This window comes from Arvicanthis niloticus, chromosome 5 (assembly GCF_011762505.2).
Source record: "Arvicanthis niloticus isolate mArvNil1 chromosome 5, mArvNil1.pat.X, whole genome shotgun sequence".
In the NCBI taxonomy this organism is placed as follows: domain Eukaryota; kingdom Metazoa; phylum Chordata; class Mammalia; order Rodentia; family Muridae; genus Arvicanthis; species Arvicanthis niloticus.
This window is the reverse complement of record NC_047662.1, coordinates 55,737,465-55,881,643: the sequence shown is the minus strand read 5'-3', so window position 1 is coordinate 55,881,643 and position 144,179 is coordinate 55,737,465. Positions and strand designations below refer to the sequence as shown.

Below are 144,179 nucleotides of genomic sequence, written 5' to 3'. Positions count from 1 at the left end.
AATGGGCATGCCGTCCTCTCCCAGATCATCAGCCTTTCACCTGCAAGCATCAGCCTTCTGAAGGTGCTTAGTCTATCTGGGGTAAAGTTCCTCTGTGACCTTCCAATCAATATCTTTCCTTGGAATACAGAGGGTTCTGTAGCTTCAGCAAGGTCCAAAAAGTGCCTGGAGTGAAAGAAGTTAAAATGGTTTCTAAAATGGTTTAAAAACACACAGACATGAATTTTTCCCCGTGACCACTTTGTCTATCATGTTTCTTCTTTCTCCTGTTTCAGATCTCTGTAATGATGAGAAGCCAGGGTCAGAAGAAGCTCTAGACTTCACTTATACACTGTTCACCTAGAAAAATTGCCTGGGAACATCTGAAATGCCACACCCGACCACCTCAGAAAATTAAAGGAAGTGTTTGTGCAGAGCTCAGCCACATTCCAACTTGTTTGGTTTTCTTAATACTTACATAAAGCAGGAGCCATTGCTCAGTCTACTGATAGATAAAGACTGAGGCTTATGGGATAGGAAGGAGATTGACGTCAGCAGCATCTAACACGTACAGAGTCTCTCTCGTGTCAGAGTGAGCTCCGTAAAGGCACTGTCTCATTAAATCTTCATGGCCATGGACATAGAAGCAGGTGTTATTATATGCCTCTTTTTCCCTTTCTTTCTTTCTTTCTTTCTTTCTTTCTTTCTTTCTTTCTTTCTTGTTTCTTTCTTTCTTCTTTCTTTCTTTCTTTCTTTCTCTTTCTTTCTTGTTTCTTTCTTTCTTTCTTTCTTTCTTTCTTTCTTTCTCTCCCTTCCTTCCTTCCTTTCTTTCTTTCTTTCTTTCTTTCTTTCTTTCTTTTTTTCTTTCTTTCAGAATAGAATTTTGTAGTAGATAAAGTAGAATCTTTCTCTTAATGACCTTCTGAAGATGTCTGTGCATCAGCTGGCCATCTATAATATGAAGGTTGGACTGAACAAGCTGAAAGGTCCACTGCAATTGACCCTGGTCTCACCCAGTAATTGTCAAACATCTCATATCCCAGCCTTGCTGCCAGCGTTCTGTATTGGAACAAGAGAAGTCATTTCAATTTTAGGGGTAGACATAGAAAGGAGAAAGAACTGGATGGTCTGTGATTGCCAGTCTTCTTTCTACTCACTGTGTTTGTCTTAGTGGGGCTTGAGACTTTCTAGGCTTTGAAAATTGCAATGTTGCAATCAAATTGGAAGCCTGGTGGAGTCTTGCTTGCAGCACTTGCTGCTTGTATCACCTTGGGAAGTTCACCAATATTCTGAGCCTCACTTTTCTTATCAGTAAAATGAGTGGCTGCCTAGAGGGCCGTGGGGAAGATGAGGACTATGTTGCTTTTGGACAGCAGCTGATTAATCAATTGTAGCGACTGGTCTCCTTTAAAAAAAAAAAACAACAACTGTATTTCTTTATTTATTGCACAATGAAATGACTCATAGATGACTCTAGAAAATGGTTACAAGTCTCAGGTTTGACATTTGTGGGGAGACCACCTAACCTTGCTTCCTGCAGACTTGTACTCCTGTTAAAGCTCCCAGCTTTTCTGGAGAATGTGCAGGCTCTTGTTACCTTGCATAAGAAAGCTGGGTGGACGTAGGAGGGATTGAGTGTTTTCAGCAACAAGTGAGCAGAGCTGAGCGGGTGGATCTGAGCAAGAGGGCCTGTGGGTGACAGCAATGAGGGAGTGATACTGACTTGATAATATTAGAGCACACAGAAGAAGAACGCACAGCTGGCAGGTCATCCAACCAGAACAGCTTTTGAGCACTGGTTGCTAAGAGCCAGATGAGCTGGGGATTTACTCATCCTGCTAATGAAAGGGAAAAGAAAACTTGAGATTTTTGGAACTGATTGAATCAACTCCTCTGTTTTGCTGTTAGTCACTTTGAAGCCATTTCATGTGTTAAACAAGTATGTTGAGTTCTTCCTGGTGTGTGTGCCTGGCTCTAGGCCCTGGGCAGATGGCAGTGAACCAAGCCCTTGCCTTCATGGAGCTTATATTGGATAAGCTCATTTAGGAGTTGAAGGGACTCGCAAAGGACATGAGAGAAAAGTTAATTGTCGGCCAAAAGTGACTCAACGTGACTTATTGGCAAAGCTGATTGGAATCTGAGTCTTCTAAATACCAGATCAGGAGCTGTTCACAGATTTCTATCTTGGTTCTTGATGTAGTGTCAAAACAGGGTACCATTGGGTAGGCAGTTTATAATAGGCAATCCATTAGTTCACCATCCTAAAGGCTAAGAAGTCCAAGATAGAGGAGGTGGTAGCTGGAATGGACTTCTCTTTTGCATTGTCTTATGGTAGAAAGCACAATAGAGGTTGGCAGAGAACAAGATGGGGCCAAACTTGTGCTTGTATAATGAATTCAGCTTAAATAATGAACCCACTCTCAAGATAATGGCATAAAGACAATGACCCTATAGCCCAAACTCTTCCTATTAGGCACCATCTCCCAACACTGCCCCATTAGAGACCAAGTGTTTAACATAGAGATTTTGGAGGAAACTTTCAAACTGCATTTTACAAAAGCAACTACATTTTATGAAAGAGCCATGCATAGCATATTTTAACCATGACTGAAATATCATATGTCAACTAGAAAAATACAATCCCCACTCTAGGGAATTCTGGATACAAGTTCAACAATGAGATTTGTAGTGTCCCGGAGTTCTTGCTTTCTGATAGCTAGTTGAAGGAGACTTGAAAGAGTGAGTGTGTGTGGTGAGATAAAGCTAGAAAGAAGAGCAGGGTAACTCATACCTGGTGGAAGTTAGCAAGACACAGAGGTGTGGAGGTATGACTCATGGAACATTTTATCCCCCACTTACCCTTCTGGGCCTCGGTTTTCACTCACAGAATAAGGGCTTGGAATTAGGATCCTCTTGGAGTTCCCAAGCTCTCGATTCTATGACAAATTACTTGACAATGTCCTGCAGCTAAAAAGGCCCAAAGATTGTGACAAAGCAATTTCAGGAAGTTCCTGTGACTTCCCAATAAAACATAGAGGTTGAAGCTTCCTTTCTTCAGTCCCCCCAGCCCCATCCTGAAACAAGTGCTGTTTAGTTGTGATTATCTGTACCTCTGCAGTTATATCTATGCCAGGAAGGCAAGGACTGTGTGACATTCTGCCAGGTGATAATTTTTGGAGTCTTTCTATCTTCCCCATCAAAATAAAACTGCCCTGATGTGGGGAACTACATACAAATCTCCCTGCCTCAATGCCTCTCACTGAAGCATCTTTCAGTACAGATGTTTCAGGATGATGAAATTAGTGAATGATAACTGAATACTGTCCTTCTTAATATCCAATAACAGAAAAGTTACAGAAGAGCCTCCATTAACAAGCTCTTCAATGATACGTTAACTGAGCATTTATAGGCAAGGAAGTTGATGTAGCTTGCTGACGGTTGTGTGGTCAGAAAATAACAAATCTAAGACGACTTCCTTCTCTCCTTTCACAGGTGACTTTTGACAAAATTAAGTGGGGGAAAGATGAAAATTTAAGATTCTAAAGTATCTCTGAGCTTTGGAGTCTAAGATATGAGCTCAAATATTCTTGGGCTTCCAATCATTGAGGTGATCTATAGACACTTACTTTTTGTAAAACTTCAACTTCTGCTGTGCAGGCCCTCTATATCTATCTGCAAGGCTGTCCTTATAGGACAGGGCAATTTGAAGGCCTAGGCTATGGGGTCCTTCTCTTTTGTTAACTTTTTTGAAGTGGGTTCTTGCTCAGTTTAGGTAGTAAGTAGCCTTCTTCAGATACAATGTTCACTCTCCACCAGACTTACTCTATATATTTCCCAGAATACTGAAGCTGATCTTGTTCCTGTCACAGGCAAGTTTAAGATGTCTTCTGTTTTTTTTCCCTTTCTAATGCTACAACTTAAGCTAAAGCCTAGTGGGACTCAAACACATAATTGCTACCTGCCACCACCACTGACCTTTCTCAGCACAGACGCCAATGTCAGGCAGTAGAGTATGCTGCGAAGATGGCTGCCCTGCGGGAGGAGGAACTCTGCTGCCCAGGCTGGGGTAAGCCACAGCAACCACAGATGCACTGGCTGGGAAGCTAGAGAGCGGTTAGCGACTCCAGTTATTCTGCAGTCCGGAGAAGAGTCTGTGTTACGGAGCATGTAGCAGCACCTCCACTTTCTGAGAAGGAAATTGCAGTGCCACAGACCTCACCACGTACACAGTGGCTGCAGCCAGACCTGAATACCCTTTTCATTACTCAGTGACTGTGGAGCACTCTGCACAGGAAGATGACTCGCTCCTTCAATGAGATGCAGAAAGGCCTTCTGCGGAAATAATCTGAAGTGTTTGAGTATCCTGTTTCTTAGCCCCCTCTTTCAAATCCCTTGGCTCGAGAGTGATCTTTATCAAAAACTAAGCGAGTTGTAACATTCGTTGAGCACCTTAGTGGGGTTTCAATTGTACTTATTACAAGGTATAGTGCTCTATCTACCACTCAACTTCCTTTATGCTTCTGACATGAAAAGGACAAATTTGTCATAGCAGTGGGAGAAAACACAATGAGCACACTGCTTTTACAATGCACAAATATAATAAGAAGTGACGGCATACATTTGTCAAGGATCAGGCATGGAGACAAGGCATTGTTCATACTGATTATTTCAGAGTGAACGGATGAGTTAAGGTGGGGGAATACAGCACGGTGAGCCACCACTTAGCCTTGTGCAAACCCCTCTAGAAGCAGGGCAGCATAGAAACATTGCAACCAACGGGATGGCTTGACTACATTCTCATACTAAAATACAAAGAGAACTCTGTTCAGTCTCTAGAATAAAGGGGGTGACATCTATTACCTTTGGAGAGGCTCTAATCATCTACAGCAGGTGTTCTACCAGCAACAAAAGTCTTTGGATCCTCATCTCCAAAGAAAAGCAGAAAGAGGTATGGATCCAGACTATCAATCAAAGGGTCTTGGAGAATATCTGGCCCTAGGCTCAGGGGAGGGATACTTAGGTAAAACTAGTAGTAAGATATTGGTGGAAGGCACCACGGTATCTTTGGAAGTTCATGGCTTAGAACCTGATCAAATATACATTATAATCTCAGTTGTGGCACTGACTAGCTGAGTGACCTTGAACAGACCACTTTACTCTTTTGATATTATCTGCAAAATAATTCCTAGAGAGGTGTCACATGATTAAAATCATTATCAAGACAGTCTTAGATTAGAAACCGTGAAATTTATGATCTGCAACTTTCTGAATTTCTGTATGTATCATGATGAGAATATCATGTTGATAAGATTTGCTGAAGCATAGCAGACTGTTATTAGGCCTAGAAGACAGAAAAACACTACATAAATGTTTTATTTATGTAGGATATTGGGCCTGGTTTGTTGGCAGAAAACCCATAAGAAAATTGGACCCTCTGGGGATTCTAGTTCATGGAAGCAGTTCTGAGATCTATCCTAAGAATCTTTGGTCAGTTGTCTAGTCTTCTTGAGATGATGCCCTATGGCCAGGTCTGAAAAGATCTTTGAACTCTTCTGGGTCATCTGAGGAGATGGATGAGTCAACTCTGTAATGAAATTTTGGGGTCAGGTTTCCCCCTAAGGCTCGAGAGGCAGAGATGAGCCTGACTGCCTCAGCCATCACATTCTTCCTCAACAAGGAAATAAACTCCACAGAGTTTCCCCACCTCGAAGTTAGAGCTGGCTCGATATTTCAAACTTGGCCAGAACTGTCCAGCTATTCTTTGCACATGTTAGAACAGAAAAATAGTGGTCACTTCTAAAGCAGTGGTCCACAAGGACTTGTCCTATGCTTGATTCTGCAAAGGAGGCTAATGATGTGCACACTAGGCCTAAAATTTATCAATAATCCTTAGCCTGTAATAGATGCTATCTGATGACCTTTCTGTCAGGGATGCTGCTTTACATGAATAATCTCTCTTCTCTGTAGAAAAGGTTTATTAAATTGTTGTTTCATTTATAGACGAGAAAGGAAGTTTTAGTGCAGAATTCTATCAGACCTTCCAGGAAGACCTAATACCAATTCTCTTCAAACTATTCCACAGAATAGAAACAGAAGGAACAATACCTAATTCACTCTATGAAGCTACAATTACGCTCATACCTAAGCCTCACAAAGACCCAACAAAGAAAGAGAACTACAGACCAATCTCTCTTATGAATATTGATGCAAAAATACTCAATAAAATTCTCGCAAACCAAATCCAAGAACACATCAAAACAATCATCCATCATGATCAAGTAGGCTTTATCCCAGGAATGCAGGGATGGTTCAATATTTGGAAATCCATCAATGTAATCCACTACATAAATAAACTCAAAGAAAAAATACACATGATCATCTCACTAGATGCCGAGAAAGCATTTGACAAAATTCAACATCCCTTCATGTTAAAAGTCTTGGAAAGATTAGGAATTCAAGGTCCATATCTAAACATAGTAAAATCAATATACAACAAACCAGTAGCCAACATCAAACTAAATGGAGAGAACCTTGAAGCAATCCCACTAAGATCAGGGACTAGACAAGGCTGCCCACTCTCACCCTACCTATTCAATATAGTACTGGAAGTCCTAGCTAGAGCAATTAGACAACAAAAGGAAGTCAAAGGGGATACAAATAGGAAAGGAAGAAGTCAAAATTTCACTATTTGCAGATGATATGATAGTATACTTAAGTGACCCTAAAACTTCCACCAGAGAACTCCTAAACCTGATAAGCAACTTCAGTAAAGTGGCTGGATATAAAATCAACTCAAACAAGTCAGTAGCCTTCCTATACTCAAAAGATAAACAGGCTGAGAAAGAAATTAGGAAAATGACACCCTTCACAATAGTTACAAATAATATAAAATATCTTGGAGTGAATCTAACCAAGCAAGTGAAACATCTGTATGACAAGAACTTCAAGTCTCTGAAGAAAGAAATAGAAGAAGATTTCAGAAGATGGAAAGATCTCCCATGCTCCTGGATTGGCAGGATTAATTTAGTAAAAATGGCCATCTTGCCAAAAGCAATCTATAGATTCAATGTAATCCCCATCAAAATTCCAAATCAACTCTTCATAGAGATAGAAAGAGCAATTTGCAAATTTATTTAGATCAACAAAAAAGCCCAGGATAGTGAGAACTATTCTTAATAACAAAAGAACTTCTGGGAGAATCATTGTCCCCGACCTCAAACTATACTACAGGTCAATAGTAATAAAAACTGCATGGTATTGGTACAGAGACAGGCAGGAAGATCAATGGAATAGAATTGAAGATCCAGAAATGAGCCCACATACCTATGGTCACTTGATCTTTGACAAAGGAGCTAAAACCATCCAGTGGAAAAAGGACAGCATTTTCAGCAAATGATGCTGGTTCAACTGGAGGTCAACATGTAGAAGGATGCAAATCAATCCATTCATATCTCCTTGTACAAAGCTCAAATCCAAGTGGATAAAAGACCTTCACTTAAAACCAGATACACTGAAACTAATAGAAGAGAAGGTGGGGAAGACCCTCGAATACCTAGGCACAGGGGAAAATTCCTGACCAGAACACCAATGGCTTATGCTCTAAGATCAAGAATTGACAAATGGGACCTCATCAAATTGCAAAGCTTCTGTAAGGCAAAGGACATTGTCAATAAGACAAAGTGGCAACCAACAGATTGGGAAAAGATCTTAACCAATCCTACATCCGATAGAGGGTTAATATCCAAGATATACAAAGAAAGATATACAAAGAAATTATACTCCAGACAACCATATAACCCTATTAAAAAATGGGGTACAGAGCTAAACAAAGAATTCTCAACAGAGGAAACTCGAATGGCTGAGAAGCACCTTAAGAAATGCTCAACATCCTTATTCATCAGGGAAATGCAAATCAAAACAACCCTGAGATTCCACCTCATACCAATCAGAATGGCTAAGATAAAAAACTCAGATGATAGTAGATCCTGGCGAGGATGTGGAGAAAGAGGAACACTCCTCCATTTTGGTGGGATTGCAAGCTGGTACAACCACTCTGGAAATCAGTCTGGCGGTTCCTCAGAAAACTGGACATAGCACTACCTGAGGATTCAGCTATACCACTCCTGGGCATATACCCAGAAGATGCTCCAACATATAATAAGGACATATGCTCCACTATGTTCATAGCAGCCTTATTTATAATAGCCAGAAGCTGGAAAGAACCAAGATGTCCCTCAACAGAGGAATGGATACAAAAAATGTGGTACATCTACACAATGGAGTATTACTCAGCTATCAAAAATAATGATCTAATTGTGTTGTAACTTGCATTTATACATAAATAATTACTGAAAAACACTAATGGCCAGGGCAGATGGATGTAAATAGCACCACCACAAAGCACTTCTGAAGTTAGTGTGCATTCTTTCGTTCTTTTCTGCCATGTCAGATTCCTTCCCATTTTTTTCTGCATCCTAAGTACACTTTGGGCTGGTCAAATGATTATCAATAAAGGTGATTTTCACCAAGCCTCACAACTGGAGTTCAATCCCAGGGAGTCACATAGTAGAAGAAGAAAACCAAGTTTTGCAGATTTTTTTATGACCTCCACATATGCACCATGGTGTATGTATGTCACATGTATCTGCCTGTATGTAGGTGAAATGTAATAAAAAAGAACATTTAAGAAAATTAGTCCTATTTATTTATTTAAAAATGTAAAGGTTTATTTGTTTTCCTTTTATGTGTATGTGTGAGTTCCTGCGTGAATGTATGTACTTGTATGCCGTGCATGTAGGTGTCTGTAGAAAAGGTTGCCTTATCTACTGGAACTGGAGTTACAGAAACTTGTGAATCATGAGATGTATGTTTTTCAAAAAAAAAAAAAAAAAAAAAAAAAAAAAAAAAAGCTCCAGTTCTTTGCAATAACAGCAAGTACCCTCAACACTAAGTCATCTCTTTAGGTATAATATATAAAAATTATTGAGGGTTATACAAAAGTTGCTATTATTTTTAGGAAAGTTCTCACATTAATAGTAAAGGTGAATTAAGTACCCATATATACAAATTTTATGAATCTTCTATTTTACTGTTTTATTATCTTCTGCTGAATTGTCAGTTGATATTTTCCACTTCCAAACTGTTGCACTCTTTATAGCTTTACATAATAATTTGGACATCTGTCATTTAACTAGGTTTTTCTGTCTTTTTTCCATATTTATTTTTTAAAAACCATTATAATATAGTTTCCTACTGCACTACATCCAGTCTGTCCACCCAGGCAGATCTCTATGTCCTTCTCTAGGGTCTAACCTTCATCACACATCCAATGCCTAGCCTGACCACTCCGGCCACTCTGACCTGTTCCACCATCTCACTGGGCAAAGGCCACGAAGCAAAGCCACAGCGTCTCACAGTTAATGACAGATAATTGGAAATATTCTAACTTTCCCCCTCTAGCCTTTTAAAAAAATAATGTAGACACAGAAAATATATTCAAAGTAACAAACAGAATCCATGAGATAAATGTTATTAATACAAACACAATTTCTCACCCATTTGTACATTTATTTATCCATTTACCAAGTCTTAATGGATTACTTCTTATGAGATACATCATGCTAGATAGATATGGGAGGATGGAGGAACAAAGCATGAATAAAGATAAATTAGGCAGTTATAGTACACTCCAACAAGGTAAGACATATAGGTAAGCAGATTTAATCAATGTCAAAGAGTCAGAGAAGGGAGTATGAAACGTCTAGCACATTCAGGGGACTGGGAGATTGTTTACAGAGTTTGTGTATATTAGAGATGGCTTTATTATTATTAATTATCATCATCATTACTACTGCCATCATCACCGTCATCGTCGTCATCATTTTGAGGCAGGGTCTGTTTATGTAGCCCTAGATGTTCTGGAACTCACTCAGTAGACAGGCTGAGCTTGAACTTATAGAGTTCCTCCCATCTCTGTCTCTTGATAGGAATGACTTCTTAAAGAAACCTGGACCTGGAATACTTAGCTTTTCCCTCATATTTTCTGCCTCATAGAAGATGGAGTCTGAGTTGACTAGCTATGAGGGAACATTTCATCAATTGTAAATTTTCTGTGCTTTTTTCTTCTTTTCTTTTCCCTTATACCACAAGACTAACAGGTCATTTAGAGGATTCTCAAGTGGGAACTTTAATTAGATTTTAATTTGTCCAAGACGGACAACCCTGCATTCATCCAGTACAAGTGTCTCAAGTATAGATGATGTGCCAGACACTATGATAGGAGTCAGAAAACCAGTGATGAGCCCAGGTATGTGTCTTGCAACTTACATTCTGAATGGAGGGAAGAGTGCCAATGATCTCACAGGTGCCTGTGGCATGGTTGCGCTGATAGTTCTAACGACTTATAAGGGTGATGATCTCTTCTGAGGATCATGGAAGTCCCTACCGAATCATGATGCCTGGCATTTAATGTTCTCCTAAGTGGAACTAGGAGTTTTCAGAGGACCAGGTCTGTAGGTGGAATAGCACAAGGTTAGGGCACTCCTCAGAAAAATTAGAGAAAGGCAAGCAGATATAAGATCTGTTTATATCTGCTTATTGGGAATAAGCTTGCTGCTTATTGGGAAGCAGCAAGGGCCCAGTGGTAGAGGAGACCTGGGCAGACTATCAGCTTTATTCTGGGACTTACAAGAAGCTACCAAGACTTAAAGAAAGGGGTTGTGGTCAAATATATACTGTGAAGAAATTCTCTAATTTTCTAGCTTCCTCTGGCTTAGTTTCTACACTTTTTGCATAGGAAATGGAAATGAGCACTGCAGGATAAAGTAGATGACAGAGGCCTTTTGGAAAGCTGGTGTTGTAGTTCATAGGAAGGTGAGATTCCTTTGCTGGGGACCAGGTGATGTAAGGTTCATCTGGGAGAGGAAAAGAAGCTAAGTCAATAGTATGAGGGCTGATCCTGAAGTAGAAAGAAAAGAATCAGATATATCTTGTAGGTCCCTTTGGATAAAGCTAGTTGGATAGATGGATAAATGAATGAATTTATGGATAGATGGATAAGTGTGTGGATGGATGAATAGATGGATAGATAGATAGATGGATAGAGCACCATTCACTAACATAAATTACCAGCCACCTTCATTCCATAACTGACACAAAGGGTGTGTGAGTCGTGAACTACATAGGAACATTTGGCTACAGGTAAAAGTGGAGCTGAAGAACTGGCCCGTGCTCTTCCTGCCAAGTCATGTATCCCAGCATGAGTTCATTTCTATCCATGTTGGTGGAATACTTTCTATTACTGTGCAAAAAAGAGCACTCTCTGAAGTTAGACAGCAATTGCAGGCACCAGGCACCTTATAGGTAGGGCTAGCAGGAGACTAATACTGTTAAGGCAAGGGTGAGAGTGCCTGGATGATAAAGTCAGGGTCTGCAGAAGGTGGTGAAAAACTACAAGGGTGCCATGAACACCAACCTCAGTTTGTTTACCCTGAAGTGCTGCCTCTGGCTTTTCCTGGAAGCCTGACCCCAGGAAGGATCCTGCCAGTGGCTCACCCTTCCTGTTATTTGATTCTTTTGTTGCATGCCTTTGATAAAAGTAGATGTGGAAACCCAAACTTTCAGAGAGCAAAACTGCCTTTAGAAAAATTTAAATCTACACTATCGTATCATGGGTAAGAACACAGAGACCCAAGGCAATGGAAAGTTTGTCTCTGGGTCTCCATCCTGGGCCTAGATGCTTGGCTTCTTGGCCGCTTTGCTATCCTGATCTTTTCTCTAACAAGAAATCGTCTGTAGTTTCATCGAGAGCAGAGCACACCCAAAAGGCTCAGGAATACACTTCTTCACCTGGACTGGGACATAGTCTTACCTTTCTATGGTGCTGGATCTTGGGAAAATACTTAATATCTTCAAACTTCACTGTCCCACCTCTATAAGCTGGAAACCAAAACATTGACCTTGTAGTGGGGCTTTGAAGATTCCTATGAAGACACTGCTGAGCATCTGGTGTTCAGACCCAATTTCTCACTTACATTTCTGTCTTCGGCCACTGAGTCTCCTCATTCTTTCTCTGTTCCTGAGAGCCTGGAAGGGAGCAAAAGAAAATTTAGTTTGGAAGACTTTCATACAACACCATAAATTCAAAGTATCAGATAACCCTGACCTTGAGAAAGAACTACTTTTCCCCAGCTTTTCTTTGGGATTCCAGTTCCTAAGATGCAAATGGCAGTTAAACCCTGGTCCCCAAGCCAGCCTTCTATTTTCTCCAGACTCCGTTTACAAATGGAAAACAAATCTCTAATTCCTTAAGGCCATTGCTATTTGGCTGTCATATTTTTGTGCAGAGTAACCTGATCCTGGTTGATTCAGTTCTTATCCCCTGTGGTAATAACTGGTGTTCACTGAATATCTGTATGTCTTTCCACACCCCTTAGTCTTTCTTGTAGGTGAATTGGGCCTGTATATAATTAATATTATATGTATCTCTATCTCTGTCTGCCTATCTGTCCATTTATCTATCTATCTATCTATCTATCTATCTATCTATCTATCTATCTATCTATCTTGTATAGGTATCAGATGTTTATATAAAGATAAGCACAAGGAGAATTAGTATTGTGTGTGTGTGTGTGTGTGCACATAGATGATATCATTAAAGACACACATGTGTATATTTATCATAAATGTGAAAGCAGTTTTGCTTACTTGGTCCTGATTTTCATATGAATGGTTTACAGCTATATGATTGGAAAAGATGGAGAATACTGAGTGTTGGAGCATTTTCTGTACATCAACTCCTTTTCCATCCACTACATCTGCTTCACCTGTGGGGTGGGACTAGATTATCATTTAGCAAAGGGAAAAGACCTGCCCAGAGCCTCATACCTCGAATTCCAATACAGCTCTTCCAATGTCTCCCCAGCATACCATAACAAGAGTACTCCAGTCATCATCCCAACAAAGCAAGCCTCCTGTATCCCATTATAAGACATATGTGCTGAGCCTAGTCCTCTTCCTAGGTCTTTGAATTCTTAGTTTTCAAGGCCTCTCTACCTGCTGAGTCCCATTCTTCATTCCTGAAATAGGAATTATCCTATAAATAGAGTCTGGCCTGGCTTTCTGGCTACTGGCTGGTGGAACAAGAACATTTCTGATGCATGCTCTTCACCAGACTGTTAAAAAGTAATGTGTTTATACGTGGTCCTTTAGGGATAACAACAGCTATACTTATGACCCAATGGAATCTGTTGGCTAGGCCTTCTAATCTTTCATTGAGGGTTGGTGGGTGAGAGGAACAGGGAGCATGAAGTCTGCCCTTTGGCACCATCTACCGGCATTGGTTCTAACCCAAGGATCCTGTGAAGGAGCGTTGTGGTGTATTAATGTGGTGTATTAATGGATGTCTACTGTTACTTCATTTGGTTTGTACTTCTAATCTGTGGACTAGCCAAATGGTAAAGAAAGAGCATATAGTAAATCTAATTATCTCACTTTAAAGAAAGAAGAATCTTTGTCTCTGCATTACTTTTCCCATTCCAACAATTGTGACTTTCCTTCTTCAGTTCTCTCAACTAAAAACATGGATTTTGTTTTTGTATAGACATCAGGGAACAGGGAAAACCACAGCACACCTGAGCAAACAGAAGGTCTAGCTGGCCTGTGATGTAACGAACACATTGTTTTTAGTCTGTTACTGTGATTTCTCTGTGAGCATAAAATCCTTGTTAAGACTCAGGACATTTTCCAAGGGGTACTTCTGGTTTGTCCTTGTGCTTGGGGAAGAAGCTGCTTCTAAGAGTCGTTGTGCAAGAAATGTCTGGTTATCCACATTTGGATAACCAGACATGCCAGGTCAAAAGCAGGACATGAATCCATATCTCAAGACCCTAGAACAAGTTGAAATAGCAAGCCCCACTCCCCACCCACAAACATGATCTGTTCTCCTTACAGAAGGCAGCCACACTGCTCAGAGGAGTGCTAACTGCAATGTTTAATATATTAGAGAGGGACTCTCAATTCTTTCTAGGTTTCTATTAGACCTGTTTTAAATTCAGTGGCCTAGAAAACTGTGGTTTATTGTGGATGTTTTCATCTGAAACAGAACTTCAAACAACAGGGCATACAGCCCAGAGAAAGATAGAAAAAAAAATATGGCCACTTGGCTTTCCAATTCTCCATCTGTGCTAAGGAAAAGGACTTGGGATTCACTGTAAGCCCACTATGTCACAGGTGCTACTCAGGAGTGAGCAATTGCTGAGCTATAGAATCTTCCAGCATTTCCAATGCTTAGTCTTATTGCAGTTTGAATATGAAATGTCTTCCACAGTCTCATTGTCAACTAGTAGTGCTGTTATAGGACCTTTGGGGCAGGAGGCCTACGAGCAGAGGTAGATCCATGAACACTCTATGTTCCTTTCTGTTGCTGTAATAAGACACTCTGATAAACACTGCAGGGAAGAAAGTTTTATTTGGCTTATTTATCATTGAGTGGGGCGGGGTTTAGGTAGAAACTCAAGCAGCTAGTTACATCATATCCACAGTCAAGACCAGAAAGAAAGAAATAAACACTTCCACACTTGCTTTCTGTCACACACCTTTCCTCTGTCTTCTCTACCTCAAGACTCTGTGCATAGGAAAATGGTGAGAAGATTCACAATGGGGTGAGTCTCCCTACACCAATTAACAGTCAAAAGAATCCCCCATAGAAGTGCCCACAGGCCAACCTGATCTAGATAATCCTTTTATTACGATTCTCTTTTCCCAGAATTCTAGCTTGTGTCAAGTGGACATGTTAAAATATTACAATGTGGTTGGGGCTTTAGAAGCTGGGTTCTTCCAGAGGAAGCGGGCCTCCTAATAGCTCTAACCCCAGGCAGTATCTTAGGTAAGGAGACAGCAATGCCTGCCCCAAACAGGGAGTAACTGGGACCCACTAGGACCCAGGAAGTCACTCCTGACCCAGAGCTCTGGTTTCTTAATGTCTGTGCCTGAGCACTGAGCAGATCTTGGGCCCCAGCTCAAACCCCAGTAGTAACACTCACCCCACACAGTTCAGATACAACCAAAATAATAGGAAAGACAGGCTCCAGTCACAGACAGGGCAGGTAGCACTAAGGAGATCCAGATGGTGAAAGACAAGCACAAGAACATAAGCATCAGCAACCCAGGGTACTTGGCATCATTAGAACCACATTCTCCCACACAAGAAAGTCCTGAATTCCCCATATCACTAGGACAGCAAGATTCAGATTTAAAATCACTTCTAATGATAATGATAGAGGACTTTAAGAAGGACATAAATAACACTCTCAAAGAATTTGAAGAAAACACAGGTAAACAGGTAGAAGCCCTTAAAGTGGAAACACAAAAATCCCTTAAAGAATTATAAGAGAACACAACCAAACAGGTGAAGGAATTGAACAAAACCATCTAGGACATAAAAATGGAAGTAGAAACAATCAAGAAAACCCAAAGGGAGACTACTCTGGAGATAGAAAACCTAGGAAAGAAATCAGGAGTCATAGACACAAGCATCACCAAAAGAATATAAGAGATAGAAGAGAGAATCTCAGGTGCAGAAGATACCATAGAAAATATTGACACAACTGTCAAAGAAAACACAAAATGCAAAAAGTTCTTAACACAAAACATCCAGAAAATCCAGGACACAATGAGAAGACCAAACCTAAGGATAATAGGTATATATGAGAGTGAAGATTCCCAACTTAACAGGTCAATAAATATCTTCAATAAAATTATAGAAGAAAACTTCCCTAATCTAAAGAGTGAGATGCCGAAAAACATACAAGAAGCCTATAGAACACCAAATAGACTAGACCAGAAAAGAAATACCTCCTGTCACACAATAATCAAAACACCAAGTGCACAAAACAAAGAAAGAATATTAAGTGCAGTAAGGGAAAAAGGCCAAGTAACATATAAAGGCAGACCTATCAGAATTACACCAGACTTCTTACCAGATACTGTAAAAGCTAGAAGATGCTGGACAGATATCATACAGACCCTAAGAGAACACAAATGCCAGCCCAGGCTACTATACCCAGCAAAACTCTCAATTACCATAGATGGAGAAACCAAGATATTTCACAACAAAACCAAATTTACACAATATCTTTCCACAAAACCAGCATTACAAAGGGTAATAGCAGGAAAGCTCCACTACAAGGAGGGAAATTATACCCTAGAAAGAGCAAGAAAGTAATCCTTTTACAACAACCCCCAAAGAAGATAGTTACACAAACATAATTCCACCTCTAATAACAAAAATAACAGGAAGCAACAATCACTGTTTCTTAATATCTCATAACATCAATGGACTCAATCCCCCAATTAAAAGACATAGGCTAACTGACTGAATATGTAAACAGAACCCAGCATTTTGCTGCATACAGAAAACCCACCTCAGTGACAAAGGCAGACTCTATCTTAGAGTAAAAGGCTGGAAAACAATTTTTCAAGCAAATGGTCCTAAGAAACAAGCTGGAGTAGCCATTCTAAAATCTCCAGCCTGAGAACACAAAGGGAGGGACTCATGGCTCCACCCTTATAGGCAGTTGAGGGTGGCCTTGCCAGGCATCAGTGGAAGTGGAGGGCCTTGGTGCCTGAAAGTTTAAATTCTTTAGTGTTGGGGAATTTCAAGAGCAGGGAGGCAGCAATGGGAGGATGGTGGGAGCACACTCTCATAGTAATTGGAGGAGGAGGGATGGGGTAAGGGGTTAGTCATCAGTGGAAGTAGAGGGCCTTGGTGCCTGAAAGTTTGGATTCCCTAGTGTTGGAGAATTTGAGAGCAGGGAGGTGGGGATGGGAGGAGGGTGAAAGCACACCCTCATAGAAACTCCCAAAATTATATGGATTAGACATGACAGACGCAGGCTGCCAGAAGACTAGATTCCAGAATTCAAACAAAAAATTAGCTTAATACTAAAATTTGTTTTGAGAATTATATATTGCAGAATACACAGCCCTGGTGTATCTACTCATCAAGCAAGTTGAACAGACCTGCTTGAATCTCTGATGTCCTGGAATTCCAGCTGGATGCAGTGAAGACACAGCGTCAGAGGCTTATCAATTTACTCTTCTCCCTGCCCCTCTTCTAATATTTCAATGCCCACAATCAGCTTGAAGAAGTTAATGAAGAGTTGGTGCCCCTATTCCCTGGGCTTGGGGACTGAGATAGTTAATATTGGGATGTCTTTCTAGGAAAACGTAGTGGTTTTGTTGGAACAGGGAGGATTAGCTAAGATTTATTACATAGCCATAACCTATTGGTAGAAATATGTATACTTGTTATTAAGATGAAGTTATAATTTCTTAAATGGTACAAAATTTACTTTGATTTCAAATTTAAGGTTTTCATTGGTATGAGCTTATTAATATAAAAGTGAAATTAATATTGTTACTCTCATAGGCATTGTGCCTATATAACACATTTAGAAATACGAGGCTTAGACCCAGTCCTTCTTTAACTTTTCTAACTGATTTGAGATGGTTAGCCTGTGAGTTAAGGGCCTATAGCAAATTCATGGCTCTGAGTTTATTGTTAGCATGTTTTCTATATTTTCTTTAGAAATAGCTGAGAGGAATTAACAGACAACAGTCCAGATTGCCTTACATGAATATTTGGTTTTCAAAAGTCAGAAGTCCACAAAATTGACATTACAAACATTTCTGTATTAATGTTCATTTTGATTAGAGACCTGTCTGCTCCTGACAGCTTTCTGTCTTGGATTCTAAGAAGAAATTGAGCATCTTTGGGGTTACTCCAGTTGTGGTGAGACAGCCACTAGGCAAGAATTGCCTCTTTTTGTCTACAGACAAATTACTGTCCAGAATGTAGAATAGTCAACTGATTATATCTGCCAAGGCAGAGTAATCAGCCTTTAATAATTCTGCATCACTAGGTCTGGCAGATGATCCTGGGCCAGAAGGCTGAAGATTTGATGCTCCAACGTTTTGTAGTATAGGGACTGTCCAGGTGTTCAGTGATCTCTATAAATTGGCTAAGTTTTAGAAGCTATGTTTTGTGCTTCCCATAATTTCATTTAACTCAGTCATTCATAGCCAATCCCAGCCATTTACTTTGAGGGAAAAGATTTAAGAGGATGGTTCTCAGCGGACATTCATTCTAAAGCCAAGAAAAAAGCCAGGTTCAGAACTAAGTCTTTTAGTTAGGAGAGATGACAGAGGTTCTGCTTAGTCAACAAAATAATGGACTGGGTATTAGGTCTATGTTGTACCTTACTGACACAAATTGGTATAATTGTATTTTGAGAGAAAAGTTTTATTCTAACAGGAAGAGTGATATGTAGGAGGAGCTAAGGTGGGAGGAGTAAGGAAAGGAAGAGGAGAAGGAGAGGAGAAGCTAGGTGATGAGAGAGAGAGAGAGAGAGAGAGAGAGAGAGAGAGAGAGAGAGAGAGAAACATGGAGGCGGATGTCTGCCAGTCAAAGATATATATATATGTTGGGTATTGGGTTACACTTCTGATTGTATGGGCATCTTGTTATTGAGTATTACCAAACTTATAAAACCTTTGCTTAACATTAAAAAAATTGTATAAGAGCAAAAAGGAGAGGGGAGAATGGGATAGGGGTTTTCTAGGGAGGGGAAATGGGAAAAGGAGATGGCATCTGAAATGTAAATAAAATATCCAATAAAAAAATAAATTAAAAAAAGAAGCTGAGTTCTTTATTTTTTGATCTGCTAATATGCGAATGTTGCAGCCATGATGGGAAATGCTGACCCAGGTGCCATGTTGGACCATGAACCAAAAAGAACTTCTCTCTTAGCAGGGCCTGGAGCGAGTGGAGGCCTGAGCGAGTGGGGCACGGAGCGAACAGGGCTGGAGCAAGAGGGAGAAGGGAAGGGGAAAAAAAAAACCAACTCTCTTAAGTTATTGTCATCATGTATCTGTCACATCAACAAGAAAAACATGTGGCCATGTCATTTGCAGAGGTAGCTTGGTGAAGTGGCATCATATTCAAGTTAAATTTTGTTTCTGTCCCTCAGAGTCCCAGGACTTTCCTATAATCACACTGCCTCAGTTCCCTCATTTGGGACAGAATATTATAAGGCTTACATGAGGAAATGCAAACATAGCCCTGTCACAAGATCTACAGAAGAAACAATGGTTCCTCAAAGCCAGGGACTCACACTTATACATTAATATGAAGTAGTGTGGCCTTCAGGAAGAGACTGTTCTTTGTTAACTGCCATATAACTCCTGACGTGGTTGAAGACTTGAAGGTTTGGGCACTAAATTTTGTCATGGAGTATTAAGCTGTACTCTTGGAATCCCTGCCCTGTATGTGGAGACTTCCCCTGGGGGAACTCTTAAGTCCTAACTCTATGGGTCTCCTTGCTACTTCTAACACTTATCCTTGCAGAAGACAGGCCCACACCTTGACATTACTGACTAATTCTTTCAGGTATAGCTGAAAAGTCACTTCCTGGGGAAGCCTTTTGCAGTGACTAGGCTGAGTAAGTAAATCCCCTCACTGCCCTGCCCCCAAAGCTCTGGTAGTGCTTTTACTACATCTGTGGTAGACCGTTGCCCTGGCCTGCAGTCCTTTACAAAGTGCTAAGCTCCATCCAGTGAGTCACATCTATTTAATAGCTCTTTTCCCTTATTTGACAACAAACTCAATGTCAACTGCTTGGTCTGATAATAGTTGAAGTTTGACTGACAGACACTATGAATCATATCTACCTTAGTCCTTGATGTTGCCTCTCACTCAAACAACATCACATTATTTATTTATTTATTTATTTTTTTATTATTATTTTTTATTGGATATTTTATTTACATTTCAGATGTTATCCCCTTACCCCATCCCCCCCCAACCAGGAACCCCTTATCCCATCTCCCCTCCTCCTGCTTCTATGAGGATGTGCCCCCACCCATCCACCTCCTCCCACCTCCCTACCCTCAAATTCTCCCACACTTGGTGTCCAGCTTTCATGGGAATAAGGATCTCCTCTCCCACCTATGCCCAACAAGGCCACATATACATATACAACTGGAGCCATGGGTCCCTCCCTCCCTATGTGCTCCCAAGCTGTGTTTTAGACCCTGGGGGCTCTGGTTGGTTGGTATTGTTGCTCTCCACATGGGGCTGCAAACCCTTTCAGCTCTTCCAGTCTTCTCTCTAACTCCTCCATTGGGAACACCTTGTTCAGTTCAATGGTTAGCTGTGAGCATCCGCCTCTGAGTATGTCAGACTCTGGCAGACCTCTAAGGAAACAGCTATATTAGGCTCCTATCAGCATGCACTTCCTGACATCCACATCAGCATCGACCTTTGGTGACTGCACATGGGATGGATACCCAGGTGGAATGATCTCCAGATGGACCCTACTTCAGTTTCTGTCCTACACTTTGTCTCCATATTTGCTCCCTTGAGTATTTTGTTACTCCTTCTAAGAGGGACTGAAGCACTCACACTTGGTCTTCCTTCTTCATGAGCTTTATGTGGTCTGTGAGGACCCAGCTATACCACTCCTGGGCATATACCCAGAAGATGCTTCAACATATAACAGGACATATGCTCCACTATGTTCATAGCAGCTTTCTTTATAATAACCAGAAGCTGGAAAGAACCCAGATGTCCTTCAACAGAGGAATAGATACAAAAAAATGTGGTACGTTTACACAATGGAATATTACTCAGCTATTAAAAACAATGAATTCGAGAAATTCTTAGGTAAATGGATGGAACTAGAAAATATCATCCTGAGTGAGGTAACCCAATCACAAAAGAACACACATGGTATTCACTCACTGAATTTCAAGCCCGGAAGCTTGAAATACCCAAGATTCAACTCATCATCGCATTTTAGTCAACTTTTATTCATTCATTTAAGATGTAAGCCCAAGTACCTTCTAAGGACAGGGAGAAGTTAATACACTCTATTACACAGGTATTTGTTCTCAGTTCCCACTGCATTCAGTGCTATGATAGCAGTCAACATACTGAATGCTGTTAGTTTTTGATCTCTCTCTCTCTCTCTCTCTCTCTCTCTCTCTCTCTCTCTCTCCTTTTTTGTTTTCTTTTCTCCAGGATTTGCTTCTTGCTTATAGAAGAGATATTTAATAAACATGGGATGAAGGAGTAGAATGAACACCATCTTCTGTAAGCATGGTGGGAAATCAATCGCATATAAATGTCTACTTTTCTTCTCTCATTGCTGTGGCCAAATATTTAACACAAAGGAACATAAAGGGATAATAGTTTAGTTTATAGTCTGAAGGGATATAGCATATTATGGAGGTAAGTAGGCATGGTGGCAGTAGTATGAATTGCTTGGTCTCACTGTGTCCACAGTTGGGCAACAAAGGGATGTTGTCATGTGGCTTCATCCTTTCCCTTATCATCTTGAGACTTCAACCCATGAGATGATACAGTTAGCATTCAGAGTAGATCTTCCCTCTCCCTCATGTAAACTTCTTTGGAAACTCCTTCAAAAGACTTACCCAGAGGTGTGTCTTCTAGGTGTTTTCAAATGTAGTTAAGTTGACAATAAAGATTAGCTATCATAGTAGCCTAACATGGAAAGATTGTAAGGCCATTTGTGACACAAATTACTCACCCTGTTTTAGCCCAGACTTGTATCAGTACACACAATAGAGATCAGTCTGGTGGGGTGTTTTCATAGCTGTAACACTGGGACCTACCGTTCACATATGCTTAAAGCCAGGTTTTATTACTAGGAGTTTTCAGGTACTTCTCTCATATCCTAGATTCTGGGTATTATGAGCTTTGACTCATTCCAAGGAGGGGAGACTTTGGTCATGGAGTATTAGACTGAACTCTTTGAACCCCTATGTATGGAGCCTCCCCCTGAGGGAGGTCTTAAGTACTAACTGTATGGATTTCCTTGCTATTTCTAACACTTACCTTTAGTGTCTCATCATAATTCAGTCATGATAATAGTTTGTTTTGTTCTCTCTTCTGCCTTTACTGCTTTAGTCATTGGATTGTGGAACTACTGACAGAGACATTGATATTGATGCCATGAGACAATCAGGTAAATAGAGGAAAATAAAGCCAGGTGGGTTTTCAAAATATTGCTTAACAAACATTCAACACTTTGCCTTAGTTTGTCCAAATTGATCTATTTTTAATAGTAAGCATCATATTGGCAACTCTCCTACCTTTATTCCTCACTGTTGTGATAAAATACCTTGTTCAAAAGCAACTTAAGAAAGCATTCCATTTCTCTGTCTATCATTGTAAGGAAACAAGGTAGCAGGCACTTGGAGCAGCTACTCACACTGTATCCGTAATTAAAAGCATAAAGTGAAGAATTAATATATAAATGCTAGTGTTCAGCTCACTTTTTTAACTCATACAATTTAGACCCCTCTTCCTAGGGAATGGTGTCATCCAAAGTAGTCAAGTCTTCCCACCTCCATTAACATAATCAAGACGATGTCCAATAGACAAGTTCACAGGACAACCTGATCTAGACAATCCCTCTCTTCCCAGGTAGCTCTGGATTATGCTAAGGTGGCAATTAGAAGTAACTATCACAACAAACAAATAGAACTCTCATTACTGAAAATTTTATGCATGTTATATCATTCATTACAACCCACCTGGGCGTTTGCCATCAGAGAAGAATGAGCCACTAATTAAAAGAGACCAAGTAGAAGATAGTGACTTTTGACCCAGAGTTAGATGGGAATAGGACCCCTTTGTCCTGTCTGCAACTCTTTGCTAATGGTAAGTACAACAATCACCAAATAGATAGACTCAGGTATTAGGTATTTTCTGGTTGACCCTCCAGATCAATTCCCTATCTTCTTCTTCTTCCTAGATCTTGATTTTTCTTTGATGATCTCCTCCAACCTCCACATGGCCAAGTCACTTTCAGAAACTCAGTATCTGGTTTCAGAGATGAGTGGATAACTTATATTTAAGGCAACTGATAGACCTCCCACCCCAAATGGATGTGAGACCAACAAAACAGTCTAGGGAGCACATGAGAAAATGTTGCATCTACCTCATTGATGTGGACCAGAAGCTGGACTCCTGGGCATTGCCTCCCAGAGATGAGCAGGAAGCTCCCATAGTTCACATAGCAAGTGGAGTACCAAGAGATATAGAGAGAAAGAAAAAAAAAAAAAAGCCTGATGATGTAGACAGCCAGATGCACAGCTACCTCCACCAATGGCTTTTCAGTGACATTCCTCTGCTGAGACTGAGTTTTCTGTCACGTGCAGTCAAATAGTTCTAATGGATATGTCTATGCTTTGCCAGTGTCATGCCTGACCTTTCCCATGTGTTAGCTTTCTTAATCCTTTCAACAATCCAAGAGAAATAGACATTAACTTCATTTTACAAATAAAGCCACCAAAGCTCAAAGAGGCTAAACATTGCCCCACTCCCAGCTAGTGTCTGGTATTAAAATGCAGCTCCAGCCTCTGCACTGTTCTCTAGGCATAAGTTGTCGTTGTGAGTATAATGGTATCACGTCTCTTTCTCAGAATTCCACGTCTTCATCCCTCTCATTCCTTTCTAATCAGCACTGCTAATCCATCATCTCCCTCCTCTCTACTCCCACACTTGTGACTTCCAGAATCCAAGAAAGGAACTCTAGTCTCTTCGTCAAGTAAGTAAGCTCACTTAATCACTCTTCTGCTAGAGGCAGGGGGCTGGCTGAGGATCACTGTGTCATCCTGGACAACATGCTGTGTAAACCCTTGCCTGGGTGCTGGCAATTCTTTCTCTTCAGGCATTTAGCCATTCTCAGAGACTTCTCTGACAATATCAGGGTGGTTTGGGGCAGGGAGGGCAACCTAGGCTGACAGGCACCCTGCTTGGGCTTGGCATTTGATTGCTTGGGCGTTCGTATGCATGCAGCCAGTTGTGTTTGAAACCCTGCCTCTTTCTGACTTCACTTCCTAAATGTGCTGACATGCCTGTGAGCCAAACCAAACAGGTTCACAATGCTATGCCCGGAGAATATTCCCCTTTGAGTACAGCTGGCAAAACAAAACTATTCTCCAGCCTGCAGAGAGGACCTGCCAGCCCTTGTAAGACTAAGACACAGGCCCTTGGAGACCTCATTGGATTTTAATAGGAAATGGTTTCAACTCAGCTATCATGGTGTGTGTGTGTGTGTGTGTGTGTGTGTGTTTTGCTTTCTTCCTGAGTTAACAAGCCCACCGTGAAAAATGGCTAATGGTCACTTGCCTGCTGTAGATAGGTGTTTTCTATAAGGGATCCTCCCAGCAGCCTTTTGTGGAATCTATGGTTGGTTTCCTTTTTTTACAAAAGAAGGAATTGGGGCTTGGCAAGATTAAAGAACTTGCTCCATACTCCCCAGCCACAAGCAGCAGAGGTCAGATCTAATCCAGTGGTGCTTAACTCCCAATCCTGAAACTGCTGGTTCTATCTCAGTTCTCTCCTCTACCTCACCATGCTTCAATTCTTGGTGCATCCAGCAGAATGGGAATGGGCCATGTCAGGAATGGGGGTTCTAATGTCTTCCTAGCTCTGTGAAGTTCAGTAAGTTTGTTTTTTCTTTGAATCTGGATATTTTTATACACAAAATAGAACAACAAAGTATCCATCTGTGTAACAGAGAAGCCATGAAGTCAACAGAGGTAGATATTTGTGTGGTAGGAGTAGGGCAAGGTCACATGTGGACAAAGGCAGGTCTTTGGAGTCAACTTAGAGTCAGCTCTAGTTTCTACCTATTATTTATTTCATAAAATTGAGCAGGGTGTGAATCTCCATTTTCTCATACATAGAATAAAGCCTCCTGGTATGTCCTAGCTGCTAAGTAGAAACTTGTAAAATGGTGTCTACTATGAATTGGATGGATGAATGAATGGATGTCAGTTTCTGTTATAAAATACTATGGCAGATACTTTTCGTACATACTGGAGATTACTGCTTCAGAAGGTTGGTTTTTAGTAGGGTTAGAATAGGCTTAGTAATGCTACTATACAAGCAGCCTTCAAACCCCAGTATTCAAAACCAATAAGTTCTGTTTTCCTGTTTGTGCAATTAATAAATATATACCACAAGTGTGTTCAAGGGGATGGGGGAACTCTGACTAATATCAACATCAATATTACATTTAGGGATCTATGTTGATGGTTACCCCATCTCTGTGTTTTCACAGCTGCTAAAACACTGGAAAAAGGAACATGTTGAACCCCATATTTCAGTGTTAAGGCTCTACTTGGATAACATATATATCACCGTGGCTTGAATTTAATGGCTAACACAATTTAGAAGGCTTTTCGCTTAGGCCAAGGAGATGGGTTGGGCCAGGGCTAATTCTTTTGTCTGGTGTGAGTCTGTAGACACATGATTTGCTTCTGGCCAATGGGACATGAGAGGAAATTCTCTAGGGTAGAAAAGGGCTACAGAGAGTAGAAAGATGAAAGTAAAGATCACGTGTTGTTGGTAATGGTTGTGTTTACTTTTGAAGCTAGGAAATGCCACGGGGAAATTGACTCTATGCAGGAAACTTTCCTGATACACTGAGGACAGTAAAAGAAAGCAACCAAAGATAGTTAGGCCATGGCATTACTAAGCTACTGTGTTTGCCATTCTGGACCTGTTTCATACTTAGGTATCTAATTTAAATTTTGTCTTCTGTCCTGGCCCCCATAAGCAGTCTAATTACTATAAAGTTCAGTTATATCACAGCCCAGTTGCCTGTCCACCTTCATGCAAGATTTGAGATAAGGTCAGACAAAGTTCTTCCTAAAGTGAATTAGTACACCCTGGAGGAGATTAGCCATCAATAGGAGCTGATAGACAGATGGTTCTGAGATTTGAGAAATATCCAAATTCTATCCAGGTGTCGCACAAGCACCTACAGCCTATAAAGGCAGTAACTCAATCAATGATCTGATAACCCAATTTTCTGAAGCAACAATGAGTCAGCTCCCAGGGAAAGATTTTACTGTGCGTACATGAAGGAAGTTTACATAGCAAGAAACCACCAGGGCTTCTCAGCGCCGAACATTTGGTTCCCTCCAGGAAGGAGGGGTTTGCAGCAGGGCAAGAAAAGTTCATTAGACACTGCTGAGACATGGGCAGAGTCTCTCAGGAGACTATCTGATTACCTTTGCTCAAATGCTACACACATCAAAGAACCTTCTGATGATTTATTCGGCTCCTCGGGGTCCTACATGTACAAGTCAGCGTGCGCACTCAGAGAACGGCTCAAGGTCACTGATGCATCCGATTCCTGGAACAAAACAGGGAAAGGCTAGGGTTGTTGATGCCTTACAATAGGATCATGGTACCTCTTGTGATTGGACATGTGCCCTTAATAGCAGCACTCAGGGTTCACTGGGAGCTTTGGAAGCTATTCACATGAAGCATAACTACTACTAGTGCCCAGAAAAGTGGGGAGAACAAGTGTTTGGGATTGCTGACTACAAATATCATTGTTCTCCATTCCCCTCGTTGCCCGCTTCACTGCAGTACCTAGGCTCTGGCATAGCCTCACAGCAAGCTGCAGTCCTTCTGCAGCTTTCTCTCCGGCTGCCTTCTCTTCGGAATTTCCCAACTCTACCTACCTGTTCTCCACCTGCCCAGATCTAAGTCAGATATCAAAGACTCCTTAGCCTGGGTACTTCTCCCATGGAGGCCTTCTTTGCTCTTCCCCCAGGTTAGACTGTTTTTCTAGTTGCTAATGACCAGTTCTTCACAGAATTGGTTCATGTCCAGCCATGTATTTACTTACCTGTTTTCCTTATTATGTGCTCTCTTACTTACTAGATTATAAACTTCATGAAGGGGGCGTCTTGTCAGTCTCCCTCTCCACCAGATTCTCAGTGCCTTACACAGAACAGGACATGCAAATTACTTGTTGGGGGGAAAATAAGCATTTGAGTGTGTGTTTGCATGAATGATTGTTGTGTGAATGGAAGGCACTTGATTCCCAGGATATTAATAAAATCGTTGGCCTCTTTGCTAATACTGCAAAGAGTCTGTATGGTTTTGGTCAGTTCTGGGTGGTTATACAAAGCCATGCTGTGTCCTGCTGCCTTGAGGATCCACTGAATTCTCACCTTAGTAGCCTGGCCTAGGCACTGCAATTTCATATTTTGGTTTCTATTTGAGCATTTTGCAAGATGACTTTTCTTCAAGCGGTCAGATTGCCATTGGAGAGGAAAACAAGTGGGGGAAGAGCAGCAAGGATAAAGAGACTCTTGACAGCACCTTTTAGGTTTAATCTGTCAGGTGACTGAAGAACAAGAAGGGTGTGCTTCCCATTCCTTCCCCATCTCTAGGACTCCTTTAAACAGCACAGACATTCTACACGAAACCTTTTTCTTATTTCCTTTACCTGGCCTCTTCCCCACCCAGGTGCCAAGGCAGTATAAATATTTCCAATGTTGACCATATTCCTGCTCATCTACAAATCCCTCTACAGCTCCTGTTATTCAAAACACAGGGCGAACTAGAGGCCACTGCGTGTAAACTGACCCTTACCTCACTCCCATTTCATCCCCTTCTTTTCTTTGCACCATTTGCTGCCCAACCTCTTCAAACAGATCCTATGCCCCCTCATCACGTGGTACTTTCGCATGGTGCTTTTGTGCTTCTAATAATCTACACGTCTCTGCCTGTGTTGGTTCAAATGTCACTTCTGTGAAATCTTTCTTTAACATGGCTTCTTCTCCCCCTCCAACTGGCATTGTTTGCGTATACCATGTGCCCCACACCACTCTGTTCCTTCTCCTGTGCCCTCTCTCCTGAGTGAGTTTCTTGACAGCGGGGATGATAACCTAGTCAACAGTTGCCTCCCAACAGTCTGATAGGGCCTTAAAGAAGCCCAGCCCAAGCAACTGCCTTATATGGGATGTCTGAACGGCCTTTGAGAGGTCCCTGCAGGCGTAGATGTACTCCTGAGGCACTGAGTATTTGGATTTACCCCCACAGGCACTCCTAGACCTGTTGAGCACTGGAGCAGTGCTAATGAGTTAACAGCCAGGCTTCAATTAGTGGTTTGTGAAGTGTTTCTGGATATCAACTTGCTGCTGCAGCCTTATAATCACAGCGGCTCATGGGAATGAGAAGGGACCAGGCAAGAATTATCCCCTTGGTGAATACAAACCTGTTGATAAGCTCAGCTGTATCTGTAGACAGAATTCAAGTTTCTGGTCTTCCCAGATAAGCACATAAATGAATCTGTTTTCAGATGATATAAGGGTACTTTCCCTTCTGTGCCCTTCTCAGCTTCTAAACCTCCTGTTTTCCAGAGGACTAATGATTCACTGAAAAGTGGGTGGTGGGGGTGAGGGTCAGGGCAGCTGGGAGAGCATCGCCTTTTCCTCTGTTCAGTCAGTGCACTTCTTTTTTGAATGACAAAGGACATTAGTTCATTAGTGTGATTCCTGTCTCAGCAAGCAAACACTGAATATTGACTTCTAGACCCCAGCAGTGCATCTAACTACAGAAAGTCTCCCTGTCAGTACCAATGAACTTAGTTGCTTCTATTAAAGTCACATCTGGAACTGCTTTCTGTGCTCGCTTGATCCTTCTCCACCTCTACTGCCAAGTGTAACGTTTCAGGTAGATTCATTTTCTATAAGATGACCACTTGCATTAGTGAAGGTAGGAAGGGATACTCTGTGTGGCTGGGGGTACGACTAAGCTAACAGCATAATTTTTTAAGGAACACTAATTGAGGGGTGGGCTTTAGAACTTTGTTATAGGTTAGGTTTAACCTTCTGGGGGCTAGCGTTGATCCACCTTGTATCACATACTAGGGCATGGATGAAATGTATTCTACTGGAAGAAATTAAGATTTAACATTAGGTTGAAAGAAGATTTTTAAGTCTATGTGTTTACTCAGTTATCAAAATATTATTTTGTGAACATCCACTATGTGTAAGGTATTGTACTAGGAATTCAAGGGTCCTCTGATTGTCCGGATAAAGCGTTATCCCCGACACACAGACATCCACAGATGTTCACATTTTCACATTTTTAAGTGTAATGATGCTCCAAGGGGTATTAGTCATTCCCCATGAACATGATACCATCTAGGGAAATTTCACGGAGAAGGTACCACTTCAGCCAAGTGTTCCAGTTGCTCCTCTGTTGTTGTGATAAGTGCTCCAGACACAAGCGACTTAGGGAGGGAAAGAATTGATTTTGGCTCACACTTGCAGGTTGTAATCCATTGTTGAAAGAACTCAAAGTGTGAATTCAGACTAGGACAGCAAGTAAACTCTGAGAACAGGTGAGAGCAATCATTTGAACCAGAATGATAGTCTGGCCAGAATAAAGAGTAGGATCATACGAGCAGAAGCTTGGAACTTTAGGTCCAGAGACCTAGATTCATACAAAGATGCTTCTGATGCTGAACATGTTTCCTCTGATTCAGGTTGCTTTGTCACTGAGCTCTTGGGAGGGAAAAGAAAAGATAACAATATTTCCATGTGGGCATTTCTATTGATTACATAGACTCTGTCCTTATGGAGTTATAGTCTATGAATTAATTATCCATATGTACATATACTTATATACATAATTAAGACAGGATTGATGACTTTAGATGCCATTAGCTTCATCCTAAGTGCTACCTAAAGTATAACACACTGAAAGTCCATAATAGATTTAGTCATTGTGTCTACAGTAATTAGCTGATTTTTTTTTTACTTTTAAAGTTTACCATTATTAAATTTCCACTTTTTTTGCCATTATTTTTTTCTGCCTCTTTAGTTTAAGAATAGTCAGAATTTCAGGAACATAATTCAAAATGCTAGTTGAAAGGAACAAATGTGAGGATAAGCTTGAGAACCTTTGAACTTTTTTTTTTCCCCCTTTTTCTTTTTAGCCAACCGGGGAGTGTTGCAGCATCTCTCCATTGTGCTGTTGTCTGGGCTTAGTCTAGCAATGCAGGTTATCCATTCCGCAGCCTGTGTGCGGTTTCCTACTTTACACTTGTTTAGCTTCCACAGAGCCCCACCCTAAAGTGCTTTACTGTCCCTCTGCTATTCCTACATATGGTCAAAATCAAGTCACCTTCCGGGTTGCTGACATCAGCAAATTCACTGCTTGGAAAAGCGCCTCGGCTCCCAGTAACTCTTCCTTCAAGGAGTATTATTACAACGGAGTATGTCTGATAAACCCACAAGCCTGTCCAGGCCTCTGCAGACCTAGATGTACTCCTGAGGCACTGAGTATTTGGATTTACCCCCACAGGCACTCCTAGACCTGTTGAGCACTGGAGCAGTGCTAATGAGTTAACAGCCAGGCTTCAATTAGTGGTTTGTGAAGTGTTTCTGGATATCAACTTGCTGCTGCTGCTTGTTAATCTCGGCAGCTCATGGGGATGAGAAGGGACCAGGCAAAAATTATCTCCTTGGTGAATACAAACCTGTTGATAAGCTCAGCTGTATCTGTAGACAGAATTCAAGTTTCTGGTCTCCCTGGAGTTGAGGCTTGGATTACAGATGTATTATATTATAAAATCAGTGTTGGGCCCATTTCTCTTGCGACTCTGCCCCATAGTGTTTAGAATAGGATCTTCCCAGACCGCCTCAATAATTAATCCAGATTATTTTGAAACAAATTAAGAAATAAATATGGATTTGCTCAATTGGTCACTTCCTTGGTAGTAGGGAAAGGTGGGGGAGGGGGAGAAGGGGTGGTAAGTGGGAATTGGGAGCGAATTGGGAGAATAGTTCACCCAGGCCCCAGCTTCTCCTCTGACTCTTCCTCAATGCTTTGCTTCTAAATTGCTAAGTGTAGAATGCAATAGCACTAACCCCAGAAGCTTGAAAAACCCTCAGTATACGGCTCAGGAAGCAAAGATTAGCAAAGGGAAAGGAATCCAAGATTTTAAAACCATCATTTGAATACATTTATTGTGATACGAACGCTGCTATAAATATGCACAAGCAAAGGTCATCTTTTTTCTAGTTGTCAGATTCCAAGTTGGAAGGAGACACCTCTTGTAAAAACTTCCATGGGTCCCTGCTTTGAGAATAAACATCTAATTACTAAGACTTTACTATGATTATAAATGATTGCAGCACATGCCACTCGATGCAGCTCTCAACCGAAGTGTCTGCTTTCCCAGTGGACTGTCCCTCTCCCCATGCAACACCCCCTTCTTCCAGCCTTAAGAAACACCATACCATCTTCTCGTCAACAGTCTGGGTTCATAGGTTGCTGGGGGAGAGAGTGTGAGCCAATGATAGCATGCAGGGTATCTATTCCTACAATCAGACAGGGAACACAGCTTTTACCCTAGCACACTGGACACTCAGCTGTCATCTCACCCAGCTATCATTATCTATGGGTAATGCAGCAAAGAGGTTGGGGGCTACTTTTCAATAGTTTATTGTAATTTCTTAAATATCCTTTCTGGAAATTTTCAGAAACAAAACATAAAAAAATTATATACTTTATTACAAATGGTAAACTCAGAATGCTTCAAATCTCTTATTTACAAACACTGGGTAGGCTACCCAAACAAACAAACATGGAATAACTTACAAAGGCAGGAAGCTGTTTATTGACAGTAATCAGCTTTCATCAAATTAAAAAAAATATATATGTACATACACAGTTGAGAGAGGCAGGCCAGGGGAGTTCATCTGCAATCTAGCCTGGCACTCACAAGCCTCCCTCCCCTTCCCGGCCCTCCCTGCTTTGTGTTCTTAAGGAGCACTACAGAAGCAATCTACAGTCTCTATTGCAGTTTGTAACCCCCCACCCCCACCCCCCTTTAATACTGAATGAGATCGAATGTTAGGTCCATGCAGTTCTTGGTCAATGTTAACGAAAAAGTCCATCGTTCTGGTCGCGCGGGCACAGCCCGTTCGCAAAGCCTGGCGGCCAATAGGCCTCTGCTCTCTGGCTCCACGCCAAAGCCAGGCGCGCCACGTCCTTCCCACTCCAGCACACTGGGGGCGCCGTCAGGTCGCAACCCAGTCCATCTTGTGTACCCTTGGCTTCAGTACTCGGACACTTTTTTTTTTCTCTGTCGCAACCAGTCAAGTTCTCAAGTTTGTCTCTGTTATTCTTTTTTTTTTTTCCTCCATTACCCCTCAGCCCTGACAGTCTGTCCTCAAAACGTTTGCAACTGCTGCGTTAGCATGAGTTGGCACCCACTGTTAACGTGGTTCATGACTTTCTGTTTAAGCTGTGCCACCTGTTCCCTGAGCATGTTGGCCGTGGACGCCAGCTCGGAGTTTTGCGCTTTCAAGGTTTTCACTTTTTCCTCTAGCCGGGCGATCCGCTCCAGCTTCCTTTTCCGGCACTTGGAGGCGGCGATGCGGTTCCTCATGCGCTTCCTCTCCGCCTTGATTCGCTCCTGAGACTCCATGTCGATGGGGGACAGGGGCGGCGTCTCTCCCGGCATCTCTGGCACCGTCTGCGGCTCTTCCTTCAGGGCCTGCAGCCGCGGGTGCTGCACCGGGATCTGTTGGGGCAAGTGGTGCGGCGGCTGAGGCGGCTGCTGCTGCTGCTGGGGCTGCGATGGAAAGGCCAGCCCGGCGGCGCCATAGGAGGGCGCCCCACCGCCGCTGCTCAGCGCACCCGGGTTGAAGTTGCTGAGGTTGGCGTAGACCGGAGGCTCACTGTGCAGGCTGGCGCTGTAGCCGCCGCCGCCGCCAGCGCCTGCCACTGAGGCCACCGCGGGAGCCACCATGCCCGCCCCGCTGACCGGTTGTGCCGCGGAGGTGACACTGGGCAGCGTGTTCTGGCTATGCAGTTCAGCCAGGGCGCGCACGAAGCCCTCGGCGAAGCCCTCCTGCTCGTCGGTCACGTTCTTGGGGCACAAGAACTGGGTGGGGGTCGGTGTAGTGGTGATGTGCCCATTGCTAGACTGGATGATCAGGCGCTCCAGCTCGGGCGACGCCAGCTTGAGCAGCCCGACGTCGGGCGACGTGAGAAGGTCCGAGTTCTTGGCGCGGAGGTGCGGCTTCAGATTGCCCACCGGGTCGGCCAGGTTCAAGGTCATGCTCTGTTTTAGGATCTTAGGGTTACTGTAGCCGTAGGCGCCGCTCTCGGACTGGAGGAACGAGGCGTTGAGGGCATCGTCGTAGAAGGTCGTTTCCATCTTTGCAGTCATAGAACGGTCGGTCACTTCACGCGGGGTTAGCCTGGGCTGTGCGCAGAAGTTTCGGGGTCGCAACAGCGCGCCGGGGAGCGGGGGATACCCGCGCGTCCCTGCTTCTATAACAAAGTTTGTTTAGGAGCGTGCGCTCCAGACGGCGGTTCTCCCCCCTGCGCCCTCCTCCCCAGCTCGCTCCTGGGAGCGCAGGGTTAAGACGCCGCTTGCACTCACGTTGGTCGGCTCCCGCGCGATGCCGAGCTTTGAAAAGTCGCGGTCACTCTCGGAGCGCTCTCGGGGAGCAGCGGTTCCTCGGAGCCCGCGGACCAGCCCCAGCAACAGCGGCACGCCGGCGGTGCTGACCAGTCGTCACGGAATTCTTGGTGGAAGCCCGCGATCGGGCTCCGCCGCCCGGCCTCCGACAACTGTCCCCTCCTCCGCTGTGAGGGGGAGGGGGACGCTAGGCAGCCGCGGCTAGCGCTCGCCCAACTTCAGCCGCCTGTGGGAGCTGGTATGAGTATAGGTTCCTCTTCTCCCTTTTCTTCACAGTCTCGGTGGCAGCCTTAGGCGCAGAAGAGGTTTGCAAAAGTTCGCTCCGGGCCACTTGTTCCCGGTCCTCTGGGTCAGGAAAGTTGCTGGCGGGTAGCCGCTCGCCTATTTCCTCGCGCGGTCGGGAGCCGCTCTCGATGCTGTCAGCAGCGCCGGGACTTGTGGGCTTCTTCTCCGGGGAAGGCGGGAGAAGGGACTCTCCAAGATCTCCCCCAAAACACCGGTGCAGGAGCCGCGGGCGCTGGATCCAGGCAGTTGGTGTGAAAATGAAGACAAACAGATGAACAGCCCGGAGTCCGCGGCCGGATCAGGTTGGCCGAGTCCGTCAGTCTGTCTGTCTGCCTGAGCGCTCTCCTGCCAGGCTGTCTCTGCCACACTCAGTGCAACTCTGAGTCCCTATCCAGCCTGAGCTCAACACTTATCTGCTACCAGTCAACTCCTAAAAATAGCCCATGATGTCACCCCAAGGCCTTCCCATTGGCTTGCGTCGCTCTCAGGGGGGCGGGTCCACCTGTCGCCATGGAGACCTCACCCTAGAAGATTCTTCTCTGGGCCCGCGAAGGCTCACGGGATGAGGTAATGCTCCGCTGCGCTCCTACAGTTGGGCCCTTCTTTCTCCTCCTCCCTCCCCCTCCCGCGCGCTGCTCCGGCTTGTGTTCCCGGGTTCCCTCCCCGGCGCGTCTTTCCCGGCCCGCCCGGTGCATTGTGGGCTGACGTCTTGGTTTGGCTGTCTAGTGACGGAGGCTACCGGGTCGGGTCGGCTGGACCCTTGCGGAGTCTGTCGGAGGCGGGCTCAAGTTCAGGGCTGGGGACCGGGACTGAGACGCGAGGATTGAGAAAGCTGGGGAGGCTCGCTAGTGTCCTGGGGCCGAGGGCTTGGGTGCTAGTGGAGGTTGCACACAGGCGCGCGCGCGTACACACACACACACACACACACACACACACACACACACACCCGTGAAAGGGCTGAATGATCTGGGCGACTGAAGCTGGCTCCGCACCCCCGCACTTCCGGGAGACAGAGCGATGCGGGTTAATACGGTTGTGTGCGCCCCGGGTGCGGGAGCGCGAAAGTGGGTTGAAGTTGAGCGGGCTTGAGGGTGGCCATCCCACGATGAGTACGTATGGAAGTTTAGTTTGGAGAAGGATCTGCGCCGCAGTGTGCTGTACCTGGAAACCAGAGCTTTGCGGTGCTCGGAACGGACCCTTCAGGGTCCTCGGCACAACACTTCCTTCTCTGGGGACGTGCGGGGAGAGGCTCGCTTTGCCTCGGTGGGACCCCACCCTCTAGGTGTGAAAGATGCTACCCCAGCGTCCATGGGGTGTTGAAAGCAACATATAAGGGTTTGAAACTCAGGAAACCCCAGCGAACGCCTGCGCTAGCACAAACACACGGTCCCGCGCACACTCGGTTCGCGCCCGCCCTTCCTCCCTCCCTGATTTGCTTCTGGGAAAACAAGCCTTGAGAGCTGCGGACTCGCCCCAAGTCACGGTGCTCAAGCAGGAGTCCCTGGTAGAAACTGGCTGAAAACTCCCCTCCCCGCTCGCTGGTGGATTCATATCCTGTGCGGCCTCTAGGAAGCGCTAGACACTTGTAAGTTGTTACTTTTCTAAGGTTCTGCTATCCGCCCTCCACCCTTAGGACTAAAGAGGTGGCGAGCTTGGTTCTCCCAGGAGATAAGTGCAAATCTCAGAACGTCTCTGAGCTTTATTGGTCTCATCTAGAAGTAGAGCGGATGAGGTCCACTACACCGGGCTGCCAGGCCCCAGTCTGGACTCTGAGATTAGAAGGTGATCAATCGGCATCACCTTTCCTAATAGCTTCGGAGTTACTCTGGGCCTTCGGGGGTGGGGGTTGGGGTGGAGTGATTTGGGGGCTATTGGGTTGGGTTGGCAGGAGTCGGTGTATTTTCGTGAGCGAAGTAGCAAAGGACCGGGAGCCACCTCTAAGCCTCCCTTCAGCCTAGGACTTGAGGCTTGAAGTTGGACCTTAAGTTCCTAGGTTCTAATTTGGACTTTGCTGCCCCAGAACTCAGCTGAGGGTTTCTATCCTGGAGCCTTAAGATATTTTGCCTTTTGAGTATTCAGAACGCAATAGCAGCTGGTATCGGTGGGAAACCCGCCAGCTCTTTTTTACTCCCGGCTGCAAGGGTAACTGGCTGCTGCCAGCCAAGCGCTGACCTTGGTGGGGGCAGGGTAGAGCAGGGTTTCTGTGAAGTCTAGATCCATTTACTTCCCCCAAAGGGAGACCGAGTTCCTCTGTCCGCAGCCTTATCATCATTATTATTATTTTTTGCCAAGGAGCTCATATTCTACATGATTTATGATAACAGTAATAAAAATAAGTTTTGTCCACTAAACACCACCTATCTGCTAGTTAGCCCAAGCTGTTTTAGTGTGCTGTTTTCTTCCCACAGATGTCTTTCTTGAGAGGCATACATTTTTACCTAGACTTTACATGGGAGGAAATGGCCCCAGAAAGTCCATGCGCATACAGACAGCTGGAAAGTGATCTCAGGTCTGTGTTACATTCCTTTGTATTTTTTCCTCTCTGGCCAACTTTCCCTTAAAGTCTTAGTTACTTGCTTGGGAAGTAGTGCTGGTGGCATAAAAGCTGTTGTCTCCTTCTTGTATTTAGAAACTCCCAGACCTAGGACCTCATGTAATTATGTCTCTTTTGCCCAAGGGTTCTGTGCATCTTCTGCCTCCTGTGGCTTAAGGGCCTGATTTTTCTACTTAGGTTAAGAAATAGCAGTTTCATTGGAGGCGAAACAGACCTCTGCTCTTGTTAAGGCCTCTGCTTGGAAGTGGTCATCAACTTCCTCTTTGCCTGGGAGGAGGGTTTTTTTATTTTTATTTTTATTTTTTTTCATAGTCTAGCTTCTGCTCTTTTTAGTCATATCTTGCTGGAAGCTGGGTTGGGAAGGGTTGGGCTATGCTACCCTAAAGAAGACCCCAACATCCCAGAGGCTGAAGTCAATGAGTGGTTGCTTCTTGCTTCTTCCAATTACTTGCCCTCTTGTGGCTGTGCAGGGAGCTCTGTCTATTGTCCTGCTTCTTGTTGGTTTTGACTGAAGAGGGAACTCAGCAAAACACTGACTGATACTTAGTGTATTGACCTCGAAGTGGCACCTTCATTTCTCAAATGGCACTGTCCAAAGCCAGTCACTTGGCCATGCCTGAAAATGAGGGTCTGAAAGGGCTCCTTCCTGCTTCTTTCCTTCTTCAGAGGAATCAGCTGAAAACACCCTTCAGTTACAGTTCGGGCTTTGAGAGGTAGTGAATAGAGACCGTATCAGGTCCAGATGTGTGTCTTCCTCTGAGGGAGAGCCAGCTACCCTGCACCCCATTCAGTATGTATAATGGGGCAGAGACAGAGGCTGTGCTTGGGGAGGGAAGGAACAGAGGTCTCAGTACATGATAGCCCTTGAGTGTTCAGGACCTCTCACCATCCACTTCTGCAAGTAAGGCCTGGTTCTGCTTGGTGTTTGCTTTCTGTGCCAGGTTTACTCTCAGTCTTCCAAATACTTAATTAACAAAAGCCGTGTTTGGACTTTAATAAGTAGAAGGGGCCTATTGTTTAAGTCTTGAAGATGGTCTTTTGTAATGCAGGTTGATTGTAATCCCCGCACAGTGTAGGTTCTTGTATGATACTAGGTATACCACGTACCAGTAGCCACAGCAACTGCTCTTTGTGGTCCCATCCCAGCACTTTGCCCTGTTTCATTGCTTTCTTACTCTTCTGCCTCCTTCCCTGCTCATCGCATCCTGTTGGCTTTTGGCTTGGTTTTGGGTGTTTTCGACTTGTAAGGTGCAAACTAGTCCCATTCTTTTCCTCTCTAGAGCTGAATGAATGGACTATGTGCCGTCATAGTATACCCCAAGGATTAGGTTTGGTTGATTTGAGACAGGGTCTTGTTATACAGCCTAGGCTGGCCTTGAACCTGCCTCAACCTCCCAAGCACTGGGATCACAGTGCTCACTATCTGTTCTGTGTATCTTGAGATTTTTAACAATAGGCCCTTACCCCCTAGACTGAGCCTTGCTTCAAGTCTGACCTCTCCAGGCCCTCCTTTTCTCTTCATTTCTTTTCTTTTTCCTTTCCTTTTCTTTCTTTTCCTTTCCTTTTCTTGCTATTGTTTCTATTCAACTGCCCCACCCATATTTTTGGATTTTTCTATCCCCTTTTGTTCCCACCTATAATTTGGCCACATCTACCTTGAGCTCATTTCAGTAGCCACCTTGAAATGTTCCTGGCCTAATGTTATAATCTCTTGCTCTCTCTCATTAGGTTCCATTGTCAGGTGTTGTCCATCTTCAGATCATTTGTGTCTACTTGGGAAAGAGCACCACAGTTGGGTGTGTGGACTGTTGACATTCTTTGCTTTAAAGGAGGGGTAGAGCGTGTCACAGGACCCTCACCAGAGTATCCAGCCACTGATTCCCGCTACTTGTACTAAACTCTGCCTTAATTGAATGTGGCCTTGGGGTCTCAGAGTACGGATAAATTACAGGCTGGGTAAGGTTTGGGGAAAGAGCTTTCATCTGCACATCCATGGGGGAGCTATCACCAATGTTAAGGTGCAGACCTTCAGCCCAGCTGCTTTATAGCCACCCTGAACCTTCCTATAACCTACTGCTTATGTTCTATAAGGAAGCCCAATGAACTAATTGGTTTTCCTGATGAAATTTTGTAGAAGCAAACATTAATTTGTTGGTGGGACCTTAGAGGTTGGAGGTAGATGCTGCCTAGTTCCTCTCACCACCACTACCCCACCTGACAGGTTCAGGAGCTGTCTCCTAATTTTGACAGGGGAGGTTTGCCAAATAGGTCACTATTCTTTCAGCCTGTGTTCTTAGTTATTGTCCAGTTTAGATGAATGTTTGGATTTTATGTTTATTAGTCTTATTGTGTTATCCCACATCATGTTTTAAATGAGTGAGGTCAAGGGCAGTTAAACTGCTATAATAAATAAACCTAAACAACTCAGTAGCTTATAGAGAAATTTACTTCTTGCTCATTGTATATGCTCAGGGTCAGAAGGACTCTGCTTAATGTGTTTAACTAGTCTGGAGGCAGTTTCATCTTGAATTGTGCTTCCAGAATCATCAGAAACACCTTGGTGGGGAAAGAAAGTATCATGAATTCATACCAGCTTTAAGAGTGTTTTCCAGCCATGATGCACATTATTGAATTCATAGGCTGATATGAGTCACATGACTTATGGCTTAAAGAGTGCAATGATATGCAGTCCCACTGTGTGCCTGGAATGATATGCAGTCCCACTGTGTGCCTGGAAGTCAGCAGCTCAAAGTGCCTACTTCTGTCTAGGTGGAGTTATTGCTATGGAAGCCACCCACAAATCCTCCTGGATTATAGCTACAGGGCTATCTCCCACTCGTGCTATACATGTCTACAGAAGTCAGCTCTGTCCACACTTGCGTACACATGTTCGCTCTTGGACACTGGCCAACAGCATCCTCATTCTTCTAAACATTGCTGAGAGCACAGAGTACACAGATATTAAAGCTTCTACTGAAAGCAGTTCACGTGGTCAAGCCTGACGTCACGGGGAAGGGAAGCAAGTGTTTGTAAATAGAGATGCCATCTGCCACACCCTACAATCCACATTCTATTCATTCCTCAGTGTCTTAGCCAGTCCAAGCTCTTTGTATCCCACCTTTCATATATTTTTATTCCTAATCAAAATGTGATGGCCTTAAGAGAGAGCTCAGTGGCTAAAGGCCTTTGCCACCAAGCCTGCTAACATGGATGCAATCACTGGAGCCAAATGGTAGAAAGGAAGAACTGACTCTTCCAAGTTGTCATCTGACGTACCCCCCACACACAAAGTAAATAATAATAATAATAATAATAATAATAATAATAATAATAATAAATAATAATAATAATAATAATGTGATTTTATGTGAGTTGTTCCTTCTTCAAGTTTCAGATCAAATAATCACTCCCCTGGAAGTTTTCCCAGCCTACTTTCAAATGTCTTCTTTGGCATTCACCTTAGTGGGCACACACCTGGAAGAGAGAATACCTGTCGCTTTCTTCTGTCTTCTTCACTTGATGCCTCAAAACTCAGAAATGGTGTCATTCCTATTTTGTAGCTCTAGTGCTTAGTAAGAACCCGACACATGGAAGGATAAAGGATGCTTGGTAAAAGCTTGTTGATTTTTTTTTTTAAGTTGCCTTTGTGGAATTATGGGGCATTTCAATAGCAAATCAGAAATATTATCTAGAATTAATTAGTAATATTGGATCATGACAAATTCCCTACCTGGACTGATAAGCCTGGGCCTCTCTCCCTCACTTTGCATTTGCCCAGTTAACCCTGAAAGCTGTCCCACCCTCTCTACACTGCTACACTTTTTAATTAAAAATTTATAAATCTGAGATGATGTTTTTCCTATTAGATGAACATTATATCAAAGGAATTACTTTTAGTATCCATAAGGATCACTGAAGAAGACTAAGTTTGACCATCTGTCCCAGGAAAGCGTCCTGGTACAAACTGGGCCTTCTTTTTTTTCCACCTGTCTGAAGATAGTATGTAATTGTGGGCTCCTTTGTGAACAGATGCGCCTGAGTTTCAGCCAGTACAAATAGGATGTATGTGATGCCTATTCATTTACAGGCTTGCTTCAGAAAGTCACCTTCTCGTATCACCTGGTAAGACGAGGGGCTTCAAGAACACAGAGAAGAACAGAGCCCTTGATCTCTGAATGGCCCTGTGGAAGGATGCTCACTAATCAGAGGTAGTCCTGCTGGACTTTGAATGAGCAGTCAATTTCATTGAATTTTATTCTGCTGGTCCACTGGGATTTTGGAGTAAAGATGGTGATATCTTCTTCTTCCACTTGGGGTTGTAGGATGTCCTTCATAAGAAGAAATGACAGGTGAAAGTTGTGGCTTTTGTTCTGGCTTTCCTAGCTTGAAAAGAAAGAGGATTATATACTGTTACGATCCTATTGAGCATGTAAGCTTCATGAGGTATGTTAGGCATGTCTTTGCCTTTTTCTTTTTCTCATCTTTGAGTGGGTGTTTATTGAAATGCCAGGTGCTTTTCAGCTGAATTTCTGAATGCAAGTAGCATATATTGTTAAACATTTTACTAATATATTCAATATTTTTGAGTGTTTATTGCCTTTTAGCAACTGCTAATCATTGCTAAACAAGAGCTTCTGGGCATGCCCATTGGTTGAGGTATAGCAAGGAAAACGGATAAAAGAGAAGACAGGATAAGCCAGCATGACAACGTTCTGAGTTATAGAATTCCTGTGTGGACCTCTATTTTAAGGAAAGAGGTTGAAAAAAGTGCTGTGGAGAAACTGGTTAATAAGGAGAACATCCCAAAGTAGGTGGAAATTAGCTATAAGAAGAGGAGGCCTCAGAGAGGACATATTCTAGGAAGAGGGGGTGTATTCATAAAGGCTTAGATGTTACAGAACAGGGCATATATGGAGATGTAAAGGAGGGACGAGGAGAATAGAATAGATCTATCTATGCACATGCTTAAACGCCTTCGTAGGCTTCGTGATGTGGTCAAGTGTCATACGTAAAGTGTCCGTTTTCCCAGAAGTGCCATAGCCATCAAGATGTAGACATTTGTGATATTTGTGTAGTTTCTACTTTATTAACTGTGTTAGCCTCTTTGTTTCAGAATTTTCTACAGTGAGCATGTTTATACTTGTAAATAAATAGATAAATAAATAGATAAACCCAACATGTTTTCCATCTGATTAGCTGTGATCCTGTCATCTGGCCTTTGAAAGGCTTTGAAAGAAGTCCTCTGGAAGAGCTGAGGTCCAGAGATGATTCACAGTGAGGGTAGCTTTAGACTTTGGGCCGCCCTCTTTATCCCCCTCACCTCGACATGGCATTTGCCTTCCCTCTAGGTTTTTTTTTTTTAAACCAATTGTGGTTTTTGTAATCACAGGCTGTACCTTGTGATGTGTTTGTGTGTATGAAGTGTGCAACTTGGAGAAGTCAGGACACAGATTCATGATACTTCCCTACTTAACAGCCTTCTCCACACAGAGGATGGTTCTTGGTCCACTCTGCTGCAGAGACATATCTTTTCTGTGACACTGTGTACCCATTCTTACAGATTTGGCAGTTAGAGGGGAAGCAAGGGATAATGTTGTAAAATGTCAGGAAGGCTGCTGTTCCAGTAATTCTTTCAACCCGTACCTTCCTTCAGCACTCTGGCCCATGGCTAAACCTTGATGATGCTTCCAGTGAACATCCAAATGCTTGGAAGTCTGGACTCACTGGATCAACATTTTCTATCCTGTTGGAACAATGATCAGTAGCCCCAGAGACTAGAACAACCTGAGTTTGTTTTCTGTGCTTGCCCATTTCCGACTTCATTTAGGCCAAACTGTTTACTCTTGAGACTTAACCTGGAAGAGCCCTACCTGAGATACTGCTAGTGTGTGCCCCAGAAGAGTTGGAAGTTATATCACTGAGTGACTCTTTTTTTTTCCATTTTTATTAGATATTTTATTTACATTTCAGATGCCATCCCCTTTCCCCATCCCCCCTTAGAAAACCCCTATCCCATGCCCCCTTTTCCTTTTTGCATTTATACATTTTTTAAAAAAATGTTAATCATAGGCTTTATAAGTTTGGTATTGTTCAATCAGAGGTGTAACCCACTACCCAACCTAGATATATCAACTATCTTTGACTGGTGGAGATACATGAACATCTGCCTCCCTGTCTCCCCCCTCTTTCTCTCTTTCATCACCTAGCTTCTCCTCTCCTTCTTCTCCTCCTCCTCTTACTCCTTCTCTTCCTCTCAGTACTCCTCCCACCTTAGCTCCTCCTACACATCACCTTTCCTGTTAAAATGAAACTTTTCTCTCAAAATACAATTAGAGCATAATTATGCCGATTTGTACCAGTGAGGTACAAGATAGTCCTAATACCCAGTCCATCATTTTGTTGACTAACCAGCACCTCTGTCATCTATCCTAACTAAAACATTTAGTTCTGAACCTGGCTTTAGGATGAATGTCAGCTGAAGACCATCCACATATCACTGAGTGACTCTTAATGCATTGGCTAGACATCACTGCTGTTCATCATCCATGGGCTAAAACATGTCGCAAAAATGACCCTGACACAGAAGAACATGGGATCCATACACAGATCAAGTGTTATTTAGCAATATGAATTTTAGATTCTCTATCTAGAGAATGAAAATAGGTTTAAAAAACCCAACTAACTATGTAGTTTGTTTGAATATTATAATTCAAACCATGAAATATCATGTAACCACTTTGGAAGATGAGATGTCTTGAAAATACGAGCAGACCTGCAGGAGTCTGTTGATGGATTTAAGTGAGCAAATCAAGCTGTAAGGGCTTAACGGAGACCATGTAAGCATAGTTTTATTTTTGACAAATTGAGAAAGCCATAAGCCAGGCATGGTGGTACATACTGTATAATTCCAGCACACAGGAGGCTGGGGCAGAAGGATTGCTACAAGTTTGAGGCCTGCCTGGTCTACACAGTGAATTCAAAGTGTTTCCAAACAAAATAACAACTAAACTAAACCAGGTCTATGAGTCTACGAGAAAGTTCATGAATGTACTGTTATGAAATTATTAATAAAAATGCATCATGAGTAGTTACTTGTTATGAACAGCATTAAGTGTTCTCTGTTTTTGTTTTTAACATCTGTTTGCTCATTTAATCCTGGAAAAACCAGAGGAGGAAGTAGCTTACACCAGATGGCTATTTGCCACTTGAACTGGAGAGGAGGAGAGGTTGCATCTCCAGCCGCCTTGAATGTGCCCAATCTTGTCTGATCTCAGAAGCTAAGTAGGGTTACGCCTGGAAGATTGTTCCTTAAAACTGAGATGATTTCTTTAAGTTTGTGTTGGGCAAAATGGAAGAACTACCCAGTAATTATCAGGACACAAACATCACAAACTCTAAGCCTCATCCGGCACTGAGTACTTTATTTTCTGCTCATGGGCCTGGAGTCAGTTAAAGTGGCTCAGCCTTCCCCAGACTCCATTCAGGTTTTTCTGCTGTCCGCTGTGCCTCCCAGCCACCCCTGGGGTTCTCTAAGTCACGATGACTTTTCGTGCAATCGCTGCCTTGATGAAATGTTGCATGCACATGTAATTTGCAAGCTGGAGAAGTTGGGCTTTGGGTCAAACTCAGGGCTTCCTAATGTGTCTCATTCTGGAATTCGTCTAGAGAGGCGGTGGCCTCTATGGGGGATACTCTTTCAGGGCACAGAACATGCCCTCAGCAAACTTTTCAAGGACAAGACTTAGATCTGGTGCGTTGTCATTGTCCCGAAGCATGTCATATGGCCAAGGTTCATACCTGGGAAGTCATCGAGGTTGTATAAGGAAGGAGGGAGTATTTTCTGAATAGTAATCTACCACAGCAAACATCAAACAAAAACAATAAAGCAAGGGGAAAGAATACTTACCAAGGAGTGGTTAGCATCTTCTGGAGTTGTATCATTCATTTTTTAAAATGCAAAGTGTATTACTACAGTGAACCCAAAGATGAAAATATGGACAGTTAACCAGAGTATTCATTGCCTGGCACAGCAGGGAAGTTTATACCCATGCCATTTGCCATAGGGCACTAATAGTCGGCAAAAGCCAGAGGCCATTTCATGATGGCCATCTGCTTATATTCTTGTCATAAAGTCCCAGAGTTCCAGAAGGCCCAGGTGCCTATGACAAGCAGGTGTCTCCTAACTTATAGAGACGTTGCTTTTGCCAAAATGATTATTCTGGGTAAGGTTTGTCACACTTTTAGAAAATGATTTGCTACTGAAATGCCCAGCTGTGGTTAAGTAGTAACACAATAACTTAGGGGACAAAAATGGAATGGAAAGCCAGGTGTCATGGGTGGACCCAGAGTCTTTGTTTCTTTGCATAACCCAGCCATCCAGTATGTGGCTCAGTTGGGGATGTTCACCAGGCTCTGAAAAGTTGTTTGGAAACAGCAGCGGCGTCTTTTATACCTTCCATTACTTCCTCCACTGAAGGATAACCAAGTACTTCTTAAAACAGCCACATGGGAGCCCTGAATCACGACACCCAGTGATCCAAAACATCAAAGAAAGGAGCAGTAGAGGTGACTCAGCAGTTAAGAACACCCGCTGCTCTTGCAAGGACCCAGGTTTGGTTCCGAGCTCACAGCCTCCTGTAACTTCAATTCCAGAAGGTGCTCTGACACCTTCTGGCTTCCACAGCCATGGGGTGTGCTTGTGATAGATTTGGACAAAATCTTGGGCAGGGGTGGGGAAGGGAGAGAGAAGACAGGATGCAGGGAGGGATGGAGGGAGGGATGGAGGGAGGGAGGGAGGGAGAGAGAGAGAGAGAGAGAGAGAGAGAGAGAGAGAGAGAGAGAGAGATAGAGAGAGAGATAGATATTAATTTCCTTAAAATGTTGGCCAGGAAATCAGGCATGTTCTAATTTGCATACTCTTCCAAGTAATTTAGAAAGTATGGCTCAATATAGCTTATGAGAATCAATCATACACTCCCCACACCAATGTCTTAGTCAGTGGTTTGCTAGGATTAAAAGTCATATTTCTCAATTTTCAGTCACTCGCCCTATGCCTTTCTATTTTATGTGTCCACTCACGTATCTAAAATCTATACGATTCTTCTCTGTACATGTCTTGCCTTTTCCAAAAGTCAAAACTGTTCATGGAGACAATCCATAGATGTGGTTGGATTGTGTTGGGAATCACAGTTCCTTGATAACAAGCCTTTGGGCAAGTGTACATATAAGTATAAACCCATTAAGTAGATTTGTCCATGAATCATCGAACATTCTTTCTTACTGTAAAAGTGCTAGTGAGCCTCTGTTGATAAGGTGGGAAATGATGAACTTTGGAATCAGGGTGACTTAGGTTCAAACTAAAACTCTGGCCTCGAGTGGCCAGCCCCAAACACACATACATACATACATACAAGCAGCACTAAGCAGAGGCAGTGGGGTTGGTGTGTGTTGCGTGTATGTGGGGTGTATAAAATAACTAAAAAGGAGATGGTGAATTGAGAGGGATTGGGGAGGGCGGCACTGGAGGACTTGGACAGAGAGAGAAGAGGAAGAAATGATGTAAATTAAGCACTCCTGTGCTTTTTTTTTTTAATCTAAAAAAATAGTTAAAAATTATAAATGTGCTGACTTCCTTGTAATGTGTTTAATCCTTAATAATTTTCTTCAGTTACTGAGCACCAATTTTGCATATATAAAACTGCAAAAGAAAAGCTACCTCACACCTATAGGTGCTCAAAAAAAATCAGTAACATTCCTAGATTGAAATCAACTTAATTTTCTTCCTTCCCCTGATGCTTGTTTCTTGCTTTACTTTTAAAACAGTATTTATGAATTGTATCGTTAAATAGATGATAGGGATAGTATTAATTTTTTCTAGGATAGCTTATCAGCCCATTACCGACCACACACTAGAAGTGTACCAAGTGCTGTGGGTGACATGAGGGCTGAATTGATGGAGCTGAAAATATGGACTCAAGGCCTGCTTCACCATCATCAGATACATCATTTAACAACTCACTCCCACTTTCCTCAGGTGAAAATGATTGTGGCGATTGATATTTACCCCAGAGAACTTAAATGGGACTACCACAGTACCTAACGGAAAAGTCAGTGCTGAACTGGTAACATTTCTGATTATACATATGTTATTTAGCGTATATGTATTTACACATGGATCCCTGTAGTATCGGTTCCACAGAGTTGAACATTAGAAAACAACTGGTCTTTTGCAAAGCCCATTTTGAGGCAGACCATACAAGCTGTTAGAATACCCTGGCCACAGTGTTAAGAGAAAACGGAAAGAAGAACAAACTGAAAGAAATTTGAATGAGGAAATACACCCGCACTTATATGCTAACAGCTAATAGAGGACTTTACTTTGAAGCCAGCCAAGGTTGCTTGACAGAAGGCTGAGAAAGGATGAGGCTGCTGAGTGAAGTCAGAGAGACAATATGCTCAAAGGCAAGTGGGCACCATACAATAAGCTTTTCCAAGGTCTATCATCTTGGTGGGAATGAGAAACAAAAAAACTCATATTGCGGTCATCCCACTGGTCAGCAGACTTTCAGTAACCCTGCCTTGCTGTAATGTTCGTCACAGGATTGTGCATGACAGCAGTGTGGGCCACACAGGCAACTGACATGTTTCAGGCTTCCACAAATTTCTGGGGTTCATTATCAGGATAAGCATTCAATTCCATAGGTAATATTCAGTAAGAGATGTATCTGTCCTCCTGTCCCTTCTCAGGCTGATCAGGTTCTGTCATCTCTCTCCTTGGCTTTCAGGTCCCTCTTCTTTACAGGCCGGTGAGCTCCTTGAGAAAGGTTCCTGATGTTCACTTTTGTGCCCAAAGGTTGCAGCATAGGGTCCGTCCCTGGAGCAGAACTGTTGCATTACAGTTGAACTTCTGGTAGCCTCTGGACCCTCTGTGGTAGCACCAGGATTCACCAGCAGGCAACACAAGCTGAGGACTGGAGGCTCCTTAGGGACCATTTATGACTCCACTTTATTTCCTGTAACCTCTTGAGGATGGCAAGATGGAGCATTGGGTCTTCTTTACCTAGGAGAGTCAAATGTGTATCTGCCTCCTCAGCCCTTCTTCCTTCCTCCCTCCATCCCTCTGTACCTTTCTATTTACCACCCAACAACTATCTACTAACCACTTCCATGTCAGGATGTGGCATGGTCCTAAGAATGGAGTGAAATACAGTAGGCATGATGTTTCATACTCCTACATGTGCTTAGCTTCTGTCGCCAGGTTGCTGGGAATTAATTTCTGGCTGTGTTTTTCACTGAGTTTGCAGACTTGACTCAGTGCCTCTCTGTGTCTTAATCCCTTATCTATAAAATGAAGCTCATGGTAGAATTTATTTCACATTGTGAATGTTGAATGAGTTTCCATATAATAGTACCTGACATAGTAAATACCTAATAAATATGAAACGTAATTGCTGGTGTTATAGTTGCTATGTAGAAATAAGAAATCAGCTAATTAACATAAATTAAAATATTTGATAAATGCTATGGGTATTAAGGGCTGGGTGGGAACTATCTCTGACCTCTGACCTGGAAGTACTTATGATGTGGAACAGTGTCTGATGGGAGTTGGAAGTGATTGCACCTGTAGATTCAAAAGATTTCTAAATTCCCACCTGGTTCTGAAAGAAGCATCAAAGAAAGGTTATAATATAATGAATAAAACAGACTGGCAAGAGGTAGTGTGAGCCAGGTCAAGACAGTGACAATCCCAGGCAAGAAAGAGCCCCCATCAGTGACAATATGTTGATGACTTTCCCCTACGGAGTCTGCACTTTGACAATACTGTAAAGCTTGTTCCTTGCTACCTGTTTCGGTGACACTGAATGGAGACATTTGGATTTGGGGGGCATTGCTGCATGGGCACTGGGTCCTTTCATATCTGGAGGACTCAGAACTCCACACAAGACATTTTTAGGACCCCCTTCTACCACTCCCACTATACTCTATGGCACTAAATCCACTGAGCTATTAGATCTTTTTGGTGGTAGTGGTGTTGGTGGTTTATTCATTGTGTTTATTATATCTGAGCTAATCAAAGAAATATAATAACAATAATTTCTAAGTACCGTGGTTCTTATCCCTAAGTCTAAGTTAGTGTCTGGTGTCAGGTACTTGAAGCCTCGGGTACTTCGTCTCACTCGCTTTCTTGTTTGTAGACATGGATACCGATTGAGCAAGAAGTAGGCGCCAGAGTGGCAGGTAGTGAGGCCAGTTTGCATCTCAGGCTCTTCATCATGAACCTTGGCCAGACCACTGGTCTTCACCACCACTCTAAGCTTCTAAATCCTATCTTGTTAAACAAATTAGAGTGGGTTCAATGTTACCTTTTAATACTAATAGTTTCAGCCTCACCCTGTGATGAAGAGACAAGCGTAAAGGGACAGCTATCCGCTGAGGGTTGTAGTACAGGTCCCTCCTCTTACAGACCTCAGAACTTTCATTTCAATGAGTTCTAGTTGTGCTTGCATCTCCCCACTGTGAAGGTTGCCCTCACTCATCTTCTTGATTGAGTGGATCTGAAAATACACAGTGTTTGTCAGTCATCACATCCTCATCCACACTGACTGGATGATTTGATGTCTTTTGTGAGACTCCTCATTCTCAACATGGTTTTACTAGACTAGGTTCTAAGCAGCTATCACGTTCTTACTGACCCATAACTGCTATGTATGGTACCTGGGTTTGTGCAGTTGGAATACCAGTACCAGGGCCAATGTTTATAATTATATCAGATCTACATATTTCTGAGTTTAGAATCCCAGATATTTTTCTTAGAGCTACTCATATTAGCACTCAGCTTCTCACTCAGCCAGAGAAAAAGAGACTTGGCTGCTCTTGCCCCAGCTCTTGTCTCTTTGTAGTTCAACAGCAGCCTGATTTAGGCTGTGACAAGGGTGATGGTGATGGTGATGGTGATGGTGGAGGTGGTGCTGATGGTGTTGATGATAAAGAGAACAACAATATCCTATGAGAATATTATTATCCTCATTTTACTTGTAAAGCAACTAAGCCTCACAGAGATGAGGTAACTCCCTCTGCCATACAGGTAGGACTTAGCAAAGGCAGGATTCACATCTGGTTCCACGTGACTCTCTCTACTCAACTGCACTCTACCACTCCCCAGGTGGATGCTCAGGCTCAGGAGCCTCGTGAGAACAACAGGTCTGTCAGGTTCTGCAGGGCTGAGCTGTTTATCATTGTGGAGGACACTCATCACTGTGCTAATTACATTAATTGCTGCCCACTCTGAGGCGAGGTGGGTGGCTTAACAACACCTAGGAGCACGGTAATGATGCCTGGGCCTGCCTTTATGCTGAAAACATCTGACTTCTTTTTTTTTTTTTTTTTTTTTTTCAACTCCTTCCTGTGATGGCCCAAGACAGTAATTACAGGTTGGATTGGTTGGAAGCTAGTTGCTCTCTACCATGTAGGGGAAAGGTCAAGACTGTGAACTTTGCTCTTCATCAGAATCCTTACTGGAAGCAGAGAGGAAGGATGAAGGTTCCTGTTGTAATCTCATGATTCTCTAGAAGCAGGTGCTGTCTTACCCTCATTCTGTTTGAGAGAACCTGTTCAGCCGCTTGGGGTCCAAGAGCTATCAGGGAGAGGAGACAGGCTGAACCCAGGATCAGAAGTCATACTTAGTGCCAATGGCATAGCACCCGTCACCAGAACACTGTTCCTCTGACACTTCAGTGGAGCTGAGTGAGTATTGGCAGGGTCAGGCAAGGCACCAGGAAGTGTGTTTTGTGGCATTCTCTATCCCTAAACAATGACTGAGATCTCACCTGCTCTACCATCTTTCCTGAGATTCAAGAGAACTTGCTTGTAAGTGTATTAAATGCAAAGTAAGCCAGATGTAAGACACAGTGTTTTCTGTTTGATCTGTTAAGAGGTAATTTGAAGACTACTTCTGCATACTTGTTGAACAGAGACAGGGCGGCTTTGGTAATTCATCATAATTGAGTAAGTGACTTAACTTCCACAGAAAGCAGAGGATAATTTGGGAACTCACTGTCTTTGGAATGCTGTGCATTCATGTACTTTATGGGTGTGCCCATATTGTATGTGTGGGTATATATGTCAATGAGTTTGTGTGTGTGTGTGTGTGTGTGTGTGTGTGTGTGTGTGTGTGTGTGTGTGATTCCAGAAATCGTAGAGAAGTAATGGGTAAATGATCAGGTTCCCGTCATACCTCCTGCCAGAGTTCAGATTTAGATGTTCCCTGAAAGCCATGTGTTTAAGCCTTGGGCCTCAGCTTGATGCTACTGGACGGTGCATCTGGAAGATCCTTTAATAGGTGGGGTATAGTGGGGAATGCTCTAGAAGGGGATAGGGGGATATTGGTACATTTCTCTTTTTGTCTTGTCCATAAGGTGAATGGGCTTCTTTTGATAAGCACTCCCGACAGACATGTTGTTCTGTGTCACAGGCACAAGACAAAGAAGCCAATCGGTCCCAGACTAGAACCCCCTCAAACTGTGAGCCCTCCTTCAAACTGACTTGCCAGCACCCTTCTTAAAGCAGAAAGTTGACGAACACACCCATCATCCTTTTATGAATGAGGTTTGAGCTCTGTTCTACTAATCTTATATAATGATATAGGGAGGTGAAGATATTTGGAGGTAGACCAGAGTCTATCTTTATTAACTGCTATTCCTTGGGCAAGTCACTTCATCTCTCTGGGTACTGATTTTCTCATTTCTAGAAATAGGGATAATAACGGTCCTGACTTGATGGTACTGCTACAGGGTAGAAGGCTTCTGAGGGCAAGAACTGTGTTTATGTACTGTCCTTTCCTCTGCCAGAATGAGGTTTGAGCTGAGCAGCCTTTGGACTTAAGATAGTACTTCTGTTCTGAATCCAATATTCCCCAACTGGCTGTGCAGCCTTGGAGAAATAACCTAACGTTTCTGAGCCTCAGATTCATACCTATGGAACAGAGATTTGTTATTTCTCCCTGAAATGATTGCTTTGTGGTAAGATGAGACCTACAAAGGCTTGTGTGGCAGATAGTTAGAGCATAGGAGGGGGCTGGCAAAGCTTGCTTCTCCTAAAGTCTAGTCTCCATCCTAGAGTGTTACCTTCAACAACAGGTGATCGAATTTCTGCTTGATCTGTAAAACAGATCTTGATCTCCACTGCCACATCCCTCTTTCCTGTTTCTTTCTTTTCTTTCCTTTCCCTGTCTTCCCCTCTCAGTCAGGGACCAACACCTGGCCCTGGATGCTCTGCTCTCTCACTAGCTTTGCCTCCCTCAGCCCCTCCTTTCACAACCCTGGGTAGAGCTTGTCACCATGGGCTGCTTCCAGCACAGGCTGCTACCCCAACACCGGCTTATTGGTCGTGTGAGCGTTCTGGAATACTCTGTCTTTACTATGGCAGAACAGTGGAGACAGAAAAGGCAACATCAAAACTAACACAAGAAAGAAGCTGGTCTTCCATCTCTTGATCAACATGGCCGCTGACATCAGCCAGTGGGCCGGGCCGCTATGCCTGCAGGAGGTGGACGAACCGCCCCAGCGCGCCCTGCAGGTCGACTATGCCAGGGTGACGGTGGATGAGCTGGGTAAAGTGCTAACGCCCACCCACGTTATGAATAGGCCCAGCAGCATTTCGTGGGATGGCCTTGATCCTGGGAAACTCTACACCCTGGTCCTCACTGACCCGGATGCTTCCAGCAGGAAGGACCCCAAATTCAGGGAATGGCACCACTTCCTGGTGGTCAACATGAAGGGCAATGACATTAGCAGTGGCACTGTCCTCTCCGATTACGTGGGCTCCGGGCCTCCCAGTGGCACAGGTCTCCACCGCTATGTCTGGCTGGTGTACGAGCAGGCACGGCCTCTGAGCTGCGACGAGCCCATCCTCAGCAACAAGTCTGGAGACAACTGTGCCAAGTTCAAGGTGGAGTTCTTCCGCAAGAAGTACAACCTGGGAGCCCTGGTGGCCAGCACGTGTTACCAAGCAGAGTGGGACAACTATGTGCCCAAACTGTACGAGCAGCTGGAAGGGAAGTAGGGGCCTGTGGGGGCCAGCAGTCCTGGGCCCCCACATTGTTAAGTTGTAAAGCATGCTGTTTCTCCACTGTCCTTCCTACCCTCTCTTAGGGAGTTCTCAGCTGTGCTAGGACAGAGGTTTAGGGTGTCTTCTCACTGCCTGTCGTTATGATTCTGCACAGTCACATGCAAGTTTATGTTTGACTGAATTTAGGTTCCGTCTGGGGAGGTGTCTGGTGTTCTGATGGAGTCATTCTATCATTGATTTAAAACGAGCAACTCTGAAAAATAAGATACTCTGCTAGGATCAGGTCCACAGAGGAGAGCCAGGACTAGTGTTGTCTGTAAGTGGTTAACAAGGAGACTTGGTCCAGAATCAGGCACGGTGGCATCTTTAGAGGTGGGCTTTTAGGGACCCGTCCCCCAACTGAGACAACCCAAGTCTCCCATCTCAGCTGAGCCCTGACCATCCAGGTCAGGTGGCTGCATAGGTATCAATGTCCCTTTAAAGAACAGTGCTGCTACGGAGAGAGACCCTGTTAAGCCCCTTGCTTCTCAGTGGGGTAAGCAAAAGTCACTGGAGTTGCTGGGTGTGTTAATCCTCCGCATCAAATACAAATAAAAGGCACTGCATTCAGAAAAAGAAAAAAAGAAAAAGAAAGAAGCCGGTTAACAGAAAAAGATGGACCATGCTTCTCTACCTGGGCTTCCGATGACAAATGGAGCACCCCCAAAAAATGGGTTTACATACATGTGCCTGGTCTACAAACATGGGCAAGGCAGCGAGGTAAAGAACTGTGCTGCCCAGGCCCTAGCTCTTTTGGAGCATATGCTCAGAACTAACCCCCTACTCTCCTCTTTTTCTTTTCTTCTCTTTTCTCCCCCGTCTTGCTTGTTTGTTTGTTTGTATTTATTTATGTGGTCCTGGCTGTCCAGGAACTTGCTATGTAGTCCAGGATAGCCTTGAACAAAGATCTGCCTGCCTCTGCCTCCCAAGTGCTGGAGTGAAAGGCATGTGCCACCATCCCTGGCCTCTCTTTTTCATAATAAACGGTCCCTGTTGCTATTCCTGATCATGTGACTTGTGTCCAGTTCTTTGCCATAGGACACAAGAACCTCGATACAATTCAGATCTGTGTCTCTCAGCATCCTCAGCTCTGACTCACTCGGGGTCCTCCAGTCACCAAGGAAGGGCTCCTGGCTGTGATGACAAGTTTCCAGAACTTTCTTGGTTTGGGGCCTTACACCTGTAAGTCTCTCTTCCTTCTGAGGATCTGCTGACTGGCACTCTTACTTCCTCAGGCCTCAGTTTAATGGGCTGCCTCCTCAGAAAGCTCCCCTCCATGGCTTATGCAAAATAACATCACAAATGCTCCCGAACCCTTCCATTTTGTTTTCTTTCTTCTCACCTGTGATAACTGTATGAATTTACTCATTCATTCTGTTTTTAGTGGCAGGATTGAAGCCACAGTCTCACACCTGCTAAGTCAGTGTGGTTCATTCATTTCTAATTGTCTTTCTCCCTTAGGTAGCTTGCGAGCTTATAAAAACAGGTTGTGTGCACCTTCTGCAGACCGTGACACATAGTAGGTGCTTAGACAAAACACACCATGGTTTGAATGTGTGTGACCGCTTATTAAATAGTAGGGAGGGGCCTAGAGGATGCTTTAGGCAATTTCGGGCCTATATGGCCCACTGGGCGGGTGACAAGGCCTTATAAAGTCAACTCCTCTTAAAGGCTTCTATGGAAGTCCTACTGTGTTCTGGAGCAGGGTAGTGGCGTCGACATAATGAAAAGTACAGTTCCTGCTGGCTTTTGTGCCCTGTGACTCCTATAACAAATAACTGTAAGCTTGGTAGCTTAAATAGTAAAAATATATTTTCTCACCATTCTAGACACCAGAATACTTGAAACTAAGATGGTAGCAGGGCTGAGTTCCCTTGTCGGCCTCTCCCCTTTTGAGAGTTGCTTCACTTGCAGCAGCAAACTTCAAAGTTTCGTCACTGTGTCTCTCTGTATCCCAAGTCCCCCTCTCCTTTCCCTGATGAGGACACATCATTGAATAGAAAGTTTGTTCTGAACCTCAAATGATCTCATGTTGAAACTCTTACTTACTTCTCCAAAGACCACCACTTCCAAACTAGGTAGCCTGCACAACAACTGGAGCTTAGGACATGGTTGTATTGTTTAACTTAACCACAGTGCCTTCCAGGAACTTCTTATCTGAGAATGGGACTGACCCAGTTTAGCAATTAGTGTTCCAAGCAAGAGGGAGAAAAACCCTTATGGCCTTGGGTAGAGAGATTATTCAGTAAATTTTAGTCAGAATTCATTCACAGAGGCCTTGCTGGGAAGCAGAAATGACAAAATATAGTTTCTGCCCTCAAAGAATTCATGGGCTCATGAGAGAAACAGAAAAAATAGATCTGCCAGTGGACCCTAGGGGGGGTGGAGGTTGGTCTTGAAGCCCTGGGAGATGAACCTTGGAAGAGAAGTCAGGAAAGTGGTTTGAGGGGAGAGCGTCAGAGGGTTTCTTGGAGGAGGTATTTTGTCTCCCCTGAGGCTTCAAGACTGAGAGAATAGGAACCAGCCAGGCCAAAAAGCAGAAGAATGATGGGAAGAATGACGGCACAGAGGGTAGTGAGCTTGCAGACACAGAGGTGGAATCCGGCCTGTGGTAAGAGGATGCTGTATTACCATCCAGGTCACACTGAGGAGCCACAGAAACATCTACAGAGGGAAGTGATATCCCTGGACCTGCATATTAAAATAAAAGTAGAGAAAGCCTGTTGAGGGGAGTGATTTTCTAGAGGTTTAAAAATTCTATTTGCAATTCCTTAAAAAAAAAAAAAGTTTAACTTATGTACAGAAAAGTGTTCAAGCCACAGGAGTGCATCAGAAAATGTCCTCACAGACAACGCCCACAGGCCAGTCTGATGAAGGCTATTTCTCAAGAGAACAATTGCGAATGAAGTTGCCCCTGTGTGTGAGGAGTGGGCCTGGCCTAGCGGGGAGCCGGAACTAAAAGCTCTTCAGCACAGACCTAACCAATAAGTTCTCTTAAGTCTGCAAAAGATAGTGTACGGCCCAGGACTGGACCAAACTGGAGCTCCCAGTGTGGCCTGGGGTGGAGGGATTGAGGATTCTGTGTGAACATGGCAGGTCACTTCACTCTGCTTCTCTCAGCCTCTACTTCCTCTTCAACCATCTGACAACAGAATTACTGCCCTCTTTGTGATCAGAGTCCAGGGGCTGACTTGGGAATGAAATGAAAATGTGTTTATGGTTTAGGGGCAAGGCCCAACTCAGGACAGCACGTAGGCAAAAACCGTGGCCAGGAATTGACTCCAGATCCTCTTGGGGGACCTCTCTCTGTAAAAGAGGAGGAAGTTGAAGACTTTTAATTTTTTTCTACTTTTTTTTTCTTCCTAGATTGTCTTTTTTGATTCTTAAAACCCTGATTCTTTTATCTAATTGGGGGACTTGAAGCAGTCTATAGGAAATGCATGGATTATTTGATAGTTAGGTATCCAGTGTTGGACGACTGTTCTAGTTAACTGTGATAAACACTGTGACCGAAATCAACAGGGAGGAGAAGAGTTAGTTCATTTAGAGGTTACAGTCCATTTAATAATGCCAGGGCAGGGATGCAAGGCAGGAACTGAAGCAAAGACCATGCAGGAGCGCTTCTTGCTGGCTTCCTCTAGATGCTCAGCCACATTTCTTATACAGCCCTGGCCCACCTGCCCAAGGATGGCACTACCCACAATGGTTTGGACCCTCCTATATTAAACAGAAATCAAAAAAATGTCCTCACAGATATGCCCACGGGTCAGACTAATGAACAGGATTCCTCAAATGAGGTTCCTTCCCTCCTCCCAAGTGACTCTCATGTCAAGGTAACAAAACTAACCAATATAACACACATTTAGTGAGGCCCACCATGGATGAGGCCCACCCTGCACAGCAGTTACCATGTGGTGGTGCCTGCTCTTGTGGAACTTCCGGGTTTGTCTAATATTGTTCCAAGGAATCTCTTCATGTCAGGTGGCGGAAGAACTTCCAAGGCCTCAGAAAGAGCAGCAGTATCTCAGAGTCTACCGGCAGGCACATTAAGGGGCTAAACTACTGCTTAGGTAAATACATCACTGCAAGTATCTTTAGGCAGCTCTTAGTGGTCACCCTAGAATGTGTAGCAGTTGCTTGGAGTCCAGGAAGATTTTGGCAGCTCCAGCAAAGGGTATGTGTAATTGCCAAAACTGTTTTTGTTTGTTAAGACATTTGTGGACATCAGGATCTGTCCCTACCTGCCTGGTTCTCCAGGGGGAGGGGGTGGGCAGTCATTCACTGGAACAGGGATGGCCTCACATGTCATGTTCTCTCCCAGGCTGGAGCAAGGGCAGACGGCGGGAGTCAAGGGGAGAAGAGTATAGTCAGGGAATAATGCCAGTGTTGTTTGGCATCTGGGTGAATCCCAGAGGACTCTTGGAAGTTGTGGGATGCCATCTGTATCTCATCAGAGGGGCTCTGGGTGACCTGAGTGTACAGCCAGGAGCTTTAGCTTCAGAGCTGTAGTGAGGAAACTCTGGTCGGAACTGGCTTTCTAAGACAGTTTTTCACCTGCTAACAACATCACAAGTGTAGAGGTTATACTGGATATGATAGACATATATGCTGGTTTTATGCACCGTAAACCTACTAAAGAGTATTTGTAACTCATATTGGGGTGGGGTGGGGGGATGCTAGGTGCTGTGTCTGTGTGCATCACTTTCTATGAAAATGACCAGCAAGCTCTCAGACTCTTTAGGCTGGGACTTCTTGAGGGGAAGGGTATTGTTTGGTCAGGCTGGTATCCCTGGTGCTATACAGCTGTGTCTCAAATATTGAGGAATAAATGAATTCCACTATATGCTTGGGTTTTCTTCAGGCCAAGCCCACTGAAACAAAGTAGCTGCGGCTTCCATAAAACTCTGCTCTTCTGGTGTAGTTGGTTAAGGTGACTGACCGTGGTCCAGTGATAGGTTGCCTTGGCAAGCCAATATTGGCGTCTGGCACGCTTTACACCCTGGCGGATCTCAGCGACTGCTGTGGCCCCTTACATCCAGCCCACTTTCTTCGTGGGACTTACAATTGAGCACAGAGCATGGAAGTCACATGAGGACGGACCATCAAAGTTTTTCATCGTGGGCCTAGGAGCTGCAGTCCTAGTACCTGCCATGGCTTCATTAGGGTCCACCTGGTTGGTTGAACGGTGGCTAGTTCCCTTGGGAACCAGAACAATCTCTGGCACATTGAGTAATCTGCTTCCTTTCCCTGCCTGGGGCAAGAGTCGGCTCAGGGAAAGTGAAGAAACCAGTTTGGGGCAGCAGTAGGGTGGGCGTGGGCTGGGCACTGCCAGGAACTCTGCGACAAGACCAGTTTCCATTGCTTCCGGACCGGATGCAGGGCTGCGATCCGGGCGGAGACCAGAGAATCGCGCCCGGGAGCGCACCTGTAAGTCCTTCCGAACGATATTCGCCAGGGGTAGGACAGGACCAGCGTTTTTGGGTCAGCAGACACTGGGGTGCAACTTCCGGTTGCTAAATCTGGCGAGCGGGTGGGGCCAGTAAGTTGTACACCAGTGGATGGGCAGGTGAATGACCCTGTCGCGGTGTGTGTGGAGGAGGGGCGGGGGTGGGGGAGACCACAGTGGCGCCCAAAGACACTGCCACCAGCGCCTCTCTGAGTATAGCCATTGACTGGGTGGGGGAAAGACAGCGTTAAATTTCGACCCAAGCTACTCCACTTGCCTGGCATTTGTATTTTTGGGCAAGTCACGTAGCCTATCTGGCACCGCGCTTTCCTAGACATAAAACGAATGAATCAATGAGATAACAAGCGCAGCAGTAGGCATAGTAGTAGTAGGTGCTCAATAAAACAAGGTTCCCTTCTAACATGCCGGCACTCCCTGCCCTACAGTCCCGCCCACAGGCAGAGCTAGGACGGGAAGGTTTTGAGAGGCAGGTGGCCTGGCTTGGAGACAATTCAAGAGCCATTTTAGCCTCCGGTTGCTTGTCTAGCCATCAGGATGGGGCATGAGGGCGGGTCCTTAAGGTCGAATTTCGGTCGGGTTTCTGTGATCCTGGTAGGGAGTTTCAGTGCATTCTTTCACGTACTTGCAGATTCTTATCAGGCTGCAGCTTTTTTTGCCTCCCCCAGTGGCCCTACAGCGTTTCATCCATACAAGGCCAGTTTCCACCCTTAGCTCTGTATGTAAACAAAACCAGGGCTTTCAGCGGCAGGTCCCCACAGGTCTAGCTTTCTGTGCCAGGTACGCTGGAGGTAGAGCTAGAGTCTGGCTCTGTGACCCCCCAGATCCCGTACTGCTACCAAGTTCCCACTGGCCCCAAACTTCTGGCCAATCATGAGTGTGGTTACAGAGCACAAGCCATTTGTCTACCCTGGGTGTTATCAAAGACATTGCAAAAGTGGTCCATGACGATTAAGAGATGGACCCTCTGAACTGGGTGTGTCAATTGAGAATTGAGCCATAGTGTCAGCCATGGGCTGATTCTCCTGAGATAGTCTGGGTCTCAAGTTACAAATATACAATCTTACTAAAATAGTAATGAAGACTATAGAACTCAGAATTATTTTAGCTGAAAATAGGAGACAGCAAAGACAATCCTGGCAGTTTCTACACGTTCCTCCACTCCATAAATATACTTGATGCCCTGGGCACAGTTACCCAAATTGAGGCCCCAGTCACATCCACTGAGGTGAGCAGGAGAGAAGCACTGAGATTTCAGACTCTCTTCTCAGGGCCCCTGGTGGCAGCGTGAGGGTGAGGTGGGAGGACATGGCACTGAGGACTCTGAGCACGAACAGTTGAGGCTCAGTGCTATGAATTTAGCTGGTGGGCAACAGCTCCAGAAAGCTCCTTCTGTGGGGACATGCCTGCTTTCTCCTCTCAGTCTTCCTTAGTGTAGCGTGTGGGGGTGGGGTGGGGGTTGTTACTGCTCTTGGCTGGCTAAATACAGTGTTGCCCAGAGTAACAGCCTTATCCCCAGTCCCAGGGAGTGAGCTAGGGCCTGTCTGCTTTTCAGCCTCTGAGGACAGTCACCAATTCTATGGTCTTGGGAACATGACTTAATTTCCCTCAGTCTTAGTTTCTGAAGCCTGAAATTGGGGGTTGGCAGCACTTACCTCATATAATTGTTTTGAAAACTGAATGCATACGTTATCTATAAAGCCTAGGACGTTTAAAAAACAATTAATTAATGAAGTGTTCTGTTTCGCTTGTTATTGTTAGGCAGGTCTAAGTAGGACTCTTGGGCCAATTAGGAACCGGATGACCCTGCCAGGTGCACTTTCTTCAGACCCTGGCGAGGCAGGGTGAGCTGTGGTGTCTGGCAGGTTCACAAGCCATGTGCTCGGGATGGAAACCATTGGCCAGCGCTGTCTTAACTCTTTCCACCTACCTGTTTATTTAATTCTACAATTACACTATGAGAGAGGTCTTACTAGTATGCTATTTCACTTGGGGGAAATTGAGGCATGGAGAAGTTACGTGACTCGTGTGAACTCCGAGTAGCTACAAAGTAAGATATCCTGGTGCCTACAAGCTGAGGGAAGCTGCACAAGGAGATAGGGGTGCAGCCAGTAGTGGCTTGAATCGGGGCTACCTCCTCAGCAAGCACAGGGGTGTCTTTCTTTGTATACAGGTTTCAGTAAGCTTCACACTTCAACACACTCTACATAAGGCAGCTTGCACATAGTAGGTACTTAATGGTGCTAGCCTCTCCACCTGTATATCTTCCTTACTTGGAGAATAATGGTGTCTCTGAATGGTACACTTGGTCTAATGCAGTTACCCAAACCTGAATCCATTACGGCTGTGCCTCGCGAGCTCCTGTGGGTGGCTCTGGCGCATGCTCAGGTCCAGGACTTTCATGCTAACTGCCTCTAAGACATTGAAGGGCCAGAGTTCGCCCTCTCCTTCTCTCTCTCTTTGAGTCCTGTTCTATTTCTGTGTGACCAGAGCTATGAAGCATAGGCTGTAGGCTGTCTGGCAACGCAAACAGAAGCACTCCTCGATATTTGTCGAATAAATGTTCTGATCATTTCAAGGTCGGCTTTCCATTTGAAATTTCCAGTTAGATACAGAAAGTCGGGGCTGGGAAAGCAGAGTGGATAAGATTTTCAGGATAATTTTTAAAAGCGTTAATTTTTTAACCCTGCAGTGGTTCCTAGCAGCATACTCTAAACTCCCATCACTCATTGAGGCTGCATTCTGAGGGTCAAACCCTCTTTGTATCCCCTCATAAACTTGACCAGATGGGGTGGGAGTAGGGGAATACCAGCTTTGTACTTGTCGGGGACCTGTTATGTGTCAGGAGCTTGCTTATTTGAAATAAGCCCACAAGCCTGTGATACCAGTGTGTTATGAAGGAGGAATCTGACACTCCATTCATCCAAAGACTTTCTTTACTTTGCACAGGGACAAAACACAAAGTCTGAGCCGCAACTGGGGACCATCAGCAACTTGAAAGTCTCACGGCATCTCCCTGCTCTTCCTGTGTTGCAGACCTCTGCCACTCTGAAGGTTCAGAAGAGATTTCAAGATCACCTCAGCCAAGGTTTCTCAGTCACTTGGTAACCCAAGTTACCCTAGATAAACACCTCACTGTCACTTTTAGTGAGTTTCATACTCCACGACTTAGGCAAGCTGCTGCAGTTTCAGTGCTTTCTCTTTAAACACAAGCCTCCTCAGAGCTGCTGTGTGTCATCTCCCATCCTTGCCAATAGCACCCCAAAAGGGAGAGAAGATTCTTCCTTCCATCTTCCTCCCTGTCCTTTATTTCTTAGGAGGTGAAGCCCAGACAGCATGGAATTGGTGACAGAGTCAGTTCTTGGACTTGGGTTTGTCCATCGATTCCTGGGGAGCCTTTGCCATGACATCTGTTTACCTCCTAGCTGGTCACTATTATGTATGCCCTCCTAGCACAGGGACCACACAGGAATCTGACTTTGTCACATCTCTATCCCAGAATTCGTCATCCTTCCATGCCTTTGCACAGGCTGCTCCTCTGCTTGGAATGCCATCTCTTCCTCCTTCCCAGGTTTATTTATTGATCTGCTAGGTTCATCAGAAAACTCTTTCTGCAATCTCTCAAACTTGCTAATGCTTTCAATGTTGTTTACAGATCTCTCTTAGTTGCCTGTGACCTCTATAGGCATTCCAACATGCACATATATCACCCCCTCCACCCCCATCTCACCTTCTAACACACACTCCACATTCTGTACTCTCCCACACCCCTCAGCACCACACACATAAAACATTCTCACACACCCCTACACCACATACTCCCCATACACATACCCCACACCACATATACCACACATCCCTGCACACTTCCATATGCTGCCCCTGGCTTATCATTTGATTTCGAATTTTCATTTTTTTGTTTGCAGAGATAGACTCTTACTGTGTAGCTCTTGGCCAGCCTCAAATGTGCTATGTTGCTCATGGCACCCTCAGAACTTGACATCCTTTTCCTCAGCCTCCAGAGTGGACTGCTGCACGTAGCCTGTAACTTATTTTAATGGTTTTAGTCTTCACCCAGGCTGTATCTTCTTTAGGACCGCTGTCCTGTGTTGGAGCAATAGAAGATTATTGCTGGCTTTTGAGGTTGAATGCTTCTCAGTAACTACAGATCTCCCAGGCTCCTCACAGTCATCCTTGTAATCCTCCAGACAGGCTTTATTTCATAAATAAGAGGCACAGTAAGGTAAGTTTTCTTCCTTCGTTCTTAGTTTATTATCAAGAGTAGACACGGTCCGACAATCGTTTAGGATTTAGCAGTGAAACAGACAGACAAACTATCAAACTATTTCTTTGGTAAAGTTTACTTTCTCCTGGAGGAGGAGCACAGTAGATGAGTAAGGACCACGAGTGGCAGTTCAGATAATAATGCACAGTACCAAGAAGACCATGTGACAAGATGGCTACCTTGAGGGACCATTTACAGGATGAACTCAGGACAGGCCCTCTGAGAGAGGGCCACTTGCAGAGCCCTGGACACAGTTGAGGTGAAGTGGGTTGAAGACAGGGAGGAAGTGCATTTGAAGTGGATGGACATGGCAGGTGTGAAGGCCATGGACTGGGAACACACTGGGCGCAGGACAGCAGGATGGATGAAGTGACCACATGGACAGACCAGTCACAAACACTGTTTTCACTGTGATTTGGGAAGGGCCAGCATAAACACAGAGGTCCTGCTGTCGACTTCTGAATGTGGTAGCACTGTGGATGGACTAAGTACCCCGTTATAGGCTCAGGGAGACAAGACAACTGTTGGCCTTCAAGAACAGCAGCTGGTACCAGCTACTGAAGCTATCCCAAAGTGTCCTCAACCCCGAACAACAAAAAACAGAACCCCAGGCTCCACAGGTAAAGGATCTTGACACTAAGCCTATTGACTAGAGTTCAGTCCCCAGATCCCACACAGAGGAAGGAGAGAGCCAACTCCTAAAAGTTGTCTGATCTCCACACAAGTCTTTTTTTTTTTTTTTTTTTTTATTAATCACATTTTATTTAGGATCCTGGAGGACTCGTCAGACACTCAAGAGGTCTTGAGTGCTTCCACACAAGTCTTATGGCACACGTGTCCCCCTCCACACAAGTGTTAGGGCACATGTGTCCCCCTACAACAAAATAACTGTAGTTAGAAAGAAAAACAAAGTATATTTTAAGAAAGTGAATCCCCACTGAAACCTGGGTGGAAATGACATCTGACAGGCTCAGCCCAATCAAGGGACCACTCTGGAAGTTCATGCATCTCTGACTGTGGCAAGTCAGTAACTATTATTACACTATCATGGGTATGGGCCCCTGGGCAGGAAGAAGACAGTCAGGGGCTTGGTCTCTACAGGCTTGCTGCCTCTTGCCCTTGAGAGAGGATATATATGCCCTGAAAAAGGACAGGTTAGCAGTATGAAGCCAGGAAGGTCTGGATCCTCCTTCCCTTCCCCTTTCCCTCCCTCCCCACCTACCCTCCTTTTCTGCATATCTCTGCAAAGCTAGACAGGTTTCCATGTGTTACTTCACTGCACTGAGCCTCATGTCTCTCCTAGAACATAGAAGAGGCCCCAGAAGCAGTTGGACTTTGCCTTGTCTCTCTGGGACTCTGATACTTTTTCATCCCTGAGGCAATGACCATGAGAACAAGTTTGGTCTTTGTGTTTGTTTGTTGTTGTTGTTCAGGATTCTCACCAATTATGACCAGACAATACACATGTGCTATTCCTGGTTTATAAGTCATGCAGTTTTGTTTGCTTCATCCTTGTGCATACAGGGTCCTGAGTGTGGAATGCCCCAGATCCATATACAGAGGAGCAATTTTACATCTTTCTAAAGAACTGGTGGAGGACTCCAAGTTAAGAGTAAGGGGAAAGGGTATAGCCCGAGGAGGGTTTTTGTTGTTGTTGTTTTTTTTTTTTTTTTTTTTTTTAAGATGTGTTAAGTTAGATGCTTACACCTAAAATCTGAGCATACTAGAAGCTAAGGAAGGAGGACAGACATTCAAGGTCAGACTGGGTTACATAGTGAGACCCTGTCTCAAACAACAACCAAAAGAAGCTATGATGGAGGTAGCGCTAACTATTTACTTTTTATTGGCAAAGTGGACCAGAGTCTAAGAAGGTTGTACAGCTTCCCCCTTCCTTCCTTCTTCCTGTGTATTTTTCATTATGTAGCCCAGGCTGGCCTCAAACTTGAGCAGCTCCTGTCACTATCTCCTAAGTGCTGAGATTTTATCATGAAGCACTACAACAAGTGAGAATTGTGTTCTAATATGAAGATTTGGTGGTGGCAGTAGGGCTCCTGGAGGGAGCTGACTTTTAGTGGCAGGCACTTCTAGGTGTTTGGCAGCCCTGCTTAAGTTGGATGCTAAAAGGATAAGTGAATGCTTACCCATTCCCCAATACTAGAGAGGATGCTGGGTGCTCCTGTTGAGTCCTGAGTTCGATTCCCCTTTCTTGTGTCCCCTTCATCCTCTCTGAATTCTGCTTCTTTGTCTGTGAAGCGGAGATTCACACCTGCCCCAACCTCCCTCCTTGGGTTGTGCTCCAGCTATTAGGACACTGGACAGTCACACCTGTTTGTTATGTGAGCCACATGAGTGCAGGTGACAAAGCCACACGGGCCCACAGCTAACTAGTATGACCTCAGCTAACCACTGTCACTTCACTAAAGCATCCACTTTTCATCTGGAAGTGGAGATAAGCCTGCCTCTCCAAACAGGAGCAGGGCTGAGAGCTGTCTTATAGAGTGCAAGAGGCAGCTATCACAGTACTGTCTTCTTCCTTGTCTCTTGGTCATTAGTCTACCTCTTCTTCCCTAGACCACCACTGGGGTTCCCCTGGGTGCCTACCGGGGTGCTGTTTCTCAGCAAATACTTCCACTCTTCCCAGTAGCCTGTAGGCTCACATGTCTGCATTCTCATTGGAAATGTCCTACAACAAGAAAGCCCAGGCCTATGTGAGCAATCTCACATCTCTAGTCAGCGTTCGCAGGGTTCCCAGAACAGCATGTCCACTCAGAACCTGGGGCTGGCGCAGCTACACATCCTTTTCAGGAGAGCACAGCCTCGAGGCAGCAGGAACTCAGGGTGACTCAGCTCACATGTGACAAACAGCCTGTGAAGTAAACCAGACCAGAGCTCCAGCACGGCTGCCTTCAGATTTCAGGGAAGGAAGAGGGCGGCACAAGAGGTAATGGACAGTGTTGAACTCGCAGGTCACCTCTGGCCGCTGATTGATACCAAACGCATGCTCTCCTGCTGAGACCTTACCACAGACACCTGAGTTTACGATGGTCTGAGAGGTTAGACCTTTCACCCAGAATTGCACAGGGGTCCTAGTCAGTAGATCAGGGACTTGAGCAGAGGCATCTGACTTAGATACCCTTGTTCTTCCCTAACATGTCAGGGGGAAAAAAAAAGTCTACTCCCCAACCCCATTTCCTGCGGCACTGCAGAGATCCCCGTGTGTGATTTTAAAAAAGACTGACCCATTGAATTTTATTTTTCGAAGTCTTCAACAAATAATGTCCCTAGGTCCTTTTACCTTTTACACCTAGGGCTGTTCCTCTCCTCCTGTCCTTGGTTTATGATAGACAGGGAGTGTGCAGGAAGCGCTGGGGCATGAGCCTGGGTAGTGGTGGGTGCTACCATTACAGGGCAGTGGAATGGCTACTAGCAGAATCACTTCCATGGCTCTGTCCAGCACTGAAGTCAAAGCTGCAACCTAGCCTGCTTTGGGGGTCAGAGGTTGGGAACACCACTCTCAGGGAACACTCAGAGGAGGTAAGGCCTGGCCGGAAGCATTGGGCCATGCCAAACAGGAAAGGGGAGGGCGGGCCTGGGAGGGACTGAAACGTCACCAGGATGCATGCCAAAGTTGGGTGGGCCTAAATACTAGGGCAGAGCTGCTGGGCACATGACTCTGTTGAAAAATCTCCCAGGGAATAGCTTCTAGTCCCTGCCTTATTGAGAGGTTTGGGGAAGGCTGCAGTCCGCCGTCTGCTGGTCTGGGCTGTGGGGGGAACCCTATGCTGGCACGTAGCCACAAGGACATTTCTCAGGGAAAGCCTTTGGCCCAATAAGTCTGTTTTCTCTTTTCTTTGGAAACTAGGATTTGGAATCTGTTCAGGAAAAATGTAACGGACAAACAAATAGCCTTGGTCATCGGTGCCTCCCCTTGGAGCCAGGTCAAGCCTGGGGAGTGCTTAGCCTCTCTAGATGTAGGCCATCCCTTTGTAGCCAGTCTCTGGCTGTCCTAAAATAATGTCTCCTCTCCGTTTCTCTCTCTCTAGTGCTGCTCATACCCAGGTCTGCTCCAATGCTCCCCGAGATACTAGAGTGTCCCCACTGTAGAGATCACTTGCTTTATTCTCCCCCACCCTCAGTCTCATTTCTCAGGGGATTAGTTGCTTCTCTGAAATGTTATTCTAGGTAATTTCAATGTAACGCATTTCCTTGCTCTGTAGGTAAGAACCCCTGGTTTTATTTTTTAAACTACAGTCAAATGTCTGCCAGCTCTTAAACTCTGGCTGTGAGCTAAGCAGTGTGATGTTTTGTGCTACTCACTGCATAGCAAAGTGTTCAGGACAGAACCTGATGCATAGTACATGCTCAATGAAGGATACTTAATGTCCCTATTAATTACCTGAATTCTGATGTAGCACTCATAGCAGAGAGGATTTGTCTTATGTATTGCAGGTTGCATGACAAGTCTGTGAGCTTCATCAGGGCAGGGATTGTGTTTACTCTCTAGTGTCTCCAAGCACATGCTTATCCAAAGGGAATTCCCAGGGTGGCAATCTGGTCATTCAAGCTGGTGGCAGTGCAGTGACTTACGTCTAGAATTCCAAAATTGGTTTGGAGTCACTGTAGCCTAAAGAACAGAGAAGCAGGACAGAGCGCAGATCTTGGCTTGCTTCTACGTCAACTGTTTACTACCTTTATGACCTTGGAAAGATGGATCTTTTTAAAACCTAAATACCTATTTTCCAAAAAACAAGGATAATAGCGTCTGATTGTCCTCTCTACAGGTTTGTTGGGCATCAGTGAACATGCACAGTTGTGAGAATCCTCTTAGAGTCCATGGCCAATGCCACTGCTGTGATTTAAAGAGACATTTCCCTTATTGTCTTCTGGGTGGGCACTTGTTTTCCAGCTGGTGGTGCTGTTTGGAGAGGTCATGGAACCTCGAGGAGACAGAGTCTTGTTGGAATAGGTCGTCACAAGGGTGAGACTGGAGGGTGGATAGTCTGGCCACACTTCCTGTCTGTTCCCTGAATCTTGATCAGTGTGACGAGCCGCCTCATGTTGTAGCTGCCGTGTCTTCTCTGCTGTGTCTGACTGAGTGCCCTTTTCTACTGCGACCATTCCTTTCTTAAGTTGCTGTCGCCACAACAGTTCAAAAAGTAAATCATACATACAAGTGCCACACTTGCCAGAACATGAGATAATAGCCACTACATGTGAGCCAAATGCATATTCTTTAAATTTTGGAATAGTTTTTCTCTTCTAATCATATATCTCATGTAATGACTTTAACCTTTGGGAGTTCCTTTGGACTGGGGCCCTTTCTAGCTTTAAAATCTCGACCTTATATTTCAGAGTAAACTTTCAGAGGTGTTCTGTAAAAGGTGGAATCAAACACTTACAGTACTTGCTGTTTGTTGCTATGTGATTAAAGAGGGGAGAAGCCAGGGTTTATCTGAAGGTGTAGGAAAAAGGGTGAGGAAGGGTGAGCCACAGCCCTAACTCGGAAAGTTTACAGTATGGTTTGTTAGCCCAGAGCTGAAGTCTAGACTTGTAGGCAAAACACATGATATATATATAAAAAAAGGTGGTTTGTGAAGACTTTACAGAGAAATGGGCTTTGTTTAGGGTTTCTATTTCTGTGAAGAGACACCATGATCCCCAGCCCCTTAACCCCCAACTCTTATAAAGGAAGATATTTGACTAGGGCAGGCTTACAATTCCAGAGGTTTAATCAAGTATCCTCCTGGCGAGAAGTCTGGCGGCACACAGGCAGACGTGGTGCCAAGTAAGAAGACAGAGCCACTAGACCTCGCTTGAGCATCTAAGCCCTCAAAGCCTGTCCCCACAGTGACACACTTCTCCAACAAAGCCAACCCTATTCCAGCAAGGCCACACCTCCTAATAGTGCCACTCCCTGTGGGTCAAGCTTTCAAACATTGAGTCTTTGGGGCCCATTCCTCTTGAAATCACCACAGTATCCAACCTCACAAAAGACTGATGCTTAGTCTGTAATCCTGGGAATATAATTCAAAAGCTAGGTCACTGCCATTGGACACTGCTAACACAGATATGAGTAAGATTACAGGGTTGTTTTTTTCTGAGCTTAGTATATTCAAACATTTTGGTAATATACCCATTTAAAACTGTCTGAGTTTTCAAAGCTGCTGACATTCTGGGGCTGCTGATTTCATGATGAGAAAATGGAATTATATTATCTTTCATCAGATGTGATATTCTTTACCTAAAAGAGAGAGCTAATAGAGAAAGCTGTTTACAGAAAGAGTTACTTTTTATAACTTCTACATAACGATAGCAAGTGACTAAATCAGTTAGGCTAAGGTACGGTGTGAAGTAGTGCACTTCAGTAATTCAAAAAAGAAAAATTTAAAAACATGCAATTGTAAACCATTTAATAAACTGAAAATGAGGCTACCACATGAAAACAGACTACAGGGATAGTCATAGTCAAAAGTCAATCATAGCTTTCATGTTTACACCTAAAAATTAGAATGAATGGGAAACAGGCAATTAAATATCTAACCAAGGAATGTAGAGAGTGAGATGCAAAATAAAACTAAGACAAGCAGAAAAACAAAACCAAAAGATGTACAAGCAATTAAAAACCTAATTAGAAAACCAACAATATTATAGATTTCATAGGTATCGAATGTATAGATTTAAAAAATAAACCAATAGAACCCTCTAGAAAACTTGCCTGACAACACTGTGAGAGAGAGAGAGAGAGAGAGAGAGAGAGAGAGAGAGAGAGAGAGAGAGATACACGCAGAGAGAGGAAGCATTAGATTACTGGTATCTGAGAAGTCTGTAAATTGTTCCTTACCACTCTTGGTCACTGAACAAATCCTGTGTGCCACATATTTGTGTTTCTCATTTTTCTAATGATTAAACTGAAGATCTAAAAATCTAGTTTACTTTTTGATGCCATACAACCAATGAGTAGTAAAGTCATTTTTTTGAAGTCTTGCCTCCTAGTTTTGTTGACTGTTCCCTCAATAATCTCATAACATCTTTTGGGGAAGAATAAAGAGGTGATATTCCCATGCTGATGTGTGAGAGCTTATAACTAGTTGCCACAACCAGACGACTTACAACTATGGAATACGTTCTCATGGTCTAAGAGTCTGGAGTCAAGGGGTGAGCAGCCACACTGTCTCTGAAGACTGTGAGGGAGAAGGTGCCCTTGTTCCCAAGAAGGCTATAGGGTTTGATTCCTCGTCAGTCCTCAGCACCTCAGGGTGCTCTCCCATTTCTGCCTCCATTGTTACATGGTATCTTCCTATGGTAAGTCATCCTCACTTTCAGCTTGACTGAATTTGGAATCACTGTGGAAACACACCTATAAGTCTCTCTGAGAGCGTTTGCAGAGAGGTGTGGCCGAGGAAGGAAGAGCCACCCTGCAGCCTCAGGAGCATCCTCTGGGCTGAGTCCTGGACTAAAGAACAGCAGAAAAGAACTAAGAACAAACCCTGGCTACTCTGCTTCCTTGCTGCAGAAGGCAGAGACTCGACGAAAGCGCTGACTCTCACCAGCATGCCATCCCCACCTTGATGGGCATATCTCTTCTTAAACCGACTCAAAGAACGTCTTTCTTCCTTACATTGCGTTTGTCAGGTATTTTGTCCCAGCGATGGGAGAGGTCACTCAAGATACTCCTCATGTCCTCATGTTGTCTTCCCGCTCTGCCTTTGTCTCCTTTGTTTTCTCCACTTGAGAGATGGATTAGTGCCCTGATACTGGAGAACCTTAACTTTTTCAGTTACATCAGGAGTAACTATTAATGTAATATTGTATTATATAATCTCAACCAGGGGGTTCTACCCTGCCTTAGATCATTCAGTTCCCAGATAAATGACACAAAACCTTTATATTTATAATAGGCCTTAGTCAGCACTAGAGCTGGGCAGATATCAACCCTCTATGCTATTATGTCTACTTCCCTGCCCATAACCCCAAGTTATAACTTGCCATGTTCCATGTGGGCTGCTCTTACTACGATTGGCCAGTCCTCATGGCCATGTTTTCATGACTCACCTATTTCATGGTGTCTTCTCTCCACCTTCTCTCTTTTTTCTCCTCTTCGTGGTTTCTCCTCAGAGTTCAAGCCCAGGAACTGAAACCCCACCTATCTCTCTTCTGCTCAGCTATAAGTTGTTGGCATCTTCGCTCAACCAATAGTTTTAAATTAAGGAGGAAGGTCACATAGTATTTCTTATGTGCAGATTTTCTCATCCCTGAAGCAACAAGGGTCAGTATTTTGCAGTCCAATCCATAGCAACAGACCCAGCTTCAACAATGTAATACTATATTCTGAGCTTCCAGGTGGATATACATTTTAGAGAGATATGACTTAAGTTAAGTGACTTGTTGTGGTTTCAACAATCTTTATTCTGCATTCATCTAGTGAATCTGTGTATAGTGCTTAAAGTGCCCACCACACATAAACACATGTACACCACACACACACACACGCACACGCACACGCACACGCACACACACACGCACACACACACACACACACACACACACACACAGAGGCCACTGTTCGTATAATTAGGAGTTTACTCAAGAAGCACAGGGGGAGGGGATTAGTTCCACACTACTGTTCTGATCAGGCACTTTACAAGGGAGGTAGAATGGAACAGAGGACAGTGGCCAATATCCTCAAATTTTATTTCCCCGGTTACAATGGAAGGAACTCTTAGTAAATCTGAGGAGGGCAAGAGGAAAGGTACGTAAACATTCTTCAATACTTGAAGGGTTGCCAGCTATATGGGTCTGGGTTTGGCTGTGTCCCTAGTTAGAACACAACCAATTGGTGGAAGCCATGAATACTTTGTTGGTTTGTTTATGTTGGGGGTGGGGTGTGCTGTTCATTGAATCCAGGTCCTTGCACATGCCAGGCAAGCACGGTACCACGGAGCTCCATTTGCAGGTCCAGAGGATTCTAGTTCAACTATGTTAGTGGACGATCCTTAATAACCAGAAATATCTAAAGGAGTTAATAGAATTGGATTAGGTGGCCCTGATATCCACATATGTGCAGCTATTGTTTAAAATGCCACAGTTACTAGAGGCTAGTAGGCACTGGAAAGGGCCAAACAAGGTGGGTTGCTGCTGAATTTTATTATTTGCTGACCATACCAAACTAAGACCAGGCAAACTGATGAGTTGGTCACCCTTGTTTATAGAGTTTTAGGTTAAATTTTTAGAATTTTATTTTTTAATTTCTGACATATGTATCTATATGTATGTTTTGCCTGCCTGTATGTGCACCACATGTGTGTCTGAGGTGCCAGAAGAGGGTACTGAATCTCCTGGAGCTGGAGTTAAGAATGGTTGTAAGCTACCATGTGGGGACTGGGAATTGAACCTAGGTCTTCTTCAAGAATAGCCAGTGCACTTAACCACTGAGCCATCTTACCAGCCTCTGATTTACAGATGTTTAAAAAAGGAAGAAAGACATAAAAGTAATTGTGGCAGCAGTAGTAACAGTTATGGGAGCAGAGGGAGGAGACAAATACCATCTATAAGGGGAATCCCAGGCCTGGGGATGCAGCTCAGTGGTAGAGCACTTGTTCAAGGTCCTGGGTTCAATCACCAAGTTGAACAAACAAATGAACGTGGGCCTGGTGGCACACACAAGTATCTTGATCACACAAGTGAGACAGGAGGATTGTAGTAAGTTCAGGTCCAGCCAGGGCTACATAATGAGTTCAAACAAAGGCTTGATACATAGGAAGGTCTTAAGAAGCCAAAAATAAAAACATAAATAATTTAAGTGGCATAAGGTGCTGTTGACAGCCCTCTAAGAAGCTTTTTAGGTGCCTTCCCTGCTTGGCACTGTATTCACAGTACCCGGTGTCAGCCCTGGTCAAACACATGAGCTGGTCAATGTCAAAAGGCTCTTATGCTGAGCCTTGAAGGCTATGAATCATTTTGATCATAGGAAAAAAAAAGTATATGAGGGCAAGATGGTAAAAACAGAGAACCTGGGTGCAGCGACTAGAAATACAGTGTCTGGCGTGCTCTAGCCTTTTCCTGTGGCTGTTACGATATGCTTGGGGAAAGCCCTTGAAACAGTGAGTCTCTTATTTTTATGTATTCTTTTTTTCCATCTTCAAGACCCTAGCCTCCTTTTTTCCTTCCTTCTATTTTCTCTGTTGGAAAAGACAGTGTTCTCCTAGAAAGGATGTCATCAGGCATTCTTTCAGGCCAAGCATGGGAGCAAATCAATTGTCCATGAAAATATCCTGTGGACAAAGTTGGGAATGTGAGGTTTGGATGAAGGATGAGAAGTCATTGGGACAGAAGAGGTGGGGAGGAGTATGGGGCTGAGGAGGTGCTGGGTACTATTGGGAAGTACAGTGTGTACTCACCAGCTCTGGGCTGCACACAACTCTTTCCTTCTGGATTTCTACTGGGAGAACAAAACATATTTATTCTTATGAAGCAAAGAGAAGGAAAGGGGAAAAAAACATTTACTGGGCAGCTATCATATTCCAGGTATCCTTGGGAGCTTACACACACACACGCACACACACACACACACACACACACACACAACCCACCACAGATGTATACACACATCACATACTATACACACAACATATACATACATATAAATGCATTCACATACACCCATAGACATAACATACAAATACACCACAAACACACATACATGCAGACAAATACACCACAAACATATACACATACATACCACAGATTTACATACATAAACACAAAACACACATGCACACACATACACCACAAATACACATACATACACACAAAACACATACACATAGCACATACACACACATACCAGAAATGCAAACATACATATACACACAAATTCACCATAAACATACATACATATGCACACATGCATACTACAAAAACATACACACATAATACATACACACACACATCACAAACACACACATAAATACCCTCAAATATACCACAAGTACACACATACACACATACAGACATACACAAACTCATACACACACACAAAACACATACTACAAATACACATATTCACATACACATACATACATAGGTGACATACACACACATACTACAAACACACATAAATATACACACAAAACACATGCCACACACACACACACATTTGCAAAGACAGTATTTACTTCGTAGAGAAATAAGATATGTAGTAAATTGCCCAACACGTCAATCAGAAGCTGGTCCAGACTTAAGACTGGTTTTGTATGGCTTTACAAAAGTCATTTCCAGATTCTCATCTCCCATCTACCTCTCTGCTGATGAAAGCAGAACCTCTTGGCAGCGTCCTCTGTCTTTGCTTCTGCCTCTTCTGGGAGCCTTCTTCCCCAAGTGTCTTACTAGGTGCTCTATTGCTGTGAAGAAACACTATGACTGTGACGACTCTGATAAAATAAAGCATTTCATTGGGGCTTGCTTACAATTTCAGAGGTTTAGTCCATTGTTACCGTGGCAGAGAATATGGTGGCACATAGGAAGACATGGTGCTGGAGAGTAGCTGAGAGTTCTACATACGGCTCCACAGGCAGCAGGAAGAGAGGGGAGAGACACTGAGCCTGGCTTCAGCTTTTGAAACCTCAAAGCCCACCCCCAGTGGGACACACTTCTCCAAGAAAGCCTCACCCACTCCATCAAGGCTGCATGTCCAAATCCCCCTCAAGTAGTGCCACTTCCTGGTGACTGAGCATTGAAATAGATGAGCCTATGGGGAGAGGCATTCTTATTCAAACCTCCATAGCAAGTATCCGCATCTTCTAGAAGCTTACAGCAAGGTTCTTGGAGGCTGCTGAGGCTAAGCAGTGTATGGCAGGATTAGATTCTCTGCAAGGTGATCCTGAGAGGCCACTGTGGGAAGCTGTAAAGGTGACACACACTAACCCCCTTAGAAGCAAGTCAGGATCTGGGATGTGCGTGGTAGTTGATACTCTAATCTCGACAGGATCAACTAAGAAACAAACTTTTGGTCGTGTTTGTGGTGAAATTTCTAGACTGAAATGGCAGCACCAGTCCCTGGACTGGAGTTCTGGACGAAATACAAAGGAGAAGGTAAGCTGAGTACCATTCTTTCCTACCATGATGGACTGTGCCCTTCAACTGTGAGCCAAAATTCCTCCTTTAAGTTTGCTCTTGTCAGGCATTCTGCCACAGCAGTGGGAAAGGCAACATGATGTGCTTGTTGGAAGGGCTTTGCTAACCACAGCAGGAAGTGGAGAAAATCTCAGGAAGCCAACTAGTCAAACTGCCTTGTTGCCGGTGCATGCATCCATGGCTGGTTAGCACAAAGAAATACAATGAAATGGAGACCCTAGCTTGGGATCTCTCATTTTGTAATAGCTAGGGGACCCAAGTCTCTGTGCTTCATGGAGACTCAATTATAGTATCTCTAAAATGGGTGAACTTCACTTACTTTGTCTCACTGAAGAAACTATACGGAAAGATTACCTTGACTGTAGTGATAAGTAATATATCAGAGAGTAAGACCCTTGGAAAATGTTTATATTAAATCTTTTGTGGGTCCTGGTGGACATGAATGCAAAAAGAAGTGGTATTGTTATTTGTTACTGATGGCCAGTAAGTTCAAGTCAAAGAAATCCAGACACACTCTAGCTTAGGTTCAGATAGATGGTGAGAGGAATATGGGTGGATCCAGCCTCACAGGCAGCTAGCTCCACATGTCTAATGTTGGGGCCACTGTGCCTCTGGGTACCCCTACTTATTCTCTATTCAGATTTTTTTCTTTGATATTTCTTGTCATGGTCACTGTTTTACTGCAGTGAAGAGACACCATGACCAAAGAAACTTACACAAGAAAGCATTTAATTGGGGGCTTGCTTATAGTTTCAGAGGGTCTGCTCGTGCCATGGTGAGGAGCATGGCAGCTGCCAGGCAGACATGGTGCTAGAGAAATAACTGAGAGCTTACATCCTGACCTTCAGGCCGTAGGTGGAGGGAGGGAGACTGGTCTGGCGTGGACTTTTGAAACATCCAAGCCTACCCTTAGGGACACAATTTCTCTAACAAGGCCATACCCCCTAATTCTTCCTACTCAGTTCTACTAACTGCGGTATTAAACATTCAAATATTCAAGCCCCTGGGTGGCTTTTCCATTGAAGTCTATAGTACCAGTGCATTTCCTACCTATGGCAAGCAGTAGGATCAACTGTCAGTGCTCCATGTTTGTCTCCTGATGCTGTGTGGGCCTTCTTCAAGTCTGTGGGCTGGAATGTGTGTAATAGAAAAGTGGACTGTCGTATATACACAGTGTAGGTTCCCATTTTCACTGTCTGCGATGAGTGAAGGAGGGCTTTGTTCCTACAGATCAGGTAGGAAAGCCCCATAGCCATGCTGTAATTGGCTTGGATGGTTCACATGCATGCCTCAGATAAATCTCCGTGGTAAAGGGTGGGAATTACCCCTGGCTTGCCTTAAGTCTCAGGATTTTCCAGTGTGTCTAAGAGGAGAAGGGAACACACAGAGACATGGCCATTCCCATTTGTAAAACCACAGCAGAATTTAAGTAATAAAAGATGCAAAAAAATCTGGCATGTTCTAGTTCTGGAGGTACAAGCTTACCTGCAGGTGTCTGGAGGATGGTTGCATGGGTGGGAAAACTTGTTAGTCCGTTACTCAGCTTAGGTTTGGACAGGTGTAAAGTACAGAAGAGGCCTATTCTGTCAAATTAAGATAGGAAATAGAGTGAACAAACTGAAAACAATGCCCGGCAACTTCCCAGCATAGCAGAGGACAGACAAACAGATACTTGCACTGCAAAAACTAGTCTGGGGCACCTATCGGCACATAAGAGATCCATGTGGTGCCTGACAGGAAGAGGTGTCACAGTGGAATTAAGACTTCTGTGTGGATGGACTACTGTATGTCCAGAATTGGAAGAGCATCCTAGAGGGCGTGCATGAGGCCCAGTGTGCCTTGTTGGAGAACTAGGGAGAGAGTAGCTCAGGGGAAAGAGGTGGGACCAGATTTGGTTCCTGGAGGAATTTTCAAGTGTGCCATTCACAGTGACCATTGCCAGTGCCTTTTCTGCCTCTGTGACCGGAAGTGGCCTCTGATCTTTACAGGAGGCCCATGGTACAACTCCCAGCTTCACAGCATCCTGCCATGGTGTTGTCCTTTTTAAGAACAAAACTTACCACTGGAACGAACCACAGCATTTGGGAAATCACTGCAGAACTACTTTACTTTTCAAAGGAACTAAGCCCCACTGCTAATAAGACTCATTTTCAATGCTGATCATCACCGCTTGACACCTCTGTTGCCACAGAGCAAACTGACCTGCAAAGCTCCAGGAACAGTGATTACCCCTCCTAGCTCCCCTATGCAAACCTTAAATTGGGGTCTGAGTACAGGGTGTGGAGCCCTAAAATCCAGGAAACCAGATTGCCCCCACCCAAACTCCCATCCTTAGTAGAGAAAACCCTACCTACAAAAGGCCCATATAGTTCCCACTGTGAAAGGGAGAGGCAGGAGGGATAAGGAGCTGACCATGGCCTCTGAGGTCATGGAGAAGCTTAATTAGAAGGCTCAGGGTACACTTTCATGAGGAAAGAGTGGTTGGGATCCTCCCTTCCCCACTTCAAGCCCCTCAGAGTGACAGTACAGTATATCCTGTGAGATCTACTGGTCTGCCTCAGGGTGGGGCTGACTGACCCAGTCTGTTTGTTCTTTTTCTCATGCTTGATGCTGGGGAGACTTAGAGGACCAATCCAGACCTTCATTCTCTTGTTAAAATGCTCATTGGGACTGGGAGCCTCCAAGGGCTCAGACTATTTGCTGAGGGTTTGCTTGCCTCTGGTAGGAATTTTAGCTTGGCCTTGTGTCCTTGCCTGGATCTTTTCCTCAGATATACTTGTTCAGCACCCACTGGGCAGCAAAGCAGCTTCAAGTAAGCAGTTGAGGAATTTGGCCCCCTGACTTTTTAGTTTGTGGGTAAACAGAAGCCCAACTGGGCAGATACCAGTTGGGGTACTATGCTTTGAGAGAGGGAAACTCAGAGGTTGAGAGACCCTGAGGAAACACACTCCTTCTCTGACCCTCTGCATGGAGGATTCCTGTGTAATTCCTAGAGGACTAAGGGAGCCTAACTGAGCTCTTCCTGGTGCCTCAATTCTCTAGAAAGAAACCTGACAGCCCCAGACTCCACGTCTCAGCATCTTCTCAGTCCCTCGTCCCCGAGTGCCTGTGCTAAGCTTGTTGCACATCCACCCCACTCCTGTATTTGGAATACAGGTGTAAAGTTTTATGCTCAGGACGACAGAATTAACAAGAAGCATTGCATTCCTGAGATTTGCAAGAGTACCCTACCATTTGCTAAGCAGGCTCACAGTTCAGGGAGCTGAGAGGTTCAGGACTGGTCTGGGTGCAGGTTGCTGTTACCACCTGTATGTCCTGTCATATTCCTGCTTCAGGCGGCAGAGGTGCAGGCAGCAAGTGAGCTTCATGTCATCCTGAACATAAAACGCTACACTTTAAGAGGTGTCCCCAAACACAGGAGTGGGCTGGGAGGGCAACAAGCTTGGCACAGGCACTCAGGGAGGCTGGACTGAGAAGAGGCGTAGACAGGAAGTCTAGGGTGTCTGGGGGTGAAGTCTGGGAGAAGGCTTATTCCCAGAAAATTGGGCCAGCAGGAAGAGCTCTGGTAGGCTGCCTCAGCCTACTAGGAGGAACCCTCAAAGCCTCCTTCTTACCTTTTTGTTCTTGGAGTTACCGTGTAAAGGGCAAAAGGTAGTTTTGTTCTTGGTACTCTGGCCTGGAGCATCTGAGAAACAATAGGTTTCCTCTGGGCACCTGTTCTGTATTTCCCATCGGAGTGACTCCAGCGAAGAACAGCATGTTAAGACATTAACTGCCCAAGGTAGGTTGTTTCTTCCTGTCCCTGCTCCCTCCAGGCCTGTCACTGGAGCCGCTGCCCAGGGAAGCAGAAGTGCTACGCAGCTGCAAACCTTTCTCCTTGCTTCCCCAGCGGTCTAGATTCCCTCCTCCGGGTTTACTTCATGGCCTGTGTCTCTGAGGAACATGACTTGCTCACTTGTTTACTATAGTGTTCTTCATTCCCGTTCAGCGTCCCCGGCACCCACCCACGGGTCTGTGAGGTATGGAGTACAGCCCATGGCCTCGTGGGTAGAATCAGAGGACGGATGAGAAGCCCGGGGATATTAAGTACACAGAGGAGGTGCAGCTATACAGATAGAGAGGAATTATAGGGGAGGGGTGAGGGCCTGGTTTTAAAGAACATGGGGTTTTCCATGCAAACAGATGGGAGCTGTCCTCTACTGAAGATTTTAACTACTCTTTGGTCTCCAAAGAGCCACACAGTCCACAGGTGTGTATGTGGGTTCTCTGTGGACAGTTTGCATGCTTAGGATCACACACACACACACACACACACACACACACACACACACACTAGTGTCTTGGCTTCTGTTTACTGATTTTTGTGTTTCCCCTGAACCTGTTTCATTTTTATCAGCATCTTTCATGACATAGAAGCTACGGCACTGCTTAGGGACGTGGCCTTCACAATGATGGGAGGCTTGGGTTCGAGTTCCAGCTTTACCTCCAGCTACCTAGTAGAGCTTAGGCAAGATTCTCTGAGCCTTCCTTTCCTTATTTGTAAAACAGGAAACATGCATCGCCCCACAGGCTAGCTGTGGGGTTCACAGCAAAGTGTGCATATAAAGTGGTGACAGAGAGGCTGGCACCTGACAGATCAGTCAATAGCTATGTGAGTACAGCTTGCCAGAGCCACACTGTTCCCTCAGTCTCCAACACTGACCTTCTACAAAGCTGAGGAGCAAGCATCCTTTTGGAAGACACACCCTCTGTTGACTCACCCTCCACCCCCACTCCCCACCCCCACCCTAGCTACCTCCTCCTTGGAAGCTTTTGGCTTCCTTCTCAAGGGCTGCACTGCTAAGTCACGTCTCACAGCCATTTCCTGGAGTCATTGGTGTGGTGGAGTCTTGTCCAGGGCCTGACATTTAGGCTTGTGAAATTCCACTGTGGGTACATGTAGCCCATCTTTCAAAACCATCTTGAATCTTACTTCTCCCTCCTAATATTTACTAGCCTGTTTCCTAACAGGATTTCCTCCCTGCTCAATCCATGGAACACTCCGGAATCAGAGAAGTTTTCTGAAAAGGCTTTTTCCTTGTGTTCTTTTCCTGTTCAAAAAACGCTTTCCCAGACTGTTTGAATACACGGAGATTAAAGATCTCTGTCATCAATGCATTTAGCATATGATTTTCTTTTCTTTCTTTCTTTCTTTCTTTCTTTCTTTTTTTTTTTTTTTTTTTTTTTTTTGGTTTTTTGAGACAGGGTTTCTCTGTGTGTGTAGCCCTGGCTGTCCTGGAACTCACTCTGTAGACCAGGCTGGCCTCGAACTCAGAAATCCGCCTGCCTCTGCCTTCCAAGTGCTGGGATTAAAGGCATGCGCCACCACCGCCCGGCAGCATATGATTTTCAACAGCTCTTCAGAGTCTTCGATCTTAGACTGTTTGCTGATGGCTTAGTATATGGACACTGTCACAACCACCTCTCACTAGCGCCACCCTGAAGACCAGACTTTGAACATGTGTATACTTGAGGGTCATCCAATACTTGAACTTTAGCAGTGTCCTTTAGTCTAGTGATGTTGACAGCCAGAAGCCAACCATCACATGATCAGCCAGTCCTCGTCATGGGAGTTGAGGCTCTGGAAAAATCCACTAATATTCTGGTCACTGCTGAGGTTGTGTGTCCTAATGTGAGTCTTTAGGTTGTTGGGGCATGTTCTGAGAAGTAACTGTGGAACCCTCCAAGCCTCTCCTTTTTGTTTCGCTTTTCTTAGCTATGAGGTGAGAGACTGTTATCTGTTCCTTGCTGCTGCCATAGGGCAGCCCCATCAGAGCTCTAAAAACTGGGTTCATGTGACTATGGACTAAGCCAGAACAAACTTTTTGTTTTTACATGTTGATCACTGCAAGTAATTTGTTATAGTGGCAGAGAGCTGACCAACACAGATGCCTGCCCAGTTGATTAGCACACATGCTTGGGTATGTCTTTTAAGGGATTTTCAATAACTCACTGAGGAAGATGCATCCTAAATGTGGGTGGCACCATCTACTAGGCAGGGAGCTTGGATGGAACAAAATAGCGGATGAAAGGGAGACTAGCTCTTGCCAGTTGTCCTCCATTCTTGAGTGTTTTCTGCAGCAGTCGTTTGTGCACATCAGGCTCAGCTCTGGACGAAGTCCTGCACAGAAGCCTCTAGGATGCATGGGTTCTCTGTTTCAGCCTAGAGCTGCATTGTTAGCTCCTGCCTCATTCTGAGGCTTCCATCCTAGTACTCAGTAGCTACTGTTTTCCCTGACTTTCCAGCCTGCAGGCACATTCATCATGGGACTCTTTTACCTCACTCCACATGATCCATCCCAACAAAGCTTCTCTGAAGATTGTATAGATCCAGTTGACTCTGTCTGAAGAATGCTGGCTACAACTGAGGGATTTGAACCTACCCTCTGCTTTAGAGAGAGATAACTACCTCTGCTTTTGTACAAACACCTTTGGAAAGATAGACTCGAAGGCAGGCGGTTGGTATTTTGTTCACAAAATATGCAGAAATGGGACACAGGGATATCTGTCTCCCAGCAAGGCCTAAAACATCACAGGGCTCTCTGTCAGCCATAGTGGGAACAGAAATACCTGTGCCCTGCATGCATTCTAGAGAGCCTCTGATGCAGGACTGCACCCAGGTGTATCAATTCATTTACTATGGGGTCTTCTATTCAGCATGGCTCTTGAGCCTGACCTCTTCCTTGGTGCCTTTGCTTGCATAGTTCCTCAGGTCTTCTCATCTCTGCCTGGCCCTTCAGCCTCAGCTCCACAGGAGCTCATTCTTGACTATTCTAAGTAAGCCCTTGGTGAGTACTCATACCACATACTCAGTTTAACAAATCTGGCCAATTTGGAAGCCCCTAGTCTGGGTACAGACTCCTCTAGTGGCATTCAGTGTCTGGGCTGATTGACAAGGCATGCAATTTAGTTCCCACTCTGTCTCTTTTCAGTGTGTCACTTTCCCCTTGCCTTAGAGATCTGCAAGGTCTAGGAGACCCTATTTGGAAATGTTTACCTTGTCAAAGGTGCTATTCATTTCAGCTTTATATAAGGGGAAAATCCTACTAATCATTTTTACAGTAATTTAAAAACCACAAACTTCATGTTCTTTTAAGTTAGTAAATATATGAAACTCATTTCACTCTTAATAGTCTATAAAATCAACATCAGTTTAAATTAATCATCTGTTTGTAGCTTACATGGTGCGGTTCAAGTCTCAAATGCATTTTTACAGCAGCGTTTGAAGGCTGATGTAGGAAAGAATGACAGAAGGGACCCCACCAAGCCTGGAGCCAGGTTTGAGGCTGGCTCCCAGTGTTCCCTAAAAATGATAAAATTACAGCAGCAGACAGAAGACCAGAAATGCAGGGCGCATGAGCCCTCCATGAGACCTGCAGAAGCACACTGGCTTTAAGAGCAGCCCCGAAGGCTCAGGCCTGCCTTCAATTCTGTTTCTCCTTATTATTGAACCTCAGTTTCTTTATTTAGAAAAGTGTGAAAATGTAACACAGAGCATGGGATCACCATGAAGATCAGATGGGGTGACATCTTCTTAAACACCAAGAAGAGTGGGTGGCCCATATCATACTCGATTGTTACAGATTTCCTAATCAGAAAGACCTAGATTTGGATGGCAGAGAAAGCACTAACAGCTGTATGCTGGGTCCCTCAATCTGTAGGTCATTTAGAGATTTCTTCCTTAGCCCTCAGTTTTCTTCTCTATTAAATGGGGCCATAAGTGACAGCAACCTCAGAAGGATGATTGTATGAGTGGACTGAAGATTATCTACTATCTGCTCAAAGAACAGGCTAAGCAATTGTGAGGAGGAGTGACTGTCACTCACAGTTCGTATGTCCCTATTTGTCAGTCTAGGATGTCCTGTTTTGCCATATGAGTTTATGAGCTAGATGTCACGTTTGTAAAGCACTGACCCCAGTGTCAAGTACTTACAAGGTTCTTATAAGACGGATGCTATTATTTCTAGATCCTTCCTGCTTTGTCTGAGTTCTAGCTCTGGATGAATGGATGAGGCAATTTTGATTCTCCAAGGTTTCTTTGACAGCCCAGAGTGGGGCAAGGAACAAGAGGGGCCCCCATCCACTGGAAACCACAACCTGAAAATGAACTTCCTTAATCAGTGCGCTGCAGGATTCCTACAGCTGCCTCTCCTTTGGAGTCAATTGGAACCTGCTGGGCCCCCTGCTCCTTTTCTGAGAGGAGCAAATGTTATCCCACAGCCAAGATTTAGAAATTTGCCACACCGGATCAGAAACACATCCGTCTGTGACGGGGTCAAGGTTCTCCTAGGCCAAGGCCTCAGCTCTGGAGTCCCCATAGCCTGCAGGGTGGCCTCCAGCCTGAGGTCAACACTGCCCGTGGGGCTACCAACAAGTGCTGTCCCGTCCCTAGCTGGTAACCACCCAGATTTCCATTTCAGAAGGTGAGTCACGTTCGGATGTGGACAGTACATTAAATAACAATTTTTAGGATGTGAGTGTCAGGGTTGCACAGCAAGAATGCATTTGTTTTGGAATGGGACCTCTTCCTTTGTGCCCAGTCTTATAATCTCTTCCATCTGTCCATATTTCTGCTGAGCCCGAGTAGGCCCCTGGGGCCTCCTGAGTGGTGAGGCCGCCCTGGGCACCAGTTACTAGTGGTTCTTGCCAGTGCCCAGGGCTGGAAGAGAAATCAGGTAGTTGAACAACCAGCCTGTGAGTAGAGGTCTAACTCAGAACTTATAAATTATAGGTAATTTCTTGTGTTCTCTGTTTTATATTTCACATGGAGAACATCAAGGAGGCTGCATGCTCCCTTAGAGCTCTCTGGTTCTTGGATCATACAACTGTTCACAGATGCTCAGTGAGTGAAAAATAGCGGCTGTCATTAATGAAACACTTACTGGGCCCAGCTCTGTGGGAGGCACTGGTGTTTGCCACCCACTGAACTGAATGCATCAAAGCAAGCATCTCTGATTGGTTTTGGGAAAGAAGGTAGACCGGTGGCATTGGTGGCATTGGAGCACTTACGACTTGCCAGCTTCTCACCTAGGTACCGTAATATGCATCCTCCAGAAAACAAAGCAGGCTTAAGGAAAGGAAGGAGCCTGCCGCATTAAGTGTGGAGCCAAAGCTTCCTGCCCTGTTGTGCTGTTAGAAAGGGCCGTGGGTCTGCTTCCCTTGGGTGCTGCTCTCACAGGAGGGTGCAGGCCAGCAGGACTCCTAAGCACAGCTGGGCTGGGTAGACAATAGAAGTGTGAATGGTCAGTGTGAAGCAATAGGGTTCTGCCAGGACACAGGTACAAGGACAAGCTAGGCCCCACCCCAGCCTGTTTTTTACAGTTGTGGTCCTGTAGAGTTGGTAGCTACTCTGAGAATGTCCTGGGGAAGAAGTCCCTGGCCTTTTTATAAGGTGGGAGATGGTTACCTTTACCTGCTCTTCCCCACAGGAGAAAGACACAGCCGACTTTACTGTTGTGACATTAGTCCAAGGACTATGTGCTGGGAAGAGTAGAAGAGCAGAGAGCCTTGGGTCCTGCCTTCCACTCTGGAGCCTTCTGTCACTGGCCACAGGAAATCTGAGCAGCGAAGCATTTTAGCAGCTTATCAATGCTTGTCATGTTTTTGCTTTGACCCTGCACCTTTAAGTGGTAGCTCTGAAGGATTTCATGGAATGCACTTGTGATCTAGTTTCAGGGTTGGGGTGGCGGGGGGCACACTGCTTTTCTGACTACTCTCATGAGTGCACAGTTGGGTAGCTTAAAATGACACATCTGGACTGTTTCACAGCTTTAGAGGGGAGTCTGCTGGTGACATGTCTGTGGGCCTTATTTCCTTCTGGAGGCTCTGAGGAAAGGCCTGATCCGAGCCGCTCTCCTATTTTCTCTGGTTCCTGGAACTTTGGCCTTGGCCTTTAAGTACTCACAGAGCATCACTGTTGTTTAGCTCTGTCTTCCAACTGCCCTCTTCACCGCCCACCCATAGAAGAATATTCCTCGTTGGATTCAGGCCCCACCAGGATCCAGGACTGTCTCATTTTGAGACACTCCCCTCTACCTTCAAAGAACCCTTTCCAGATACAATGACTGTCACACATTTCCTGTTGACAAGCCTTTTTGGCCCCATTCAACTCATCACAAGGGTCAAGAATAACAGAACAAACAAGATATGACTAATTGCACGTTGTAAGGAGTGAGCAAAAAATGCTTATGAAGTTATAGAGTGGCTTCAAATTCCTTACCTAGAAAATGAGAACAATACCTAACTCATTCAACTGATTGAGAGTTTAATATGCAATTACAGATTGAAGAACTGAAGACAGTGTGTCTAGCATAGTGGTGCATAGTATGTTTTCTTCCTCTGGCTTTAAGTTTTTCTCTTCCTTCTCCATCTCTTCCACCTTGTTTATTCATTTATTCAGCTTGCTCTGAGGTCCTACTGTGTGCCGGGTTTTTATTCTAGATATGGAGGGCACTGCAGGGAATAGGCAAAAAGTTTGATTTTTCTAATAAGTTTATGGCTTAATCTTTGTAATTGTTACATTGTTACAGTTATGTGTCAACTCGACTGAACTTTAGACTTTTTTTTTTTTTTTTTAGTGTTTTAAAGATAGTATTTCTAGATGAGAGCCACCGGTTATTTGGCAGACTGAGTCAAACAGATTATCTTCTCTAATGTGGCTAACTCTTCTCCAGTCAGTTGAAGAGATGACCTGGACAGAAAGGGGAGGAAGAAAAAAAATCTAGCTTTGAATAACACTATCAGGCTTTGGGGGCTTTGCTTGGTTTTTATGTTCACATTCATAGTGTATTAGTGACCCTTCCTGGGCTCTTAGGCCAACCAGCCTTAGAACCACAATATCCACTCTTCTGTCTTGGACTTCAGATATGGATCAGAACTAAATCATAGACTCTTCCAAGTTTTCAAGTGCTGACTCATCTTGTAAATCCTGGGGACTTTCCTGAGTCTGTGGTAATGTCACATGTGCTGATTCCTGATACATTCTCTCTGTCTCTGTCTCTGTCTCTGTCTCTGTCTCTCTCTCTCTCTCTCTCTCTCTCTCTCATGATAACTCACTGTAGAACCTAGATAAACAAAACAATATGTCTTTATCTCCATTTGAATGAAACATAGCTTTTCAGACATCGACTGCTTTGATCTGCAGAACAGCACTCTGAATTAGGCAGAGAAAGCACTCAGAGAATCCTCACTTACGGTGGAGGAAACTGAGGTCCAAGATGGATTCTCTCTATCTGTGATTCCATGGCCCAACTGTCCAGACGCAGAACAAGTTCAACTCCAAAGCCAAGGCCCTGCAGGAATCCAGGTGAGAAAATGGGGCTGATCCAGGTCTCTGAGCCTTTCTTCAAGAAGTCAGAACTGTTATTAGATAAGGTTTGTGTGTGTTGTTTGTTTGCTTCTTTTGAAGACAGGGTGGAAGAACAGTTACTGTCACTGGTTTTGTTTTGTTTGTTTATTTTGTTTTTTTGTGTGTGTTTTGTTTTTTAAATACAGTATTGGCCATCAACTTAGAAACCCTTAAGATTGATTCCCTTGGGGAGAAATAAGAGACTAATAATGTGGGCTTAGGCAAATCTTGTAAAAACAATATATAGCAAAGTCTAATAGAAAATCTCTGTCTAGTTTTTTTTTTTTTTTTTTTTTTTTTTTTTTTTTTTTTTTTTTTTTTTTTTTTGAGACAGGGTTTCTCTGTGTAGCCCTGGCTGTCCTGGAGCTCACTCTGAAATCCGCCTGCCTCTGCCTCCCAAGTGCTGGGATTAAAGGCGTGCGCCACCACTGCCCGGCTCTGTCTAGTCTTAAAAGAATAAAAAAGCACTCACCAGTGCTCTGGATGAGTCATGGCCAATTTGGGTTTGAAGCAATTTGAGAAGTTATTCCTTTTGGTTCTTTCTTTTTACAGTAAGAAGAGTAAAGCCCAGGAAGGATCTCTAGCTTGTCACTTTGTGCATCTTGAGAGGAAGACACTGTCTGCTTAGATACCTCATCTGTCAACCCAACACTTGATTGTCCACACTGCATGCCGATGCTGATGACCAGGATGCAGACTGTTTTCCTCAGAAAGTCCTTTTCCTCTGTATTCTTTTCTTATGGATTGTCATTTCTGGATATCCCATGTTCATGGATGCCATCTGAGATGTATGTGGCCACTCACAGCCTTGCATTTGTAATGAAGATGCTTCAGCCTCAGGTAGCCCTGGGTCTCTGTCCCAATTCCTTCTTACTAATAGAGGAAATATGGTCATATATCTTGCTCTTCAGGCTCTGGTTTCTTATCATCAGAGAGGCCTGAACACAGTATTCATGACTCATATTTTCTCGTGAGGACTACAAGATGAAGCAGGCAGCACAGTGTAGACACTATGAAGGTTCAGTAAACCACCCCCAAAATTGAGGGGCAAGACCAGTATTGAAGGGGGCCCAGAGCACATACTGTCTTCAAGGCTGAGTTGATGCCAGTTCTGTTGGCTCATGAAGCTAGCAGTGAACCACTCCTCTGTACTGCAGTAGTGGGGGCTGTTCTGTAACACTGGCCACATATTGTCGTACAGTGTCCCTGCTGCTATAGAAAGTCCCTTTTTCCTTTGCTCCAACCTTTTCCACCTATAAAATGGGCACAGTAAGAACTCCTACTGTGTAGGAGCTGATGGCACTGCTTGGCAAGCAAAGGAAATGAGTATTTACCCATTTACTCTCTGCTCACCTGCTAAGGAAAGGCTAAGACATAGTTGGTAGAGTTCAGTATAAGAATAGAATGAGATTATCACTGTCACCAAGTTTTCTGGAATAAGTGAAGCCTTTGGATGACAAAGACTTTCACAACAATAACTGGTCAAGCATTTCAGAGGAGTCAGGTTTGGGGGTGCCCACCTGTAACCCATGCAGGAGGGCTGTTGTGAGTTTGAGCAGCCTGGTCTACAAAATAAGACATTTGGTTTCTGGGTGTTTTTGGTTGTTTTTTTTTTTTTTTTTTGCAAATAAGCAACAATCTACACAACAAACCATTCACCATGTCTGGAATCAAAGTGGAAAACAGCATAAAGAAAATGTGTAGAGTCGATTGTACCGTCCCCTTGGATAAGCATCTTCAGTGGCTCTCAGAATGAGATCTTCTTTCTCATAAGGCAGGATTGAATCCTACATAGCCTAGAGTGACCTGAAACTCTTGACCTTTTTGCCTCACCCTCCTGAGTGCTTCGAGTGCAGGTGTAAGCCATGTCTGCTTAGTTCTGGCTTCTAAACGGAACTCCTTTGAGGGCCTTCTTTCCATCGGGACTCCCCACTCCACCCCATCCCTTAGTCCTTCCGCCAGCCTCAGTCTCCACTCTGTTATGTAGGATACTGGCGGGATGATCCACATACTGCTCACATCTGTAGAGAAGATGAGTGCTTATTTCACCAAGCTCTGTGAGCCTAGACTAAGGGCTCTCAGCTCCTTGTCCAAGAGGCTGTCTTCAATTTATACTTTCCTGATAGCCTCGTGGTAGAATTTAAAGTCTATGGACTGACCTTAGTCTTGGTCTTTGTCTGTCTGGTAGTTTTGCACATTGGGGATCCCTGAGAGAGGAGCCTTGGCTCTTCTGTAGGATGCTGACCTCCTATCACGGCAGATGAGATGGGTGTTGGAGACACATACTTCCTCCATGTTATCTTCTTTTATGGGGATAGAAACTCTTTCTGGACATGTTTCCAGTTTTTACTATGGAACAACTAGGTTCCACTGGGGGAAGGTGTTTACTGCAATTGGCAGCAATGTTAGTGACAGTTGAGCTTATAATGGGGACTGGTGACTATGGATGAGAGATGTCTTGAGTGTTTCATGTATGTATTTCTCACATACCCAGTGCTACTTTACTGATGTTAGTAATGGCTTTCAGGTGAGAAGATGGAGGTATGGTGAGGGGAGTTCCACATCGTGAACAAAGCTATACAACTGGGGAGTGGAGAGGCTAGGGAGTTTTGTTTTAGATCCCCATGGCACCCGTAAACAGGACCCACTTTCTGTCACTCAGTAAACTGGAGACTCTGGTGAGCAGCAGAGGACCACTGGGGCCACAGCAAGCTACTGCATTCACAGCCTACAGCTCGGAAGCTGGAGCTTTAGCAAGACTGTGGTGCTGCCATTAGCAGCAATAATGCAACTTCTGCACCTTAGGAAGGTGGATGAACACCCCTGTGACTCTGTCCACTGTCTAAGAATGAACCCCAGCACGGCCTAATCTCATGAGAAAGAAGTCAGAGACCAGGTGAGATTAGCCTGTACTGAAGAAATGGATAATTACAGTCAAAACACTATTTTTTAAGTTTATCAATTACTGTTTGTGTAAGGGTTATTAATAATATCCATGACTGGACTACTGTATTAGGGTTTCCTTCTTCCTCACCCTCCTTTTTCTCCTCTTCTTCCTCTTCCTCTTCCTCCTTTTCTTCTTCTCCTGTACTGAGCCACGATAAACAAGGGCTCTCTACCACTGAACTACATCCACAGCTCACTTTTTAATTTCTATTTTTGCCAGTTTGTCAAGGCTACCCTTGAACTCACTCTGTAGCCCAAGGTCGTGTTAAACATGCCACCCTTCTGCAGTCCCCTCCCAAGCAGCTGTGATAACAGGCCTGTGTCACCAGACCCGGCTTATTAGACAGCTTTTAAATGCTACTGTTTGCAATGAGAACATGTTTATTGTTTTCATGGATTTGAAAATAAGGAGGCAGGTTTTGTTATCATGTTATCTTTGTCATAAAACTCAGAGATTGAGTTTGTCTTATGATCTTCATAATATGATGAAACTGAAGCTCAGAGAGGCTAAGAAATAGGCTCCAGTTTGCACAGCAAATTAGAAGTAGAGCTATGACTCGGAGCTATTAAGAAACTGACCCAGCGCCTGTAAGCACTGTGAACCAGAGGCAGAGCTAAGAGTCAAACCACATTCTAAATTATTTTTGTAAAAGGACGATAGGCTGTTTCACAATGTTTTACACACACACACACACACACACACACACACACACACACACACACACACTTAGAGAGGTAATAGGCTTGATCATAACCCCCATTATTCTTTCATATCCCTGCTCTCTTCTGCCAAACCCGTTCTTCCCAACAGACTCCTTTCCTCCTTTTCTGTCTTTTTCTTCTGTGGACCACTGCATCTAATTAGTGTTCCTGCATGAGCGTAGCTGAGGTAATTTACTTGAGCAAGGGCAGCAGCTACCAGGGGCTACAACCACTCGTCCAGACTTTTGCTGTGGTTCTCAAAAGTGCCCATAACTGAAGTGGACGTTGTCCCGGTTTTGCAGTGGGAAGGTGGAAATACGTAGGGGAGAAATTGCTTATTTAATACTGCGCCTGGTTTACTGTTCATTTGAGAGCTCATAATGCTTAATGTCTTCAGAGAAGGGTTTTAGAACCAGCTCATACTCAGGACGGTGACAGGACTTAGGGGCATCCAGCCTTGGGCACAGACCTGGTGCCTGGTCCTTGTCTGCCACAGCTCTGCCGTGCGTAGCCAGGTGCTCCGACCACAGTATGTGTCATAAAACCGATGACATGCTATCCTTTCACTAATGTGCCTGAGCCCCTGCAGGAAAGAAAGGCTGCCCCATGAAGGGGCTCTCCAGAATGAATACAATTACCAGAGATGCTTAGAGTAGAGGGGACTGACTCATGCTGAGCTGTCCTCCATCCCAGGGAGGCATCCCAGGAGCCGCCCACCTCTCCCACACACCACCCTCTTGGCTCAGACTTGTAGCTGCAGCATTTTGGATGGATGGCACAGTTACTCCCTGCCTCCTTCCTTTGGTTTCTGCCAGCATCAGGGAGAGAGCTTTGTAGTCTCTCCCTTGCTTTCGCCCCATCTTCTTTAGTGGCTGATGGATGCAGCCAGAGCTGAAAATTTCCTCCATGTCACAGAGAACCTGGATCCAGTGGGAATCTGGGCATTGAAAGGGGGAACTGAATGGCCAGGTCTGGCTTCTTGCTGCCAGAGGAAGAATTAGTCATTGGGCCACTGCTGGTTGCTGGCAACTGTCGATGTCACAGGGAGAGGAAATGCACTTGGGATGAGTGAGTGCAGTGTGGTCTCCACAAAAATCCTCTTTTTTAACCGAGCAGAGGAAGCAGCCTACTGATTTCCCCTTTTCATTAATCGGCAGTTCCTGTCTGCTCAGAGAGCAGCAGTTGGGCGTCTCTGGACCAGATGTGGAGTGCAGAGTAGACTAAGGTGCTTTATGCACAGTGTTTCATTTTCCCCTCAATAAGCTTATTGTCATTGTCAGGATTCTTTCAAACTCTGTGATGAATGCCGGGACCAAGGTCGCACAGGGGCTGCCACTGGCCAAGGCCACGTTCCTCAGGGACCCTTGCTTCGATTTCCCCAGTTCCTCTCCGTTCATTTCCTCGGCACCCCCACACCTCGTTCCTGGGTGTCAGAGGTTTCCCTGCGCATGAGCAGGAACCCCTCAGTGTATGGTCCTGTATACAGTACACACATACAGTGCCGTAAGTGCACACTGAACTGGATGCTGTTCATGCCTTTTGGGAATGTTTGCATTTTCGAAAATGTGTTGGGGGGAGGGGGAAACTGGAGAGTCCACATCCCAGACTGAGCATGGATCCCAGCCAGCACCAGCCTAATTCCCCCCTTCCCTTCCCCTATTCCTTGTTTCTTTTCTCTTACGTTTCCATTCACCGTAAATTCTGGCACGGTTGCTCCTAAGTACTTTATAGTTCTTTAGTGATGTCACTGTGATTTCCACTGGGTGACATGGGTATGGTTAAGCATCAGCACCACCCCACCTTCAAATAAGCCACAGGGCACTAGAGTGGCTCAGTTGTCTGCCTGGGGACACACTGGATGGTGTCAGTAGAGTAAGAATGAATATGTGGGCAGCACAGCCATGCCGGGAAGTTAAAGGCGCCGCACTGAGCTGCAGCGGTGTGCTTTCACGTGTCTCGATCCATCGGACACTCAGATTCTCTGTGAATAGGTTTCGCCTATTGAAACAGAGTACAGAGTTCAGGGTTCCACACTAGGAAAATGCGCGCCAAATTCACTGTGCTTCCCGAATTTCTAATGACTAAGGTCAGTGCTGAGGAACTGGGACTGGCTAGATCAAGGAAGCCGCTTTGAGGAAAAAACACTCTTTCATGTCCATTCTTCGACAGTTGTGCAGAGTCTCTCTCTCTCTCTCTCTCTCTCTCTCTCTCTCTCTCTCTCTGTCTCTCTCTCTCTCTGCTTCCCTTCCTCTCCTCTTCCTTTTCCTCTCTCCTCCTCCCCCTTCCTTTCCCTCCACCCCCCAGCATGTGAGTGGATGTATGTCTGTGTGTTAGTCATAAAATTAGTTCTCAGAAACTTGAGGTTTTAATAAAACATGAAAACCATTTCTACTAGCCCCCTCCCTTCCCTCTGGGATCTTAGGTGCTACACAGTTTACGGAAATGTAATCCATATGTTTGGTTATTCATCCTTCCATCATCAAAAATATTGTTGATTCTTTGAGAAACATTTGATTTTCTGGATGTCATTCTTTTTTAAAGTTTAGAGGAAGAGTCTCTTTCCCCCTCTCAGCTACTAGTTTATTTTCCTTGAATGTCACTTTGTAACATTTGACTGGGGTGAACAAGTGGTCACTAGGCTACCCCACAGCTTCCTGTGGATTTTTAGCCCGATGATAAACCCAGAGATGCATGTTTTTAGTCTCAGTGCTTTCAAATGTGCTAGGGAGAGAAGGTAATATTGTAGAATGCCTACTTGGCAAAGGAGTCACCTTTATCCTCCACGTAGAGGGAGATAGTTGAGCAGGATATGGGTGTGTGTGTGTGTGGGGGGGGGGTGAGTTTCACATCTAACTGGTGTTCTTATGAAGTCAAAGTCACCACTCCTATTTTAAAGACATCATAGAGTCAAGTTTTCCCACACACAAGGCTAGGATTTTTCTTTCCTCTAAGCTCAACCATTTTCACTGCCTGCCAAGTACATGCACAGCTTTAGGAAGAATGGAGCAGTGTCCCCACAATGCCCATCTTAGCTTCCTGAGGGTGAGGAAGAACTTCAAGAGAAGAGAGGGTAAAGTAGGTAGGGTTGTTTCTCAGATGGTGTAGTTTATATTCCATTACGTGTTATTATTGACAGTTTTACCAGTAGCACACTAGTAGCAAAAAAAAACAAAAACAAAAACAAAAACAAAAACAAAAAAAACAAACAAACAAACAAAAAAAACCACTAGCTAAGAGCCTGAGGCTGTGGAAGATACTTGGAACTAAGGGCTGGAGCTGTTGCAAAGCACCGGACACAAGTAGATCCTGTTGCAGATCTCAGGGGCAACCGCCCCGCCCCTCCTGCAGCCCACTTCCCTCGGCTTTCACTGCCCTACTGTCATTATGTTCTGGGACTCTTTTTAATTCGGAGGCGATGGGGGCACATCCTGCCATCAATTTGGGGCTGACTTCAATGAACATTTTGTGCTGGGCCATTGCGGCAGGATGCAGCTTTCTCCTGGTGGGCCCTGATACAATAGGGTTTTCTACTGAGATCAATGGATTAATTGCAAAGGCTCCATTCGGGGCCATAAGGAGAAGCATTGTTTTTCCACAGCCCACAGTCTGGCCATCAGGCCTTGCCAAACTTCATTTTTGAAAAGCCAGGAAAACAATTTTGCAAAGAGGGGCTGGGGGTGGAAGGGCATAGGGAAGTCCTTTGGCTCATCTTGGTAAAGGTCAGAAACAATTACACTGAGAATTCAGAAAGCACATTTGTTCTCTGACTGTGGCCCTGTCTGGAAAATTCCACCCAGAAACAATTGTCTGTCCCTCTTCCAGCCCTCCCTTCCTCCATAGGCTCTTTCCACCCAGGCCTCAGCCCACCCTCTTATTCTACCTTCAGCCATTCTGTCCCCTGAAAACAGACTCAGATGTCTGGCCACTGGAGTGGTTGAAGGGCTGGGCTGCACTCAATGGGATTAGGCATTCTGGAAAGGAGGCATAGACTGTAGGCTTCTTGGAGGCAAAGGATTGGATGTGTCTGGAGAAGCTGCCTGGACTGAGGAAGGTCCCCACAAATGACTCTCGTGTTCTCCTTGGGGGATGGACTGAGCTGTTGTGGGACTTGGGTTGCTGAGCTGCATGGTTGGTGTGGTGAGATGCCGCTTTTCTGGGGTGCTGTGGAAGCGTGTGGGGCTGTGCACTACGCAATGCCGGGGTCTTGGTGCTGAAACTTCAACGAGACAATTCTTCACAAGCACCCCTGGATTCCTTTTTAGTTCCTATGTCACCCATACACATTCTCTTCTCTAAATAAATATGTGAATGATAGCTGAGACATTCCAAGCCCTGGTAGTGAGTCTGATTTGCATTTTACAGGTGAGACAGCCTGTCATGGCTGAGGAGGCTCCATGCCCCTTAAATTGTTGATTTCAGACTAATGATAAGAGAAGCCCTAGGAAACCTGGGATCCCTTCAGCTCCATTCAGACAGAGTGCCAATGTCTGCAGCCAGCCTCACTGAGCACGGCATCTGCCATGTAGATGGTGATCAAAAGTATTTGTTGCATAAATTTATATATATATACACACACATATATACCTATATACACAAATTATATATATATATATATACATATACATACACATATATACCTATATACACAAATTATATATATATATATATATATATATATATATATATATATATATATATATATATATTTCCCTCTAGGGTATGTGAGGCACCAATCCCACTCTGTCTTCCTGGTTGCATTACCACTATTGGCTGGTTCATTTTGTTGTTCAATCCTTTGAAAAGATTCTTTTGATGCAGTTGGTTTCCCAGTACCTTCAGCTAGACTGAACTGACTGTTCCTGTTCCACACTCATGTCCTCTTCTTCATCTTTCTTCTCTTTGCCTCACTTGTAGCAATTCCTTTTTTTCAAGATTTAATAATAGAGTAAGGGACACATGAAGTTGAAGAAAATTGTATAGTTTAATTGTGATACCTTAGCATCTGAGCACAATGTGAGTTCCAGGGCCTCAGCATGATAAGATTGGAACCAGGTGCTTACAGGGAAGTCTTCTTCTTCCCTTCCTTAGAAAGCTGTGGGAGGGGCAGGGTATCATACTTGTCAATGTACACCAACCATGCCCAAAGAGACCAAGCCTGGATGCTAAATCATGGTACAGAGAGCTTTTTGACTTGTCACAACAGTTTTGAGAGGCACAGTGTTACTGTCACCAGTGCATTGCAGAAGACACCGGAATCAGAAGATGTCAGGGGTTTCAGGGTGGTATGGCCAATCGACAAGACAGAATCTCTTGTAGCCAGGATTCTAAGCAGGACTTCCAGCACTGCCTTCAGATGGCCTCATTTTTTCAGTCTGGCCAAGGCTCCCTGGTCACCTAGGATCAGATTCAGTTTCTGTCTCATTCCCGCCCCTTCCCTCCCCTCCCCATTCAGGCTCTTGTGGAGTTGCCCTGGAGATGAAGCACTGCAAGAATAGAGCTTGGTTTGTTCTGGCACAGCTCTTTTCCCTGAAATCTCAAAGGTAGGCTGTCAAGATATGGTGACACCTGATCTGTTAGTTGGGACTGGAAAGTGGAATGCTGTGTGCAAGGATGGAACAGCAGGAGAAAGGTTTATAGTCAACTCCCAAAACCTTGTCAGAGAAATAGGAAACAAACGAACGAACAGCAAAAGTCCTGTGGAAACAGCTCAGTCAGTAAACAATTATCTGGCAAGTGTGAGGACCTGAGCTCAATCCCCAGAAGCCACAGTTAAAAAGTAGGAATATTGGTGGTCTTCTAATCCCAGTCCTGGGGAAAGGGGTGGAGACAGGAGGGTTGCTGAGGCTGTCTGTTTATTTAGCCAGTCTAGTGGAAGTGGGGAGATCCAAGCCAATGTCTCAAAACACAAGGTGGGCGACTTTCTTGATGAATATAGCTCTCTGACCTCCCCCTATGTGTACACACACGTACACACACACACACACACAAACACACACACTCACCCCCATACCAATGCACTATGAGGCTTGTACATACACACACACACACACACACACACACACACACACGCACACGCACACGCACACACACACACACACATACAATGTAATGCACTTACAAAGTGTGGACCTCTCAGCATCAGGAGGCTTTGTCCCAGGACTGTGTTCGAGGAAGTAGACTCCTGCAACCCTGCACTGGCTCAGGAATCTTTCACCATTTCCTTCCATTGTCCCCACTTTCTCTCTGCTTTGTCACTGTCATGTTTGTTGTTGGAATTCCATTAATGGAGTTTTCCCAATCCCCATAGAGACAATGAAAAGATTTGGCAAACCAAGTAGAGACCCGCAGCTTGCTCCGACGTGGGCGACTGGCGTGCGTCTTAGGATGGTTGGTTTGCTGCTTTTAGCTGAAGTTTGAGCTCTGGCAAGGAAACACGTGGCCGGCACTCAGCAGCAGGGCACCAGGAGACTTGAGCGTTACCATTATCTGTACGGAGTTGTGTGACCTTGAACAAGGCACTTCTTTTGGTTTTTTTTTGACCCTCACCAAGTTCACCAGTGAAAACAGGAACATTGTCTATGTTTTGTATAGGTGGAGGTAAAATGAACCCCCTAGGGTCTAGCTTCTTAAACTGCAACTAGATACGGGGGTCTGGAAAATTTGGCAACAGTGAAAGGTTTCCGCATGCAATGATCAAAACCGTAATTGAAAATCAAGTGTGCAATGAATCAGAGGTGTTTCCAGCAGCACTCACCTGTGTTTCATTTGCAGTGTTACTGTAGTCATTGTAATGAAAACACATGCCCACTCTGCCCTGTGCATGCTGTCAAGTCAAGCAGTGCCAACAGACACTAATCAAAATGCCTGCGACCGATCCATGAATACTAGATGCTGTGAACTGCAGAGCTTTTCTTTACTGTTCTTACCAAACTTTCTGATCTTAGGGAAACATACTGGCTTAATTATGAAGAAGATTATACGAATATTTTTCTATCAGCACTTAAGTAGTAAATTAGTACATCTCTGGATTGAATTGTGTTAGAGTGTTCTATTTTAAAAATTGCTACTTGTGTCCCATACTTTCGTTTCATAAAAAATTAAACTGATTTTGGCTTGGGATTAGGACAGAATTTCCGATGATTTCTGAAATGAAACGCTTCTGGCACTCTGGCCTATGTCTTTGTGGAAAGTATCCTTCTCAGCGTTATGATTACAAAATTAAGGTATCAGTCAATTCTGAAAATATTCAATCAGGTTTAAATCTTTATGTGAGACCAACCAAGCACATTCAATAGTAAATAGTAAGCAAAGTTCTTTTAATAAACAGCAACATCATATGTATGAGGAAGAACTGTTTTCACTTTTCAATTTTTTATGATTTAGTATTTAGTAAATATTTGATGCATATACCCATTTTATATACCTTTGAACCTAAGGGTAAATAAAATCTTAGGCAAAAGAGAAACACTTAAGAAGTCCTTCCCTAGGGGATATGAAAGTACCTGGCCCATGATGGCTGTCAAATGTGTCTTTTTTCTTCAGTGTCATTTTTGACCCACCACTCCCATTTGCACAGATTCTAATGGTGAACCTAAAGAGATAAGTGAAAGAGACTGCAGTGGGTCAAATAGGCAGCTTCAACATTGGCAGCTAACTTTTAGCAATGATGACATGTCTATGTTAGTATGCACGTGTGCTGTGGAGCCATAGCTTAGGATGAGAAGAAAAAAGCTACACCAAGGCTGTTTTCAACCTTGCTCTGAGAACATGTAAAATAAACCTATCACTGGTCAAACGATGACATATGTCCAATGTCTTATCTTGTTTAGTTCCTAAAACCATCTAAAACCATCTTACGGATTAGAAATCGGAATTAAGAATTAGAAATTGATTCCTACAGGAAAAATTTAAATCCAGAGAATTGCTCAGTAACAGAGTTAGGGCTATTTTATTTTTGCCTTTACTTTAAATTTTTGATTTATGGGTATTTTTAACCTTCTTGTCTGAACTTGTATGCCTTTAACACCTTGCATCAGACTTTAGTATTCAGTCAATGAGCTATCATGTGCTGGGGTGTATTCTAGGTGGGGGATTTCAAGTTGTGTATGATGGTCTTGACTTATTGTATAACTTCAGGTAGTTTGTTTGTTCGTTTGTTTGTTTTTTTTTTTTTAAACAAACCTGTAAATGCAAAGGTATCATTTATCTGAATCTTTGGGAAGATTATACCATAACCTCCGCCCCCCCCCCAAATTATGAAAATCACCTGAGAATACATTTGGCATATGCTAGATATTTATGTGAGAGTCTCAAGCAGTCGAACAGGGTAGTTGAGGAGTTATTATTAGGTAGAAAAAGCAGTGAAGGGCATAAAGGAACTGACACCAAGTATAGGCCCGAGGGTGAAGAGGGTGAAGTCATGGAAGTGGAAGGGCCACAAAAGAGGGTGAACACTTCCAGGAGCTGTGCTCTGTGATGGAAAATCCAGCAGACCCAGCAGCCTAGCAGAAAAGGATCCAGGAGCATGGATGCCTCACCCTCAATTCTCCCCGCTCTGTAGGTGCCTACAGGCCACCTGCGGCAAGTGTTCACATCATGGGACAGGGTGTGATGAGCACACAGCACATCAGAGTTGACCTGATACTTTCATTTTGCAGCCTACAGGTATCCTCCGGAGATAAACGGAGCATTCTCAAAGTAGATCTTGAGGAACCTCCACACTGGGGAGTTGCTCCTTGGGTTGAATGTTTTCCTTGTAATTGCAGGGGTGGCCAGGTTATCTTGCTCTTGTTTGCGGCAGTCCCTTCATAAAACCATACCTGTGAGCTTTGGTGCACCTGCATCCTCCAGCCTAGGGAGGATGCAGGTGCCCCCATCAGCACCAATGTCTGCACATGGGGTCCTTCTCTGTTCACTTCCATTCAGAGCTTCAATAGGGCTTTCCCTATGCTTCTGAGGCATGGTGCTTGCTTGTTTGAGGCATGTGTTACTCAAGAAATATTCCATTCAACATATACTGAATGTCTATTGAGCTTTTGGCACTGTGCAAAGAAAGGACTCCCAAGGAGATGGGGCTGCCTCCCTTACTGAGGAAGCTCTATACATCCTGGGGTCATAAGTCTGCTCTCACTTGGCCTTTCCTCCTCTAGACTGTGAGCAACCTGAGGACGAGAAATCTGCTCAATCATCTTTTTGCACTTAGTGCTTCGGAGAGAAGGCTTCCCAAAACTGATTTGTTATAGAAGAAACAGAGAGGTGGGAAGAAGGGAAGTAACTGATGTACAGTTATTTGTTAAGTGCCTAAAATGGGCCAGGTGTTTGAGGATATAAACAGTGCAGGCTGCATACATGCAGGTGTGTGTGTGTGTGTGTGTGTGTGTGTGTGTGTGTGTGTACATTGCAAGGGCTGAGGAACTGGCTGTGTGTGAATTTCTCTAGGTCTCTGAGGACAAATCAGGGGTTCCTACCTTGCCCAGATTTTTGAATAGAACCATTCTGAACCCTAAAGACAGACACTGAGGGGCTTATTTAAAGTCTCAGTGTAGCTGGCTGGTCGTTAAAACTCTTCAAACAGTTTCTGAAAGCAGGTGATTTTTGAAGTTGAAGGTTTGTAGGCATATGGTATTTGAATGACATAATTTCTTTAATTGAAAGTGTTATCTTAACCAGTGAGTTTTGCACCCCCCCCCCCAAGACATCTGTTGCTGTTTTTGTGCTTTTTCCCCAGCAAACAATCTGGTGGTGAAAAATAGGAATGACTAAATGGAACACCAGGAAAAATTGTGGGTTTGAAAAACAAATCTGTATGTCTTTAAGGTGGAGGCAATTAATCAAGCTACGAGGCAGGAGGCTCCTGAACAGAGACTTCTGCGAGATCTTGGGTCGTTTACTAATAGTTAACACAAAACCAGTGGGATGAGCACAAGGGAAATTCAGTGCATATCTTTGTTGTTTATGTGCCTTACCTATAAGCTTTGTACACTGGGCTCTTGGTGAAAGCTTGAGGCCAGATGTTTGGATTCACCATCATTTCCAGATAGCCCCTGGTGTTCCACAGGTATCTTGAACCTGGCTTATCAAGGCTGGTATCATGAGTCTCTGAGACCCACATATTCCTCTGACCTCTCCATGTTGTTGACTTCACCAAGTATTTTAGCATATCAGAAGTTACTCAGACCCATGTATTTTCTGAGATATGGAGAAGGCTACAGACAAGGGCTTGCTCCCCTTGGGGAAAGGGCATTTCATTCAGCTTGCTCTTCTTGACAATGCCACCTCTGCTTAGATTATCACCAAGGCCTTTCCATCTGGCTTTGTGCCCCAGGAATGATATCAGTATTCACCTCTGTGGTTCAAAAGTGGAGGCATGATTTAAGAGACTACACAGAGAAGTAGGAGAAGGGTTAAGGGAACAAGTAAGGGATGTTGAGGGGCCTAGAACAAAAGAACAGCCAGAAGCCATGTCAACTCTAGGAATGAAGAATCAAGAAAAAGAAACACAGCCCTTGAACATCAGTGAGAACTGAAGTAGGGAAGAGAGTGGGTTGCCAGGGAGAGCAGCAGAGAGGTGTGTGGGGGCAGGAGAGTGCATGGAAGAAGCCCAAAGGCCCTTTCCACCTACCTTCCATCTTTTAGTTGAACATCTGTTCCAGGCAGTGTAGAAGATGTGGGCACAGAGCAAAGGGAGAAACCCCACTGAGAATGGTTCCAAACCCATGGAGCAGAGAAGGGAGAATAACCAGGCCTTTCCTCTTAAACATTCCCTACTCTGATAAAGAGTCCGTGTTGTAATGTCCCATAACAGTCTTTCCTCAGTCTGAACTTCTTAGAGCCCCCCTGTTGCACTCTGAGTAAACCATACTCTTCCAATCACCATGGTTTGGACAATATCCCCTCTTTTTCTGGGATTCTGAAAAATGTCCACCTTTCTGCCTAGAGACCTACTACTATTTCTCCAAGGTATCTTCAGAAGATGCTTGCTTTGGAAAGATGGCTACTACCTCTGAGCAGCCTCCACTGTACATATATTTCTACTCTTGACACACTTTGTAATTTTCAATTTTATTTGGCATAAAATCCATTGCATTGATTCGATGTTTACAACAGGATTTGGGGATACATTTAGATAGTAAAATGATTACTATAATGATTACTGTCTCATAGTTACTTTTGTCACAAGAACAGCCAAAATGTGTTTACTCAACAAGAGTCCCTAATACAATAGTTTTTCATAGCTTTAACCATGTTGTAAAGGAAATCCCTAGACAGTCTCACTGTGGTGGTTTAAATGAAAATGACCCCCATTAACTCATAGAGAGTTTGTGGTATTGGGAAGTTATAGCCTTGTTGGAGTAGGTGTGGCCTTGTTGAAGGAAGCATTTCACTGGGGGTGGGCTGCAGGGTTTCAGAAGCCCACACCAAGTTCAGTGTCACTCTCTCTTCCTGCTGCCTGCTGGTCTGGATATAGAAATCTCAGCTACCTCTCTCTCTAACAGTTTGTCTGCCTGTCTTGCCCTGCTTTCCACCATGATGATAATGGACTAAACCTCTGAACTATAAGCCAGCCTCAGTTAGGTGTTTTCTTTTATAAAAGTGGCCATGGTCATGCTGTCTCCTGACAGCAGTAAAACCCTAAATAAGCCAGTCACCATATGTTTTGGCTATGTTATAACTTTTGATAGTATGCTATCATGTTCAGTATAGCCTACTATAGTAGGCATTGCTGTCCCATGCTTACCTCATAAAGACACTGCACTCCCATATTTATCTTATAAAAACACTGCATTCCCATATTTACCTCATTAAAAACACTGTACTTCTATGTTCATCTCATGAAGATTCTGCTCTCCCATGTTTACCTCAAAGACCTGACACTGTGCTCCCATGTTTACCTCATAAAGACACTGCACTTCCCTGTTTACCACCACCTTATAAATACAGTGTGTTCCCATGTTACCTTGTAAATGTGATGAACTGGCATGTTTACTCTGACCTTCAAAAACCTGCACTCCCAAAGCATAAGGACTACAGAATCTTTTGGGGGAGAACTCTGTGAAACTGTGTACCCAGGTAATAAGGACAAGCTGTTCCAGAGTTAGACCCATAAGTGAAGACCGTTCTACAGCTCATTACATCAGAAACTGGTAACCAAAAATGGAGACTGGATCTGACCAGGGTAAAGCCCACAAGCATTCTGGAAGTTCCATGACTCATGGCACAAGTTCTAAACCCAAGTAAAAGGCCCAAGCCAACTCAAGGTAAGGACCATAAGCACAGGGTAGCTCTAAAATGGTGCAAAAACTGTAAATCTAGAAGATAGGCTGGAATTATGTCATAGTAAGGCCTACAGATTCAGAAATTTCTAAATTCACAGTGGAAGCAGACATCTCAGAGTGGCAACTGAATTTAATCCGGGCCCATGGACATGCTGGGAATGAGCATGAAAGTACAGTGTCTTTCTGAGATTGTGTGAACATGCGTGTGTCTTCATAAAGTGGTGGTAAAAACATCTTTTCGAGTTGAATATGGGAGTGTAGTGTCTTTAAGGGGTGGTGACAAACATGAGATTGCAGTGTGTTTTTGAGGTAAACATGGGAATACAGCGTCTTTTTGAGCTAAACATTGGAATGCAGTGCCTTTATGAGGTAAACATTAAGAGTTCAGTGTCTTTATGAGGTAAACTTGGGAGTATAGTGTCTTTATGAGATAAAAATTGGAGTGCAATATCATTATTCAATAAACATTGAGCACAGTGTCTTTAAGAGCTAAGCAAGGGAGTGCAGTGTCTTTATGAGGTGAACATGGGAGTCTAGTGTCATGTCTTTGAGGTACACATGGGAGTGCATTCTCTTTATGAGGTAGGCAAAAGAGTTTAGTGTCTTTATGAAGTAAACTTGGGGGAGTATAGTGTCTTTATGAGGTAAACACTGAATGCACTGTCTTTGTGAAGTGAACATGGGAGAGCAGTGTCTCTGTGAGGTGGTAGCTTCATGTTTATAACGGTACAGTGCAGTTCTTGTCTCAGTAACTTTAAATTCCTACAGTGCTTTCTGCAATGTCTGCTGTGCACTTCATTCTCACTAACAGTTGCCAAAGAGTCCACTTTCTTAACACTTTTGCAAACATTCTTTGTGTGTGTGTGTGTGTGTGTGTGTATCCCTATGGTATAAAGTGATCTATCATATTAACTTTAATTTCTATCTGTTTGCTGTTGAGCACCTTTTCATAAAGCCTCGTGATAATTTTTATGCTTTATTTGGAAGAATTTTATTCCAGTTCTTTGCCCATTTTTCCTTCATTTCCTTGCTCTTTGCTATTAAGCTGGAATTCACCTTCAATGTCTGTATCCTTCACCTTGGTCAGCAGCTCTCGAAGGCAGAGCGTCATTTGCCTTGGCCCATCAGCTAACTGTTATAATACTGAGAACATCAATTTTTTTTTTCAGGAAAACTTAAAGAGGAAAAAAAATCTGTGTGGAAGGAGGAAGAGGTGAAAGCCAGGAAGGAAATAGGAAGTAAGGAAGGAAAGAAGGAAGAAAAAAGAAAGGGAGGGAGGGAGGAGGGAGGGAGGAAGGAGAGGAGAGGGAGGGAGGGAGGAAGGGGAGGGAAGAGAAATATAGAAACTGCAAAGAGAAGATAGTCACTATTTAAACGATTATCAAATACCCTGTTACTTCTTCTTCCATAGGCATCTTAAGTGTTGGGGGGCAGGGATGGTTAAGGACGCCTGGGACTTAGAATGGGATAGAAGGATACTGATAGTGGAAGAGATCAGGGTGTGGAATCACAGGATGGGTTTGAGGCTCCAATGTCTACTTCACCACGTATTTGTTCTTTGCTGAAGTAGGCAATGTGATTATCCTTCCCTGCTCCATCTCTGTGCTCCATCTTTGCAAATTAGAATAATCGCTGCTAGGGTCATGGGAGAGAAAATCTGTAAAGATGTCCAATATATCCAGCCGTGGTTAGAAACATGAAAGGGTTATGTGGATTCTCAGTACTCAAACTGCCATTTTTAGCAGTGCTAATTAACTGACTGATATCTCCCAGGCTGCACCTTACATGCTCAATCGAACAGAAGACAGGAGTCTTCTCATATAGAGCAAGTTCCTTGATGGATTTTTAGAACCATAAAAGGAGACTCTGAAAAGACAAGAGACCACCCATCCCAGTCTTTGATCTTATGCTACAGTCACTGGCTACAGGCTTCCTGACAAGTGGACATGGGCTCAAAACAGCAAGGCTGCTCATCTCTGTCAAGCTGTCCCTTCTTTCTTTGGCAGACTCTGGTGGCCAAAAACTCCTTTTCCATGGGACCACCCAGAAGAGGCTGATGCTCCGTGTATAAGGGTTGTTTTGAAATGAAGGCAGCTCTATTGTTGTTCTGAATTCTTTTTTTTTTTTTTCAAGGCCAAGCATCTCTTCTGTCTCCCAGCTGGTCTTCATTAGAGAGACTTTGAAACTGTCTAGTTCCCTGCTGGTCACATCAGAACTTTTCCCTCTGCTGTTATTTCAGAGGCCATGGACAGACGGAAGTGCCTCATTTGATTACCTAGCAAGGCATCCCAAATCCAGAGAAAACACCATGAGTTATAGTGGCCCTTATGTGCCTAGAGAATGGAAATCTGGGCTTTGCTCGGGAGCAGGAGGGCCCTGTCCTGATTCATATAGATACTGGAGTAGTACACCAGGGCAGCCTAACTTCTAGATCCCTTTCATTTTTCATGCCAGTGATGCCTTTTCCCTTAATCCTGGCCCATAGTGTCTCAGCACATGACCTATCCGTGAGTATAAGCAATCAGGAGTAAGACCAAGTGCAAAAAGAACTGAAGATGTACTATTCAGCCTGCTGTGGTCCAGTACCACAGCAGCCTGTCCAGTACCACAGCAGCCTGTCCAGTACCACAGCAGCCTGTCCAGTACCACAGCAGCCTGTCCAGTACCACAGCAGTCTCCACAGAACCACAGCAATCTGTCTCTCCAGTGAAAGGAAATAGTTAATGTTCTTTCCAATCATCGGCAGAGCCTTCCCCATAGAAAGAACTGAAAAGATGTCTGCTTGCACAACCCCTACTAGCAAAGCTTTCTAAAACATTTTGATGGATTTCTTTTCCTAAACACTCAGAAATTACTAGAAAACAATTACTAGGATTTAGAAGCGTGTAGACCGGAGATGCTCCACATCTGGTCCGGGTCTTGGTGTCAGTCTGCAACCTTCTTGAATTTTTGCTGCGCTAAGTACAGAAAGATATAGTGAGTGTTGAGAAATGTTATAGCGCTTTGATATCCTCATGGCATTGAAGCGTGTGAGCTTGATACAAAAATATTAGGTTAAGAAACAGAACCTAGTCTTTTGCCATGGATATTTTGACAAGCCGATACAGATCACTCACATTATAACTTGGACTTTATTTCGAGGATGGGGTTTGTTCTACATCGTTTGGAAACAGCAGTCCTTACCTGTGAGCTATAGGCCTCTCCAGTACCACACTTTCTTCAAATTTCGTTTCTTAAGAAATGATGATAGCTCTGACCATGGATAAGTGTATATGATGTAATCTTCCTCCTTCAAACTAAAGATTATCTAATCGGAGGCACATCCTAATTAACAGCACCTCAGAGTCTAAGAAATAATGTAATTCAAGCTGGGTATGGTGGCACATCCTGCAAGCCTCACTAAGCTGAGTCAGGAGGAGCATCAGTTCAAAGGGTCCTTGGGGTATCCAGCGAGACCCTGTCTAAAAACAGTGATGACAAAACATAAAAATGTTGTGGTGTCAAATCGCTCTCATCTGTCTTTTTGGTACAGATGGGGAGTTCCATAAAAACCCTGGTCCTGGTTAAATTATTACCCTTCAGAGGCATAAGGAATAAGAATACTGGTCAAAACCAAGGCTTTGACAAACCCAGTAGAAACAGATGTTTCTCAGTTGGTGACTTTGTCCTGCTTTCCAGAGGAGGAACTTAGAGATAAAAGCTGCCATGTGACCAAGATAGACACTGTGGTGCCTACTGAGAGTTTCTGTCTTTTCAACTTTAACAAACTGGCCACCTCGATCTAATGCAAAGCCTAGGTCAAAGTTACTCTTTCAGGAAAATGGTTCAGGCTCGCCTCTTCAGATAAAGGTACTCTAGTATTTTCCACATCTTTCTAACACTTCATCTGTGTCAAGCCAATGGCCTGAATGCTTTGTGTCTCAAATTATGGTGCTTTAGGAATATCGTAGTTCTTGCTATTTGACACATTCTACTTCCTTGGGAAGCAGCTAAGAGGTCAGACTGTACCATGAGACTCTGAGAACTCCCCACATTTTGTGATATTTCCCCTGTGAAATACAATTTAGAGGCTGGCTTTGGGTGCCCTCGTGCATTCCTAGATGCTACAGGTGAGAGAGAGAGAGAGAGAAAGAGAGAGAGAGAGAGAGAGAGAGAGAGAGAGAGAGAGAGAGAGAGAGAGGTTTCATCTGCAATGGAAAGTCTGGATTTCATCCCAGCTGAGGTCTCATCAATCTGTGTACCCTGGGTTAACTTACCTTTAAATTCAGCTTGCTGATTTTTACTAGAACAATGTGGATTTCATACAAGCAAGAGGGAATTTGGAGTTGTAGTTATGATTATACAGAAAATGTCCCGGAGTCCAATATATATTACTAAAAGAAATCCAAGGCAACATTTCTATAGCATTTTATTATTTTTTTTTTAAAAAAATGCATTCACATGTGTTGTGTCATTTGTATAATGACTCTGTAAGGTAGGTAACCTCATGCCATTAAGCCATTATGGGAAACTGAGGCTAACTCACCTGAGGTACCACACAGAATTAAGAGCCATAATGAAAGCTCACATGCAGTCAGCTCCACCGTGCTTCTAACAAGGCAGGAAGTGGTGTATTGTGACTTCTCCTGTCATTTTCAGAACCCGGTTCTATCCAATGAAAATCATTACAACAATGAGCTCTCAGGCAGCCGAGCATTTGATAGCCATCTGTTGTGGAGTTAGAATTTCCCAGGTGACATCTTACTATTATGATTGACAGGAAGGCAGTAGATACTGCCAGTCATGCTGGGTGTAGAGATAAAGAATCATAAAGACATAGTTGCCCAGAAGTAGGGAGACTTGTCTCTTCAGCTAGTGGCCACAGGTCTTATCTTTCTCACAGGGGAAGGGGGGAAATGAGTCTGGATGGGAGGTAAGCCACATGCATCCTGTCCTTGTTCTTCATTCTTGTTCATAGAACATTCTAGTCTAGACTTTGAACATGACAGGAGGGTTCTTGCCTCCTGACCTTGAGTCTAAATAAGACTCAAGTGTATAGTGCACTTCAGTGATTTGGTTAAGTCCTGGGCTTCTGGCTGTTTCTACCTCCTAACTCCTTCTTACCTTTGGTCTATATTTTCCCCATGGTAAAAAGTTGCCACTGGTGAAACCAAATCAACTGGGCATAGAGGTTCTACCCAGTCAAATCCCCTTAGAGCCCAGGGCAGCTTCTCCTTGTTTTTTCAAATGTTTGTTCGATGCAGCTACATAATAGAAACACTCAACTTCAGCCTCAGAGCACAGGAGGCCTCCTTTGGAACTGTTAGCTAGAACTCTGTATTGTGGTTTGGTTTTGGTTTTGTGTGTGTGTGTGTGTGTGTGTGTGTGTGTGTGTGTGTAGCTAGTACTATTGTTTTACGTATCTTCTAATATGGCGGACCTTGTATACCTTGAAGTCTTTCTTACCAAGGTATGAGTGCCTAAAGACAGGAGCTATGGAGTTACTTAGTTCAGAGCCTTGTACAGAGCAGGAGTCCAGAGAGATAGGATGTATCCTAATAGTCCTCCCTGCAGTTCTTTCTTCCCTAATAGGGGAAACTTGCTCTCAGGAACGTTCAAGCCACAGGGTCACACACTGGGTCTGTACCAAGCTTAGCTGCTGCCATCTTGAAGTGGTTTTGAACAAGTAACAACTCTTACAGACTGCATTAGGGTCCTGCTCACACTTTGGGGGCTGCTGCTTGCTCTTTTACAGACATTTTCATCCCTCACACCTGCCCCTTTTTTTTCTGCTTCTACCTTTGAAGCTTAACTGAGACGATTCCTTCCTCAGCCTGTAACATGCGTACCGGGAGCTGGTTTTTACTTTTTTCCTGATCCAACCTCTCTCTTCTTTTTCCCCCATCCTCTGATTTGTGATTAATTGCTATTAATTGCTCTCTTGGAATGTAAAATGTGGCTCATTTCTTGGTTGTGCTGCCTTTCATTCATCTGCGGTGTTTCTTATGCGAAGGTTATACTATTTCACCAGCCATGGTTATGAGGTGTGCTCTAAAATTTCCCAGGACAGATTTTTATAATTATTGTGTGCCCAAGTCATCTTTGTATCATTTTCTCTTTATTTATTTAAATGACATTTAGAAGCACTGCCTTCCTTAGAATAAGTCCAACTGTCATAATATACTACCCTTTGTCGTATGTAAAGCTACTGTGTGAGTAAAGTTAAACTCACTACCGTTTTATTTAGAATTTTCACAAACTTCACAATAAATCGAGCTGAGCCATAATTTATCATTTTTTGAAATATTGTGGTTTATATTTTTACATTTATTTATGGTATTCTTACTTCAAAAATAGCTTTTGGAAATATATAGAAAGTTACTGTATATTCAATTTCTAAACTTAAATTAATTAGTTTTAGTCTTTATATTTCTCTTCTAATTTTTATTATTCTTTCTTAGCATAGAGAGTTCATTAAAATCTTATTTTTAGATTTTTTTTCTGTTTTTTTACAAGTTAAGTACAGAAAAGGTGACTACTGAAATGATCATTTTCTCACTGTTTTAAAAGTTTTGCATAATTTAACATTAATGAGTTTCTCACAATCATATTCTTATTTATTATTACACATTTTCTCATTATGAAGTCATTATTCTTACCCTTCCTCCACCTTAAGTCTGTTTTGTGCACTACTTAACTAACTTGGTGTTTTCTCTTTGCACCCATCTGACTTCTAAATTATATCTTTATTATCTTAAACTTTATGTGACATTTCACGTGCCTGTCTTTTTATAAGGAGAAACCGGTGGATTCTGTTTTAAAATCTAACACAGTTTATTCTCCTCAAGGTCATTTGTGTTTATCCATGCACATTTTACAACCCCCTTGCCAGCTTGGTTAATGGTGGGTTTATAAGGGCTTCATGTCTTTTTAAATTTAAACTTTTGTGGTCCACCATTTTATTGCCTATAACACCCATCCACCCACCTTCTCCATCCAAATGTGTCTTTCTTTGAGGAAATCAGTAAGTGGGGAGGAACAGTTCAGTAATACTTAGATAAAGGTGCTCCTTAGAACTACTCAAGGAAAGCAGTATGTCAAAGGAATGCTCAAAGAAATGGATAAGGGTGGTGTTCATTTGGGTTAAAGTAGACAGGAAGAGAAAGGTTTTCTGATAATCTCATTGTAAGAAATGACTACATTTGATTCATATCTTAGTGTGTAAAAATTGAGTAACATGCATGATGTTCTTTAAGAACTATATATAAAAGAGGCCATACACATCTAAAATCATTAGTTTTTCATGCAATGCTATAGGTTTATGCTTTACACCACTGTACAGGAATCTCTCATGAGACCATCAGGCATTTTAATATGGGGTGTGCTGTTTGTCCACCTTTTTTTTTTTAACTAGAGCCTTCTGAATCATGTGCTGTAATAATAAGAAACATATAAACACACCTTACCTTATGTGTATCTCTGAAATTATATCCCGAAGGATGTATTATCAATAAAAACTTTTCATTTATTCATTATTCAGAACAACTGTCGGTTGATTAGCCTTTCGCAGAACATGATTTGAGGGAAAGGTCTTTCTTCAGTAGTTTAATTGAAAGGTAGGACCTAGTTGCTCTGGAGATGTAGAAATTATAACGTGAATACAGAGACCAAAATTATTAAGGCCCGTCTCCCTGTCTTAAGAAGTTGATAGCTTCTTATTTGCAGTGCTCGGTTTCTTTATATTGACTGGAGAGGTGAACAAACATGCAGAGTTCTTTTTACACACAGATCTTCACATGAAGCCATCAAATAACAGGGTTAGAGCAGGTGCCATTACAGGCATAATAGTAACTATAGAATGAGAACGTTGTGTGTGTAGGTCTTTTTTAACCTTAAAGATACAAGGCCACTTAGCTGTTTAGATGTCACCAAGGTATATGGTTTATTGAAAGACTATCCCCTGAAGGATAGATCATGTAACCATTTTTAAGATGACAGATTCCACTCTTAAGAATGAGTCTTCATCATTATTTTGGGAGTTACAATGTACTTAACATGTTTATTTTGCTTCTTTAGGGATAGTGAGTTCTCTATGCTACCCAGTGTACAGGAAGGAGAACAGTAGTGTGCTATGAGGAGCCATGGAAATGTTATTAATAGGGAAAAGTGGAGTAAGCACTTACTGAAGTAATGGTATTAAGGTTGATCTTGATTCTCAACTTGATTAGAATCGGGCATGGTGGTTTCCTGGAGCAGGACAATTTCCAGGAGTTTGAGGACAGCCTTGTCAGCTAAGGGACACCCTGTCTCAGAAAACCAGATAAAGTAAAAATAAACAAAAGATCTCTTAGTTGGGTTGAGAAATTAGTAAAGCAGACTTCTGAGTCTGTCTGTAAGGATTTCTTCAGAGATGGCTACATCATGAGGGCTCCGACTTGATCAGTGGTTTTGTCCATTGAAAGATTCAAAATCTGAATACATAATTGGGAAGTGATGGAGCTATGGTAGGGTCAATTTAGAGAAAGTGGAGCTCTGGGGGATAGGTCTGGCCCATCCTTCTCACTCTTTCTGCTTCTTGTGCCTTTGCCACACATTCAGTGGATCCAGCTGAGCTTGAAATGAAATCTATAAAATCATTCATTCAAAGAAACTCTTCCCCTCTTAACTTGATGATACTAGGATTTTAGGGTTTTGTTTGTTTGGTCACAGTGATGATAAAGAGACTAACACACATGACAATACTAATTCTTATACATTGCAAAACCTAGACTTCTTTCTTGATTAAAACAATAATAATTATAAAAATGCATAGCAAAAATTTTTAAAAAGGCATAATGAAGAGGCACAAGACAAGGACCTCCCAAAATGCTTGACAGAGTCAGTTGGCATTCATGGACCATCTCCTGTGAGCTTCACTTTACTATAGATTGTAGAATTTAAAGAAGCATATTGTTTGCTTTGCAAGGAGCTCACCATTTGTCAAGTGCACTAGTGCTTATTGAGGGCCTACTATGTGTCTGTTCTGAGGAATATATTTTTCCCATTCATTTGTTCTCTTGAGTCTCATAACCACCCATTTACAAAGAGGGGGATGAGCGGTGACTCAGGCACACTGCTGCCCTTTGCTTTCCCTTATGGTGGCAAAGAGGTTTCTGATTATACCAGCAGTTGGAGTTGGGAGTGAAGTAGCTACAAGCTGATACCAAGAAAGGTAAATTGCAACAGACCATTGTGAGTTAGAAACAACACTCCACTTACAGCTCCCAGAATTCCCATTTGGAGAAACTGAACCTCTGTAAGATCCAAGGGCTCACCCACACACTCTCACCGTTTTGAAAACTGTATGACACTGCTTAAAAATGATATTTTTCTTCTTTCATGTTCCACCATGGTGGTGATATGGCCCATGCCTATCTATAGGGAAAGCGATACCACTAATCTTCAGTGTCACTTCTTTATGGATGCTGTGGCCTGTCTCTCTCTAGGACTCCTTCCTGATTCCTAGCCCAGTAGTGTCCAGAACCTAGGGTCTGAGCCTTTTCATATTCCAGTACAGTGTTTTCCAACCTGTGGGTTATGACCCATTCATAACCCACAGTCACAGAGTCAAATAACCCTTTCACAGGGGTTGCCTAAGAGCATTAGAAAACATATTTACATTATGATGCATAACAATAGCAAAATTGCGGTTAAGAAGTAGCAACAAAAATATGTTTATGGTTGGTGGGGTCACTACAGCATGAGGAACTGGATTAAAAGGTGTAGCATTAAAAAGGTTGGGAACCATTGCTCTAGTGACATGGCTTGAAGAAAGTCACCCAGCACTGTAGTCTGGACAGCCTCACTGTCTGATGGGGGTGGGGTGGGAGGGTGGGGGTGGTGGTACCTGGCCTCTGATCATTGCTTGATCACCTGCGGGGCTGTTTCCTTGGACTCCTTTGTGAACTGAAGCAAGGCTACACCGCTTGGATGGAGTGAGAAAAGGTATATGCCATGAGTTACTAGCTCTGCTATACTTCTCCCGTTATAGGCAGCCGGGCTTGGTGAGAACACTGGGAATGTGCCAGAAACCTTGAGGCTAAGAGTGTCTCTTTGTTTAGTTTCTCCCAACCTATCCTGCTTTATTCTGGATATGTTTGTCTCTTATCTTCATGGATCTAATATTGATCAGGCAAGAGAGGGTGAAACCGTAAAAAGACCTCTAAGAAACAGTTGGGCCTTGGTAGGGAGGGGTGGGTAGGCCTCATTCTGTTTGTACAGGTGCATTGTAATGCTGCCTGCGGTGTGAACATTTTCCACTTCATTACTCCTGGCCCTGGCCCAGGCCCTGTCTGCTCCCCTGGCCCCTGTCTTAGTTTAATTTCAGCCGTCCCTGGCCTTTGGAAGAAGTAGTAACAGAAAGGAAAACAAATGAGGTCGCCATAAACATTTTTTTTTTTTTTTTTTGCACATTTGACCAGGCAGGGCCGATGGCATGCTTGTGAAGCAGAAAAGAGGCCAGTTGGCCAGGGCTGTTGGTGCCCCCATCAAAAGGACTTGTTCCCCAGGGGGCTCCTGTCTGCTGAACCTGGTCCTTCTAGGTGGGGTGGACTTTGCTTTCTTGTGTAGAAATGATCCACAGATACCCATGGGTCCCATGGTGGCATGGTGGACAAGAGGTTGGATATTTGAATAAATAACAGCTAACATTGGCTGAGCATATACTATGTGCCAGATACTATTTTAAACACCTTAAGGAATTTTAGACTGACTGAAAGCATTCTGCTGTTATTCTTCCAGATAGGGAAACTGAGTCACACAGAATAATGTTTTAGTAACATATGCACATTTTGTCCTCACGTGTGTTCTTGGCATCTACATGTTGAAGTGCCATGCTAGCCTTCCTTCTTATGTAGTACGTGCTTACATTTGATGGTGAAAAAAAAAAAAAAACCCTCAAGGTATTCATCATCTATCCCTGGGATGATGTGACTTGGAGTAATTTAATCCCTGGATTAGATGGACTCATAAGGTGACAGAATCCTATGACCGTTAGCTGCTATAGTTCTTCCAGATACGCAGATTCTGCTGACTTATCTCCAGCAACAGAATAAGCTCACTCCTGTGTGGGCTTCCTATTCATTGTGTGACACAGTAACTCAAAGCTGGTGGTGGTCGACTCTCAGTGTGAGGAGTGAGGCTCCCCCATCATGCTGGTTAACTGTCTTGGCAAAGTGCCTGGTGCATGGTGAGTACTAAATCCATCCTGTCTCTTGCCTGAATTTCCCCTTGTCTTTCACACATCGAAAAGAAAAGAAAGAATTTGCTTATTGATCAACTGGCTGAAAGATGTTTTTATAAAACAATGTCAGGTTCATTCCTCATTTGAAAAGAAATTCAGTGGAGTTAGAGGATACAGTTGCTGCCTTCTTTCTTTTGAATTCTTCTTCCTTTCCCAAGTGTTTGAGGCAGCATATTTGCTAAGTACAAACTTCAAAACGGAATGAAACACATTCTCTATCTGTGGGGAGTGCCTATGAGCTGTGGGAACTCACCACACAAATAACCTACAGTTAGAGAAACCCAGCATTAGGAGGAATGACAAGTGACATTCATGGAAAGTCTCTAAAGTCCATTGGGTGATATTTTTTGCTACCTCCTAGTGAACTTATTTTATGCAACAAAAAGAAATGATTGAACTTGGTATAAAATTGCCCCCATTTATATGGTTTATTAGAAGAAGAAGTTTCAACAGAAATTTGCAATCAATCATACCCCTACCTCTTTCTCATATATACAAGGACCTGGATTTTTTTTTTTTTAAATGTATACCAGGCTTTTATTCCCCTGGCCCATCTCTCTCTTCTTTTCCTGGACCATCAATTTATCCCTCTATAAGAGAAATTCCCACTAGTGCAGAGATATGTGCCCAAATCAGTCATTTTTTAAAAATAAAACTGTCTTTGAACCCCCACCATCTCTTTGCTTCTCTTCAAAGACTTGCATCCACCTGCATATTCATTCCCTCTCCTTCCTCTCCCTCTCCCTCTCCCTCTCCCTCTCCCTCTCCCTCTCCCTCTCCCTCTCCCTCTCCCTCTCCCTCTCCCTCTCCCTCTCCCTCTCCCTCTCCCTCTCCCTCTCCCTCTCCCTCTCCCTCTCCCTCTCCCTCTCCCTCTCCCTCTCCCTCTCCCTCTCCCTCTCCCTCTCCCTCTCCCTCTCCCTCTCCCTCTCCCTCTCCCCCTCCCCCTCCCCCTCCCCCTCCCCCTCCCCCTCCCCCTCCCTCTCCCTCTCCCTCTCCCCCTCCCCCTCCCTCTCCCCCATTTTTCTCTCCTCTCTCCCCTCTCTCTCCTCTCTCCCCTCTCTCTCCTCTCTCTCCTCTCTCCCCTTTCCCCCTGCCCCCTCTCCCCTCTCCCCCTGCCCCCTCTCCCCCTGCCCCCTCTCCCCCTGCCCTCTCTCCCCTTCCCCCTCTCCTCCTGCCCTCTCTCCCCTCTCCTCCTGCCCTCTCTCCCCTCTCCCCTCTCCCCTCTCCCCTCTCCCCTCTCCCCTCTCCCCTCTCCCCTCTCCCCTCTCCCCTCTCCCCTCTCCCCTCTCCCCTCTCCCCTCTCCCCTCTCCCCTCTGCCCTCTCCCCTCTCCCCTCTCCCCTCTGCCCTCTCCCCTCTCCCCTCTCCCCTCTCCCCTCTCCCCTCTCCCCTCTCCCCTCTGCCCTCTCCCCTCTCCCCTCTCCCCTCTCTTGAAATGACTTCTCTTGGTGTTTGCCCTCACCAGGTCACTGAGACAGACATTGTCAGGGGCAGTAGGAGAATCAAGGAACAAGTACACATTGCCATCTCTGAAGGCGAACAGTTCTCAGTGCCCACCCTAAACCCTCACTGCCTATGCAACCTGGCTCTATCCTTTCTTAAACTACCCCCATTGCTTGGCTGCTGGACAGGACTTTCTAGGGTGTCTCCCTAGCTTAACAAGCCCCTCCTTCGTTGCTAGCCATCTGGCTGGGTTCTCTCCTCTTGCTCCCTCCATTCACACGGGAGTCACCATGGTCTCCTGCTCTTTACTCCGTCCACTTTCTTACCTAGTGATCCCAAGTCAAGGGAAGCTTTTAGCAGCATGTGGCTGGAGAGTGACCAGTATCTTAAACCTGTCAGTTTCTAGCTTGCCTGCCTTCTCCATGGACTCTTTAACACCCATTTCCAATGTAATGTATTTGCCTCCCATTTCCTCTAGAAATGGCTGTTTTGCTCTGATCTCAGCCCCAGTCGTTGGCTCCTCTTGCCCTCATCCCTGTCCTCCACCCACCAGCAGGTCTCAATTCTTATTCCTGAGAAAGGTCTGAGTCACACTCTTCATCATCCCAGACTACCTCCCTGTGAGAGTGGCCTCTATTCACAAGAATGGATTAGCCTGCTCCCAGTGAGGGTTGCTTGGCTCCCATATATCACTTGTAAAATCCAGTGTTCATTTCTATGAGGTTCTCATGAGCTAGGCTGGTGTTTTGTTTTATTGTTTTGTTGTTGTTGTTTTGTTTTCTCTCCTCTGTCTCCATCCCTCTCTGCTCCAACCATGCTGGGGTTCTGGCTGTTCTTCTATAAGCCAGCAGCCAACACCTTCTCTGGTCAGCTTGGTATCCATGTTACTAGCTCCCCATTTCCGTCAGATCCTAAGCAAAGATTTTCCAGATGACTAGAAATAAAGCAGAATTTGGCATCACTGTTTCTCCACTCCAACTTGCCCCCACAGGGATTATTGTGTTTGTAACACAGTGTGTATTTATGTGCCTATAATCTGTTTCTTACCCTTACAGCTTAACATAGGCTTTTTATTTACCCAAGTGTCTAGAACAATATTGGCACTTAGCAGATGCCCAAAGAAATATTTGCTGAAAGAGTAAGTTGGAAAATGTGTTTGAATCTCAGCTCTGCTTGCCATTCCCCCCAACCCCATTGAGGCCAACTCCTTCACTGTGAGCCTCAGAATCTCAATTTGCATTGGAGATGGCCATGCTTGTCATTCCAAACCCAGCAGATAATGAAGAAAGCCAAGGGACATAGGGACTGTGGAAGCATGCTGTAGTGAAGCCGTGATGGACAAAACCCATGGAAGCCATTCCCTCTGGGTTATGTCCAAACAGGCAAGCTAATCTGTTACCAGAAAAATGCTGTTAAAGTATGCGAGCTCTTCACACCTTTTAGGGCTTTCTTTGGCATAGCCCGATTTGGAGAAGGGGGGAAATAAACTTTTATGGTGTAACAAATCCCACTGGGTGCCAGGCATGGCATGTGGTGCAATCCAATCTCATATTTACTACAGCCCTGCCTGAGAGGCTACATGATGTCCTGATGATAATACCCAGGTTATTTCTGCTTTACAGACTTAGCATATAGGGTCAGAGAAGGCATCAAGCTTACCAATTTGGCTTCAATTGAATTTTGTTGTTGTTGCAGAAAAAGCTCAGTGAGAACAAGTGACTTTCCCAATGTTATGGAGAGAGGAGGCACTGTTACTGGTACTGTCCTAGGCCTGGACCAAGGTCAGTACAGTTGGCTAACTGAGTTCGGGAGGCAGTAAGCAGGCTCCTAAAAGCAGTTGGGGGCCATGCGTGCAGTCTCTTCATTATCAGAGCAACAGAAGGCTTCATGCAGCCAAATAAGTTCTCTGAATACCTTGGAGGGAGCCTGGAAAAGCCTTCAGTCTGCACAGAGTGAAGAGGCCAGGAGAAATCCTTCACCCTCTTGGTCTTTACTCAGCACCTCCCATTTTGATGAGCAGTTTCGAGGTTTTTGTCATGGTCACTGTGGTTGCTATAGAAACAGAGCAACAAATATTTGGAGGCCAGCAACACCTTTCCCCCAGAAGCCCAGTCAAGAATGTTTGGGAGCAGGCCCCTGCCCATCAGGCTGCTGTTGTTGCAGTTGAATGCAGCCTTTGTGATTAGCCTTCTGGCCTGCCACCAGGCTCCAAAGACATGACTAGGCTCAGATCTCTTTAAATGGTGTTTGTGTTTCAGTCATCCATAAGGAGGGGTGGATGGGAAGCTCCACACAGCTCTGAAAACTCATTGGGCCTATGGCTAGTTAGTTGTCTAGACGAAAATGAAGCTCAGTCTCACTGCAAATATCATTCAGGGAAGCAGAGCCAGGGTGCTGTGAGTAGTGTACACTGCCCCTCCCCAGGAACAGCAGGCAGGAGGCTCTGTTCACAGGATCCTGCAGTGTCCTGGCTAGGGAAGAACATGTTAGCACTGTCATCCTGTAGGTGAGAAGATGGGTATTGGTGGGAGACACAGATGCTTCAGGTTAGCAACTAGCAAAGAGGGTGGTGCCGGGCCTGAGCTGTCTCGCCTTTAGAATCAGTATGGGCCCTTTTCAAAGTTCCTTTGAGTTTGACGTGACAGAGGCTGGAACTGTTCAGAGTCTTTTACCTTGTTTTGCACAGAATCAGTACAAGGCTCAGTCCTTTGTGAGAAAAGGAATACAGTAGAATGACAAAACTTGGCTTTCACTGGGAGCTGATTTTATTTGTTCGTGGGAACTTGATATGCTTACTTATCATGGTAGACAGGCATTATGTGATTTTACTGCAATGTGAATGCCCAGAGCTTCCCATCTGGCACAAGTTCTGCCAGGGAGTGAGGAGGCAGTGAAGGAAATTTGACTTAATGGCAGGTGTTACTTGGACGGTTAGAAAGGTACCATTGTCTCCTCTGCAATAAACTGCCCACCTTTCACCTGCTGTCAAATTGCAAATTCACTTACCATTAAAACCCTGGGTCATTACTTCATTCATTTAGCAAGAGTTTATTAAATGTCTACTGAGGGTCAGGCACTGGACTACGCACTGGGGAGAGAAAAATAAACAACATTTGTCTGACAAGTGTGTATTGAATGTCTGCTCTATGCAAGGTACTATGTTAAGCTCTGGGGGTGCCACATATTCTACCCCTCAAGAAACTGTTTGGACAAGCTAAGTAAACAGATACTTGCCACAGCAAGGAATAACTTTTCCTTTGAAAATATGAGTAGCTGGGGAGGTACCCATCATAGGCACTTAAATTAACTAATTAAGTAAGGTAATGCTGGCCCTGAGAAAAAGCAGTAGGATCCAGAGTTTGTGGCCAGCTTGGGTTATACACACAGCAACAGACTACCCTAGGCTAACAGTGAGACCTATCTCAAACAAAATGAAAGAAAACAAAATTTAGGCCCTACCTGTACCATCTAAATTAGTAACTACTTACAACTACTGAATGTATAAAATGTGACTGGTCTGAATTAAGACAAAATGAACATTGAATTTCAAAGTGGTAGTATATAAAATAGCATGTTAATATCTCATTAGTAAGTTCTCTTGATTACACATTGATACAGGTTGGGGTATGTTGGATTTAATCAAATATCAAAATTATTGGTTTTTTTTTTCATTTCTTAGGATGACATGCAAATGACTCTGCAACCTGATGAGATGAACATTATTTTTTGCACCAGCTAGCTATTATAGAATTGGATTACAACGGTACAAACGTGCCTAACACTACAGGCCCAAGATGGATCACAAAACTGGCCCTTCTTCTAGATGAGTCCTTTTGTGATCTAGTTTTAGAAATTGGCTCTTTAATGAACAGCTGGTTACTTGTTTTGACACAACATCTATTGATATTCTCTATGTCAGGTAGAAGAGTATGTTAGAAGACTTGACCAACCGTGAATCCATATTCTGAAAGAGAACATTTAAGTCTATGGTCTCCTTAGCAACACCCCTGATTTCCTACTAGGCAGTTGTTGTGGGAAATAACCTGCAATGCCTGGTTTCATTAGAACTGGATGTTGCAAAAACCAAGTTCTTGTCCACAGGACATAAGCAGAAGTAGTCGCCACTGCTTAGATTTTATTGCCAACTCGCCACAAACTAGAGTCACCCGGGAAGAGGGAAATCAGAATATGGCATTGTCTCCATCAGACTGGTCCTTGGGAGGCATTTCGTGGTCGCTAATTGGTACAGGAGGATTGAGCCCATTGTGGCCGGTGCCATTCCCTGTTCAGGTTATCCTGGGTTATATAATCCAGAAGGACCAAACAAGTAAGCAGTGTCCTTCCATGATTTCTGCTTGAGCTCCTGCTCTGACTTTTCTCAGAGATGGATTGTGATCTGAGAAGTGTGAGTCAAATAAACCTTTTTCTCACCAAGTTGCTTTTGGTCAGACTGTTTTATCACAGTAACAGGGAAGGAACTAAAGTCTCATTTGTATACATTCTGATCAGTGTTCTTTCATTTAGAACACTTAGCTCTTTCTTAAATTACATGTGTGTGCACGCATGTGTGTGTGCGCGCGCGCGCGCTCTTGAGTGTAGGTGCCCATAGAGGCCAGAAGAAAGCATTGCATTGCCTGGAATTGGAGTTCAAGGTCTGATAGATGTGAGCAGCCTGATGTGTGTGCAGGGAAGTGAACTTGGGTCCTCTGCAAGAGCAGTTCATACTCCTTAACTGTTGATTCATCTCCCAGCCCCCATGAGAAGTGTTCTTATTTGCTTTTCATTCCGTTCTCACTCCTTGCTTCTGAAGGAAAAAGAAGTTGAAAAGCATGTTGAAGATTGCAGAGCAACACATCAAAAAAATCTGGGCCTCTGCCACCATAGACTGCTGTTTCAATCTAGGATCACTTCCTGCTGGGCTTTTGTATGTGTGAGAAAACTAGACTTCATGATTATGATGAGCTTTCTGTCATAGACAGTGGACCGTTTCCCGCCGTTATGGTTTGAATGTGGTTTTGTCTCTGAACTCAAGTGTTTCATACTTGGTTCCCAGTATGATAACTTTGGGAGGTGGAATGAACCCTTTTTAAGGGTTAGGATCCAGTAGAAGGTGTTTAAATCACTGAGGATACTACTTAGTTTAATTTTCTCAGGATTTTGGTTAGTTTCCCCTGAAGAGGCATTGTTAAAAGAGCAGGCATGACTGTTAGTTACTCAACATTCTTTTTGAAAATTAATTAATGAATGTGTGTGTGCCTGCTTGTCTCTATATGCAGTATGTATGTGTAGTGCTAATGGAGTTCAGAAAATGGCATCAGATTCCCTGGAACAGGAGTTACAGGCAGCTATAAGCTACCAAACGTGGGTACAGAAAGGGTTCTTAACCACTGAGCCATGTTGTCAGCCCTACTCAACATTCTTACAAAAAAAAGTTCAAAGAGGGAAGGCTAGAAGGCCAGTCAAGACAAAAGATGATCAAGACCAACAGTCAAGGTGTTGACACTGAGGATGGAGATGGGGCACTTCTATTTTACATGCTCAGTGTGTTAGATGCACAATGCCTGTATCTGGACACTATTTTGTCTTGGAGACTCTTGTATGAAGGGAGAGAGGATCCATTGTGACCCATTCATACTTGTTTCAGTCCATCCCCTCCCAACCCCCAAGGGAGTTCCCTGGCAGTCTTTGCTGACCTGAAGGATCCATGGGCACACCTATCCAACAGGACATTTCTGCTCTCTCCTCAGGTATGAAGTTCACCTCAGCTGTGACTCAGTGTGGGAAACTCATAATAGATTGGCTCAATGGTCCATGGGAAAGGGCGAGGCAATCACAGAAGTGCACTGTCACCCACCTGAGCCAGAACAGCCTGTGTTACAGAGTATAGCAGAAAGGTCATTGCAACATGCCTGAAAACACCTAACCTGGTCACATAGTGCCAGAGAATTGAACTGGACTGAACTCTGACCACATACCTTTTGTTTCCTTCTGGGATCCTGAGGAATGGATGCAGATAACGAAGTCTCCTATTAGTTCATTCAACTGATGTTGCCCAGAGGCCTGCCAGCATGTTAGAGACAGAGGGATGAGTGGGACCCTTGGCCCTCCTCACCTGAGGGGAATTGAGGAGAATTCAGGTTCTTCTGCTTTGTAAGCAGGACAGTGCTCCAGTTCTGCTCATCTGGATAAACTTCTGGCTTGACTACAATAATTATACAAAGCAGAACCAGCCCATAGCCCCTCATCCCTGAGCTGGGAAATTGGACACTAGCATATCAGTAGATAGCAATGTAACAATAATTGCCCATGGAACTAACATAAGCTTCAGTTGTGCCATTAGGCACACAGAGTGTTAAATAGATGAAGTGGCAGTGTGCTTTCTCTATGCAGAACCTGGATTTCCTTTTCCTGAAGTGAAACAGAGCTGAGGAAGTTGGCAGGATAAGTCTTGGGGGGTCTCCGAGGTCTCTTTATGAGCAACACAGCAGATATCTCTAATCCTAAGGGAGAAATAGGGCTGAAGTCAGAAAATAATAGGGAAAAGATTTAGTCATCAGTTCAGTCACTTTGCATAAGTCAAAATGATAGCCAAAGAGACACAACGTCAAGTAATCCAGACTGGCCTTCAACTCATTAAGTAGCCAAGGATGACCTTAAACTTTTGATCCTCTTGCCTCTCTCTGCTGAGTGCTTGGGATCACAGACATGCGCCATCATGCCTTGGTTTATATGATGCTGTGAATGAAACACAAGTCTTTATGTTTACTAGGCAGACACTCTACCAATGGAGCTAAATCTCCAGTCCCAAGAGGTATTTTTGAAAAAAAAAAAAAAGAGAGAGAGAAAGGAAACGACTCAGTGACAGGCCATGCCCCTCTGAGTGACCCTGTGTAGGGAACCTAATCTTTCAGAGCCTGGTTTTCCTGGTCTGACAGGTGTGGGTATGCCCTCATGAGACTCCAACACCACCTGCACTGAGGAGGTAGGGCGGGTATGGTCCTGATACTGACTGCTGGCGTTTGAACCTTTTAAGTTCAGGTGGTCTTGAGGACTTGTTTCACGTCACAGTGCTTCTGTTTCTTCGTCTTTAAAAGAGGGTTAATGAGTGCAAAGGGCCAGGAACATACATATTGTTCTGAGAGTGCTCCACAGACTGAGCTGTCAACCTCATCCATCCCCTTTCACACACCGTGATGGTCTCAATGTCTAGAGGAGAGTAGGTCTTAAGAGAATATTTTCCTTCCATGCTCTTCCAGAGAGTCTCTGGGATACCCCATTTTCTAATCTCCAGACTTTTGGGGGATGTTTCTTCAAAATACAACATCTCTTTACATAGATTGAAAGAGAGCTGCCCGCCTGCCACTAATTCCACATTTAACAAAGAAAAGGGGGAAGAACTAGCACCCTGTGCATAGAAGTTTTTCACTCGTGCAGACAACAAAGTGTTTCCAGTCGCCCTGCCTCTTTCTTCCTGCACTTGAATGCAGACAGCAGAGAAATGAAAACTGAGACTCAGCAATCCAACGAGAAATGAATGTCTGAGTGGGTGTGTGACAGTATGAACCCAAAGCTTTCAAACTCTGAATACCAGCATTAACACAAGGTATCATCATGCCTGTTGCCTCCCATCCCTCACATGCCCTGCCCTAGGATTCTGTTAGGAGAATCCTGAAGCTCCAGACCTTGAGGTCAAATCCTTCACTTAAGAGAATCAGGGATCTCTCTCTCTCTCTCTCTCTCTCTCTCGAGAGAGAGAGTGCTAGGTGAGATCCAGAATTAACAACAATCTCCTAATACCCAGACCCTACTTCCTAGTATGATTTTTGGTGACAGCCCCCAAACTGCATGGTGGCTACTGAGCTTCTGAGATGTAATTCCTGCAACTGACTTATCATTATCACTGGTATATAGATGACGAAACAGAAACTTTGTCAGGGAGCTTGTCAAGGTAGGTAAGTAGTCACTGAGATGAAACCCATTTTACCTGGCTCCAAAGTCAAGTCTTGTCACCAGTACGATAGCCTCTTGTGCTGCTCCCTGAGTCTTGGCACCCTTTCGATTGCAGACAGGTGACTGAGTCATGTCTGTCTGTGTAAAGGGTCTTACTTCCTGCTTGGCTCTACCTGGCTCCAGTTCTATGAGCCACCTGTGTTGTTTTACCGATAACAGTGTTTGCCCTTCCCAAGCCAGGGCTATAAAAGGCAGTTTTCAAAGTTACTGCCGCAAAAGTGTCAACACAGGGGAGTCCAGTCGTCATTTTTGAGGTGAAATGTCACCTCTGAGTTACCTCAAAGGCTGCTGGAGAGTTCTTCATAGTACAGGGGCCTGTGGTCTAAGTCTGGCTTCTATCCTATCGCGACACACTGTACTGTGTTGGCCATGCTTTGTAATTTCTCTCGTCTTTGTGTTTTGTCATCAGTGAGGAGATGGTTGGACACTAAGACCTTAAAGGCCTCAAAGTGTTCAGTTTGCTGGGCTTGAAATCTGTTTAGTGACTGTGAGATGCTTTATGTAGCAATCCTCAGAATAAAACCACCCCTAACCCCAAAACACTCTCCAAACCTCTAACAATGTTACCATTGATGCAGCAAAGTTACTCATTAGTATGGTGAAACGAAGTGATTTTTTTTTCTTAATGTAAGAAAAGTCTCCTCTACACACGACCCTGGGCCATGAGCCCTGAGCACAAAGCCATAGTCAGACCTTAAGCATCCAGCAGAGTTCAGGTGTTCAGCAAATTGCCATCACTTAAGAAGGCAACAAAATTTTCTTCACTTTTACAATGTTTTCTCCCTCCTCCCCTGCTTTCTAGGGGTTTTGCCCTTGCTTGTAACTCACACCACAAAGAATACTGTAAGCCTCTGGCTGTGAGGTGCGGAGTGGAAGCTGCCAAGAACATCAGAGTTCCCGAGGCCCTTTGCTACCATTCAGGAAGCTGGAATTTTAGGGGACAGATTCAGACAACCTCGAAGAACTCTTTCTGCTAGGATGCCTCTCTCGTAGGACTCAGTTGATGATGGTACTCTTTTAGTTGAGCATTGGGCACGTGGGTGTCAAGCAGCTCTCTGTGTTTTTATACACATCCTTTTTTCTCCACCCTTAGCATGGGGTTGAGCACCCTTGTCTTTACTCAGTAGCCCAAGGATGAAGACTGTGAGCTAAATAACTCATTCAAGGTCAAGGTCATATACAAGTTACCTAATTATATAGGCAGAAAGCCAGGATTACATCCATGGACTCCTAAAACTATGTTCTTACCCGTCTGTCTCTCAGCAACACAAGCCAAAGAATCATCGTGTTTTCAAGCCTTTAGCGGAGCCCGTCTATGAAGGACAATAACTGTGGAAAGAGACTGCCCTTAGTACTCTCACAAAACCTTGTGGATGAACTGACTCTATCAACTGAAGTGTGAGCGTGACCTTCCTTCCAGTTACTCACTGGACCCCACTGCCTGGATGTTTGCTCAGTGCTGTTTGTAGTTCCTGGTCCCAAGTGGGCACTCACTTCTGAGTATATCAGTCAGCAATGCCCAGGTGCCATCCACATTTGCATTCTCTGACTCAGTGAATAATTGTTCAGTAGATGCTTAAATATTGAGGAATTCATTTCCCCTTTTTCTATCTCAAGGAGTTGTCGATTGTCAATTCTACCAAACATACCATTATCCCTCCCAGTGTCTGAGGCCTGGACCTTCTGCTAGGATACCTCTCCCTCAGGACTCATCCAACTGGTGATGGTGTTCTTTTAATCCAATTTGGGTCTACCCTTAATGCCTGTTCCCCTTCTTTCCAAATGTGGGCACAGAAACTTCTTTCTTTTATTGTTAAAGACTGGATTGTTTGCAACTTGAATTTGCTAAGCTCCACAGGGGAATTTAAATCAGAAGCATATGACTATCTCAATATCGAAAGAGATAGGCAGCTTTCAAGCCCTGAGAAAAGAATAGTTGGTGAAAAAAGGAGCTTTCACTCTGGGGACTCCATCATCTACTCTCCCTGTACATCGACGCACCAGATTCCTGCCTAAGACCTGAATATAGACATCTACAGACTCCCATCTACAGAGATTTTAAGACCAAACCAAACTGTGAAAATTCTCTTCCTGGTATGCATTAATAGAATAATTCCTAGGAGAGGCTAGCACACTTAACATGACATCTGAGACCCTGCTTAGACCAGTCACTGGGACTGGCAGAATAAAAATGCCTCTGTGGGATTTTTAAAAAGTACCACACCCTGCCATATAGGTTGACGCAGAAGCATAGCCTGCAGAGCTGTATGTGGTGGACCTGACTGGTAGGCGAGTAGGGACGGACACTCTCATTAGCCCATTTTGGTGTAGCTCTTTACACTAGGTCCTCACCATGGCCAGGAAATCAGGATCACACTAGAAATCATGCTGTTCATTTGGTCCATGAGGTCTGAGTGGAAAGCAGGATGAGAAAAAGACCATGTCTCCACGTGAGGAAGGTAGCACATCCCTGGAGCCCAGAAGAATTAATCTGAACTGGAATGTGTTTACGACTCCAACCTGCTTCTCCTATCAGTTCCCTTCTCTGGTACAAGGAAACATCTGCCTAGTAAGTCTGGCCAAAAACCCATGAAGTATCCAGATTTCTTTCCTCTCCCTCACAATAATCTTCCGAACATGTCTCAAATATATCTTGATCATTTTTCCATTTATTGTGCTATCCTTAATTTAAGCAACAACTTTTTTTTTCTGAGTTCATTATACAAACTACCTCCTAAATACAAGCACCAAATTCATCCCATCCCTGTACATCCACTTTGGTACACAACTTTGTTGTTCTTGCCACTGGGAGATAGGTCTGTTGCTCTGCCCTTGGAAACTGGGTTTGCCCAGTGAGATACTAGAAAACAAGAAGCAGAAAGTTGAAAAGTGCCTCTATATCAGGACTTGCTCAAAAGGTAGCCCTGAGGGGAAAAAATCTGATAATAAGAGATATATGACCCACTCACTCCCACTGTCTCAGTGGAGAGGTCAAACCTATGGGTGAGCAAAACCCTGTTTGGCTGCATAGACACCCACAGACTTACAGATTTATGGACAGTCACAAACTCGCTTTTGTTTTAGGCCTGAGTTATGTGGTAATTGATTATACAACCAGTGCCAAGTGATCCACCTGTCTTTCTCTCCTTCTCTAGCATGTCCACACGGGCACCCCATTACCATTCTAAAAGTGTTATCATACTTCATTGCCTCCTTCTTCACCAACCTATGATCAGTCAGCCTAATAAATGGGTGAGTGAAAAAGTTTAACATAGTATTCCAATTTTTCCAGGTTCCAGGTCCCAATTATCTTCTGATTTGTCCTGTCTTTATCCCATAACCTGTTGCTCAGCCTTTTCTTGAAATAGCATTCTTCTTTCCACATTTTCAAAGCCTGATCAGTTGTGCTCACCTTAGCAAACATCTACTAAAACTGATATTTTAGTTCTCATCACCTTCCTTTCTGGGCGGGTAACTCATTGGCGAGAGAGATGCTAGTCCTCCCCCCCGCCCCAACCCCCAGCCACCAAGAGTGTCTAACATCTAACATGCATTTCGAAATTTTTGAAATCACAGCATGATGTTATGCCATGCAAAGTTCATACTTGAGACTGGCAGAGCTGAGTTACAAAAGAAAATTGCAGAAAAAAAAATACAAAATCATATTTTAAGTACATTTACAACTGTGTTGGGCAATATTCATAACTATCTTTGACTACGTGTGGCTCATGGACCATGAGTTGGACATGCCCAGGGGAATATGAAGAATGCTCAACTACGGAGTTACTATCATCTCCCAGAGTTGGATCAGGTGTGGGTGTGGTCTGTTGAGGCAGATGACCAGACAGTGAAGGCTGTGAGATCAGGAAGAGTGGGTCTGAAGCCTGGTGTTTTCATTTTTGTCAGTGTGGCCTAAGAACGTTATGTAACAGTCTTCAGCTTCTTTTTACATAAGTTGGAAATAGTAATGAAACCCAAATCATAGGTTGGCTGTGAAGAATGAATGAAAGGTACCCAGTTACCATAAGCACTTGTAAAACCTCCATTGTTCTAAGTATTTTGCTGCCTCTGGTGGTTGAGGTAATGACATGACTATCATTCCGAAGTCTTTCTAGAATGGCTTCCCTGCCTTTTAGGAACTGGAGGTCCAATGAGTCACCTTTCTCATGGTGAGTCCTTTAGTGTACTGGCAAGAAGCATAATGGTGTGTGGAGATGGCACAGCAGCCATCTTCTTTTCCCTTAGAAGATGTGAGCACAAGCCTTCTGTTTACCAACTGAATGAGCTTTGTTAAAACGCATCTCTTCTCTGAAATTTGTTTCTTCATTCATAAAATGGATATGGCCTCACTGGATTGAGAGGAAGTCCTGAAAGGAAGAAATGTTGAAGGAGATGTATCCTCTGCTACAGTATGCTCCTTATCTGTGCCTCTTCTCTCTGGAAGATGGCTTTGCCTCCTCTTTCCTGGCCTGGCCTGGATATCCATGTTATTATGTGCTTCCTTGGGATAGGTGTTTATTCACAAGTATTCACTGAGCTGACACTGGAGCACTTGCTATGTGATGGGAGTATTACTGTGGGTAGGACAAAGGCCTTCTGGGAACTTCAATTCCTGTGAAAAGACAGAGGTTAGGGGGAAAGTGAGTAATATAGTTTCAAACTGGTAAATACTGAGAGACTTGGGAAAGAGACCTTCTGTGGCCCCTCAATCTTTGGTACACCATTTGTATTTCAATGTTCTTTGCCATGAGGTCCTGGAGGTTGGGACCGTTTATTTGGCTATTATTCAGGTGCCCAGCATGGTCAAGGTCATCAGTACTCCCCACCTCCATAAGTGCATGTAATGGTCATTGTAGTAAGTGACTACCAAACAACATGGTGTGCCATGTTGTTTCACTTACCATACTGCACCAGCAATCTGCTAACCACAATTTCCCTTCAATACAGTGACTAAAAGTTTGTGAACTAGGTCCTCATCTTATAATTTCCACATTGAGAGGTTCCCTAAAGATAAAACATGTCTCCACTGTTTCCAGCGATTGTCACTCCCCTGCCTAGTTCTAACTCAGTGCCTGTTATCTTTTCCAGAGTTTGCAGAATAAGAACTCAGATCAAACTCCCAGGCCAAAGCACCAAATGCTTCCACCCACACCCAGGACAGACAAGCTGGGCTTCTTCCCACGCTCACTCAAAATTATCTAGAGTTGCCCCGGCAGACCTTCAACTCTCACAGTTTCTGCAGGGTGAGGACTGATGTTAATTACCTGGGCTTTGCCACTTGCTGCTCTGGCTCACTAATCCGGGAGCTGATGACAGAAATAAATAAAAAGATCCCCACCTTCATGGAACTTACCTTCTTTTGAGAGAAGAGAATCATCATCATCATCATCATCATCATCATCATCATCATCATCATCAAATACAAGAAACAACCTACCAGATGGTATGAAACTGAAGTGGTTTGAATGAAAATGAGTCTAATGGGCTCATAGGGAGGGGCACTATTAGGTGGTGTGGCCTTGAATGAGGAGGAGGTGTGCCACCTGGGGTGGGCTTTGAGGTTTCAGATGCTCAAGCTAGACCCAGTCGCTCTCTGTCTCTGTCTGTCTGTCTGTCTGTCTGTCTGTCTGTCTCTCTCTCTCTCTCTCTCTCTCTCTGTGTGTGTGTGTTATCTGTCCATCTAGATGTAGAAATCTTGGTTCCCTGTCTAGCACCATGTCTGCCAGCACACCACCATCCTTCCTGCCATGCTGACAATGGACTAAAGCTCTGAACTTGTAAGCCAGCCCCAACTAAACTAAATGCTTTCTTTTATAAGAGTTGCCATGGTCATGGTGTCTCTTCAGTGAGGAGACCACTCACAGTAGGGGAGAGCTTCTGAATGAAAATCAACTCCTTCCAGGACTATGTTGTTGTTGTTGTTGTTGTTGTTTTGTTTTTGTTTGTTGTTGTTGTTGTTGGTGGTGGTGGTGGTGGTGGTGGGGTGTGTGTGTGTGTGTGTGTGTGTTTTGACATCATTTGTATCTCCCCTGGAGAGGTAACGCAGGAGAAATTGAGTTTGAGTCCATTTTAGACAATGTTCTGAGACCCTGTCTCAAAACAAACAAAAATACATATTTGGTTTAAGCCAAATGTTTGGGTAGATAACACAAGCACCCCTTGTCTTTTTCAAGATAACACAACATCTCTGTCGAGAGCTGCTTAGAATGAATGCACAGCTAAAGTGGTGGGTACTGGTCACCATTCACATGTGAAACATTTGGCCAGTGTTATGTAGCTCAAGTACCAGAATGTTCAGAATGACATTGTAAAATGCACAAAACAAATACAGTGACAGAGGAAGCCAATTCATTTCCAGAAGCTAGAAAAACAGGCAGATAAAATTGTCAAGTGATGATTTATGGTCTCTGTTTAGACATTAAACAGCCAGAACTGTTATCATTTTCAGATATAGGCAAACATACAAGTTTTTAAGGCAATCTGCACTGACTATAAAGGAATATAATTTCCACTAGTGTTAAATCTCAGGTACTAGCTACCTAATTCATGTGAGCTGAGCCTGTGTGCAAAGGGGAAGGAAATGCTTAATTTTAGATAGAGACTATTGATCATAAAGATGCAGTTCCCCATGCATGAAGCTCCTGACTCCTGGCTCCTGACTCCTGACTCTAGGTTAAGAATGCTGTACTAGAGACATTTACACAGAGAGCTCTGAGAGTGCAGAGCATAGAGGGGGATCCACTGGAGAGGAATTGGCGCCTTTGGTGGCCTCTGAGGTGTCCATTAAACTAGTTGGCAGAGTTAACATTAGAATTCCAGTGTCAGAGAGGACACCAGACAGCATAGCCCAGTGTGTCTCCCTTTGGAGAACAGGTTTATGTGGTGAGAACATGCAGTTTGTATAGGTTGTGTAGAAGGCACAGTGTAGGTGAGGGAATCAGGTGCTAGAGGATTGTGGGTCCTGGTCTGGGAAACTGACCTGGAGGTGGTGGGGAACTCAGAAGAGAGATTTATTATGATTAGAGCTGTCTATGGCAAAGGTCATACGACCAGTCGTGAGGTGATGATTTAGAAGGATGAAGCTGGAGACTAGGCAACCAATTGGGTAGTAGTCTAGGCCAGTGGTTCTCAACCTGTAGGTCATGACCCCTTGGGGGGTTATCTAACAACTTTTGCACAGGAGTCTCCTAAGACTATTGGAAAACACAGATATTTACCTTATGATTCATAACAGTAGCAAAAATACAATTATGAAGTAGCATGAAAAATAATGTTGTGGTTGGAGGTTGGCACAACATGAGGAACTGTATTAAAAGTTTGTAGCATTAGGAAGGTTGAGAACCACTGGTTCCCCAAAGTGGCCATGGGGGTGTAAGAGAGGAGATACATGAGATACATACATGTCCACCCCTGAGCTCTTGGTACACTTCTTGAATCTTGGACCTCACCCTCAGAGCCTGCTCAAAAAAACCTGGAAAACCAAGGTGGGGCCTAAGCCTCATCTCTGACAAGCCATAGTGAATGGCGTGTCTTTCTATGAGCCATTAACAGTCATATTGGAAAGTCAACAAGGGAAATGGAGAGGGAGAGAGCCAGAATCTATGGCACTCACACCCTGGGCCCTGGGCCAGTGTGAACAAGGTTTTCCGGGTGAGGACTTCCCCTCACAGAATGGGAACAGCAGCTCCAGACAGCAGTGAAGACTATCTCAAGTTTCCAAAGGGTTTTCCTTCTACATTGTCTTAGTTATGAAGGTTTCAGCTCATGGCGAGTGTGTGAGCGTGTTTTGTATACACACATGACTGACAGATGAAGGAAATAAAGCCTATGGGGGTTAAAGCAGGTCCAGAAGAACTGCCACTGTTTCTCGTGAGATCCGGCCGCTGCTCCTCTGTCCTTCTCCAGCCCATCCCCCACGTTTTCACTTGAGTCATCTCCAGGTGCAGAGCAAGACAGAGCAATGGCTTCCAGGCACTGCTGTTGTGGTTTGTGACATACAGTGCCTCCAGCCTCCTCTCCACACTCTTCCTTGCTCATGAGTCCTGCCTTTGAACCACATGTGTCAGCAGCTGGCCCTTTTGCTCACTCCTACTTTTCTACTGGCAAGCATATTGCTGCTTCTCCCTGGCAGGCAGGCGATGGGGACCAGGGGTGTGACATCCTTTCATATCATCTCATACTCTCAAAGCAGCCTCAACTATGTTGCTGAGACAGCTCTTGTGAAGTAAAAGGACATGGGACAGTGTGGATGCAACTCTTTGGGATCATAGAGGTAGACAAAGGTAAAATCCTTTCTCATATGTGACTTCCCAGGGCTAAGAAGCGGCCAGGCCTCCGAGTTGCTGGCCCGGGGCTTGGCATCCAGCATATGTCTACAGAAAGGAGAGAAGCTGAGACGTGACCTCATGGGAAGAGCTCGGTCCCTGTCTTCTGTACTGCATCCTCCCTTAGGATATAAGTAGGCTGATCCTGGGGTTAGCAGGACAGCTGTGGGGAAGAGGAGGTAAAGGAGGAAGTGGAGGAGAGGAAGGAACAAGGAGTTGGAGGAAGTGGGAAACAGGAGGAGGAAGAGTAGGTGGCCAGGAGGAGGAGGAAGAGGAAATGCCTGTGGGAAAGAAACTGTTCCAACTAAACACCTAGAAGCTCTCAGCTGCTGGAGAAGTCCAGTCTGTATCCAGGACAGAGAAAGGCCATTTGCCCCAGGATCCCCTACACTTTGCCACCTGCACACACGTCTGAAGAGAGATCAGGTGTCACTGGTCTCCCTAGATCACCTGAGTTCAGCTTCCCACTCAGCACTGCCCGATTACGGTTAAACCCTGGGAAGACTGGCTCACTTGGGCCAAGTCTACTGGTCTGGATGATGCGTCCAGAAGCCAGGAAGATAAAGGGCCTGTTCTAGAAGCTAGGGACTGTGACTCAGAAAAATACGTTTGAATATCTTCTGCAAGACTTCGGGATGGGAGGGGGATGGGTGCAGAGCTGGAGGAGAAGGAACAAACGGCTTGACTAATGTTTTATGAATGTACATGGCCAAGGGACAGTTTATTTTATTATTATTATTTTTTTAATGTGTGCACACATGAGCACACATAAACCAGAGAAGTGCATCAGGTGTCTTGTCTTCCTTTATCCCATTCCTTTTTAAGTTTTAGAGACTGGGTTTCTCACTGAACCTAAAGCTTAACATTTCAGATGGGCTGGCTGGCCAGCAAGCAAGCTCCTGGGAGCTGTCTCTGCCTCTTAAATGAGGTTACAGACTTGTACGGCCTGGGGATTCAGGTTGGAGGAGAGTCTATCTCCGGACTTAGAAGTGAAAGATCTTTGTGCTACAAGAATCAAGAGAAGTGTCCTTTAACTGAAAGTCTCCTTCAGCTGGACACTAAGAGAAGCATCAGAAGTAGAGATGTGATCACTGTGGTCCTGTCTGTTGCATGGCTGGCACATGCTAGAGACTTCGGATGACTGACTGCTTTCTCCTACATGCTTTACAGTGACAAGAATGGAGAAGACAGATACACTGGAGAGTAATGTCACAGCAGGTAAGAGTTGTAGGCAGAGCTGCTGAGCCTGCTGACTCGGGCCTGCAGCCCTTTGTCCCCTCACACGGGCAAGATCTGAGGGTCTGTCTTTCAGAAACTCTGAGGCAGAGAGGCCAGCAGGCCCTTGGCTTGTTTGCTGGAAAGGACTCCCAGAAGACCCCCCCCCCCCCCCCCCCCCGCCGCCCCAGGCCATTGTAGCTGTAGGCAGCTTGTTTCCCAGTGCCCCAACTTAGTAGATCCTCTGCAGGGAGTTTTCAACTTTCTTAGCCTAGAGCAGACATGTAGCATACCCGCATGCAGATAGAGCCCAAGAGCTGATGGAGACTTAGGATAAGAGCAGGGAGGGAGGAAGGGAGGAAGGGAGGGCCAGGTGCAAAGCAAAGCTGGGTGGGTGGGGCTGGCAGCCAGTGTTCCCTGGAGGGAGCAGGCAGGCTCAGGGGACCGGCTTCCTTGTAAACAGTGTAGAGCCAGCTCTAAAAATACTCCTGCCCTAGACAGGGCGAACTCAGCTCCACGGTCCTCTTCCAGAGCCTTCCCCGGGCCTCCCCCCTTTCCTGAAAGGTCAAGGGGATGGGAAGAAAGTCCGTTTGCAAAGGGTTGGATTTCCTCAGCAAGGCAGGCACATCGGTACTTCCTTCCTCTGCAAAACAGAAGGAGGATAATCTCCCGTTTTGAAAACAAGGATATGAAGGGAGAACCTGGCTTTCCTGAACTGTCACAGGAGACCAGAGTTTACCTCGGGTTCAAGGATTAAACATGATTCCCAACTGGAGCAAAAAAGCCTGGAAAGGACCCCTGGGCAGTTATCCTTGGCTCTCTCCCTCATTAGGCCTCTCTCTGACCTATGAGTCAACCACCTGGTGCCTCAGTTTCCACAATTATACAAGAGGATAATAACAGTGCTTCCTTCACTTGGCTATGGAGAAGCGCAAATGAAATGCTCTTTACACCGTGCCCGGCACGTGCTAAGCACTCAAAATGTGCTTATTATGCATAGGGTAGAGATAATAACCGAAGATTTAGTTTTAATGGGGGGAACTAGCAGGGAGGCAGCGAGTGGTGGTGTGCACAGGAACAGGCTAAAGGGCTGAGCCTTAGAAGATTCAAACCTGTTATTTGACAGATGGGAAAACTGGTCCCAGAGAGCAGAAGGGAGACGCTCGAAAAACACTGTTAACAAATTCAATGCTTTTTTCCGATGCTGTTGGTTCAGTGTAAGAGAAAAGGGTGATTAAGACCACCATTTTTCCTGTTCCACTACAGTCAAGAGAGACTCCTGGTTTACAGAGCATATTTACACGTGGAAAGTTCTTTCTTGGGGAGACAGAGAACACTATCCCAGGACTGGGTTCTGTAATCCCTCCGGGAAGGAGGAGGCACTTGGTAGCATGTTGGACCTGTTGAACAGGAAGACTCATCTTCATGTTGGTGGTATGTGTAGACCATGCCTTTGAACCCAAGGATCATGGAAGGGAGACCCAGGCAGGCAGTGCTCAGTTTTACCTGCAGAAGAATCTTCTAGTCCTGTGCAGTCTGGTGTAGTAAACAGTAGCCACAGAAAATGGCCGAGTACCAGATTTCAGAGACTGGTTTCTAAAAAGCCAGTGAGATGCCTTACTAATAGTTTTAACAGACTACAGGGTTGAAATGATGGTTTCAGATCCATTGGGTTAGTTAGCATTTTCCCCATGTCTCCTAAGAAAATCTCAAAGCACACATGTGGCTTGCAGTGTCTCTCTGTTGGACGGCATGGTTCCACACTAGTTTCACCCTAGTGCCACACTAGCTCAGCATCAGGGCAGGCTCTGTCATCAGGTGATAAGCTTCTCATCACTAGAGGTACAAGAAACAGGTCCTATGAATGGGATTCTCACAGCGATGTGAATAAACTCTGTAGTCCCTCAGTTCAAGAGTCTGGTGCTTTGAGGAACACCTGTTTCTTAGGATTTTTTTTTTTTTTAAAGTTTTTACCAAGAAAAAAAATGTTTGACGATTAATTTAATTCTTGTTTGGAAATAAAGTTATATTCCTTTAAGGTAAGATGACCCAGAGTTTTTTAGACATAGAAGTGTATTGTGGCTCTTCATAAGTGTATGTCACACATTAAGGTGTGTGTCTTTGCCAATGTCACACGTCCTATTCCCCCATAATAAGTGGGTCACAGAAGCTTTTTTTTTTTTTTTTTTTTTTTTCATAAAGTAGGAAATAGTAAGTTCACCTCTTGAGGATGCTGCCTCATGTTCATAACAGACACACTTTCTATTATGCTTACTTCCTATCCTGGCAGTCTTGAGGACAACCTTGTAACTGTCCTGACAGGAGATACTCTAAAGGGAGCAGAGTCTTTTCCTTCTTGGTCTGTTGGACTATTGAGACAGTGCACCCAAGAACTAGAATTTGCTGAGGGATCTCATGTGAGGGAAAAGACTGAGGCTCCGTGCTAATGGAGGAGGATCTTGTCTTTTCAGCAGAGACTAGGTACAGCCCTGACTGTTCTGACCACATTCAAAAAGAAGGGGCAGAAACAAGGATGGTTGGTAACAAGTGACCTACTTAATTGTACATGCCTCTTGCTCTCTTATCCCTAGGCTTTATGTCAGAGGAGATATGTTAGTAGGGTTGGCCCAAGGTATCGTCACTGGACCTCTTTCCAATGTGGCCACATTGAATAAGTCTCTGCTTTTGGTTTTTCTGTGTCTTGTCTCCTTACTCGGCCTACAGAGCACAGGTGACCAAGCCTAGCTTGTTTGGGCTTTGAGAGCTCAAGCTTTGACCGTAACAGGATCTTGGATAGATTAGTTCACCTCTATTTAGAATAGCACTGATGAAGTCTTTATGAAGTCTATAGAAAACGGAGTGTGCCAGCTGATTTGTATTCAAAGGATGGTCGGTCCCATGAACTACAGCCCAGAGAGGGGCAGTGACTTTGCCAGGGTCAGATAAGAAACGAATGGCTGAATGAATCTTAAGACTCTGGGTCTGCAGACCCTCCAGGCCACACAATTCTCTTTACTAAACAAGGGCAGAGGAGTTTCCTTTGAGATCAGAAAAGACCATTCCCAAGTTGAGCTGATTTCGTAAGTCAAATTGATCTGAAAGAGGAGACAAATATTTACTTTTCTACGCCTCATTGTCCCAAGTCCTGGCCAAAGGAAATTACAGCCGGGCCTGGCAGGCAGAGACCCCTCCACAGGCTCAGTTCCTCTTTCTGTTGCTCTTTGGAGCCCACAGCAGATAGACTGACCTTATCAGCCTTATCAAAGTACTCCAGGCCAGAAGAATAATTGTCTGGTCCTTGGAACTCTTGGGGTGGGGAAAGGGGAGACCTTGTAAACAAACACTGTCCACACAGAGGCAGTGGGGGAGGGTCAAAGGAAAAGAATCCTTGACATTTTAGAGATGGGGCCAAGATTAAAAGGACACCAGGCACAGCCCCTATTGGCTGCTTCTGTGAGGGTTGACAAATGCATGCAGCTTCCCTGGATGACAAGGCTTTCTTTAAATATAGCTGGGAGATGGGGCATTCCCAGTGTGGTGTTGGCTTGATCCAGGCCTAATCCCTGCCCAGAGTTGACCTTTCACAGTTTACAGAGCACTTTATCTCCTGGCTCAGTGGAGTTTCACAAACTCTCTCAGAGAAAAGAGCTTTATCATCACCCCAATTCCCAGTCGAGGAAACTGAGGGTCCAAAAACAATTTAGTATCTCCCAAATTCACAGCTACAAGCAATGGGGGCTGGGACGACAGCATATATATTCTGGCAGCAAATCCAAACCTCTTCCTAACCACTAGAGTCTTCCGCAGACATCCTTAACTTCAGCATTGGTCTGTGTTCTAGATGGGCCCAGATCTTGCTCCTCAAGAAAATCCACAGACCAAAGAAGCGGGAGGTTGACACTGGTGTGCCAACAAAACTCTGCTCAGAGAAAGAAGCTCGTCAAAGTGTCTATATGGCATAATTCCATTTATACAAAATGGAAGCCGATCTACAGAAAAATGACAGAAAGCAGGCGAGTGCTTATTTGCTGAAGGGAGACAGGAGAAAAATGTACAAAGGCCTGAAAAAAAAAAATCGAGGTTATGAAAATGTTGGCTGTCTGGGTGGTGGGGACGCTTTCACAGGTCTGCATCTCCCCAAGCACTCGTGGTTTAGTATGGGCCAATTACTTCCACATGAACACGTAGAAAAGGAGGAAGTCGGGGGAGATGAAGGAAGCTGGACAGCAAACCATTAAGTAACTTGAAGTGAGCTCCCAGTGGGAACACTATGTACTATCAAGCATATAGGGGAAAGGAGGGAAACTGGCTCTCTGACAGGGGCTTCTAAGGTGATTTTCAGGAGGGAACTGTAGAAACAGGCATTGGTCAAGACATCGGCTGGGGATTTGAAAAAGAAAAAAGGCGGAAATGCAAGTAACCCCACAAGTTTTGGAGGTCTGACATTAAAGTGAGTTGTATCCTATTCTCTCTGGGTATTCAGACACATGCCATCCTTGGCAGGGTGCTTGGCTTTGCTAATAAGATTCCTTCTCTCTTGGAGGGCACCTCTAAGGTCCTGCACTCTCAGGTTTCCCCTCTGGGTTCTGCTGTCAAGCGTTCCCTGGCTGAGCCATGGGCAAGCTCAGTCCCCAAGGCCCTGGGTGTCCCCATTTCAGACTTTTCGAAATCAGAGTAAGAATGTGGGGGCTGACTGGTGGGAGGGGGGGTTCGTGTGTGATGTGGTAATATTCTAGGTCCAATATAGAGGTATCTTCTAGCCCTTTCTCTGCCATAACTGTTGGCTTAGTATTCGATACGTGTACCCTGGAGAATTTTGAATAGTTTATTAGAATATATTACAATAGAAAAGAAAAAAGTTAAGATTTGTTTCAATGTTGCGTCCCAATTAACTGGCTGATTGATGCTAATGCCAATTCTAACCACCGCTCTTAAGCATCTGAGGAACACTCACGTGGCTGTGGACAATTTATTATTCATACTTTGACATAAGAACTCTCTCAGTCACACGAGAAACCCACACATGAAATCATGGATTAGCTCTTGCTTTCAATTTCCTTGGAATGTTTGTTGGTTTTAAAAGTGCTCTCTTTCAAAAGTGTCCTTATTAATTAAATCAACCAGTCAGCCACATTCCCTGCTTCTAACTCAGCACTCAAGTTTAAACTTGGTTCTGGAGTCGGCTTTCCAACCTTGGCTTAAGTGGCATTAGTCACTTGGAGCAAAATATGGCATTTGAACAGCTGTCTTGGGTACTGAGCGTCCAGGCCTATGTGTCTGGAGAACAGACAAGGGGGTAGGTGTGGAAGGGAGGCAATTTTTGTTTCTGAACAAAATATACCCTGTGCCCCAGGCTTTTAACAAAGAATATCTCTTGATTTTCTGAACAGCTCGTTATTGTGTTCCACCTTCTCCATTGTAGCAAGGTTAAGAACTGGTCAAAGATCATCGTGTTACTAGGGAGTAGAGCTGGGACTAGAGCCCAAGCACTGACTCTGGAGGGTCTTTGCCTGTGTGCTGTCATGTATACATCTCCCCTAAACTTCTGACCCCCAAATATAGTGCTTTTATTCCAAGATCCAGATGGCAAACCAGAGACTCAAAAATGTAATATTCTCCACATAAACTAAACACAGACTCTGGACTCGAATTTCACAATCCTGGGAGGATTACTTCACCTATCATCCATCCATCATCATCAATCCACCTACCCACTCACCCATCCACCCACTAACTGGAGATAGTGTCAAGTGCTCACTCTGCTCTGGGGACTGCCTGGTTTCTTAGAGATGGAGTAAATTGTATATAACCCCCCCCCCCCCCCCGCTCTTTTAGAACCTGTAGTCAAATAAAGAAGGAAAAACCACTTAGATAACATTAGAAACCCTTATTGCAGCATGAAGGGTCCTCTAAGGCACTATGAAAGTGATGGGAACGTAGAAGACAAACCATCCGATTACCTTGCCAGTAAAGCAAGGAGGGTTCCAGAGAGGAGGTGACATTGGACTATAAATACATGCTCTCCAAGCAGAGAAAGGGGGAGGAAAGTTTCTCTAGGCAGACAGCACTACAGCATTGCTGTGCACACACCGAATGCCTACCACGTGCTTTAAGCACTGTCTCTAATGCCTAGAATTCTGTGAACTAGGTATTATCCAGGACACCTTACAGACCTGGAACGTAGGCACACAGAGGTCAAGTACTTGGCCTATGGTCAGAGGTCTGCTAACAAAGGCCTTGAAGTCAACTCTTATAACCTGGCTTCAAAGCCGATCCTCTTACTCACTGAGAGGACTGAGTGTGGGACATCTGTTAGGAGTTTCTTCTGAGGAAGGCCACATAAACAGGAAGCAAGCCATAGGGTCTTTCTGTAGGCTTTCTTTATGCAGCCTTACACTACTAATCTCAGGAACTTGGACTTTCTGGATCCATAAAAGAATTAATACCGTGGTGTGTGTGTGTGTGTGAGTGTGTTCATGTACAGAGGCAAGATTCTCTCTCTACTTAAGAGGCCACAGAGAAAGGCACAGCACCTTTACTTACTTTTGACTGAAAACATTGTCTGTTCACTGTAGAAACACCTGTATCTTTTGTTGGTTGGATGTCAATATCTGAGTTGTTTGCTTTCCGTGTCCAACAGTCTGGGTACTCCATGAGGACATAGCCTTTGTCTATCTCTTTTGACACCTCCTGAGTGCCCAGCACAGCACCTGGTCACAACTGGTTCTTAGACATTATCCAGTGACTGTGTACTGAAAATGTGTTGATTGACGTCTGGGTTTTGATTAATTATTTAGGAAGCAAATTGTAGGTGTATTTACTTTGGTAAATAGCTTGAACCGTGTTAGTAAGAGGACATGGAGGAAGGAACTCTGAAGGTGAAAGAGGCCTTTGTCTTAAATCAGCGGTTTACAAAGTGCTTTTCTAAGTTTGCCTTCTGGATTCTAATTCAGCTACTGTCCCGCTCAAGAGTTCTGAGGTCATCACATCAGTGTTGAGAGTCAGCAAGTTTGAGTCCCAATCCATTCTCATCCTTTACCCCCTCTCAGATCTCCTGATCTCCTTCAGTCGGTGCCTAAACATTGTGACCAGACATTATTTTCTTATTTTCTCCTAGTGCTAAGACCCACGTCCTGATGGCCTGCCCTCCACTGCTCGCCCCGGGTTCCCCGCCCGCAACCGCCAGCCCCGCCCGCGCTTCGGCACCCCAGCCTCCCGCACCAGACGCCGGTTGCTTCTGCTCTCCCACGCCCGCGCACCGCGCTCTCCCAGCCCCGCGCTCCCACACCCGGCGCGGAGGAGGCGGGCGCCTGGGGCGAGGGCAGGGCGGTCACGTCAGCGGATCGCTCCGCCTGCTGCGGGGCCTCCCCATAGAAGGTAAAGCCTGGGCAGAGCCCGCGGGCGTCCTCTTGCTGGCAGCCTGGGCTGCTGGTTTCAGTTTCTGAAGAGCTGGGCCTTGAGCAAACACAGGCTGGCGGGAGGAGGGTGCTGGACGCCTTCCCAACAGATAATGTGATTCCCTGCCTCTGGGAGCCACCCACGGTGGGAAGGGGCAGCGCAGGGACCTGGCGTCTCCGCCGGACAGCAGCGGTCCTGGGCTGCTGGGGGAGCCTGGGCTCGGACCCCTCTTCCTCATCTGTAAGGCTTCTCTTCCCTCGGTGGACACTTAAAATGTTTGCTTTCTTTCTGAGAAAGAAACAAGAGGGAGATCGCCAAAACCAACATGAACTCCAAACTCGGGGCATTCCCCACTCTGGCCTTTTTGTAGATGCACATTTTTTTTTTCTTTTCTTTACTTTTCCTTCCTTCCTTCCTTCCTCCCTTCCTTCCTTCCTCCCTCCCTCCCTCCCTCCCTCCCTCCCTTCCTTCCTTCCTTCCTTCCTTCCTTCCTTTCTTTCTTTCTTTTTTTTTCCTGAAAGGCCAGACCTATCCCTACCCAGCGGGTAACCTGTGTACATTTCCTAACTCCTCTGTCTCATTATCCTCACCCATAAAATGGGAGTAATGATACTTATCTTTAGATACGCTCTGAGGGTTAGATTGGATATATAGATTATACATATTAAACACTTAGTGCCTTCAATCAGCAGTAATTAACATTATTATTAATTATATTGTTATGGTGTATGACTAATCATGAGATAGATTCTTAGTGCTTCTGGGAGCATACGTAAAAAATATGCCTATTTAAAAACTTTTATTGAGGGAAGTAGTTTTATGAGGTGAATGAAGAATAGCGTCGAGTCAGGATGTTTCCGTGCGTCTCATTTAATATTTAAAGAAACTCGTAAAGCAGGCATTATGCCCACTGTACAGGTGAGGACTCTGAAGCTTCTAGAAGTAATTGGCTCACCTCATACTCTGGGTCAGTATCTAATTTCTTTCTCCCTCTTTGAGACTTGTATAGCCTAGACTAGTCTCTAACTCACCAAGTCGCTGGGGATAGCCTTGAACTCCTTAAATACCCTCCCTCCCCCGTGTGTGTGTGTGTGTGTGTGTGTGTGTGTGTGTGTGTGTGTGTATGTGTGTGTGTGCAAGGATGAGTAAACATGTTCACATGTGTGTGGGTGCCCAAGGAGTTCAAAAGACAGGAACTGGAATTAGAGGCTGTTATGTCTGGGCTATGCGGGTTGCTGAGAGAACACAGGTCCTCCTGGAGATCAGCAAGAGCTCTGATCTGCTGAGTCATCTCTCCAATTCCCAGACTTGAACTCGTTATCCTCGGCCTCTTTACCCTAAGTGTCACACATCTAGCTCTCTCTCAAGTGACCACACCCCACCCCAGCAGGGTCACACCTGTTTGCCTCAGCAAAGGTACCTCCTTTCCTTTGCATAGTCTCCCTTCCTCCCTTTCCCCACACTCATCAACCTGGAGAAAACAGAGTCAAGTCTAGATGCCAGAAGAAGGCCACTGTCTGCGCCAGGAGACTTTCTGATCCACGCCTACCACCTCCATCTTCTACTGCCTCCCCTAAGTAGCCCTCCACAGCTGAACCCAAACCCATGCGGTCCACAGCCTTAGGACCACAATCTCCCAGGTTTAGTTCTGAGCTTTACTGGCTCGAAGACCGGGATCTCTGATTTTACCTGTCTGCCCTTCATCTCCCTAATACAGAAGGTGGATTTCAGCAGCACTGACAGCTGGCCGAGGATGGACGGACAGTAAGGGCTCTGAACTTACAACTGACAGAGAGAGGCTCCGTGAATGAGGACAGGCTGGGATCTTGGGTGTTACAGGGACAGAAAGAGGAACAGTGCCGACTGGAGAATCAAAAGCATGGCCTCAGAGGGGTGGCTCAACCCGGGTCTGCCTGAATCTTCATGTGTGGTCTCGTCCTTGTCCCTTCACCTCTTGGGATTCATCTTCCCCACTGGAGATGACGCCCCTCAAAATTAGATTAGATGCCATTATCAATCAGTCATATGTCTGTGGGACTTGTACTGCCCTAAATTCCCAGTTTAGGGTCACACACAGGAGGATCAGGAAGCAGGGAACTCAGCCGTTGGCTCTCAGGAGCTTACAATAACTATGGCAGTTTACAGTGTTTGCTGAGCAGGTCCTGGTACCCGGCACTGTGCCAAGGATCATCACTGCCCTGTTCCCCCTGACAGAAAGGACTTTTGTGACTCCCATCCTACAGCTGAGGAAATACAGTCAAAGGCCAAAGATCCTGCAACTCATTTGTCAGCCACCTGCAGGACTCTTTGAGCACAAGCTTGTTCGGAGATATCTGAGGACAGAGACTTGTCTTTCAAACCTCTGTTGTATTGATGTCCTGAATAGCCTGAAAGACCAAGCTGTCACCTTTGCATTGGTTTCTTGGCTTTGACTTGGGCCCCAGGCAGCTGTGGTCAGGATGAGAGCTCATGGAAGAAAGAACGAGTCTTCAGGGATTTTTCAGGACAGGTTGCTCAGAATACAGGAGCTGGAATCTTATCTCCAAACAGCCTGGACCTGCTGTGGTGTGTTAAAGGTTTCCAGTGCTACCTTGGCTGGGATTGGACTGGACTTCAAGCTTTTGGTGTGTGTCCACTGAGATACAATTCGTTAATGGTGGCGTTTGGGGTGTGGTAGGGAACAGACAGCATTAACAAGAAGGACAAGCAAATCTAGACCACAAAACTAAACGGGGAAGTTGCTTTTAGGCCTTTTGTCTTTCCCTAGTTTTATTTATTTTTCCCATCCCCCCTGGCCACCCTCCCCACCCCCAAATCACATAATCAAATGTCCTTTTGAACAGTAAGCACCATAGGTTCACTATTGCCAACTGAGTGAGTCCAAACTCATTGAAGATGATGTTCAATGCTCTTCCTGATCTGTTTCCAGCTCTCCATGTTAGCTTAATCTTCTCCATATTGCCAACACTGTTCCAGCACTTATGACTCTTACATGCTGCTCCTGGCCTACGGCATGCTGCTACCATACTCTAAAGATAAAAGTATTAATTGTGTCTTAAATCCTATTGAGTTTGCTCTTGTACTCTCAAGACTTCTCCAAATATTCCCCTTCAAAAAAAGGGGGTGGGGCAGCCTGGTCCAACCAAACAAGTGAACCAACATCAAGGAGAAATGCTAAGAACTAAGGCACCCAGTGTGTCCCCAAGCACGTGAAGTTGAGTGTTACAGTGATTTGGGAAGTCTCATGTTGCTTCCAAACTGGCTGGAGGAGAGTTACAGGGATGCACATCTTTGAACACTGTTTCCAGGATGCTATGCCAGTGTTCAAGAGGGCTGGAGGAAGCTGGCAACTAGGTCAGGAAATTTCTTTTCCCAGGATGCTGACCATTTTATCAGTGATTTCAGTGTATACGGAATGGGCCTGGGGCCCATTCTTTATAACTCTAAAACCTTAGCATGGAATCAGGTGGCCATTCGGTGTGCTTCCTTCAGGTGTGGCAGTTTATCTCCAGTTATACTGTAACTACCACTGGGTTCTTTTTATTGTCAAGTGTCCTGGGTTGGCTGCTAGAAGATATCTCTTTGCACTCATAGTGGGAGATGAAGCAGAAGCTGTTCAGATCATGGCTTGTCTACACTGGGCCATCAGTGAAATCCCAATTCACACTTCAAGACACATTCTTTTCACCCCCTCTGGGACAGGGCTGACATTTCTGGGTCCCCTTACAAACTCTTTGCCTTTTTTGTGGGCTGGGCCTAAGTCTTCTTCACAGAGGCCTATAGAGAACAACGTATCTCTGCACACAGCCCTGGGCACAGCCTGCCTTTAGCAAGAGCTTGTTGAGTGAATTATTTGATAAGGAAAAAAATTCCCCAAGAGGCTTTTATGTTATTTTTCAGCCTTCAAAAGAATACAAGAGCCTATAATCCATCGTTCACATTATATTTGAACCCTAAAGAGCAAGCAGGAATACAAGTGACTTCCAGAGGAAAGCCAAGTAAGTTCAGGACAATGACAACAAGTGCTGAGACAGGTCACTGCCCCTGGAAAACATCAGTGGTCATGTGAAGCCTCTTCCATGCTTCTTGAAATTCAGATTTTCAACTGTGATATTTTCAAATTAGAGAAAATCAAGATTCTTTTCTTCCGTTTCTTTGGCAAGTCTATACTATTTTAAAGCCTCTTTTATGCTTCTTGAAAATCAGATTTTCAACTGTAATATTTTAATATTAGAGAGAATCGGGCTTTTTTCTTCTGTTTCTTTGGCAAGTCTATACTACTTTAACAAAGTTGTCTTTTCTTTCACAGGTAACCTATCACTTTTTAATCAGAAAAAAAATATTTAAAGAAAGAAATTTTGAGTATCAAGAGGCTATTTAGAAGAAGCCTTTATTCTGCATTTTAAACAGTGTTTTGCAGGAGCAGAACATGAAGAAGGAGTAAACAACAGGGCCCATAGGATTTAAGTGATTCGCTGGGGGCTGTAAGCCAGCAAGTGGCAGAGTGACGTTGAATCCAGTTCTCCGGAGGAGTGCAGCCTCCTGGTCCCTGCTCAGCAGCCTTCTGGTTCTTTGGGACTGGTAAAGACATCTAAATGGGGTACTCTCATCTCTGCAGATAAAGCATGAGTCTTGGCTTCCACTAGGAGTGTCAGATGATCTTAATCTCTGCCGGCCCCAAATTCCACGCAGCCGAGGGGAAGTGCATGGCTCAGAGTTTATATATATAGTCTTCGGAGTCAGACAAGCTGGGATCCAGACCCCAGCTCCTCACGTCCTTGACCACCGCCACCTCAACATCTCTGAAGCCCACTCTTCCTCTCGTTTACTGTGTTTCAAGCATTTGGCAATACACAACACCCACTGGATGTTCGAAGAAGTAATCATTTAACTTATTATGGACATTCTTATTATTTGTGCTCCTCTGGTCCTAGTGTGACTTGGATGTGAAATTTCCCCCTAGGCTCCTGTATCTGAATACTTATTCATCAGCCAGTGCTGCTTTAATGGTCATGGGACCTTCTGGAGATTGAGCTTTGATAGAGGCTGTGGGTCAGGGAGGCAGGTCTTGATGTTT

At 44.4% G+C, this 144,179-nt stretch overlaps 1 protein-coding gene, 3 long non-coding RNA genes and 1 pseudogene across 20 annotated transcripts in view; 3 read left to right on the top strand and 2 right to left on the bottom strand.

The window, feature by feature from the left end:
* Positions 1 to 31,314: 31,314 nt before the first annotated feature.
* On the bottom strand, positions 31,315 to 34,018 carry Jun (Jun proto-oncogene, AP-1 transcription factor subunit). Its single transcript, XM_034503172.2, has one exon. It carries the CDS (start codon positions 33,063 to 33,065, stop codon positions 32,061 to 32,063), a length of 1,005 nt encoding a protein of 334 aa, XP_034359063.1. The 5' UTR covers positions 33,066 to 34,018; the 3' UTR covers positions 31,315 to 32,060.
* Positions 34,019 to 51,639: 17,621 nt separating this feature from the next.
* LOC117709090 (phosphatidylethanolamine-binding protein 1 pseudogene) lies at positions 51,640 to 52,252 on the top strand (annotated as a pseudogene).
* A 5,339-nt stretch (positions 52,253 to 57,591) lies between these two features.
* LOC143442413 (uncharacterized) lies at positions 57,592 to 93,742 on the top strand. Of its 2 annotated transcripts, XR_013110602.1 has the most exons (4): positions 57,592 to 57,690; positions 60,677 to 61,970; positions 85,327 to 85,488; positions 86,083 to 93,742. It is a non-coding gene; the product is annotated as an uncharacterized LOC143442413 (long non-coding RNA). The 2 variants fall into 2 exon arrangements; XR_013110601.1 differs by lacking the exons at positions 57,592 to 57,690; positions 60,677 to 61,970 and adding an exon at positions 77,791 to 77,925 and having other exon boundaries at positions 85,296 to 85,488.
* On the bottom strand, positions 61,976 to 77,899 carry LOC143442412 (uncharacterized). Of its 16 annotated transcripts, none has more exons than XR_013110592.1 (6): positions 77,759 to 77,899; positions 75,630 to 75,727; positions 73,187 to 75,507; positions 72,410 to 72,450; positions 66,409 to 72,283; positions 61,976 to 64,878 (listed from the first exon to the last, which is right to left on the bottom strand). It is a non-coding gene; the product is annotated as an uncharacterized LOC143442412 (long non-coding RNA). The 16 variants fall into 16 exon arrangements; XR_013110595.1 differs by having other exon boundaries at positions 66,409 to 71,022; XR_013110598.1 differs by having other exon boundaries at positions 73,309 to 75,507.
* Positions 93,743 to 125,323: 31,581 nt separating the features above from the next.
* LOC143442414 (uncharacterized) overlaps positions 125,324 to 144,179 on the top strand; it is a 23,147-nt gene continuing 4,291 nt past the window's right edge. Inside the window, exons 1-5 of the long non-coding RNA XR_013110603.1 lie at positions 125,324 to 125,417; positions 127,254 to 127,608; positions 131,660 to 131,707; positions 138,822 to 139,081; positions 143,412 to 143,981. This is a non-coding gene — a long non-coding RNA (uncharacterized LOC143442414). The remainder of the gene's footprint in view (positions 125,418 to 127,253; positions 127,609 to 131,659; positions 131,708 to 138,821; positions 139,082 to 143,411; positions 143,982 to 144,179) is intronic.

Bases quoted from the DNA above. Each gene is read 5' to 3' on its own strand.
- Jun (XM_034503172.2), bottom strand. From the start codon at position 33,065: ATGACTGCAAAGATGGAAACGACCTTCTACGACGATGCCCTCAACGCC.